Source organism: Sminthopsis crassicaudata, chromosome 2 (genome assembly GCF_048593235.1).
Source record: "Sminthopsis crassicaudata isolate SCR6 chromosome 2, ASM4859323v1, whole genome shotgun sequence".
Lineage (NCBI taxonomy): Eukaryota > Metazoa > Chordata > Mammalia > Dasyuromorphia > Dasyuridae > Sminthopsis > Sminthopsis crassicaudata.
This window is the reverse complement of record NC_133618.1, coordinates 123,094,269-123,224,313: the sequence shown is the minus strand read 5'-3', so window position 1 is coordinate 123,224,313 and position 130,045 is coordinate 123,094,269. Positions and strand designations below refer to the sequence as shown.

At 38.2% G+C, this 130,045-nt stretch overlaps 1 protein-coding gene across 5 annotated transcripts; it reads right to left on the bottom strand.

Moving 5' to 3' along the window:
• Positions 1-48,052: 48,052 nt before the first annotated feature.
• Positions 48,053-124,055, bottom strand: RASSF2 (Ras association domain family member 2). 5 transcript variants are annotated; one of them, XM_074287165.1, is made up of 13 exons: positions 123,851-124,037; positions 104,402-104,624; positions 92,803-92,888; positions 88,847-88,939; positions 78,557-78,632; positions 73,875-74,026; positions 72,063-72,151; positions 67,437-67,597; positions 66,290-66,391; positions 65,034-65,085; positions 62,156-62,277; positions 57,685-57,782; positions 48,053-54,553 (listed from the first exon to the last, which is right to left on the bottom strand). In XM_074287165.1, the coding sequence occupies exons 4-13, from the start codon at positions 88,903-88,905 to the stop codon at positions 54,484-54,486; spliced, it is 981 nt and encodes a 326-aa protein (XP_074143266.1). In that variant the 5' UTR covers positions 88,906-88,939; positions 92,803-92,888; positions 104,402-104,624; positions 123,851-124,037; the 3' UTR covers positions 48,053-54,483. The 5 variants fall into 5 exon arrangements, with proteins under 5 accessions (XP_074143266.1, XP_074143265.1, XP_074143264.1 ...); XM_074287164.1 differs by lacking the exon at positions 92,803-92,888; XM_074287163.1 differs by lacking the exon at positions 104,402-104,624.
• Between the last annotated feature and the right edge of the window lie 5,990 nt (positions 124,056-130,045).

Sequence of the window (130,045 nt, the reverse complement as noted above, 5' to 3'; positions counted from 1 at the left end):
GAAAAAGAATCTGGATTCCTTTCATCCTATCCTCACAGTTCATACCAATGATGTTTTCAATGTACCCTGTAGGTGCAAAGTTAGCATTTAAAGAAAACATCACTACTAGTAAGACATTTCAAATGGCAACCTAAGATTCACAGTTTCAAGGGACCTAATGGTCACATATGCTTTCCTACTCACTCATACTCTGGCTTTGGATTCACTGGCTCCCTCACACCTCACATTCCAGGTGATCTCTTTTCCTGTGCATAGAATACTAAAACCTATGGTAATCAAATATGGGCACCAATATTCAACCAGTAGGATGGCCAACACCCAGAGGTACTAGGTGACAAATGCATTTTTCTCCATGTCTCCCATTTATCATCCATACAAAGGGATTATCTACCAAGCAGCCTGAAAGATTAAAATAACATGCGATTGGGAGGAATACTGATTCATTAATATTCAGATAATACTATGCATAGCTCTAAGACACTAATTTTTTTTCCAGAGGTGATTTTACTCTTTTTAATGCCATTTTTGCAGAGAGATGAAAAGTGCTCTCTTAAATATTGCAGAGGTCCAACTAGCATCATGGAGTAAGTGACCAATGGCAACACTATTCATTCTTTGTTCTGGATGATCAAAAATCTTTTTCCAAGATTGAAACTTTCCAATCTTGCCACTTGTCCTAATGGTGGGAATAGGAGGGACTTTACACATTTTAACAATCTCCCTAATTTCCCTCACCCTAAATGCTTCCACATCTAACTCTACTTCAGAAGCTCAACCACAGGAAAAGAAAAGCAGAGAATGAAAACATTAAATCATTAAAGGGTGAAATGAACCTGATTGAGATCTTCCCATGCAGTCCTACCCATTTATTAAATACTATATCTTCATCCCACCCACCCACACCAAGAATAAATCGTCCAGTGAAACTAATATCACCAAAGAACTACATGAGTAAAAAGTGATGGGACGAGCAAGAATCTAGGAAAGTTTCATTATACCAACTGGAATTACCTCAAAGTCTAGCTCTGGTTGAAATAAAAAAACATAAGAAGCATCTAAAAAGCTGAATATGTTTTCTTGTTCCATTATTTAGATTTGTGAAAGATTCACAGATCAGTGATTTTGTCAATGTGGAAGCATCTTCTAAGGACACAGTTAATGCCCCTTCCATGCCTTGGTAGGTGATTTTCAATTATTGCTATAGCCATCTCTCAAGGGATAAGCCCCTTCACATTTAATTAAGCTGGTTTTTGGACAACAGATCAAATATCCCATCCTTCCCCTAAACATTAAGTTAAGCACATTTCCACTGCTGTGACTGCTTAAAAAAAAAATCCATTTCCTGATAAGCAATCATTTGGGGATGTCTCTCTGTACCAAATTGGAATTTTAGTCAATACAAATGCACTGGCTGTCACTAAACATGTCCTAGAGTTTGGGCTCCAGTGATACAGTTATAGAGAACCCAAGGTCATCCCCACTCCATACTCTGCAAGAGAACTCCATTACTTTCTGTTATGAAGATTTATTTTTAACATCTTCTCAGGGACTAGCTACAATAATTTTAAACCCTGTAACTGGGATAGCAGGCTGAAAGAGAGATTATAACTCAAAGCATTTCATATCTAAGCAAAGGATCAAAAAAAAAAAAAAAAAAAAAAACAGTGAGAAGACCAAAAGTAACTGGTTTCTAATTATATACATATATTGTCTTTCATTAAGGAGATGAAAGGGTTTGAAGGGTACTACTTAATTTATCTATATCATATCATAGTATCACAGAGACATAACTATTACCTTCAAAGTCCAGACCAAAAATAATTCACCCAAAGCCATAAAGCATGACCACCGCATGACTGGGAATGGGGTGTAGACCGAGATCTCTGGGAACAAAGTAAGTAAGGCTCGCCATTGCTTTCCTCTGCTATATGGGTAAGGCTGAGTCACTTATGCATAAAATAGACCTATACCTATACATAGTGTGTGGCTCTCTATATATACATACATGTATATGTTATATGTAGCATGCATACATGTATTGTATATTTGAATTGTACTGTTAGAACACTGTTGCTCTAAGTCCTTTGGTGTCTCATTATGTTATGGAGAGGATGACTCTGGGTTAAGAGATTCAGGAGCTCTGGAAGGTCTTACCAAGGGGAACAGGCTTCTTGTACAGGTTGGCTGATTGGCAGTACATATGAATCAACAATGATCCAGATAGAATATGGAGACAGGCACATGCCTCAAAAGTTGGACACCCCTTAATGATTTCTTTTCAGTCACAACAAACATGAAAACAATTCGCCTCGTGGTGGGGAAAGGGAGGGGAAAGAGATGGTACTGGTCTTCAGGTGCTTGTTACTGTGGCTTTCTTCAGGACATAGGCACACTACGGCCTTGCCCTGCAGCTGTCCCATGCCCTTCCTGCTCTTCACCTCTCTGCCATCCCCATTTCATCTCTCATACTCTGGTCCTCCTCCTCTCCTTTATGGAATGGCTCCAGATTCCTCTGGACCAGCCTAGACCCATCCTTTCCTTCAGGACTTGGCTCAGAACATGCCGTGGCTAATGAAAGAAGTATTCCCTACCTCCACACTTGGGCAAAAATTGTTCCATATATCATCTTAATTTGATCAAGTTTCTAAATTATATCTTAAACATCTGTCATCTCTCCCAAAACGAGTGTAAATTCTCTGATGGCAGGGAACCACAACAATAAAGGCCAAGTAGTGTAGTGGAAAGAATTCTGGGTTTAGAGCCAGATCTAGGGTTCTAGCCTTAGTTCTGTTACTACCTGTGCCATCTTGGACCACTCATTCTTCTCTTTTCCTTATCTATAAAATGAGGGATCTGGACTAGACAATCACTAGGGCTCCTTCCTGGCTTCCTCCAGTCTTTTTACAGCTTGCTGTACATGTGGCTGTTTTATGTCTCCATCTCATTAGACTTTTTATTTCTTGAGAGTAGGAAACATCATGGCCTTTCTTCCTGTAACCCGGTACTTAGACTGGTCCTGGCACATAGTGCAATGCAACCCTTTTCTGCTGCCCCTGAATTGTGCTCTCATCAGCATTTCAGAAACATGCCCTTTAAACTTGAGCCAGAACCACCAAGGCATGATGCAACTGGATTCAAGGCAATCTGGCTCCCCTTCTCTGATCTCCCAACCACATGAAAGCACTCTGAGATACAGTCAAACTCCAATCTTAGCTGAGACACATTTCCAGAGCCAAACTGTAAGCCACAGTGGGTATTTACAGGTACCTCCCTTGATTGTATCAGAATCAACCAAAGGGAATTGGGACAATGTCAAAACCCTACTGCCTCATGGAAGTCAAAGAGCAAATTTCTACAGCATTTTCAGGTTACAAAACTCTTCTATCACAACAGACAGTACTGTTACCTCATTGTATAGGAAAAGGAGATAAGCATTGTTAAGCACCTACTATGATCCAGGCATTGTGCTTAGGGCTTTACAAAAAACCCATTTGATCCTTATAACAACCCTTAGAGGTGGATGTTAATATTATTGCCATTTTATAGTTGAGGAATCAGAAATAGAAAAGATTAAGTGGCTTGCTCAGAAACATATAGCTAGTAAATATCTGAGGGCATATTTGAACTCAGGTCTTCTGGACTCCAGGATCACTGTGCCCCAAAGGTGTCCTTGTAAGAAAATTAAGGTTCGGAGAGGTTGTGATGTGCCCACAGTCAATCACACAGCTCATAAATTTTGGAGCTGAGATTAGACTGAGCAGATTTTTGGTTGACTTCAGGAGGTTCCCTGATATCAAACCCAGTGCTCTTTCCACTGAATTATTCTTTTTATCTGAGGACAACAAGAGCTAAGCAAAAGGGCAGCAAACTGGCCCAGTAGAGTGCTAGACCTTGAATCTCATAGTCCAGAGATCAAATTGAAGAGGGTTGTGGTGCTTTTAAGAAACTGTATTTCCTATTGATCTGCGATCCCTTTCACATTCCCAACCTCTCCTGACTGAGCTGTATCCTCCCTAGATGAGTTGTCTTTCCAGGATGCCAGAGCCTTTGATTCAATTACAAATCCTGATCAAAAGCATCCCTTTGGATTCCATTAGGAGATCCAGGCTCTCCCAGCCCCCACTGGGTCTGAGCCAACTGTCCCAGCCCCCACCAAGACACCCAATATAATAGCTTCCATCAACTAAAGTCTTTGTAGATGGACCTTGGTAGCTCCCTTTACTGCCAGGACCTTCTGTCCACTGAGAACTGCATTCTCAGTGCAAAACTCCATTTTCCATAGATCTGCCACTATAGAAGTCAGTCTCTGGGTAAACTGATTTCTATCTAACAATAAACTTTCATTTTGCAGCTAATATTTTGGGAATGAGTGAATTCTTTCACTCCTAAAACCTGTGGTCGATTTAAAGGGGATTCTTAATAACTCTCTTATAGCTACTAACCTCTAGACCAGCAGGAATCTAGACCACTCAAATAGCATCACATTCTAATCTCAAACACTACATATGAGACTCTGTTCAAGTCATTTAACCATTATCTGACTCAATTTCCTCATCTGTAAAATGGGGATAGTATTAGCACCTCACTTTCAGGGTTATTGTTAGGATAAAATGAGACAACACTTTTCAAGTGTTTATCTGTGAATAAATGCTAATAATTGTTAAGTATTATTGTTGTTATTATTATGATTATCTCTTCTCTAATTGTGTTTTAACTCAAAAGTCTTTGATTCTAGGATTCTGGATATGTTTGGCATGCAAAGGTAGGGAAGTTTCTCTGATTCCTCAGAATCCAAGAGCCAAGTTTTATATCACAGATCAATTAGTCTTCAAAACTGAGGTGGACCAGAAGCCTGAACAGAATAATAATGAACCAATTGCTGTGGACTCTCCCTGTCTCCAAACCACATCCTATAGTTTGGAGGAAGTTTCCACATTGAAACTTGAATTTCTTCTTACCCAAATCTGAGTAATTACAAATCCAACACAAAGCAGAAAAGAGAAACTGTCCCCTTTTAAATAGATAAAGCATTTAAGATTTTATTATGTGCCAGCCACTGTATTAAGTCCAGAGAAGCAAATATAAAGAAACAAGAAAGTCCTGCCATCAAGGCGTTTACATTCTAATGAGAGAAGACAACACATTAAAAAAAAAAAAAAAACTGGAAGAGGGGAAGAGGAAATGTCGCCCCAAAAGGATGGATTATGCTTAGGAGACTACAGAATGTAATCTAGAGACAGCCAGACAAGAAGAGGAGAAAAGTTTGCCTATCAGAAGGGCGGGTGGAAAGGACAAGTTTCTAAGGGGGTAGAGATGGTTGGAAGATAAAGCCATTGCAAGGAGAGTGTAGAATGCTTTTGCCTTTGTTTCTTCCAGTTTCTTTATTTCTTAAAGTTCTAGACTTCCAAGTTAGTTGGAACCTTATCCAATCCAACACATACCTCAGCAGGAATTTCTTTTACCCCTTCTCCTAGATGTGATCATCCAGCTTCTCTGCTCAAAGATCTCCATTTAAGGAAAACTCACTCTATCCTGAGGCAACCCATCCTACATTAGAATGTGAACTCCTTGAAAGCATTTTTGTTCTTGTACTTGTATCTGCAGAGCTCTTAAACTCTTAAGTTGTGCATTCACTCATTCATTCATTCATTCTACAGCTTGATTTGACACAAAATTTTTCCATAAATGGAAGATTAAATTTAGAAGCATGTCTTGCATACACTGAAAGCCTATTATCAAACATTTACTAATACATTCCTGATACTAACCACTTATCCAGCATCTCTTTCACATACTCTTTTTTAAAAAGTTATTTTAAATAATATTTCCCCTGGATTACATGTCAAAACAGTTTTCAAACATTTGAGTTTTTTAAAGTGTTGAGTTCTAAACTCTATTCCTCCCCTCCCTTCCCCTGTTCTTGAGATAATTGGCAATTTGATATAGGCTATACATGTGTAATCATGTAAAATATTTCTTTTAAAGATAAAGTCAGTTGCTTAAAAAGTCTGAAAGGTTATCATATGGAAGAGGGATTAACTATGTTCTGCTTGGCCCTAAAAGGAAGAATTGGGCCATTTGTGTAGAAATTGCAGAGATGGACTTTGATTCTAATGTAAAAATTTTTTTTTCCTAACAATTAGAGCTATCTACAAAAATAGGTTACTTTAATATGCAGTGTCAACTAGAGCAGAGAATGGTGCTGAAGGGGATTACTGCTCAGGGAGGCAGTCTAGTTGAGTCACTTTTAACTCTTGGATTCAGTGATTCTGTGACATGTTTATAGCTCCCTCTGCTGGAAAAAGTGCCTCCTAGGTCTAAATTTTCTGAATTTAAGTCATTTGAAGTCAAAGATCATATCTTCTTTATCATTATAGCTAGAATAGTGTTCCACGTAATTCCTTGACCTTTCTTTGGCACAGACTATTGATTTCATTGGTATGGAAAATTTTCAATGTGGAAACTTCCTCCATTAAAGCAAATTCAGCAGTTTTTCTGTAACTCCCTTAGAGAATTGTCTGGGACGATGAGAAGTTGAGGGACTTGCCTGTAGTTGTGCAACCAGCCTAAGTTAGAGCAATGATTCTCTAGGGGTCTCTGGGACTCTTTCAGAAAATTCTTGAATTCAAAATTGTTTTCACAATAATGCTGACACTGTTTGCCTTTTTCATTTCCATTCTCTCATGAGTTTTCCAGAGGCTACAAGACTTGTGAATTAAAGCTTTAGCTGCAGATGGGAAGACTACATTAATGGGTCATCCACAGAATTATACTTTTGCCTTACAAATGGATAAATGTGTCAGACATGGTTAGACTTGCTGCTTTGCTTATATTCCTCTGGTATCAGCACCAACTAATCATCAGATCAGATCTTTTATGTGAATACTTGGCAACCAAGAAGGAGGTATAGAAAGAGTCAAAGTGTTGAATAATTTTTGGAATCTCATGGTTTATCCTGAAACAACTGTTTTGACGTTTGCACTGATGATATAAAAGCAATGGGAGAGGGGTTAGTAAAACTGCTGGCACCAAAGCAGGAATCAAGGGATTGCCAAATCATTGGATTATTCATTGCCATGCACTTGCAGTAACAAGATGAACAGACAAAAAACAGACAGACAGACAGACAGATAGATAGATAAAGTAAATAAATAAATGAGTAAATAAGTGAATAAAAAATGAATAGACAAATGAAGGAAGGATACATTTTTAAAAATCAGTTTCACTTAAGAATGTTCTGAATGAAGCAATAAAAATTCATTTATTAATCCTTATCCTTGAGTATGACTTTAAGTATTCTACATGATAAAATGAGAAGTCTGCTTAAAGCAAATGTTGTTGGGTTGTTTTTCCAATTCATCATGTCCTCATTTGGTATTTTCTTGGCAATAATACTGGAGTGGTGAACGAGACACACAAGGGTTAGTGACCCAGGGTCACCCTGCTCAGGTCATTCTGATTCCAGGATAGGTACTCTTATTTACTGCACCGTCCAGCTGCCCCTAAAGTACACAGAATTTCATTAATAGTTGCTAATTAATGATACCTGTTCTATAAGCCTCACAAACATATTTCATGGAAATTAATCTTAAAACTTAAGGTTCTATTATAAGTAGGGGTGGAGTTAGACAGAAGAGGACACTCTTTTTACCTATACATCTCATCACCTCTTCTGCAAGTCTTACAGGGTTGTGTAGAACATTGAAAGGGAGAAGGAAGGGAAGGTTAGAGAGGGCTGAAGGAAGAAGGAAGGAGGGAAATAAGTAAGTAGGGAAGGAAGAAAGGAAAGATGGAAGGAAGGAAGGAAGAAGGAAGGAAAGAAAGAAGGAAGAAAGGAGGGAAGGAGAGAGGAAAGAAGAAAAAGAGGGAAAGAAGGAAGAAAGAAAGGGAGAGAGGGAAGGAGGAAAGAAGGAAAGAAAAAAGGAAGGAGGAAGGGGGAAAGGGGAAGGAATGAGGGAAGGGAAAGAAGAAGGGAAAGAAGAGGGATGGAAGGAGGGAAGGAAGGAAGGAGGAAAGGAAGCAGGGAGGGAGGGATGAATACCTCAAGTTAGCTTTGTGACCAGGAGCTCATCATTTAATCTTAGTCTGCCTCAGTTCTTTCATTTGAAAAATGGGGATGATAATAATGCCTACCTCCCGGGTTGTTGTAAAAATCAAAGGCAATATTTGTGAAGTACTTTGCAAACCATAGACCATCTGTGCTCCAGAAACTGTGCTAATCTATAGGACATAAATAAAAGCAAGCAAGACAGCACCTGACCTCAAAAAATTTATATTCTAATAGAAGATGACAACACATAGAAAGGAGTAGTAGTCAAAAAAATGCTTTGGAGAGAAGTCGGAGAGAATGGTTGCTGGAACCATAGAGAAATAGAAATTTACTGAGCACTTACTGGTGCCAGGCTCTATGTTAAATACTGGGGATTTTAAAAAGACGAAGCTCTCCAGGAGCTCATAGTCTATTTAGGGAGACAACATGCAAACAATTAAGGACAAACCAGCCACAGGATGAAATGGATGTAATCAATGTCCAAATGGTTGAAGATCAATCCAGTCAGAAAAGGCTTCCTATGAAAGTTGGGATTTTAGCTCGAACTTGGAGGAAACCAGGAAGGAGAAATGAGGAGGCAGTGCATTCCAGGCAAAGGGGGAAGCCAGGGAAAAGACCATCCCCAATCCCACTTCCTAGAACCTTGGGCAATTTTGTGAGATGCTTAGAAAAAGTAGTGCACTTCTACCAAGTGTTGCTGCTCAGAAATGGTGGCAAATGTTTGGATTCAAATTTATCTCTACAGCTTACAGCCTGTATGATTACTTCAGACTTTCTTTGCCCCTCAGTTTCCTCCTCTAAAATGAGGGTGTCTGATCAGATAATGTATAAATTTCATCCAGATCTATATATATCCTGTGGTTCAGCAGTGAGTTCTTTACACACTAAAATTTTCTACAGTCTCTTTGCAATGTGCTGTCATCACCACTAGGTGGTGATTGACTATAACTTTGGTATCCTTTGGGATGTGGTCCAGAGTACAGGGATGGGGTTGGGTGAGCCCTTTGGCTCTCTTGAAAGCATCTTTTTAAAAGAAACTCTGAGACTCACCTTGCCAATTGAAAATGTGGAAATTGCAGAATTCTTTTTCAGTTCTCCGTGGCACAAGTGCTCCTATTGTAAATTTCATCACGGGATTTCCTACTAGATTATTTCATGAGTTACAGGACACAGAACAATGCTCAATACAGGTGGCTAGTAAATGTCCAGTTGATTTGAAAAATAAAGGGTTTGAAGAAATGAAAAGAAGACAGATTGGGGAAACTATGCTTTACCTAATGATCTTAGAGCCTACTGAGAACTGAGAGTGGGAGAAAGAAGAGAGGGATAAAAATCAGAAGCAGAGACTTACCTAGTCAATTCTACATCTGGAGCAAAGTTCTTGTGGGCTGCTGTTGAAGAGAGAGTCTCAGAAAGTAGCAGGGCAGAATTCAAAATTATGAGTGCCAAAGTTTTACAACTCAAGTCTTCTTAATTGTGTAATTATTACTCAGCTCAAAGGATCATTCAATCTCAAAGATGGAAAGGACCTGAAAAAGTCATGGGATTAGATTTAGAGTTATAAGAGACCTTGGGGAAAATCAAGTCCAGGTCCCTCATTTTAGAGGTGAAGAAACTGAAGTATGGAGAGATTAAATGACAAAACATCTCAGTAAACTTGCACCTCATAATGGAAGATCTTTCACAAATCTAGCTCCTGCAATTCTGAGAATCTCAATCAATCCTGGTAGGGCTTAGTTTTAAGTCTTATCCTAGTCTTCTGGTCACTTTCTTCTAGAGTCATTATTGCATGTCAATATTATTTTCTAAAATATGGCACCCAAGCCATATTTCTTCAGTTGTCGTCTCTCTCGTATTCTGGGTACTGCTTCTACTATATTGTTAGCTTTTTGACTACAAAGTCAGACTATTTTCTCCTGCTAAGCACTCCATTTCCTGGGAACCTCAGATCTTTCTCCTTTGAATTGCTACCAATCCTATGCTAATAGACTTGATTTAATGATTCTGAGGATTTATTTTATAATTAGCCTCATTAAATGTCATCTTATTACTTTCCACCTATCTTTTTTTCATTGTGCTGATTCTGATTAGCTATCCCAGCTTTGGGTCATCCACATTTCTGGAATTCCCCATCTCTGGGCCTCAGTTTCCCCATCTTATAAAAGAAGTTGGACTCAATATTCTTTCCAAGACCCCTTACATCTCTAAGATACTATAGAAATGCGGCCTATAATATTAGGTAGCTCACATACACACATAACATACATATGTGTGTACGTGTATATATATATATATATATATACATATATATATATATATATTCATGGGTATATGTGTGTATTGTGTATATAATACTATTTGAACCACAACTCTGTTGTGTTCAATGTTATTATTCCCATTTTATAGAAGAAGAAATTGAGATCAAAAAATCTAAATCATTTATGCAACTATTGTCAGAAATGAAATTAGAAAAAAATTCTTCCTAATTCCAGATTCAACATTCTAAGTACTACTAAACCTTTTATTTGCTATTACACTAGAACTATTTCCATCCCCACAATACATTTTCACCTTCATCTCACTTGCTGATAAAAATGTTAATCAGAACAAGACCAAGAAGACAGTAGGACACATAACTAGAGACTTCTGTCCAGATTGACATCCATTCAATGATGTGCTAATAAATGTTTAATAGTCCACCTCTATGAAAAAAAAAACCTATAATATACTTTAAAGTTTAATCTAACATTTTCTCTATCACTTTCTTAAATTTAGAAAATCAATAAAATAATAAATCAAGTTCCAATGTGTAATATTTTCTGATTTTAAAGATGCAAATACTCACATTAAAATTTTAACCATCAGCTGTCCGAGCTAGCTCCAGCACACTTTTCTATGCATCTATTGATCATTACTATGGGATTTAATGAACTGTGAACATGATTCTCCAATTCCTTGCTATCCCCCATCCCACACTATCCTCTATCTCATTCTTCTCCACCCTTGCTGTCACCCACCCTACCCTTTTCCAACTCATTTATGAGGATATTTACAAAGTTTCTTGACCACCAGGTGATACCATTTCAGCCTAAATGAATTTATGGAGTGTAATGTCAGAATTAAAGAATCTCGAACTTGGAAAAGACCTAAGAAGTCATCTAGTTTAAGCCATGCTTGTTTGAACAAGCTTCAAAGGCTTATAGACCTGGGGGGGGGGGGGGCGGCCTTAGAGGTCCTCTGGTCTACCTCCTCTCCTTTTACATGTGAGAAACTGAGACTCAGAGAAGTTAATTAGCTTTCCCAAAGTCACACTAGGAAATAAGTAGCTGAATCTGAATTCAAGCCCTGGTATTCTTATTCTAAATGGAATGTTCTTTCCACTATATCTCCCTGTATCCCCGGCACAATATCCCAAACAAGGAGTCATCCAGTCTTTCCTTAACAATCTACTATATCCCTAGACCATTCCATTTTGGGGATAGATCTAATCAATAGCTAATAATAACAGCCAGCATTACAAATCCTTACAACAACCCTAAGAAATAGGTGCTATTATGATCCTTATTTTATGGTTGGGTAAACTGAAGCAAACAGAGGTTAAGTAACTTGCTCAGGATCACATCGCTGGTATGTGTCTAAAGTTGAATTCAAATGCAGGAACTTTTCGATTCCAGGCCCAGTTCTCTATCCACTGCAATACCTAATTGCCTTATAATTTTGTGCACAGGAATAAAATTTCTTGAACTTTAAGGGTAAGATTTTACATCTATACTTCTTAAATTTTATCTTGTTAGATTCAGCTCAATATTCCAACTTGTTTGGATCTTTTGGACCCTAATTTTGTCTTCCAATTTTGTGTCATTATGCAAATTGGCCAAACAGCTCATCTTTGTCTGTATCTAAGTCATTGATAAAAATTATAAACATCAATTACTTGACAACACAAAGGAATAAGAGGAAAAACTCTTAGAAATATGAAGTGTTAATATTTGCCTAGCTAATTCAATCTATTTTGCCCCCTACACTCCTCCAAATCAGGACACACTCCAAAGAAAATTATGTCTAATGTTATCTGGCATTATCCATGGATTATGAGAGTTAGAACTAGAAGGGAACTTAGAGAAAACTCACAAATTAGAAAGTCGGGAATCAGAAAACTTTTTTTTCCCTCCAAGATAGCATATTTATTTTTTTTTTATTTAGAATTTTTTTTCCACAGTATATATGCATGAGTAATTTTTTTTTATAATATTATCCCTTGTATTCATTTTTCCAAATTACCCCTCCTCTATTCCCTCCCCCCAATGACAGGCAATCCCATACATTTTACATGTGTTACAATATAACCTAGATACAATATATGTGTGTACATCCAATTTTCTTGTTGCACATTAAGTATTAGATTCCGAAGGTATAAGTAACCAGGGTAGATAGACAGTAGTACTAACAATTTACATTCACTTCCCAGTGTTCCTTCTCTGGGTGTAGTTATTTCTGTCCATCATTGATCAACGGGAAGTGAGTTGGATCTTCTTTATGTTGAAGATATCCACTTCCATCAGAATACATCCTCATACAGTATTGTTGTTGAAGTGTAAAGTGATCTTCTGGTTCTATTCATTTCACTCAGCATCAGTTGATGTAAGTCTCTCCAAGCCTCTCTGTAGGGAATAAGAAAACTTTAACAATTCCTCAAGATCACATGGATAATAAGTGGCTGAGATGGGTCTTGTGACTAGAATGACAGGGTGATGCAGTACATAGAATACTGGGCCTGGAGAGAGGTAGACCCATTCATGAATTCAGATCTGGCCTCTGACACTGATCATAGCTGTTTGATTCTGGTTAAGTGATTTAAGTTAAGTAACTGATTTGCTATTTCCTTTTTTTCCCTTCCTCCCTTCTCCCTCACCATCCCCAAGATGGCAATTAATCTGATATAAGTTATACATGTACAATTATATATATATATATATATATATATAGTCCCACATTAGTCATATTGGGTCAGTTTCTTGTTTGATTCCACCTCTTTCAGCTCTAAAACCCAGCGATCCTGTAAAAGTCATTCCTAAGTGAACAAATTTGCAAAGCAATTTGGTTTGGTTTAATCTGGTTCAGCAGATAGAAATTCTACCTCCATCCAACACACACACACACACACACACACACACACACACACACACACTCACTCACTCCCCTTTATTGTTGTCTTCTCTCGGGCCTGTTCTTACAAGCTCATTTCAATCATTGGCAGATGTTGGATGCTGTATTCCTGGGAGAAGGCTTTAGCAATTATTTCAAAGAACTGTACCTTCCTCCCACTCCAAGCATCTCTCTAAGTCCAAAATGGGATGGGATTTGACCTTGTCTCCTTTTTGAAGGTTGAGGTCAAAAGCAGATGGCTAAAGCCAAGAGCTCCAAGGCCAAATGACACCATCAGCACTTTCTCCTAGTATAATAACCCTGCCAAAAGGTGAGAACCATGGGTGTGGTACTTAGGCTCCTGAGAATTAATATAGCAAGACCCTAGAGATGGGCACGGCTTTCTTAATCGCCAAGTCAATCCTCCCTTTGGGCAAGCTCTCACTACTGTTGGTACACCCATTTTTTCCAGAAATAAATCAGCCTCTGTATTTGAAATGTTCAACAATGAAGTATCAACCAAAGGTCCTAGAGACCAGTTTACTAAGAGCTGGGGATGAGAGGTAGATGATTATCCGGCTGTGTACTCCACAAAGAGGCAGGGTCAACTTACCCAAGAGATGCAGAATTTGTGGCTCTTCAGATGAGCAGCACAAAGCATCTGTTTTGGTCTGGGTTATTTAAACTCAGCTCTCTGTATTCTGCCTGCTTAGTTCCTTAGAGTGATTGGTTCTCCCCCATATTTCAGCCCAACTTGTTGAAGTCAATCTTGCTCACCCCATTCTAGACTCATGTCACAGACTAGAATACATTTCCTCTAATTCTCCTTCTGTAACCATCACCTTGGACTATATCTCCCAAGTAGTTCTTCAAGAAAGACTTCCAGTTGATCATCATCTTATCTACCAATATAACTTCCATTTACCCCCATGAAAGAGATTTTTGGAGAAAACCAAGGATATGCTGGTAAATGTTCAACAACTGTCACTGGGTAGGAAGTAAACCTACTAGGTGTAGGTTTAAGTTAGATTTTTCAGTTTAATATGCAGTCACATTTTAAATTCTATTATGTTATGGAAAAGTTGCTTTATTTTGTAAATTAAAAATAATATAAATGAAGTTTTATAAAGAAAGAAAAAAAAAGGTTTAATTTGCATTATTGATATTCTCCCCATCATTTTCTTTTGTCTAAACATTCAGCAAAACACTAAATCAAGCCCAACTTGTACCATTTGCTGATTTCTCAAGTGCAAATGCTTACACTGAAAATTTAACAATAATCTCAGAAGCTAAATTTAACTGGTTCCAATATACCCTTGAACTCTCAGCCCATCTACTTTTTGTGGGCAAAACAGTGGGAAAAGTAGCATGATAAAGGCTATTCAAGAAGAGAGAAGTACAAAGAATGATCTCTGATCTGGAAGAGATTACACTCCATTTAAGGATTTGGGACACAGACAAATAAGGAAATGATGAAATTACACAAAATGATGAAGAATCAAGAGCTAAATTCTGCAGCTGATAATAAATGATCGAGAAGTCCCAGTTCTTCTGTCCTGGGGAATGTTGATGATCCAAATAGTTCAACTAAAGAGGTTTGAGATTAAACTCAATCTAATCTCATTCTGTGGGAATCCCACAAGGTCACAATTAGTTAAGAGGCAGAGCAGCCCATCTCTTCTATCAGGGATATAGAACCAAAAGAGAAAGAGAAACAGACACAGAGAAAGGGGAGATGGAAGACAGAGACTGAGAAAGACAGAGGAACAGAGACTCAGAATTCCTTAAAAGGAACTTAAAGATCACTTATGTACTGAATTTGGAGTCTAAGGCCTGAAATCCCAACTCTGTCATTCACTATATGAGTGTGGATGGCCACTTAACCTTTTTAGACTTTGGTTTTCCTTGGTTAGATTTCCCTTAAACTTCCTTCCAATACTAATTATATTACTAAATAATGGAGTAGTTAGGATATCACAGTAGATAGAATTCTGGGCCTATAGTCAGGCACACCTCCATTCAAATTCAGCTCATACTTTTATGTGAATCTGGGCAAGTTATTTAACCCTGTTTGACTCAGTTTGCTTATCTGTCAGAAATGAGCTGGAGAAGGAAATGGCAAATCATTTCAGTATCATTGTCAAGAAAACTCTATGTGGCAGGGGTAGAGAAGAGTCAGTCAGTCAGGAGGGAATATTTATAGGATTATAATACTATGATCCTAATTTTACCACCAGGGGGCACTCACGACCAGTTCCTGGGACTTTTTTTTTTTTTTTTTTTTTTTTTTTTAATTGAGTTGAGAACCCAATCCTGGTAATTTTTCTCTTTGGAGTTTTTCATTTCTACTTAACACCATTGGATTTTAGGGATACCATCAACTTCTCCTATGGTTCTCAGAGAATTGCTACCTTTGTTCTAAACTTTATTAGTTTAGGAGTTCTTAACTCAAGAATTTTTAAAAATGTGTATATATACACCAGCCCTGAAGTCAGGAGGACCTGACTTAAAATCCAGCCTCAGACATTTAACATTTCCTAGCTGTGTGATTAGGCAATCACTTACCCCCAATTGCCTCAGCGGGAAAAAAAAAGTGTGTATATAGATATAGAAAGATGGATGGAGATAGAGATATCTATAGATAATTATATTCAACATGATTAATTCTTTATTTTATTTCATTTAAAAACATTATTCTGGAAAGGAGTCTGTAGATTTCAGTGGATGACCAAAGGGGTTCATTGCAAAAGAAAGAAAAGTAAAGAAGGAAGGAAGGAAGGAAGGAAGGAAGGAAGGAAGGAAGGAAGAAGGAAGAAAGAAAGAAAGAAAGAAAGAAAGAAAGAAAGAAAGAAAGAAAGAAAGAAAGAAAGAAAGAAAGAAAGAAAAGAAAGAAAGAAAGAAAGAAAGAAAGAAAGAAAGAAAGAAAGAAAGAAAGAAGAAAGAAAGAAAGAAAGAAAGAAAGAAAGAAAGAAAGAAAGAAAGAGGAAGGAAGGAAGAAAGAAAGAAAAAGAAAAAGTTGAAGAACCCTATTTAGGGGCTGTGGCCAGTGTAAATTTATTCAGCTATAATCTGGACTTGAGCCCCCATCCAACAAGGAAAGTGCAGTCCTCCATAGTTGACTATATTTCAGTGGACACTAATCATCTGAGCACAACATAAAGGAATGTCAGTCATAAGTATGGCTTAACTATAGTCTTTACTCATGACATAAACTAAAGAAATAAAAGGAATATAATAAAAATAAATTAAAACAACTACCACATGCTTCCATCTTCTCTCAGATTGTAGCCACACACATGCAGACATGCTCCAAATCTAGGAGTTCCCAGACATAGTTTCCAATGACTAGACTTAGTCATTCACACTGGGAGTATTCCAAATGTTGGATTTAACAAACATCTCTTTGTTTTCTCATTCATGAGCTTAATGACTTCTCTTCTTAAGGCTTTCTAGATGATCAAGTCAAGCTACCAGAGCAGCTTCCAATGTCATGCTGGTCTGTTTTACATATTTGTTGCTAGAAGCAATCTTTGAACTTGCTGTCCAGCTGCTGTAAGGTATGTCTCTTCATCAGATAAATTGCATAGGATGTTGATCATGCCTTGTGGCTTAGGTTGTCCCTAGGGATGCAGTAGAATGTAGTCAGTTGGGTTTTAAGGTCACGGGATAGTCAGGTTCAGAGAGAACTCTCTTGTATCTTCTTCCATCTTGACCTTGAAATGCCAATCTGGACGTCCACTGCCATCCATATTTTATGACCAGCGGTCCAAGGTCCACAGCTTATTAGAGAGGGTATAGATATAAGCAGAGGTGTGCGGGAGCCAGCTCAAACTGGCTCTTGAGAGGTGATGGTTAATTTTCTTTCTTTCTTTCTTTCTTTCTTTCTTTCTTTCTTTCTTTCTTTCTTTCTTTCTTTCTTTCTTTCTTTTTTAAATTAAAGCTTTTATTTTCAAACATAAGCATGGATAATTTTTCAATATTAATCCTTGCAAAACCTTGTGTTCCAATTTCCCACGCACCCCCTTCCTCATCCCCTCCTCTTGAGGGCAAGTAATCCAGTATATTTTAAACATGGTAGAAATATATGTTAAATCCAATTATGCATACTTAGTTATAAAATTATATTGCTGCACAAGAAATATCAAAGCAAACAGGAAAAATAAGAAAGAAAATAAAATGCAAGCAAACAACAACAAAAAAGAGTGAAAATGCTATGTTGTGAACCACTTTCAGTTCCCACTGTCCTCTCTCTGGGTGTAGATGGCTCTCTTCATCATGAGATCATTGGAACTGGTCTGAATCATCTCATTGTTCGAGAGAGCCACATCTGATGGTTAAATTTGCTTTTTCTTTTCTTTTTTCTTTTTTTTCTTTCTTTTTTTTTCTTTTTTTTCCTTTTTTTTTGTTTTGTTTTTGTTTTTGTTTTTTGTTTTGTTTTGTTTGTTTTGTTTTGCTGAGACAACTGGGGTTAAATGACTTTTGCCCAGAGACACACAGTCAGGAAGTGTTAAGTGTCTGAGGCCACATTTGAACTCAGGTCCTCCTGACTTCAGGGCTGGTGGATGGTTAAATTTCAATGTGAGCCCATATACTTTGAAAATTGGAAAATGTTATAAATTAGGGTTTTGATTATTGTTTTGTTGAAAGAGAAAATGTGGGGGAAACAGATTAAACTTAAAAAAGTATTGCACGGATTTTTTTTTCCCCTGAAGAGCTGGCCTACCCATCCCTGGAAATAAGTCCAGTGTTCTTATGGTCCTCCCCTAACACCTTCATTTTGCAGATGAAAAAACAGATTCATTAGCATGCCTGAAGCCTCAATGTTAGCTGATAGTTCTGGGGGCTGATCTTTATCTATAAAGCACTACTTCTCCGGGGCCCTCTGCCTTTTTCTCCATTCAGAAGCCTAAAGTTTTTACTTTTCACCTACTTTAGGAAACTACCAGATCTTGAGTGCATCCCTAACAAGCCATAACAATGAAGTCATCTGGAGGGCAATCCCTGCCCTAGGGCCTATTGGAGTGGTACTGTTTACTTTTTCTGGAAGGGTATGTTCTAAACTATTGAGAAATGGAGAGTGAGAGTTGTTCTGCAGAGGTCTTCCCTAGAAACAAAGCTTCAATAGAGAGATGAGTCAGTCCTCCCCAGGCCAGCTCCTGCTGCAGCATCTAATGCCCCCTGAGACCCAGAGCTGACATGTCCTCCGGGTGGTCCAAAGCTATCCAGCTGGAGTCATCCCCTGGTTACCAAAAAGGATCCTTCTGGCTAACCCCACTCTGGGCCTTGGGCACTGTGGATGAAAGAAGCGCTGTCAGCATTGCCCCCTGGTAACAGACTGCAGTCACCTCATTTTCATGAACCTGTACAGAGACATCAGGCCAAAAATAAGCCCCTAAGGAAAGACTGAAATGGGTGTATCAGTCCATGTCCTGCCCAATATGCATGAAGCCTGTATTGGGGCAAATACGCTCAAATTTGGAGAAATCACCAAGAAATAAGAAACCAGAAACTTAATCATCAGTGTGGAGGAAAAACATCATTTGGACTGCCAGGCAAATATAGTCACAAGATCTTAGCCACAAGGGATTTGGAGTCAGCTGACTTGGAATCTAAGACTGATTATTTTCTCTACTTGTTTGACTTTTGGCATAACACTTGATATCTCAGGGACTTAATTTCCTTATCTGTAAAATGAAGGGACTGATGTAAAGATCTCTTATGTCCTTTTAAAATCCTTTGATTCAGAGTTAGATAAAACCCTAGAAATCCCAACTAATTACTAATTTCAACAAAAATCATGACTGATTGTGAACTCTTTGTTTCAGGAATTAGAGAATCACAGAATATTGAGAACTGGAAGAGACACTGGAAATGACAAGATTTTAAGCATGGTCTAGTAAGGAAAGAAATTAGTTTGGAAGAGAAAGTCTGAATTTAAATCCTGCCTCAATTTCCTCATCTGTTAAATGAAGGTTAAAAAAAAAAAAAAGCAGTTGAATTAGATCATCTCTGAAAGCTCCATCTAAAGAGTCTAACTTTTAAGATTATGATCCTATAAACCCTTAATTTTATACATGATGAAACAGTATGAGACACCTTCAGAATCACAAAACTGACATTCAAAATTAGGCCTTTGGTTAGTCAGACTCCTTTCAAAATATTCAATTTGGAGAACCATATTTGGGATGATGAGCAGGACTTTGTAAAATCCTTCACGAGCATCCATTAATATTTTATTCTTATCCATGAGATACAGGGTCCTTCACATCAAAGGCATTTTATTAAATGACAATTTAATAATAATAACAACAAAATGCCCCCCACCCCAAATAAACTTGAACTTGTCTCATAATGTAGGTTATAGAAAAATATAACCTTTAGGATACACATACATATGTGAAGGGACGCCCACATAGGAAACAAATGTAAGCAGAGATCGTACAAAGAGGTGCCAATTTAATCCCTAAATGTGCTATATTGTCTAGCAGTGTCATTTCTTGTGCTGTTCTCTCCTGGACCTGCCAAACACTTACTGCTCTGCTCTTCCCCATCACATGTTGAGCCTTACCTGTTCCTCAGTGGCTCTGCACTGTTCCATGATGGACACCCTATCTGGCTGCAATTGTTTTTAACTCAAGGGATCCACTAACCACTATTGAGTCTATGGTTATAGTTTTTGTTTTGTTTTGTTTTTTAATCATGTCTTTAAGCTACTATTTTCACTATGGTAGGAACAACACTTATTCCACATAGAGAAGAAGGAAGAGGAAGGAAGGAAGGAAGGAAGGAAGGAAGGAAGGAAGGAAGGAAGGAAGGAAGGAAGGAAGGAAGGAAGGAAGGAAGGAAGGAAGGAAGGAAGGAAGGAAGAAGAAAGAAAGAAAGAAAGAAAGAAGAAAGAAAGAAAGAAAGAAAGAAAGAAAGAAAGAAAGAAAGAAAGAAAGAAAGAAAGAAAGAAAGAAAGAAAGAAAGAAAGAAAGAAAGAAAGGAAGGAAGGAAGGAAGGAAGGAAGGAAGGAAGGAAGAAGGAAGGAAGGAAGGAAGGAAGGAAGGAAGGAAGGAAGGAAGGAAGAAGAAAGAAAGAAAGAAAGAAAGAAAGAAAGAAAGAAGAAAGAAGAAAGAAAGAAAGAAAGAAAGAAAGAAAGAAAGAAAGAAAGAAAGAAAGAAAGAAGAAGAAAGGAAGGAAGGAAGGAAGGAAGGAAGGAAGGAAGAAAGAAAGGAAGGAAGGAAGGAAGGAAGGAAGGAAGGAAGGAAGGAAGGAAGGAAGGAAGGAAGGAAGAAAGAGAGAAACAGAGAGAGAAACAGAGAGAGAAACAGAGAAAGAAAGAGAGAAAGAGAAAGAGAAAGAAAGAAAAAAGAGAGAGAAAGAAAGAAAGAAAGAAAGAAAGAAAGAAAGAAAGAAAGAAAGAAAGAAAGAAAGAAAGAAAGAAAGAAAGAAAGAAAGAAAGAAAGAAAGAAAGAAAGAAAGAAAGAAAGAAAGAAAGAAAGAAAGAAAGGAAGGAAGGAAAGAAGGAAGGAAAGAAGGAAGGAAAGAAGGAAGGAAAGGAAAGAAGGAAGGAAAGGAAAGAAGGAAGGAAAGAAAGGACAAGAAATTCCACATAGGCTAAACTATTTTTCCCTTAAAAAGGCAAGGAAACCACCTTTGTAATTTAATTGATTAAGTAAGAGGACTAAGGTTCAAATATTGACAGCATTTTCCAATTTCCTCTGCAGAAGGGGCCAGAACTCTTCAGACTTGATGGATTCCTTGCAGCCAAACAAATACGCTTTTCTGATTGGGCAAGTCAAATAATCAGTTCAGAGGTGATAGGAGCCATATCTACCTCAACCAGTGTGATATCCTTGTTGAATCCCCTTCTGTGTTATTGTTAAGTAAATGCGTTTTTGTATACGGGGTACAAGAGTCTCTTTTTATTCTAATCCTGAACCTAAACTGATCTGGCCTGAGTCAAGTGTGACCCACAATGGCAATCCACTGAGAAGTGTGATCAGTCATAAACCTCTCCCAGAAGAAGAGGGATTACCTTCTTCTCAGCCTCCTTTTGTGTCTTAGAAGAGGAACCATATTCTGGGCTGCCTGTAACTAACTCTGTCCTCCTTCTACAAGAAGTAATGATTAGCAAACTGTTCTTCTTGCAAAGGGAGCTACCTTAACCTCTGCCAGTATTCTCCTCTGCCAGGATTTTTCAGTTAATAGCTATAAATCTTTCTTCAGCTTCTCAACCAGTAGATATGAGGTTCTCTTTCCTTCAGGCTGATTGCACCAGAAAGCCCAGAGTCCTGGGCTGAGATCCAAGTTACTCTGTGATCTCTTCTTAAAATTCTTTTATTTTCACTCTTCTGTGAACTTACACATTTCTTCCTTGATATCTACTGCTTCCCAGAGCCTTTCTGTTCAAATGTCATTTAACCTATGGTCTGAAATCTATTTTAATTTTAAAAACCTCTTATCCCCTTTTTGAGTTAAAGCTCCCTAGGACTCTGCTTTCTCAAATGGAAAAGGGATTGAGAGACACTGTTGGTAGGAAACATCATCTGATTAACTTTGATCTGCTCTTGATCTTTGTCCTGCTTTTCTTCAAGCATAACACACAGCCTGTTTCTCTCAGGAATCCCTCCATGTATAATATTAGATGACTTTTATGGTCCCTTCTAGCTCCAAGTCCTATGATCATAAGGAGGAGACTATATCCTTTATAAGACTATTGGTACCAAGTTCTTTTAAATAGTAATTATATTTTTTCTCACAATTGTATATCTCTTTTTTATTGTTGTAAATTTATTTATTTTAATACACATTGCTTTATGAATCATGTTGTGAGAGAAAAATCAGAGCAAAAGGGAAAAACCATGGGAGAGATAAAAAAAAAAAAAAAAGAAACCAACAACAGAAAAAGAAGTGAACATAGCATGTGTTGATTTACATTCAGTCTCCTTTGTTCTTTTTCTGGATGTGGATGGCATTTTCTGTCCAAAGTCTATTGGGATTGCTTTGGATCTCTGAACCACTGAGAAGAACCAAGCCTTTCATAATTGATCATTGCTGTTATTGTGTACAGTGTATCCCTAGTTCTGCTTGTTTTGCTCAGTATCAGTTAGCATAAATCTTTACAGGCCTTTCTAAAATCAGCTTGTTCATCATTTTTAATAGAACAATAATTTTTCATTACCTTTATGTACCACAGCTTATTCAGCCATTCCCCAATTGATGGGCATCCATTCATTTTCTAATTCTTTGTTACTACAAAGAGTTTGCTACAAATATTTTTGTACATGTAGCTCCTTTCCCTTCCTCTATGATTTCCTTGCGATACAGATCCAATAAAGGCACTGCTGAGTCAAAAGTTTCATATCCCTTTGGGCATAGTTCCCGATTGCTCTCTAGAATGGTTGAATCATTTCACAACTCCACCAACAATGCATTAGTATCCCAATTTTCCACATCCCCTCCAACATTTATCATTATCTTTTCCTATCATTTTAGCCAATCTGAGAGGCATAAGGTAGTACCTCAGAGTTATTTTAATTTGCATTTCTCTAATTAATAGTGATTTAGAGCACTTTTTCACATAACTATAGATGGCTTAATACTAATTACAATTTAATATACTTAAATTAAGATATGACTCAGAATGTAATTTTCTAAAGATGGCAGATTAAAGTAATAGAGCTTGAAGTAGGAAAAAAAACCTAGGCCTGAATAGCATCTTTGCCATTAACTAAGTTGGGCAAGTCAATTAATTTCTAGGAACTTCAATTTTTTTTACCTATAAAATGGATGGGGATAAAAATATTTTTGCTTTCAACCTCATAGATTTGTTTGGAAGAAAGTGCTTAGTAAATTTGAACTTGATCACTAGATCTGTGATCCCATTGCAATGCATGTGTCTTTTATACATACTAAAATTATGCTACTACTAAATATGCTATAGTAAAATGGGAGCTACTGTGATGCTAATGATGTCATATTTGGCATAAAGTAAAATCACATGTACTATAGGCATTTTGTAACCATAATCATGCTGTTGTTTCATTAACAAACATTACTTTATCTATTTCCCCCAAATCTTTGAAAAACCCCACAGAGAGTTATTCTTTCCCAGAGTCTTTAAGAGAGACAACAGCAGAGGTCCACTGGATCCTTATTGCATTTAGGATAAAATATAAACTCCTTAGCCAAATATTCAATACTGCTCACAAACTGGCTCCTTCCAGCCTAATTTTGCCCCAGTTTTCCTTTAGAGATAATTGATTTGTAATTGGAATTTCTTGTGATTTCTCAATCTCATCCCATCTTTTTCCAATTTTATGCATTTACACTGTTCTTTACATTTCCACCAGGTATTATCTTCTTCATGAAACCTTGATTCATCCTGTCCGCAGTTGAATACGATCTCTCCCTTCTTAAATAGGTCTTGCACATTCTTTTTGTATCTTTGGATTTCGTTTTTGCCTCATCATATGTTACTTTGCATCTTATTTGTATAATTCATGTCTTTACAAAAATAAGTATAATGTGCTACCCTAGATATTTTATTATTTTCTATATTTGTTAATGTGGATCTAAAAATCTATTGCATCTTATACAGTTTATCTGTTCTATACTAGATACTCAGATTGTACCAGATTATACACTCTTTCATTGTATATTCATTTTACTATCCCCCAACATAACGTTTAGCACACAATGAGATGGTAAATAGATGTTTGTTGAGTTGAATTTCGGCTCTTTAAAGAAAAAATAAAGTTCATTACTAATTGACACAGTAGCCAGTTAGGATTACCAAAAACTGACAAAGCAAGATATACAATACTTGGCAGAAAGGAGATGGACTAATTTGTTATTGAATCATTTTAATCATGTCTAATGTTTATGACCCCACTGGGGTTTAATTATTTGGGAGGTTTTTTTGTTAAGATTTTATTTTTTCCAAAAACATGTAAAGATAATGTATAACATTTTTAAAAATAAATTTTGAGTTTCAAATTTTCTCCCTTCTTTTCTTTCTCACTTTCTCCCTCCTTAAGACAGTGAACAATTTGATATAGTTTATATATATTCAATCATATAAAACATATTTCCAAATTATTCATATTGTGAAAAAAGAAACAGATCAAAAGAAAAAAAAACATGAAAAAATAAAGTAAAAATAGTATCCTTTGATCTGCATTCAGATTCTTATCTGTGCTTTTTCTGGATGTGACCGGTTTGGAGTTTTCTTGACAAGATACTGGAGTGATTTGCCAATTCCTTCTCTGGCTCATTTTATAGATGAGGAAAATGAGGGTTAGGTGACTTGCTCAGGATCACACGACTAGTGAATGTCTAAGGACAGATTTGAATTAGTGAATGTCTAAGGATAGATTTGAACTCATAGATTCATGACTTTGAACTTCATGGGCTCATGGTGTAGACATTTTTTTTTATAAGTGATGAATCTGTTTTGCTTGATTATTTGTATTTGTTATAAGGGCTTCATTTTTCTTTAATGGGAGAAGGAAAAGTAAAAATAAATTTTTGTTAGTTAAAAAAATTTAAACTAATTTTTTTAAATAACTGAGGCCTACCTGTCTATATCAAGAGAAAGTAATTCAATAACAATCCATAACAATAAGAGAAGAGTTGTTACAAGGCCATTTAAAAAGGGGGGGGAGCTTAATTAAAGCTGTGGTTTTCCCATCTCCATTTTCCATTAAGTTGTGAAGAATTTAATGTCCTTTTTTAGGTTTTGTTTTGTTTTGTTTTGTTTTAAGGATCCTGAGACTCTGTTAAAGCAGCATGGGTCTGGCAATGGTAGGCAACTTGGCCATGAACTGGAACATTACTAAAGAATCCAATGGACTCCAATGCCAAGTACCACTGAACCAAATATTGCAAGTTAATTTTCAGGTAAAAGGGGCTCTGGGTGAGTGGTATAAGACAATTAGGCTTTTTTCCCCCTAAAAAACAAAAACAAAAACACGAGGAAACCTGGAATGGGAGTGGAGGGAACATAGTCTTTAAATAATTGCAGAGCTATCAAGGGAAAGAATAATAGAAACTCATTTTACTTTCCCAGAGGACAGAATTAGGAGTGATGAGCAGTTGACTACTGACTCTGATCTAAGCCCAAGAGAATGACAGCTCTGAAAAGGTTTGTTATAAAGCAGAGGGAAGCCTGGAACACAAAGTCCTACCCAGGAAAGGCAAGCCCTGGGAAATGAAGGAGGGAGTAGGGTAAAGGATCTATGGAGTGGGAAAATTCCAGGCATCCTGAGAGTGCTGAATGCCCTAGGGCTGAGGGAGAAAGAAGTGGAGAGCCCTTAACATTCTTTTCCCCTCCTTTTGCAATTCTGAAAAAAGGAACATGCCAGGTATCAACCTAAAGAGACACCTGTGCTCCATTGGCACAGGCTAGATGGCTAGAAAACAAACAAATCTGGTATAGGATTTGAATGAAAGACATGTAGAATCAGGAAATCTGTGTTTGAATCCTCATTCTATTATTCTGACAAGTCACTTCATTTTCTATATTTCAGTTTCTATGTATATAAAATAATAACAAGGATTTATGTACATATTATTTCATTTGATCCTTACAACCACCCTGTGAGACAGATACTATAATTATCCCTATTTTTCAAATGAAAGAGTTGAGGTTAAAAAAAAGTTATTTGACTTCCCAAGATCACTTAACTAAAATGTTTCTGTGAGAGGATTTGACCTCAGGTCTTCCTGTCTACAATATGACCAGTAAAACATAGAGATTTCACCACCTGGACTCTCTAGCTCACTGGTTTGTTGCAAGGAAAGAGCTTGGTGTCCTTTCATACATTATAAAAATAGTTAACATATATCATTAGTAGCAATATACCTCATTTCTCAGGATACCTTAATGAAGGAGTCAAATTTCTGTCTTTGATTCTGTCTTCATCTTATAGTAAATCTCCATGGAAATCTCTTAAGCAAAACTTAGATATTACTCTTGTCTAAGGTCTCCTCAAAATGTGAGTATCAGGGTCCCCTCTAAAAAATGTTCTTGGTTTACAAAATAGGCAACAGGGATAGGATAGCCACAGAAACTTCCTAAGATACAAAAAGCCCATGAGCAAGTATTAACAAATAGAGAAAACATAAAATATCTCAAGGAGCTCATTACACTCATTATACTTTTCCCAGAAAGGAAAGACAAGATAGATATTATATTATAGATATTATTCATTTACACCAATCCAAAGGAGAGAAAGTTCCAGATAAAGGGTGAAGGTCCAAAAGAGAGGGGCAAAGGCACTTTCACAGCTTTGATAGTCTGAGGAAAGGAATGGGTAACTCCTCTTCAGAAGAACAGATTTTCTTGACTCTCAGTCTCTCACTGGCAAAACTTTACTTACCAGGGACCCATCAGCAGTTTCCTGTGTGATCCTAGCAAGGTATAAATCTCTCAGCTAGAAGTCAAAACATGTCCAGCTCCTACTCCATAAAAGTTTACCCAGTCTAGTATATCAAAGATCCCCTTATCACCTTTGCTAGTATAGTATGTAAAGGCTCTAAAAAGAGAAACCATGGCTAGCACATATATGGTACAAATTAGGTGAAAGATAGCTCTTAACCTGGGGATAAATGGGAGAGTGGAAGGAAAGAAGAAATGATCCTAAAATTCCAATTCTTTTCCTCCTTTAGTGACAACTTTTTCTATACTCCCTCAGATACTCAGAGTCCTTAAGTTCTCTCCTCAAAATTTGTTCTCAAGAAAGTTTCTAATGCTGATTCATAGAGACATTTAGAATCAGACATGATAGATTTAGAGACCTTGGAAGATATGTTTACGATGAGGAAACCAAAGCCCAGAGATAATAACTGACTTTCCTATAATCATAAATAGCAGAGCTGAGATTTGAACCCACAGCTTTTTGCCTCCAGATCATTGCTCTGTCAGGAGACGTCAGGAGTCCTTGTTGTTGAACTAAAGGATCTCTAATGTCCCAGTTAGGAGGTACAGTGGATAGAGTGAAGGGGCTGGAGTCAAGAAGACCTATTTTCCTGAATTCAAATCCAGTCTCAGACAATTACTAATTGTGTCACCCTGGGCAGGTCACTTTACTCTATTTCCTCAGTTTCTTCATCTGTAAAATGAGATGGAAAAGGAAATGGCAAATCACTCCAGTATCTTTGCCAAGAAAACCCCAATGGAGCCCCAAAGAATCAGACATGATTGAAATAACTGAATACCAACAACAATGTCCCTTATATGTCTCTCAACCCAAGTAATATTTTTTTAGTAGAAGTATAAGGACATTACAGGTTATCTACATGTCTGCACCATCCAACCCATGGTAAATGCTTTCTCTTTGAGAAACTACACTCTGAAGACTAGAACAGAGATTGCTTCTCCTTGGAGAAATTTCTTCCCTTGTCCCCACGAGCCAGAGAGTGGGTAAAGAGACTGGCCCTCCCTAGCTGAGTCTGAGCAAATTTATCTTACTGTACTTTGTAATATTCTTCTATAAATTGTAATGTTCTCTCAGAACAGGTTTCTTTAGGAGCTTCTGGGAGCAGCCTTAGTTTCAGTTCAGGTCAATAATCACCTCACATTCATCCAGGAGTTAAAGTCCAAATCCTTTATTGTTTCCTTTTAAGTCTTGTCTCCTTCCTTGGGCCCAGTTAGCTTTCTTAGAGGCCTATCTCTCTCCTTGGTTCCTACCTCTAGTCCTTTGCCTCTGCCAGCTTCAGCCTCTGGCTCTCTCTGAATCTACAGCCAGCACAAAGTTAGAATATGGAATGAATCTGACTCTGCCCCTGAGAGTGGGCTTGTGTTTTAGTGAGCTTGTGGGAGCTCCTCCTTATATATGCTCTCTTAAAGTTAATGTGAATCTTGTGGAACTCTAATAAGTATCTAGAGAACTGTTAAGCACCCTGCTAAACAACCATTGTCTCCTCAATTCCCCTTAGTACCTTGTTTCAAGTTTTGGCTCATAACATCTCCTTGTAGAATTAGATTAATCATATTGAACCATGCTAAATTAGATGATTATTGTCTCTATCAATTCCACTGTCTTAATACCTTGTAAGAATCATAACAGTATTTGGGACAAGGTAGACAGCAGACACTCTACTCTTTAGTACATATGCACACACATACACAATCTAGATGAAGGCAGCAAGGTTCTTGGAAAACAATGTCATCCCCCCATTAGAAAAAGGGGATTAGAATTTTTTATAATCACTCTAAGTCCCACATAACTGTATGATTCTGTATGGAATAAAATATATTAGAAGTTTTCTCAAGATCTGCTGGAATAGAAAGCTGCTAGAAATTTTCTGGTTAAGTGCTTTAAAAAAAAATAACACAAATTTTTTACTGAATCTATCAACACAGTGCACAAAAGCAAAATGGCAGGATGAGTCTTTTAAATAGCAAATTTCTTATATCTACCCCTCTGCAGACAGTTTCTAAAGGGGGAAGTTAGTAACATTTACTTCTTTTTTTTATTAAGGTTTTTTTTTAATTTTTAAAAGATATGCATGGATAATTTTTCAACATTAACCCTTGAAAAACACTGTGTTCCAATTTCCTCCCCCTTCTCCCCACTCCCTCCCCTAGATAGCAAGTAATCCAATATATATTAAACATGGTAAAAGTATATGTTAAGTCCAATATATGCATGCATATTTACAATTATCTTGCTGCACAAGAAAAATCAAATCAAAAAGGAAAAAATTGAGAAAAAAATAAGATGCCAGCAAACAATAAGAAAAAGAATGAAAATGCTATGTTGTGATCTGATAGGACTCTTACAAGGTGTTAAGTCACTGGAATGAATAGAGATAATACTTATCTAATTTAGCATGGTTCAGTATGATTGATCTGACTCTACAAGGAGATATTATGGGCCAGAACTTGAAACAAGGTATTGAATGGAATTGAGGAGACAATGATTAAATCTAATTAATTTTAATTTTTTATTTTTTTCCTGAGGCTGGTTAAGTGACTTGCCCAGGGTCACACAGCTAGGAAGTGTTAAGTGTCTGAGATCATATTTGAACTCAGGTCCTCCTGAATTCAAGGCTGGTGCTCTATCCACTGCGCCACCTAGCTGCCCCCCTTCCCCCCCCCATTAAATCTAATTTAGCATTGATTTAATCCTACAACAAATAATGGTTTCCTAGTGATGAAATGATTGGTGTGTACTCAGTGGACAACATATAAGCAGGAAACTCTCAGAGCTCTTGGGACTTTTGGGAGAGAACTTCAGGAGAGAACTTCCAGGAGATTCAGAGTCAAGATTCATTCCCACTTTCACATTTGTGCTGGCTGGAGACATTCAAACAAGAGCTCTTGGGAGCCAAGAAGAAAGATAGGCTTCTACTGAAGCTAACCGGGCTCCAGGAAAAGATTCAGGATTTTGAAGGTCACAATAAAAGATTTGGATTTTTAACTCTTGGCTGCATTTGGTGATTACTGGAACTGAACTGAAGCTAAGGCTGCCTCCAGAAGCTCTCCAAGAAACCTGCCCCAAGAACACGACTACAATTTAAAGAACAGAGCACTATAGTGATCCACACTCAGTTCCCACAATCTTCTCTCTGGGTATAGATGGCTCTCTTCATTACAAAGTCATTGGAACTGATCTGATTTGTCTCATTGTTGAAGAGAGTCCACGTCCATCAGAATTGATCATCATATAATCTTCTTGTTGCTGTATACCATGATCTCCTGGTTTTATTTGCTTCACTCAGCATCAGTTCATGTAAGTCTCTCCAGGCCTCTATGAAATCATCCTGTTGATCACTTCTTATAAAACAATAATATTCCACAATATTCATATACCATAATTTATTCAGTCATTCCCAACTGATGGGCATCCACTCTATTTCCAGTTTCTGGTCACTACAAAAAGGGCTGCCACAAATATTTTTGCACATGTGGGCCCCTTTCCCTCCTTTAAGGTCTCTTGGGGATATAAGCTCAGTAGAATCACTGCTGTATCAAAGAGTAGAGTTTTATAGTTCTTTGAGCATAGTTCCAAATTGCTCTCCAGAATGGTTGGATCACTTCACAACTCCAGCAACAATGTATCAGTGTCCCTGTTTTCCTACATCCCCTCCAGCATCTATCATTATCCTTTCCTGTCGTCTCAACCAATCTGAGAGGTGTGTAGTGGTACCTCAGAGTTGTTTTCATTTGCATTTCTCTTTTCAATAGTGATTTAGAACACCTTTTCATATGACTAGAAATGGTTTTAATCTCTTTATCTGAAAATTATCTGTTCATATCCTTTGACCATTTATCAATTGGAGAGTGACTTAGTAACATTTACTTCTTATTGGTATCAGATGGTAAGTATTTGGATTTCTTTTGACAGTAGGATGTAGCTGAAAGAATGCTGAATTTTAAGTCACAAAAGCCGAACACAGATCCCAGTTTTGTTACTGACCAACCTGTGGATAAGTAATAATAAAGTAATAATTATTAATAGTAATTAGCACTTACATAACACTCATGATGAAAGAGACACTGCTAAACACTTTGCAATTAGTCTTCTACTTGATCCTCATAATTACTTCCCTGGACCTCAGTTTTCTCTCATCAATAAGATGAGGGTGATAGACCACAGGAATTCTAAGGCCCCTTGTATTACTAAAGCTGTGATCTGTTTTTATGCTGGTAATACTTTATAAGCCTAACTTGGATTTTCCATAGTATCTCTTTTTGGAATTGTCCCCATTTTATTCATTCAATTCATGTGAATTCAGTGACAGATGGGACAATGTTGCTTCTCTGTTGCCAAGAACCTATGGATCCTAAAAGTTTCCAGCAATGACGTCACAATGAAAGGGAAAATGGGACACTCCCTCCCAAGTTTATAGAATTATTCACCAATGCCTATTTAGAGGGTTTGTATATTTGCTTGGTTGTCTTTTGGCTGAAACTGTGTTTTCATTAGCATAGGAAATTCCTGAAGAGGAAACGACTTATGCAGTTCATTGGTTACTCACAGTCATAGAAAGTGGGTGGTGAATGGTTAAGCCACTTGCCCAGTGCCATCCAGTTTGCTCACTCTATCCACTACATAGCCAAATGTTCCAGGACATAAGGCACCTGACCTAGAGTCAGAATGACTTCGGTTTGGAGCAAGTCTTACCAGCTGGGTGACCTAGGCAAGTCCCTTAACCTTTGTTTCCTCCAGTTTCTTCTTATGTGAAAAGGAGACAATAATAGCACCTACTTTCCAAAGTTGTTGTAAAAATCAAATGATACCCATTTGGAAAGAACTTTGCAAACTTTAAAAAACTATGTAATTGGTAGCAATTGTTTATTCCATTACAGCAGCTTCTCATGTATGAGGATTTTTTTTCCTTTCCTTTGTTTCTTTTTCTTATTCCCCCTTCCCTCCCTCCTTCTCTCCCTCCCTTCCTTTCTTTCTCCCTTCCTCCCTCCCTCTCTTCTTTCCTTCCTCCCTCCCTTGCTCCCTCCCTTCCTCTTTCCTTCCCTTCCTCCCTTCCTTCTTTCCTTTCTCCCTCCCTTGCTCCCTCCCTCTCTCCTTCCCTCCCTTCTTTCTTCCTCCCTTCCTCCTTCTCTCCTTCCCTTTCTTTCTTCCTTCCTCCCTCCCTTTCTCTCTCCCTTGCTCCCTCCCTTCCTTTCTTTCTTCCTTCCTCCCTCCATTGCTCCTTCCTCCTCCCTCCCTTCCTCCTCCCTCCTTTCCTTCCTCCTTTCATTCTTCCCTCCCTCCCTTTCTTCCTTCCCTCCTTCCTTCCTTCCCTCCCTTCCTTTCTTCCTTCCCTCCTTCCTTCCTTCCCTCCTTCCTTCTTCCCTTCTTCCTTCCTTCCTTTCTTCATTTTTTCCTTCCTTCCTTCCTCCCTCTCATTTCTTTATAAATTTTAATCCCTTTTAAATGTTTTTCTCTCTTTAAACCAGATCTGATGTGAGTAGAGTTTCATCTAAAAATTCCTCCCTTATCATCCCCTTTTCTATCCACTCAACTTCTTCTTTCTAAATTAAAAAACTTTCATATATGCATATATAAATAAATACACATATTCTCTCTTTGAGCTATTCCTGATGAGAATAGGTTTTCAGGATTACCAGCCCTCTTCCCCCATCTAATTCCTCTGATTCAGTTCTTCCTCTTACACCTCATTTGTATAAGATAATTACCTTTTATCTTTTCCACACAGTTTTGCTTCTTAGAATTACATTGTATTCAGCTCTACCCCAATCTTCTTTTTTCAAACTGTCCAATTACTAATGGAAACTTTAGACATACATTATACATTTCCATATATAAAACATAAATAATTTGTCTTTATTAAGTTCCTTATAATTAGACTGTGATATTTACCTTATATGTCAAATTTCTTATTAAGTCCAGATTTTTTTGCAACAAAATCCTGAAAGTCTGTCAATTTATTGAATGTCTATTTATTTTTTGTTCAGGATTATGATTAACTTTGCTAAGTATGACATTTTTGATCACAGCTCCAGTTCTTTTGTTCTTTGATTTATGGTATTCCAACACTTATGGTCTTTTTAATGTAGTCACTGATGGGTCTTATGTGATTCTAATTGTGGCTCCAGCATATTTGAATTGTTTTTTTTTTCTTGTTCCTTGTAATATTATGCTTGGATTCTTTCTCCTTAGCCTGTTCATTTTTTTTTAATAGCAGCTTGTAAGCTTTAATAAGCAGTTTGTAATCACTTCTAGTCCTGGAGTACAAGGTATGGTGTCTCTGACTGTAATCCCTTTTTCTGTTATCCCCACTAACCTAGAACTGAAATCCAAGAACTCCTATCTTTCTGTAAGTGCCCACAATCAGTAGTGTATATGGGGTATGTGCTGGTTCCTTCTCCCATGGCCATGTCTCTGGCAACACAGCTAAGCTTGACATCCCTTATCCTCAATCTCCTTCCTCTTAGATCCCTGGTTCTTCACACTGTCTGGGGTGGCAAAAATTCTTGTGGCTGGGCTGAGACTGCCTTGCAACACACTTGTTATTTCAATGGAATTATCCTGGAGGTGTTTACACTTCACAGGGGCCAAACCTCCATCATGGTATCTTTCTTCAGATTTTTTCTGGTTGTCCCAGGAAGACAAATAAGACAAAATAGCATCTCAGAGTTAGGGTTGAAGAGTGATCTTCCTGGGAAGATACAATAGAGCAAAGATAATGTTAACATGTGATTTTCTGAATCAATATGTGGTCCACGGGGATGAAAGAAGTAACATCAGAGGTGAGACCTAAACTGAAATGAGGAAGGAGTGCATACCAGGGAAAGGAGAAAGATTTCTAAATCTATGTATTCAATTGTTGTCTCTATGCTGAACCACATCACCAACTGCCTATTGTATCTTTTGAACTGGGTAGTGCATTGTGCTTTGACACAGACCTCAGAAAATAACAGAACCTGAGGCTTGGGGCATTATTCCCCATACCTTGGGACTACAACTTGATTATATTACTAGCCGATTACAAAAAAAAAATAAAAACAAAATAAAGCAAAAAATAAATAATCAAAAATTAATAAGTAAAAGGGGAAAAACCCAATGACAGGTAATCATTAAAAGGATAGAGAAGATCTGGATTCAAATTCAGAGGAAGATAATGGAACCCAAAAAGTCACTTATTTTTCAGTGAGAAGCATCAAATGATCCCAAGCACAAAAAGAGTTCTTAGAGGAACTTAAAAAGAAACTTTAAAAATCAAATAAGAGAAACCAAGGCAAAAAAATAAGAGCAATCAAAAAAAAAAAAAAATCAATAACATTGTGAAAAGAAAATTAACCAACTAAAAATAGAGAATCAAAAACTTGAAAGAAAATAATTCCTTGAAAACTAGAATTAATCAAGGAAAGCCAATGATTTTCTAACTCACTAAAAATCACAAAAACAAATCAAAATAATTTAAAAATGGAATAGAAAGTGAAACATCCCATTAAAAACTGAAGAACAGATCAAGGAAAAATAATGTAAGAATAGTTAAACTACCTGAAAATTATTATTAAAAAAGGAATCTTGATATAATATTACTTCAAATTATCAAGGGAAAATGCCCTTGAAATTCTAGAATAAAAAGGGAAAGTGAAATAGCAAAAATCCACTGCTCATCACCTGCAAGAAATCCTGGAGGAGAAGTTATAGGAATATCATAGTCAAGAATCAAAGCTTCCAAGTTAATGAGAAAATATTGGAAGCAACAAGAAAAAAGTAGCTTAAATATCATGAAGCCACAACAAGGATTACACAAGACTACATTGAAGGACCATAAGTCTAGGAATGCTACATTCCATAGAGCAAAAGAGTGGGGTTTACAACCAAGGATAACTTACCCAGCAAAGTTAAATATAATCCTGAATAGAAAAAAAATGCATGTTTAACAAATTCAAAGACTTTCAGATTTTTATAACAAAACCCCCAAAACTTAAGGGAAAATTTGACATTTAATATATAGGAGAAATAAAAGGTAAATATTAAAGACCAATTATAAGGGACTCAATAAGGTTTAATTATTTACTTCTTATATATGAAAATAATAGCAGTATTCTTTGGGTTGTCATCATTATTTAGGTAGTTTGAAAGAAAGATATGAACTGAAGTGAGAATGATAGAGTGTTTCTTAAAAAAAAAAACTATGTGGAGAAATAAAAAGAAATTATCGCATACAGATCAGGCATAAAAGGAAAAATTAATACAGAATAAACTAGTAGGGGGAAGGTGGGTAGTGTAGAACCTTGCTCTCATCAGAAATAGATTAAATAGGGAGCTAGATATAGGAATATGTCTTCTAAATTCAGAAAGAAATAAGAAGGCAAGGGAATAGGCTTGGGGGAAGAAGATAAGGAAGAGATTATTAGAGGGATGGATAGTTAAGGGATAAGAAGGCAAAGTAGCAGGTAGAAATAAAGCAGAAGAGTGAGAAGGGATAGGGAAATAGGGTAAGAAGGACAGTAAGAAAAAATGGGAAGGAGCAAACTACACAAGAAATAATTGTAGCTTAGAATGTAAAGGGGACAAATTTGTTCATAAAATGGAAATAGCAGAATAAAAATTTGAATTCAAAAATAGGAAACATGAAAATCAAAGATACATACAAAAACTAAAATAAAGGGAAGGAATAGAATTTAGTATGTAAAAAAAAAGCAGGAATAATAATCATGATCTCAGAATAAGTTAAAATTAAAATAGATTTAACCAAAAGTGTAATGTTCTTTTTCTCTAAAGTGTAATCATTCTCTGCGAGCAGGTTCTTTGGGGAGCTTCTGGAGGGAGCCTTAGTTTCAGTTCAGTTCAATAACCCCAAATGTAGCCAGGAGTTAAGAGTCCAAATCCTTTATTTTCTCCTTCCAAGTCTTGTTTCCTTCCTTGGGCCCAGTTAACTTTAATAGAGGCCCATCTCTCTCCTTGGTTCCTGAGAGCTCTTGTCCAAATGTCTCCAGCCAGCACAAAGATGGAAGATGGAATGAATCTTGACTCCATCTCCAATTGTGGGATTGTGGATTTCTGTGGGCTTGTGAATATCCAGGAAGTCAGTCCTAGTTGTGAATCTCCCAAAGTCCATGAGCAGGCTTTTCCTTTTTTCCTTATATATGCTCTCTAAAGGTGTGAAGTCTAATGTGTGAACCAATGAGTGAACTCCTTTAAAGATGTGAACTAAGTACATTACCTTGTCTCAAGTTCTAGCCCATAACACCTCCTTGTAGGATCAGATCAATCATACTGAATCACACTAAATTAGATAAATTATTGTCTCTTATCCATTCCAGTGACTTAGCACCTTGTAAGAATCCTAATATCTCCCCCTTTCTTTTGATTTAGAACATAGGGTGGTCATACCCTCCTTGACTTCTCAGGGAGATGAAATGGGAAATCAAATCAGATTAGCGGGTTTCTGAAGGGGATCACTTGAAACAGGTATACATAAATCCATCAATATGGGAGGTATTACACATAATTAAATAAATTACAGAAGCACAGAGTAACATAAAACATGAGGAATTATACATATCCTAAGTCCTAGAAATAGTCCAAAGGGAACCCATTGTCCATTAGTTCATGTGCCAAGAATCCAATAATTCCTGCAAGTTTTGAAGTCCTACAATAGTCTTATCTTGTGTTAGGGAATCCAATGATTCCTGCTGGTTTTCAAGTCCTACAACAGTCTTATCTTGTGTTAGGGAATCCAATGATTCCTGCTGGTTTTATTCTTAGGACTTCTTCTTTGTTTCCAGATTTTTCTCTTTTTCTGTCTCTCTCTGATGGACAAGGCAAATACAATTCATTGGCACCCATCTGATTCCTTCTCCGTTTCCTTCTCTGTAAAAATATGAGCAAACCCTTTCTCCCAGGCAGTTAACCTATCTAATTCACTTCTATTTACCACTTTCTAAATCTCCCCTCATCATCTGGCAATTACATTGGAGCTGTTTGCACTGGACACTGCCCTGTTGGTTTAAAAAAATCTGTATTCTCCCCAATCATAATCCCTTTCTGCTATTTGATTGAATTTTGGCTGACTGATCAGGTAATCTCTTTCTGCCATGTGATTGCTTTTCTTCTGGTTGATCACATCAGAGTCCTGAACTTCTAAAGACTCTCTGGGTATAAACTCAGCTGCCATCATGCCCCACCTATGTTTTGTATGATATCTTGGAGCTGGGCCCTGCCTCTCAATTCCTGGGTCAATCTACATTCTGAGGTGTAGTGGAAGCCTCGGTTGCATTTTGGGCATAGGGTTTTGGGTTTTCTCTCACCACTCTATCTCTGTATTTACACTGAGCTCTTAGATGTCCAACTTTTCCACATTGAAAGCATCAATGAGTTTCTCCAGAAGTCCCTTGCCAAGAGGGACTCTGTCTTCCCATGTTCATCATAGTCTGGATATAATAAGCATTTGTGCTCACTGTAGCACACCATCTTATGATCGCCTCTAAAGGAGCATCTTTGTGTAATCCCCATATAATTCTTCTGCAAACCTCATTGGCATTTTCCTTAGCCAGATGTCTGGTCATTATTTTTGTAGCTGCATTTTCTCCAATGGTTCTTGTGACAGCTATTTGCAGACATCCCATAAAATCTGCAAAGGGTTCATTGATTCCTTGCTCTATTTTTGTGAAGGTTTCCCCTCTTTTTGTCTGGGGAAGGAACCGGAAGCTTTTATAGCAGCCTCAGAAATTTGTTCATACACTGTCATGGGATAATTAATCTGCTCTAAATTCTCTCCATACTGACCTTCACCTGCTAGTTGGTCAAAAGTGAATTGTATGTTAATTCCTGTTTGCCTATTGCATCTGACTTGAATCCTACATAATTCATGATACTCCAAAAGTCACAACAAGTTTTGTTCAGGTTCTAAACATGTCCTTGCTATGGAGATCCAGTCACTCAGGGTTAGGATTTCACAAGACAAATTATCTAATAACATCTTAACATAAGATGATGTAGTCCCTAAAGAGTGCAACATTTTTTTCAAATCCCTAATTTTATCCAAATCAAAAGGAGTATATCTTCTCCTTTTTTGACCTGAAAAGTCAAGCTCTTCAATCACAAGGTATGCATCTATAAAATCAGATATATCCTCTCCTTCATTTTTTGCCTTAACTACTGCTTTTTATAATCTTGTCAGAGGCTGCTTAATAAGTGGTTCTGTTTGTGTTACTGCTCCTTCCCCTCTTCCTTCTTCCTCCACCCATGAAGGGTTAATTGAGGGAGGAAGAAATGGGAAATGCTCCTGCTGTGAAGCACCATACTCAGAATTATATTTAACTCCATTGTTATCTGATTCATCCTTTTTACCTAATTTAGTTGGCACCTCTCCCCCCCACCCCACTCTTTCTTTCTTCTTTTTCCTTATTCTACAACTTATATAATTTCCTAAATTGTAGGATATTGTATGTATTAAGTATATGTTTGGAAATTGAGTCAGATCCGTTTTTGTTGTAGTATTGACAAAGTTGCTCTCCTATTAATTTCCATTCCTCTAGATCCAATTCTTTTTCCATAGAGAACCAAGGAGATATGTACTGCACAGTTTCTAAAAGTTCAGTGATCTGCTCCAAAATTATAATCAGTCCTTGGCTTTTCATAATCTTGACAATGATCTCTAAACATTTTCCTTGAAGAGAAACAGAAGGCTGTTTTCTAAAAATTTGCCCCATTTCGCTGAAATTCTACTTTAACTCTTTAAGAAAGTTTCCTTGTTGTACTCACCCTAATTTCTGGGTCAGAGAGACTTTTCCACTGAAATCAGAATCCTGTCTGTCCCACATTCAGGCGCCAAAATGTAATGTTTTTTTTTTCTCTAAATTGTAATCATTCTCTGCAAACAGTTCCTTAGGGAGCTTCTGGAGGCAGCCTTAGTTTCAGTTCAGTTCAATAATCCCAACTATAGCCAGGAATTAAAGTCCAAATCCTTTATTTTCTCCTTCCAAGTCTTGTCTCCTTCCTTGGGCCTGGTTAGCTTTAAGAGAGGCCTATCTCTCTCCTTGGTTCTCAAGAGCTCTTGTCCAAATGTCTCCAGCTAGCTCAAAGATGGAAGTTGGAATGAATCTTGACTCCACCTCCAAGAGTGAGGTTGTGGGTTTCTGTGGGCTTGTGAATCTCCCGGAAGTCAATTCTAGTTGTGAATCTCCCAAAGTCCACAAGCAGGCTTTTCTTTTCCTCCTTATATATGCTCTCTAATGGTGTGAAGTCTAATGTGGGAATCAATGAGTGAACTCCCTCAAAGGTATGAACTCCTTTAAAGGTGTGAACTAAGTACATTACCTTGTCTCAAGTTCTGGCCCATAACATCTCCTTGTAGGATTAGATCAATCATACTGAACCATGCTAAATTAGATAATTATTGTCTCTTATCCATTCCAGTGACTTAGCACCTTATAAGAATCCTAACAGAGAAACTACATTGTGTCAGCAATATTATGCAGTATTGTTTTAGACTATTTAAAATACTGAAACACTATAAAACACTTGAGTATAATACTCATCAAAACCAACACAGAAACTATATGAACATAAACATGGAACACTTTTCATACAAATAAACTCAGATTTAAAGAATTGAAGTAATATTGTATATGGGTAGGTAAAGCCAATATTATTTTTTAAATAAAAAATTTACCTAAACAATCTATTTATTCAATATCAGCACAATTAAATTATTTTTAAAATATTTCACTGAATTAGAAAAAATAATAAAATTCATTTGGAAAAATAAAAGGTCAGAAACTTCAAAGAGATTGGGGAAAAAAGATGTAAGGGAAGTAGATTCAGCAGTTTCAAACTTTAAATTATATTATATAAGATAAGAGTATTGATGAAGTATGAAAAAACAATGATTTTGATTATTTTTTTAATTAAAATTTCCTTGTATAAATAAAACCAATGTAGCCAAGAACAGAAGAAATGCAGGAAAGTGAATAAAAGCTTTCAAAGACAATCTGTCACATAGGATGTGATTGGGTCAAAATATTGCTGTGATGTAAAAAAATGATGAGCTGGCTGATTTAGAGAAACATGGAATAACTTGGCTTTATGAAGTAAAACCCACTTTCAGAGAAAGATAATTGGAAGAAATAGCATAGTACACCCTTACATATGTGTGCGTATATAAATAAATATCTAGAGGTATCTATGTATTTTGTAATGTTTGTGTGTATATATGTATTGACAATTAATTGAAGCCTTAATTTGGGGAGAGTTGGGGGAGAAAATAAGGAAAATGTGCACAGCAGAAAACAAAAGAAGACCCAAAAGGAAGCAAAGTTGAGCAGCTTTGAAAACAATGGGTAATATTTATGTAGGTTTTCTTGAAATGGAAATTTATTGTTTTAAGGTCTGCTGTGTACATTTTTTTTCTCATTTTGCACTTGTCTAAAATTTTAAAATTTAGCAAAGAAAATTTTTAAAAGAATGCTTATCAGAGGCATCTGAATTTGTTTTGTCCTGAAAAAGAGAAACTGAATAACAGAGCGAGTAAAACTGTCAACAGAAGATTTACGAAATTTTGCTAACTTGAAGAAAAGCAAATTCTGGCAGCATTTTCATATATTTGAGACTAATGGATTACCAGATGAAAGACAAGCTTAAAAAACATCTTGTTCAAGCACCTCATTTTGCAAAAGAAGAAACTGAGGTCCAGAGATAAAGAAGTGCCTTGTTTAGGGTCACATCTCAAATGAACTGCAGAGCCATGAGCTCAGATCTGACATTCATTGTGATATTCTTTCAATTACGCCGAGTTATTGATAAGCATACCTACATTACAGAGATGTTCAATTTGATGATTTTGTTAGAGATTTTCCTTAGAATTTAAAGTTGTCAAAGAGTTTTTGGCACTCACTCTTTCCCATGAAGGGAAGAATGGGCACCAGGACATTTTCTCCATGAAGGCATCACTCATCAACAAACACTGGCAGTCCCAGGATAAAATGGGGCCTGGACTGTTGATTGGCCATGTCACCACAGTGTTTGGCAAGAAAGATGAAATCATAGAAAGCTTTACAAAAAAACAAAAAAAAAAAAAAACAACAAGTTAGAACAACGGATTCACTGGAACCATTATTAATTTTCCACTACATAATATCCAGAGCCAGGTGTGCCAAAAGCCTGCAGATGAATCACAGAACGGAAACTCATTAAAGTTGTCAGCTCCATTCATGAAAGGGGATTGAGCCATTCAGGTGAGGTCATTTGACTGTCAAAGGGAACTCAACACTGCTACAAAGAGTATGGGAGAAATGCCAGGTGGTAAGCTGTGGATTTGTCCTGAAGTCATGTTTGAGCAGTAGAAGGAAATACAAAGTTTTAGTTTATTTATGATTTGGTAAAGCAACCAAAAACATTAAGGAATGAAGTGACTGTCTATGGATAACCAAAGGAGTTTTTTTCCTTTTTCTGATGGCTATAATTTAAGAAATGATCATTTGGTATAATAGTGAATCTTGAGATGGGTGTCTTGACTTCAAATCTCAACACTTAAAAGCTGGGTAACTCTAACAAAGTCATTTTGGTTGCAATGGAAGGTGTGCTGAATTTGGGTTCATAAACTAAACTCTCTGAAGTTCAGATTTCTATCTTTGGCTGGGGGCAGGGGGAGATAGAGCAGATGAACTCAGATCTTTTCCAGATTGAATCTTTGATTCTGTAACGAGACAGTATCAGTTTCCCTTAGCATCATAAATAGCAATTTAGAATAAGATGTGTACAAAACAAAAGCTATCTGGTAATAAGGTAGATATGTATATTTTAACTAACTAGAGACTAAGCTGAATTTGTTGTTGTTGTTAATGTTGATTGGTTGTTTTTTGTTTTTGGGGGTGTTGTGGCAATTGGGGTTGTTACTTGATCAACTAGTAAATAAGTATCTGAGGCCAAGTTTGAACTCAGGTCCTCTTGACTCCAGGCTGGTGCTCTGTCCACTGAGCCATCTAGCTGCCCCAACTGAATGTTTCTAGGTTGCTGGAATACTAAAGGCACTATCTGTATTCCCTTCAAATTCTGATCTTCTAGGATAGACCATCAATTTTTCCCAGGATAATCATTACATTGGTTCCCTTCCCTGTAAAACCCACTTATTCTTTCCTTACTAAGGAAGAAAGCCCTTTGCAAAACTTAATAACTAAAAAAATGAGAGTAGTCATTATTAACACTTGAATTCTCTAAATAAAAAAGCTAGAAGTAAAACAGTATATTCTGGGAAAGTTGAACCTAGTTAAGGTTTAATGCTAAGTTTATATTTAAAATCTCATTATTTTGGTCTTTTTTGATACTTAGGAGAGGCTGTTTGGTTTAACGGATAGAGAGCTGGTCTTGGAGCCAAGAAGATATGGTAGATCCAAGCCATACCTTTTAAACTCTGATTTTGGCTATGTGTAACTTAACCAAGTTGCTTTACTTCTCAAAACTTGAAGTTTCTCTTTAAGATGAAGTCTTAGAAGAAGTGCTACTTTTATGGAAATGTTTTGTATAACTATGTCTTCTCAGTGGGAGGAAGGGGAAGGTTGGAGAAGGAGGAAGGGAGAAAATCTGAAACTCAAAGTTTTAAAAAGAAATGAAAAAAAAAAAAAAGAAGAGAAGATGATGAATGACATTGGTAGGTAGCCTGGGAATTTCTCCCCGTACCATAGGCTATCCAAAGTCTTCCCTCAACACTTAATTCTCTCGATACTTAAATTTCTTTTATTTGTTCCTTCTTTCTGAGACAATCAGGGCTAATTGGCTTGCTCAGGGTCACACAGCTAGTGTGAGGCCAAAGATAATCAAGAATATGATAAGAAAATATTCTTGCTGTGTTATTTAATAAAAGATTTAAGAATTTATACAGAGCTAAGACCCGGATTTTTGACATGCTTTCTTATGGTCTTTGAAATTTGATGTGGACCAAAGGACAGAAGAGTATAGAGGTTAGCAAGCCAGCTTCAGAGTCAGGGGAAATGGGTTTGACCCATTTCTTATGTATACTGGTTATGTAATCCTGAGCATGCACTCAATCTCTCTGTACCTCCTGGTAATTCTCTAAGACTGAAGTTACAGATAAAGTACTGATTCCTCAGAGAAAGTTCTCTATAAAGACATATAAAGTTCCAATTTAATTTACAAAAATCTGATGTGAATTCAACCCCAGAAAGACTATAAATGGAGCTGATGAATTTTCCGTGTGATTTTATCCTCTAAAAATATTCCAGAAAATCCAAATGCTAGATTTTGGGTCAGGCTTGTCAAAGGATCAATGTTTTGGGTCTTTAGCAATGAGAACACTAGCCAGCTACCTAAGGCAACCCAAAGAAGTCTTCACAGATGACCTCAAGCACCTAAAAAGAAAAGCATTACTTAGAGGGGGCAAAGAAGAGGGTGTTCACAAATTTCTCTCCAAGGATAATAAAACTTTCAGAATCCAAATGGTGTCACCTGCCTAAACACCTATATTATTAAACGAGATTGCTTTAAAAAAAAATTTTAGCACACTCATCCTTATTAAAATTATGTACCATAATCATATTCTAACTAAATCTCTATTTTAAATTTTTTAAAAAATGAGTCCACAAAGAAATCATTGATAAGCTTTTCACACTTGAATCTATAGAAAATATTTGCCAGCATCACTTAAGAAGAACTATTTAGAATGTTAAAATATGATTAGATATCATACTAAATGCTTTACAAATCCACCATTCATTCCCTTTCCTCCCATCCCCAATTTTATATGGTATCATAGGCAGAAATAAACAGTTCCAGATTTGGAGTCAGAATAGTAAGCATCAAATCCAGACTCTACTACGTACTACATGTGAAACTTTGGGCAAGTTACAGTCTTCCTAGGCCTCAGTTTCCCCACGTGTAGGAAGAATGGGTTGGCCTCTACAGGGGACAATTCTGATAACTGAAACTATCCAGAAAGGCCTAATATAATCAGTGGAATTTGAATCATGCTTTAAAGAAAAATAGGAATTCTTCAAAGTGAGGTGGAAATGCATTTCAAACACAGGGAACCGACTATTCAAAGACATGAAGGTGGGAGATAAAATTGCTTTACAAGAAATAGTCCTTGGAAGTTTTTCCTCAGTTGACCATTTTCTTTCTTATTTGAGAAGCATTATTTTTGTGCAAAAGCTTCTCAATGACATATACTTTAAATTATCTGCTTTGTTTTATGTAATTGTGTCTATTTGGGGGTTAAGAATTCATCTCCAACTATGACCATGAACGTTATAATTTCTTATGGTGTGAGCTTTAATATTTAGTTTATTTAAAATATGTTTTGAACTTATTGTGGAATATAATAGTCTAAGCTCTGTTTGGTACTTTTCCTTTGTCTTGCCATTAGGAGTCCAATTTCATTTTATAAAGATACCCAAAGAGGGACAAAATCAGGTTCTCCTTGCACCATTGGTAACATCCAATGCCTGGGGGGCTTGGGATATCTTACCTTATATCTTGCAAACAAGAAATGCCAGAGGTGGCTGGTGCATGTTGTGGCACATGGTGCTGAATGCCATCCTGTTGCCTTGCTTTGTGGGCATGTCTGCGTGCTCCACCCATGCTCCCAACCCCATCATTGTAACTGGTATTAATCACTGTCCACTCCTGCCCTCCTCTAATAATCCCCATGCAAAAGCTGGGTGAGAGTTCTACAGGAGCTGATTTCACAATATGGCTGACAGCAACAACAAGAAAGCTTCACTCTCACACGCTACTCTTTCATTAGATATTTCCACATCCATGACCTGATTTGAACCTCATATTAACATTCTGAAGTAGACAGAGGAGGTAGTAGGACACAAATTTTGCAGTGAAAAAGCTGAAGTCCAGAGTGATCTGTCAGTATCAAACAGCTGGGCAATAGCATGGTTTCCCACTCTTAATCCAGGATTCTCCCCCTTATTTTTATGTCTACTAGGGATATCTAGGTGGAGCATTGGACCTGGAGTCAGTGAGACCTGAATTCCAATCCATCCTAAGATACTTACCTGCTATGTGACTTTAATAAGTCATTTTGTCTCTATTTGCCTCAGATGCCTACTCTGTAAAATAGGAATAATAATAGCACAGATCTCTCAGGGTTACTGTGAAAATCAAATGAGACAATAATCATAAAGAGCTTAGCACAATGCCTGGCACACAGTAAGTACAATAGATTATTGTGCAATTATTTCAGACATGTCCTACGCTCCATGACCCCATTTGGGGTTTGTTTGGCAAAGGTACAGGAGTAGTTTGCCATTTCCTCCTCTAGTTCGTTTTACAGATGAGGAAAATGAAGCAAACAGAGCTAAGTTACTTGCCCAGAATTGTAATGTTCAGCTAGCTTTCTGGAGGTCCTTGGGATTAGTCCGAGTCCTTGGTCTTAATGGAGAAGTGATGAAGGCAGGAGAGCCACCACAAGGCTGGTCAAAAATGGAACTTCTCATTTCCAGGCCTTCTCAGTCCATAAATACCCTATTACAAGTACATCATTACAGCACACTGATTATGTGTGAACTAGAGAACCATTACATCACCATGCTCAGTACTAAGTATATGTCTACTAGAGAACCATCATCTCATCAATTCCACTGAGTTAGCATCTTGTTGTAAGTATCCTTGCTTCAAGTATACTTCTCCAAAGTTTCAGCCCACTACACAGGATCACATATATATTAAATATTTGAGGATAGAATTTAACTTAGGGAGATGAGTTTCCTGAGTCTATGCACCATGCCCCATAGCTGCTTGAAACACTATATAAAAATTATTTATTATTATTTTCATAGATCATTGAATGCTAATGGTCAAATGAAGCTGAGGGATCTTTGGTCTAAGATAAGGAAACCCAGGGAAGTTAAGGTACCTGTCTGAGGTCATTAGGTAGTAAGCATAGAAATAGGATTTGTTCAACACTGCCATTTTGCAAAGGAAGAAGTTGAACACAAAGAACAAAAACATGACTGAATTCTAAGTCCTAAATTCTAATTCTAATCCCAATCTCTCCTGCTAATGAATTTCAGCCTCTGGCCAAATCATTGCTTCTTTTGGGCCTCTGTTTCCTCAGCTAAACAATGAGACGATAGGATAAGATGTTCTCTAAGCTTCTTCAGGCTCTGGCATTCTCTTATTTTATAAGACCCTATGATTTGAGCTTTTTCCTTGTAAGACTCACCTGCCACTTCACAGGATGTTATGAGGAAATTGCTATATAAAATACCAGAGAAATACTTCAATCCTTTCAAGAATATACATATATGGCAGGCTTGGCTAGTCCCTCCACTGATGCAAATCCCCACCCTTGTTCCCCAGCTGCCTATTGTTGAGTCCTTGGGGCTGAAAAAAAATCACCCAAAAATCTGACAATATACCTCTCCACACCTAACTAGAGCTTGAAGGAGACAAGGAAGAACTTGTCCTCCCTTGAAGGAGAGACATACAGCTTTTTCCCAGACCCATTCTCCCTTTTTGGGAGGTTAAAGTGATTTGTCCAGGATTACACAGCTAGTAAGTATCAAATGTTGGATCTCAGATTTGAACTCAGATCCCCCTGACTCCAGAACTGGTGCTTTATCCACTAAGCCAACTACTGCCCCTTCCCAGGTTTATTCTTGAAGTTTTTCCAGGCAAGCTCTGTTGAGGTTGCACTCACTAACACAAACTTTGAGAATCCAGGCCCTATACCAACTGAGGGTAGCTGTACAATGTCATAGTGCATAGAACAATGGTCCTGAAGTCAGGAAAATTTCCTAAATTCAAATGCAGCCTCAGACACTCACTGGCTTTGTGACCCTGGGCAAGTCACTTAACCCACTTTGCCTTAGTTTTCTAATCTATAAAATGAGCTGGAGAGGGAAATGGCAAACCACTACAGTATTTTTTGCCAAGAAAATGCCAAATGGGATCACAAAGAGTCAGACACAACTGAAATATCAATGAAATAAGAGTTCTGGATAAAAATTGAGTTATGGGTTATTATCGTAATAAAAGGCAGAATATAGCTGGCCTTTCCACTGTGTTTTAAGGCTTTAAAAGTGATTTACACCTTCTCATTTATTCCTCAGGAATCCCTTGGGAAGTAGGCACTAGTATTATTACTATTTTGTTGTTGTTGTTGTTTCTCCTTCATTCAGAAGACCATGACATCAGGGAAGTGATGCTGTACCTTACAAGTGAATTGGATTTAAGTGATGGAGAGCTGGGCAAGGTCACCTGCCTCACTTTCCCCTCCAAAGCCATCTGGTCAGATATAGATCAGGAGAGCTGGAGATGGCTCTGAAGACAATGGGATACTTTGGCCTTTTTAAGCTAAGGTCTTCAACAGGTCTCAATTTGACTGAGACTGCCCCATTCAGTGATAAAGGCTAAATAGAAATTGAAGCAAAAAATCTCCTTTCCCATCTTGTCCAAAAAAAAAAAATCTAAATTAATGAGTGAATGAATGAATGAATGAATGAATAAATGAATCTGGTAGGGTTTCTGGCCAAAGCCATTTACATTCAATCTGAGTCAATTAGGACCTAAATAGTGACCAAATGGGGCTTGGCATAGGACCTGTTGGTGCTTTTGGTTTAAGGTCTGGTGGGTCCTTAAGAAAGAAATCTAGCCAGTAAACTCTAAGCTATCTTGGAAGGGTTTAGAAGTAAAAAAGAGAAAAAAAAAATTTAAGAACCTCTTTAGGTAAGTATATGATACCTTATGTGGAAAACTGAGCTTTGGAGAGATTAGTTAAATGACTTGTCCAGATCACAAACTAAAGTGTCTCAGGATTTGAACTCAGGTTTATCAACTCCAGATTCAGCACTGTATGCATTGTGCCACATAACTGCCCAAACACAAGAGATATGGTAAACAGAGGGCTAGGCTCAGGGCCAAGAAGACCTGCCTGAAATCCTTCAAATACTGCCTAAAAGATATATACCAGTTTGATTGTGGCTCCTCAAAGGCAGGGTCTGTCTTTGGTCTTTCTCCTTTCTTTGTATCTTTTGTGCTGGGCACAGGGCCTGGCACACAGTAGGAGGCTAATAAATACTTATTGATTGATCATGGGCAAATCACTTTAACTGGTCATAGTCTCCAAGGCAACAATCTCAGTCTACGTGTAGCAGCTGAGTCACCTCTCTGCAGATCTGTATCAGTGAAGGGGTTTCCATACTGGGAGAACCTCCACAATAGTAAAACCACAGATCCAGAACAACAAATCAAAGGCTTAATTAACTTCCTTAATTTGATTCAGTAACCATTGTTTGGATTTTAAAACCAGTTCCTATTAGTCTAATACCTCAGGGCCACAGGAAATCCACGGTTATGAACTGGAAAAAAAAATCATCCTTCTCTATTTTCTCCCGTCTAACCACCCACTTCCCAAGGCCCAATTCACCATCAAAGCAGGATCATGTTGGAGAACTAAGACTTGAGTGAACCATTCTCCACAAAGTGCTTTATTTAAAGACTAAATCGTGTGCTTCAGATTGTTTCAATGTGTTAACATTAACATTCGCTGTTCATTTCCAACTGAGGCAGTGTCAAATCTTGTGCTTAAAATACAAAAAGTGAAATAAAAGCAGTGTCACTTTATAAGTTCATGTACCATTTTTGAGATGTAAATAACAGATAAGTAAAAGATATTTTCAAAGCTAAAGGGGGGAAAGGAATGGAGAGAGCCCAGGGAAAATATTATTAATGACATGAGAAACCACTTCTAAGTCAACTTTAGAAACAGGAATGCCTACAGATTGGATGACTGTCCTATTGGAAGTACTTTAAATTTGTGCTCATTATCCTAATTTGCCATCTCTTCCTTGCTTTTACTCTCAGAGAAAGGAAGTAGCTCTCAGTGTCCCCTCCACCATAGAGGGAACATCTGACCTAACAATGCTGCATGGAAAACCTTATTTAAAATATTCACTTTCAATTAAGAGTCCAAAGCTCTTTTTTCTCCCTCAGAAACTTTTAAAAAGTAACAATCTCTCCCTTCCACTAACTACACCCCACTTCCCATAATCAGTATTTGGTCACCAGGAATTCCTACTGTCTTCTGCCATCATTCCCAGATGACTAATGTCTTCAAGGCCCCAAGCTTTTTCTAGAAGAGAGCTTCTCTCCATCAACACCTATAACTTTCTAGGCAGTCTTTACCCACCCCATTCTATCCACTCCACTGAAACTAAGTCACAATCAGAAGATTAAGAAAAGCCTTAATCCTTTAGAAAATGATCACTGAGAACAGGATAGTATGTGTATGCCAAGATAATTGTTTGTACTTATAGGTCACAGTTTAAGTTACTACAGCAAGAGTTTTGTTGTTGAGTTCTGGTTGAGGGGATAAAAGAGCTTTCTTTTTGGCGTCAATAGACCTTGAAGGAACAATTGCACTCTGGGAGTGATGGTCTTAAAATGGTTTAACAAAGGAGGGAGCAACCCCAACACCCAGCCAGGTAACCAAGCCACCAAACTCATCCTCTAATATTTGTTAAAACTTAGTTGTTCAGTGTTATTAATGTGCAAAAAATCTCCCTACGCAGTGTGCCCATGGACAATTAATTCTGTTTTGTGTTACCTGATCTTCTTAATACCAACCCTTCCATCATCCCATTAAAAACTTGGTCATTCAAGTCAAACCACAGGCCCTCCCCTGTGACGTGAGCACAGATTAGCACCATCATGTGCTTCTTTCATCAATACCTGTGGAAAGAGCCCCAGTCCCTTGTCTGCCACCTGAGCTCAAGATTTTTCTTTTCATTAAATCAGCCTATAAGCAAGTTGAATCCTCTTTTAAGAAAGAAACATACAGGTACTGAGAAACAGAAAAAAAAAAAGAGGGAGAAATGAAAGGAAGGGATTTTTTAAAAAACAGGAGAAAAGAAAAAAAGGGGAGAAAAACCTTGCTTTTCATCTTAACCACATTTCAGGGCTCACAGCAAACAGCTGCAGAACCCTACAAATCAGTTTAGCATTTCAAAGCATCAAAATTCACATGATACCGGTGGGAAAAGCTTGGTTCTCTTTGCAGGACTCAAAACATTCCCCCCCTCACCTTGCCATCTGCCAACACTGATAGCCCAATTTCCTACAGCAAGAATAACATGGCTGAGACAGTTTCTAAATGGGCAATTTAAAAATCAGGATGAGAGCAAATGGAAAAGTTTACTGTTCTGTGTTTATTCCTCTGCTTCTCCTTTCCATTTCTAATAAAACATATTTTAGAACTTTGGGGAAGTGGAAAAGGGAGAGTGGTGGGACATGGGGAGGTTTGGAATAATCTATCAAACAAAACTTTATGATAGTTAATGCTAATGGGATCCTAAGTTTAAATCACAAACAATTTTGGCATCCCAGATGTGGTGTCCAAAAAAAAAGATAAGTTAGTGATAGATAAACCTAGATTCTTCTGATTTCTATGGGAAATTTTACAGGGGCCAAGGAAGTCAGAGCATAGCTGATCTAAGAACACACAGTTATTAAATGGTAAGGTCAGGATTCAAAGTCCAAAGTTAATGCTCTTTCTACAGGCTAATTGTCCTCTCTAAAAATACTGGTTGCTCCTCAAAACAGAAAGATGCCAGATGGTCCTCAAACCAGTTCCAAAACCCAATAATAAAGCCAGCTGTATATAAAATCATAGACTTAGAGTGAGAAGCTCATTAGGGCCATCGAGTCTTATTCTGAACAATCGAGCTGTACTGTAGGTACTTGGCTGGGAGCTAGGTAAGTTCAATGATAGTATAGACTTGAGGTTAGGGAAGCTTGAGTTCAAAATCTGCCTCAGACCCTTATTAGCTGTCTGGCCTTGAGAAATCACCTTAGTTTCTTTCTGCCTTAGTGTCCTCATCTGTAAAACAAGACTAAAAACAGTACCTACCTCCTAAAATTGTTGTTGTGAGGATGAAATAAGAGACTATATGTAAAACTTAGTAAACCTGAAAGCATTGCATAAATGTTGCTTATTATAATAGCTCTGTTCCCTACCGTCAACTACAAATGAACTTTTGTAACAGCCCATTTCTAAGCCTTCCTGTATATTCTCTATTTTACTTTAATTTGGATTATAGACAAAAGTTTAAAATCTGGTAATTTTCTCTTTAGAAAAGAAACACCACCAGTTTGTGTATTCTAGGGATTTCTCATCATTCCAATAATTCTGGTGGGAGCCGATTCTGTGGAGGGATCATGAAATGAGCTCCAAGTCCTTCCATCTTTTGAGTCTGTGATTCTTTGAGGAAGCGATGCTATAGAATAAAGAATGGGGAAGTAACAAATTGGGAAAATATTTTTAAAAACAAAGGTTCTGACAAAGGTCTCATTTCCAAAATATATAGAGAACTGACCCTAATTTATAAGAAACCGAACCATTCTCCAATTGATAAATGGTCAAAGGATATGAACAGACAATTCTCAGAGGAAGAAATTGAAACTATATCCACTCACATGAAAGAGTGTTCCAAATCACTACTGATCAGAGAAATGCAAATTAAGACCACTCTGAGATACCACTACACACCTGTCAGATTGGCTAAGATGACAGGAACAAATAATGATGAATGTTGGAGGGGCTGTGGGAAAACTGGGACACTGATACATTGTTGGTGGAGTTGTGAAAGAATCCAACCATTCTGGAGAGCAATCTGGAACTATGCCCAAAAAGTTATCAAACTGTGCATACCCTTTGACCCAGCAGCGCTACTACTGGGCTTATATCCCAAAGAAATACTAAAGAGCGGAAAGGGACCTGTATGTGCCAAAATGTTTGTGGCAGCTCTTTTTGTTGTAGCTAGAAACTGGAAGATGAATGGATGTCCATCAGTTGGAGAATGGTTGGGTAAATTGTGGTATATGAAGGTTATGGAATATTATTGCTCAGTAAGAAATGACCAGCAGGAGGAATACAGAGAGGCCTGGAGAGACTTAAATCAACTGATGCTGAGTGAAATGAGCAGAACCAGAAGATCACTGTACACTTCAACAATGATACTGTACGAGGATGTATTCTGATGGAAGTGGAAATCTTCAACATAAAGAAGATCCAACTCACTTCCAGTTGATCAGTGATGGACAGAGGTAGCTACACCCAGAGAAGAAACACTGGGAAGTGAATGTAAATTGTTAGCACTAATATCTGTCTGCCCAGGTTACTTATACCTTCGGAATCTAATGTTTATTGTGCAACAAGAAAATGATATTCACACACATGTATTGTACTTAGACTATATTGTAACACATGTAAAATGTATGGTATTGCCTGTCATCGGGGGGAGGGAATAGAGGGAGGGGGGGATAATTTGGAAAAATGAATACAAGGGATAGTATTATAAAAAATAAAAAAAAATAAAAAAACATTATGATTTCTAAAAAAAAAAAAAAAGAATAAAAAATGGAAGAAACCCCAGCTCTGTTACTACCTGTCTGATTTTAGGCAAATCAGTTAACCTTTCTGGGCCCCATTTTCCTCCTGTATTAAATGAGAGGATTGAGCTCAACGAGCTTAATCCTAAGTCCCCACATAGCAACAAACATTTTAAATACACAAGTGTCATTTTAAAATGTTGCCTTAGCCACACACACATAATTTTATCTTTCTGGGCAAAGGCTAGGGAAGGATTTTTTTTTTTTTATCACTAGGAAAGGGGAGGCAAGTAAGTGCTGTCAATACCAATTAATGATTTTAAAAGAATGAAGCTTACACTTGAAACCTGTGGTTTCAGCTCAAAAGCTCCAAGAGATCCCTGAGTGACAGGAGGCAAAGCCCTCTCCTGCTTCCTTCCTTTATCACCCAAAGCAAATAATCACCTTCTATTTGGGGATCAAGGGGGAGGGCCCGAAGGCCCTTCCTCATAGAAACACTCTGTCCATTTAGTACAGAGCAAGCCAAGGTCAAGAAGCTGTGACATGGAGAATATTCTAAAAGGAAATAGGCTTTGCAAGGGTATCCACTCTTATCACTGAAGACTAGTCTGTTTTCTAGCTTGCTAATGGAATACAGAAGGAGGAGGGGAATCCTTGATTGGCTAAAAAGAGCCCCTTTCTTTATTCTAAGTTCCTGGAAGATTCAAGGTATCCCCTCGTATTTCTTAGCATGATAAGTGGAAGGGGTGCTGAATTGGAATCAAAGAATCTGAGTTCAAATTCTAGTTTTGCCAGTTACTATTCATGTGACTTTAAGCAAGTCCTAATCTCTTTGAATCTCAGTTTCCTCATCTATGAAATAAAGGAATTAGACTTGATGGCCCTAATGAGCTTCTCACTCTAAGTCTATGATTTTATATACAGCTGGAAGCACAGGCTCTCTAGGCTCAGTGACTTTGAGTCCTACCTTGGTGATGTAAGCACTGGTGATTTCAAAGAAAGCCCTGGTTTGGGAAATCTCAGAGGAGCAAGCAGGCCATATTTTGCTCCAAATTCTATTTGTTCACATGTATTCCTGAACTGTCTGCCTTATTTGTCTAGCTATGAGATTCAAGGGTCTGCTAAAAAATGGGGGTTGGTATCTAGAAGTTCTGAGGAAGCCCTTCTTACTGAGGAGGAAGGAATGTGCTAGTTCATTCCTCGATTTACACAAAGACCCAGTAAAAACTGTGGATTGATTGCAGGGAAAGGGAATTCCTTTCATATTTAGGATCACCACCATAATGCATTCCAGACATTTTTGTTTTCAGGAAAGACAAAATTGCCAAGCAACAAGCCTGATGGGAAGGATCACACCAGTGGTCAAATGGGCAGCTACATTGTCCAGCTCTGTGAACCTCTGCCTGGTTCTTTCAGACATACCAGGAGTGTGGGCACTGACTCATTCCTCTCAAAAAGAATTTTGTAAAGAATGCTACCGGTGGTGAGTTCAGGGTACAAAATGAAATATTTTCCAGAACTTGTCAGTATGGGAATTGGTTTTCATGATTATATATTTGTTACAAAGATTTTGTTTTTTCTTTTCTTTTTAATGAAATGAGAGTAGGAGGTATAGGAAATATATTTTAATTGAAAACATTTAAATTTAAAGGTTTTTTAAAAAGGAAATCCTGCAAAGATTTGTTCGTTAGCCAATTTCTGCATGTTTGTTAGATCTAGGTGGAGGTCCCAACTTCAGCCACTCCCTTACTGGAGAGGCAATTGTGAAAAGTCATGAAAAGAACTATGGAGTTTTGAGCCATTCAACCTGGATTTGAATTCTGACACACGGCCTTTCAACACTTCCTCCTGTTCTTTGTAAAGACGCCAAATCATCTTTAAATGCTAAAATGCCATTCCCAAATGGTAGCATCATTTAAAAGGAGAACAGTAGGAACCATGGCCTCTGAACAACTAGCCCCTCTAATCAAGAGCCCTAACTAATCCTGGGGCCCTGGCAGAATACATCATCTTGGTCTGAAGCATTCATTTCTACCAGATTCATGGCCCCGTTGCTGGTTGTTTGGAATTTTTAAATTGCATGTGAAAATACTCTGAATATTCAAAAAGAGACCCTTCCCCACTTTCCCCACAAACAGACACATACTTCTCTCTTCCTCCCTCTTCCTTCACCAATCCCAAGTACACACATACATGCCCTCTCATACAAGTGCACAAATGTACATACATACACACCACAAACATACACATAATGAAGTCCTCTAGACACCATAAATCAAGATTCTTCCCCAGAGAAGGAAAAGAGGCAAGGATTAAGAGTATCCAAGAGTTGTCTGCTGGTGTGTCTGCTTCCAGGTCCAAGATGAGGGGAGTAACTTGTATTCAAAAAGTTCCAGGTTGGGGGAAGGGGTTTTCAAGATCCATCAGGAGGCTTCCATCCTTCTCCATTTTAGGATTTCTTCATATAAGCAAAGGCTTAAGACTCATCTGTTTCCAGAAGTGCCACAACCTGGCTGCTTAGATTGTTGCTGGGCTTTCCGCTATCTCCTCTAACCTTTGTTCAATCATTAATCTGAGCACTGTATATCTGTGAAAAGGAATAAAACATGAGGCATCAGCAATCTGCAAAATGCTAAATTCAATTAATCCCTAAATTTCCAAGGAGAGCTGGAAGGTAACATGATTTATTCAAACTAGGGCAGGACCTTAGAGACAAATTAGAGTTAAATTTCCTTATGAAGTAGAAAGAGAAAGAGAATCAAATTTGAGGTCTAAAGAGACTGGTTCGAATCCCACCTTTGACAGTGACTCTGGCCACAAGCAAATAATTCCACCTTTCCTGAGCCTTAAGGTTTTTAATCTGTAAAATAATAATAATGAGTATTTCCATACCATTTTATAGGTTGAGAAACTTTTACAGATATTATCTCACTTTATCCTCACAGATGCAATTATTATTGCCATTTTACAGGTGAGGAAACTGAGGCAAACAACAATTAAGTGATTTGCTCAGGAAAAGGCAGCTAAGTAAGCCTCTTAGGTCACTTTTTTATTCAGGTCCTTCTGACTCTAGGACTGCCCTATCCAAGATTTTGAAGTAAATCTATTATACAAAACTATTTTTGTATCAGGGATGCCTATGGCCAATGTGGGGAAGCCCATAGACTCTTCAGGATCATATTATTAAATACATTAAATAAAATACAAAGGGTCACCAAGGAAACCACTTATACTGGAATATACTTATTAAAATATCCCTAAAAACAAGTTCACAAATGAGCAGAACCAGGAGATCATTATACATGACAACAACAAGATTTATGATGATCAATTCTGATGGACATGACTCTCATCAACAATGAGATGATTCAAACCAGTTCCAACTGTTCAGTGATGAAGAGAGCCATCTACACCCAGAGAGAGGATTATGGGAACAGAGTGTGGAACACAACATGGCATTTTCACTCTTCTTCTTCTTGTTTGCTTGCATTTTATTTTGCTCCTTTTTTTTTTTCTTGTGCAGCACAATAATTGTATAAATATGTATACATATATTGGATTTAACACATATTTCTACCATGTTTAACATATATCGAACTACTTGCCATTTAGGGGAGGGCATGGAGGAAGAGGGGGATTGGAACACAGGGTTTTTTTGCAAGGGCTAATGTTGAAGAATTGTCCATGCCTATGTTTTGAAAAATAAAAATCTTTAATAAAAAATTTTTTAAAAAGCTAACAAGCATTGGAAAAAATAAAGTTCACAGACCCCAGGTGAAGAAAGCCTGATCCAGATGATTTCTAAGATTCCCTTCCATTCCTGACATTTCTGAAATATATTGTAATCAGCAGTTCACTATAAGAAGGTCTAGTTGAACAGTTTTCAAATTTTGGAGTCTCTGGACTCCTTTATATTTAAAAAAAAAAAAATAGTCTCTTTGTTCCCTGGGCTTTTGTTTATGTGAGTTCTGTCTACTGATGTTGCTCATATTAGAAATTAAAATGTATTATTGTATATAGTATTATTGTTGTATTATACTATATACAATGTTGTATATAGCATATAGTATTATTATGAAAATAGTTATGACTCCCTTTTAGAATCTTAAGGACAGCAGCCCACACTTTTGAGAACTATCGGTCTAGAGCAACCCTCTGATAAAGACAACATTGTAAGGAATCAAAGATATGCCAGATTTCATCAGTGTGGGGTAGTATTCCCTCTACTAATATCATTATAAGTCAGTCAATCAATAGTGCTTTATTAATACCCCTTTGTTCCACACACTATGTTAGGTACTAATAGACACAGTAAAACAAAGATAAAATAATCCCTTCCCTCAAGAAGCCTGTATTTTAGCATAACTTTACTAGACCTAAGCAGATGTTATTCAAAAGCTACTATGGATAAAAAAATATATTGTCCTGTGACCCACAAGGTGATGAGTCCCTCAGTCCTTTGCTAGTCCGGCCTTTAAACAAAAACACTACATTGAATGTATCACTGAGCACAAGATGAACAGAAATAAAGTAAGATGTTCCAGACAATCCGGTCTCACAAAGGTGACTCAGTTCTGGGAGGAATCAGCTTTGTTTGCTGCTATGATCTGCATCCCTGCTCCTACCTAACTGCTTATTAAAACAGCTTAACTCCTGGCATGTGGAATTCCTGACTCAGGGGATTTTCCTCTTTTCCCCAAGATCTTTTCCTTCATTACATTTCCACATATAAACACCCCCTCTCTTGCTTGTTAATCATTCCAAGAAAAGAGACATTGCTGGGGGCTTACTTCTTTAATTAATGCAGTCATGGACAAGAATAGACAAGATTATTTTAGATGGGTACATGGAAGGCAAGCCTGGAAAATGAACATTAAGACAAATCACTCATTCTTGACACAGATCTATGCTAAAACCTGCATCAAGATGAAGAAGGCTCATTCAGGAAGATGGGGAATTTGATGCTGGGAGATAGGAGAAGGGAATAAGAGAGAGCCCTAACAAATTAAATGGAAGGGATAAACTGAGATGAGGAATAAAATGTTTTGCATTTCAGTCTCTCTTTTGTGTCTGGAGAGCCCAGTCAGAGTTTGCAAAGGTCATTCCTCTAATAGTTAAGACCTAAGATACCCAGGTTCAAGTAAGCAGAGGGAATAAACTAAAACTAGAGCATGATAAGGGAAAAGGGTATTCATCCTAGAGTCAAAAGAGCAAAATTTGGGCTCCGATCCCTAATGGTGCTATATCCCTCCCAATTCTGAATCTTTTATTTAGGATCCCAGGATACTATTGAAGAAGGCCTTCAGCATGTTGGGAAGAATCTCTGGGAAAGAAGCAATGACTGTCACAGGCCTAGAATGGCATAGGCATGAGTGACTTGTGCAAGGAACATCTGCCTCAAACGGGACATTGATCCATTCAAAGAGTGAGAAAAAAGCTTAAAATGAGGATTATAACACATGAATCACTTCCCAAGATTCTTGCGGGGAAAAATGTTTGGAGAATTTCAACTAATACAATAATGTAAATTATTATATATTTATGGTGAATTATGGTACTGATATAATAATAAATCTCAATTAATATATTTTTCCTGTCAAGGACTGTCCTCAGACACCTCCAGAACCTTGCCACCCCAAGACCTGTCCTGGAAGGTGCACATGGCCACAGAGCACTGAATCAAAGCAACCCCTCATCCCAGGGGGGCAGAGCACTCACTTGCGCATTAGTTTCTTTACTTCTCGGTCTTCTTCCTCTTTGAGTTTTTGAATGAAGCTCTTCAGGACTGGCATTTCAAATTTTATGTACTGGGCTACCTGTGTGCAGGAGTCAAAAACAAAGGAAGAATATAAGAGTAGGTAGAGGAAGCAGCTAGGTGGCTCGGTGTATAGAGCACTGGGCCGGAAGTCAGAAAGACTTATCTTGCTGAATTCAAATCTAGTTTCAGATAATCAGTATGACCCAGGGCAAGTCACTTAATCTCAATCTAGAGAAAGAGATAGAAAAACATTCCAGTATTTTTGCTAAGAAAATCCCATAGACAGCATGGTCAATCAGACACGACTGAATGAACAAACCACAAGGGTAGGAAAGGTGAGAGGAAAGAAGGGGAGGAGGAGATAAATCTGACAAGGAAAATTTCTCAGTTAACACATTAGCTCTAACACATTCCCCTGGGCTGACTTCCTCCCAATGTTTAAACAAATTGCTTTACTCTTCCTAATCTTTTTAACACCTCTTAGATTACAGTTTCAAGCTACTGCCCTTCCATTAAGCTGTCACAGCCCCTGATCTTGTACCTTATTTCTCTTCTGACTCATTGACTCTGAAATGAAAGCAAAGCATCTTCCTCCAAATTGCTGATGGCAAGACAGGAAAACACAGAGAACATAATATCCCTTAATCAGGTTGTCATCTCTCTGAAGGGTGGAGCAAAAGTTCTCCCTCAGAGATGGGATGAGGGGCAATAAGGACAACACTTATTACCTGTGCCCAAGGCTGATTCCTCCCAAGATTGAGTCACTTTTGTGAGAATGGATTGTCTGGAACATCCTAGCTTATTTTTGGTTCACCTTGTGCTCAGTGACATAATGGGTATGTTTTTTCAAAGATCAGACCAGCAAAAAGTTAAAGGGTTCATTGTTATGGGTCACAGGAAAATAATTTTTGTAAACTATGGCAAATTTTGAATAATATCTGCTTAGCTCTCATGGGATTATAATAGAATTTAGGATCCTAATAGAAATTAGGATCCTTCCTACTATATGTTGTTTACAGGAGACACACCTGAAACAGGGTGAGACATTCAAACTAAAAGTAAAAGGGTGGAGCAGAATCTATTATGCTTCAGGCAAAACCAAAAAAGCAGGAGTAGCCATCCTCATCTCAGATCAAGCAAAAACAAAAATTGATCTAATTAAAAGAGATAAGGAAAGGCATTATATCCTACTAAAGGGCAGCATCAATAATGAAGCAGTATCAATATTAAACATATATGCACCAAGTGGTGCAGCATCTAAATTCTTAAAAGAGAAATTAAGAGAGCTGCAAGAGGAAATAGATAGCAAAACTATAATAGCGGGAGATCTCAACCTTGCACTCTCAGAATTAGATAAATCAAACCACAAAATAAATAAGAAAGAAGTCAAAGAGGTAAATAGAATACTAGAAAAGTTTGATATGATAGATCTTTGGCGAAAGCTAAATGGAGACAGAAAGGAATATACTTTCTTCTCAGCAGTTCATGGAACCTATACAAAAATTGATCATATACTAGGGCATAAAAACCTCAAAATCAAATGCAGTAAGGCAGAAATAGTAAATGCATCCTTTTCAGACCATAATGCAATCAAAATAACATTTAATAAAAAGCCAGGGGAAAACAGACCAAAAAATAATTGGAAACTAAATAATCTTATACTAAAGAATGATTGGGTAAAACAGCAAATCATAGAAATTAGGATCCTTAATCTTTGTGAAATGTAAACTAAGAGATGGGTGTCCACTGTGAGGAAGCACTCCGTATACTTTGATCACCTCCCATTCTATGACAACAAAGTATGGCCTGAGGGATGAGGGACAACTCAACCCCATCCAAGTTCCCAGGTAAAATCCTAACACTTGAAAAATCTGGGATTTCATAGGTTCATGCAATTTAAAGCTAGAAAGGACTATAGAGACCATTCAATTCAATCCCCTCATTTTACACATGAGTAAAATGAAACCTGGAGAGGGGAAGAAATTGGCTTAAAGTCCTATTGTAAGTCAGCACAGCAGAGCTTGAAAACCAGCCCTTCCAAATTCTCTCCAAATCCAGTGCTCTTTCTACCACAACAGCCACTCAACTTCAAGCCTCCCCACTAAAAAGCTGGGGTCCTTCTCTCTCCCTCTCTACCCTCACCCCTTAAACAAACCTTAATAGAAAATATCATGAGTTGTTGTGGCCGTCATCCTGTGGCCTTGCCTGAGTCAGGCTGGTCCTTCCACAACCAATACATAGTCCATCTTAGGCCCATAATGAATATCTGTCCAGTGTGGAGGAGCTTATGCTTTCCCAGCCCGGCTTTCAAGAGCCCTGAGCCACCTCCACATTACCATGAATATTCAGAAAGGGATTTCAGTGGAATTCCCAAAAGACAAAGGAAGGAAACATGAACATTGGCTTTAGGAAATTTTCTGCTTCTATGTCTCAGGATGGACACCAGGGGGCAAAAGCCAACTATTTTCCAAAAGCATCTCTATGAGCCAAACTCGTGGCCCAGGCCAGCATCGCTTTGGATTCTTTCATCAGCTAAACAATGAACATTCCCCTGGAGCTGGCTGTGGATCACTGCTGTGAAGATGGATCCCCAGGGCCCAATTCTGCCACTGACAGCCCAGCAGAGTGAACCATCTCAGAAGGATAAACAGCACGTAAACTGACTTCTGTTCTGCTCCTCATTCTCCGAGAGCTTGACAGCTTCACGGAACTGACACATCCAGCACTGGGCTCACCTGCCAATGGGACAGGCCGTGGTCCGAGGAGAATCGGCAGTCCCCTGAGACAGGATCTCTCTGGAGTCCACGTCTGGACTCCGACAAGGGAGATCTGGAAAGACTTAGAGAGCACCTAGTGCCAAAGGGTCTGTCAAAGAGAAGTCAGTTACGCGGAATTACGTGATAAACACGCAAAGAGCCATTCTGGCTGGGAGGTCCTCAAGATGCATGGGATCCTGTTCTAGAGCCTGAGGCTGTTCTCCTCAGCTCGCTCCAACCCCAACCGAAGCACAGCCTGTGCTCTGTTCATTCTGCTCAGGGGTGGATGGCTGCTAAAAATGTCGAGGAGGGCTTGTTCACAAGCTCAAATGCAGTGGGTAAAAGAACTTTTAGCCGTCCTTGGGAACAATCCTTCCTTAGAAAACTGGTATATATGTGTGTGCACATAATGTTATACATGTATATATGGAAATGGATTTGTGTGTATATATGTGGGGGTTGTGAGTATATACGTGTATATATGTATATATAATATTATATATGTATGTGGTATGCACTCATATGGCTGTATATATGTGTATGTTCTATATAGTATGTAGATATACAGCATAAGTGTATTATATAATGCATGTCATATAGTATGTGTCTATCTATACCATACACATATGTTTGTGTGTATATATATGTAATGTATGTGTGTGTGAATAGAGGTATATATATACAGCACCTGCATGAATGCATAGATTATATATGTACACACATGTATGTGTATGTATATACATATACACATAGGTATGCATGTGTATGTATATAACACATTGTGTAGGTGTGTACATATATGGTACGTACTATATATCAGCATATATCTGCATAATATATAAGTATTACATATGTATGCACATGTATGGATTTACATATATATGCACACAAATATGGTATGTATATATATAGCACATATCTCTGTGTATGTGTGCATATAATATATATGTATACACACATAAGGATATGCCTATATATACAGCACATGTATATATCATACATATATATATGTGGGAGTATGTTTGTGTATATCATTATATATGTATATGTATACACATAAATAGGTATGTATGCACATACACACACAGAGTATTTTTCTTGGAAGTAGAGAAAAACTCCCTGACTCATCTTTTGCTACTTTAAATCTATTCTCCCATTTTTAAGCAAGAGATGGCCTTTAAATGTCCCCCTACCCTTTGTTCTTCTTCTCTCCGTTTTTTTTCATCAACCACAATGGTAGATGGGAAGAATTGTTCTAATTTCCTTCATAAGGCAATACAATGCGCTAGGAAGAAGATTCTGAAATCAAAGGTCCTGTATTCAAATCCTGGCTTTACTATTTGTTATCTAAGTGACACTGGGCAATTAACAACTTTTTTTGATCCCAGTTACAAGTAATTAGACTTGTGAACCTCAAGGATCCCTTCCAGTTTTGAATTCTAGGATTCTTTCTAAGACAACTCTTCTATCCCATATACTCACCTACCTGATTCCCCCTTTCTTTTTGGTCTTCAGCCCTGTGAGCTACCTAACTTACAAATGTTACGAGAATGGGAGGGAGGAGATAGTCAAGAAAAAAAATCATTCCTCAAAACCCATGGCTGCATAAACCCGGGCCTGAAACAAAAGCCTGTGACACTGCAGAGATCAGATGGCCTGTGCAAAGGTAACTCACATCGTAGGTGACCTCTTCCACTTGGTCCTTCTCCATAAGGAAGACTTTAGAGACCTGTTCGCACGGGCCTTGGAGGATCCTGGCAATCAGGGGGTAATCTGTGACCTTTAGCTTCTGTTTCTCTGGAACAGATAATCACAAGCCAGTCAAACCTCTGAGCACAAAGTTTCTTAGGTCAGTACCACTTTCTCATTTTCCCATAGCTAACTTTGACTCTGGGGTATTCGTGCCGACTTAGGACAATCTGGGCCTGGCCCTGGGCAAGTCACTTACCCTATTTGCCTCAGTTTCCTCATCTGTAAAATGAGCTGGAAGAGGAAATGGCAAACCATTCCAGTCTCTTTACGAAGAACATCCCAAATGGGGTCATGAAAAGAAATGAGTGAACAACAACAAAATGGGGATTATAATAGCACCAACTTCGTTGTGTTGTTATGAGTATCAAATGAGATCATATGTATGAAGTACCTTGTAAATCTTAAAGTAATATAAAAACATTATCTATTATCATTATCATCATTATTAGCTAATGTAATAATCTGATCATGGAGTAATGAAGCTCAATTTCTGAGATTCCTTCCATCTATTTGGTCTATATTTTTCTATGTATTTAATGTCTTTTCCATTAGATTGTGAATTCCTTGAAGGTAAATGACATTTTTTAAAATCAATTTTTATATCTCTAGTACTTTGCATGGTGCCTGGCATACTGCAAGCACTTAATTAATGCTTGCTGACTTGACTTATAAAACAATGACATATAACCAAAGGTTCTTAGAAATGTAAGAAACTCACTATCCAACCTACAGTTTTACAGATGAAAAAAAAAAAAAAAAAAAAAAAAAGAAACCAAAAAAAAAAGTGTAGAGTTGGGATTCCAACTCATGCCCTCTGATACTAAATCCAGAGTTGTATCCCTAGGATCTCAATCCTCTATTTAAATAGCCAAAGGGGATTCTGGCAATCCCCAGGGTAATCTGTGAAAAAAGGTAACCCCTTCTGATTCTGTGAAATTCTGTGATTTTGAAAAAAAGCATACTCCACTGCTAGCAGGGTTCAAAATGTTCCATCTCCTCCTTGGCCACTGTCCTCAAAGATTTTCTATGAGGCATACAAAAAAAATCAATCCCAATAGTTTATAATCATAATTTTACATCTGATCCCAAATGTTCTTCCCCAGCTTGATTTCATTCCTAGGAAATTTGGGCTATTTTCCAAAATCAAACCCAATCCATTTCAATAAACATTTATCAAATGCCTTGTATATGCAGCATACTATGTTTAAACAGGTTAAATGTTAAAAGAAAATCTTTGAGAAATTTACTTAGGAGATAAAAATTCATACACAAGTAGCTAGAATATACAGTGTTGGAGAGTCATATTCCAAAGATGCTACTTGGACTCAAAACATTTTTGGAACCTCACATTAAGTGCATCAGAGTAAGACAAAACAAAATGCTAAGGGAGGGATGAGGTGGGGGGGAGATCATTAGGGAGAGGGGAAGATTATTTAGGGGAAACTATTTAAAAAGACTGATACGGATGCACAAGAAACTCAATAAACAATATAAATTTTTTAAAAACATACACAAAAGTCAAAAAGAAGAACAAGTAATAGAGGACAAATGCAAAGAAAAATATGGCAAAGTCTTGGGAGAATAACATCAAACAAAATAAAGCTCAGAAGGAAGGAAGGTTGATGAAGAAAGCTAAGGACAACTAAAGGGTTATTTGTTTGTTTCCTAAAGCTATAATATTGTTCAGAGTGTATGGGGAAATGATAGCTTATGACAGATGGTGGGGCCACTAGACTTTAATTTTTCCTACAAGAGAGGATAATCTTTGTAGGGGAAGATTAGAGCACAGCTGATGGCTGTTTGAGGGATATGCTGCATAGTAGTTAGTGACTAGTCAGGTCAGGAAGACTTGAGTTCAAATTCTGCCTCTGACAGGAAGACCTGAGTTCAAATTCTGCCTCTGACAAAATCTCTTCTGAGAGACAATAATAGCACCCAATTTCTTGGTCTATTGTGAGGATCAAATAAAAAAAAAACTTATGTAAAGTGCTTTATAAATACTAACTTATATATGGGCTGTCTCATATCCTTTCTGATTCTGTGAAATTCTGTGAGAGTCTATGACCCTGTGATCCTGAGGGCTAGGATATAAGTTGGAGGAATTTAACATGGAAAAGCAGACAAAAAAAAAGATGACATTCTATTTATAGGATACAGCTTGAGCAAAGGCACAGAGATGGGAAAACACTACTCCTGTCTGGAGGAAGGAGGGTAGAGAATTGCCCATTTGGGTAGCATTATAGACTGCACAGAATGGGGAAAATACAAGAAAAAGCTGGAAAGATAAAAGAGGACCACAATGGGGAGGACTCTAAATTCTAAAGAACAGAGTGGGAGCTTTACCTAGACTCTAACAGAGCAGCCTACTTTGTTCAAGCCTGTGGTTATTCTCCTACATTTTCCTCCCCTTTTGGACAAGTACGATTCTTTGGGTAACAGACAGGTAAGGGGTGCAAGGTGGAAATCATGCAGAGAGTTTGCCTCCCACAGTGCCTCTTCCCTAAACTTCTACTCTGGAATCCTGAGCCATTCTACAGCCAGGGGCCTGGAGCTTGGATGGCATCCCCAGCTGTCTTTCACTAGGGCTGCTTCTCTGGCTTAAAATCTTTGAGCTAAGAGGTAACATGGCCAGATCTACAAATATAGAACAAAGACTTGTTCCTATTAAGGAGCTCAAAAAGACAAGTCCCTAAGTAAGGGCTTGGATGTAGTCTTATGTAAAAAGTCATCTATAAGTAATCATTAGTGAAGTAAGAAATGATACTTTTAAAAAGTTGAATTACAAACATTTTCAAGCTTACCTCCACTAGTATGAACGATATATAAAGCAAATTCTTCAGCAGAATTCTCAATCTAGAAACAAAGCAAATGTTATCCAGAAGGGTTCTTAATCAATCATGTATTTAATAAGAACATATCATATACTGTTAGTTTTTTTATGAAACCCTTTGATTTGAATTCCATCTTCTTCTATTCTCTTCATGTCAAAAACCCTTAACATTTCCCTATTCTCTCCTTTCCCCAGTCTCAGACAGTTTTCTCATCTACATGTATATACTTGATCTTATCCCCCTCCTATATTCTCCAACAACCTCAATCATCTTTTCCCTATCAACTGATACTTTTCCTACTACCTTCAAACATATCCATCTTTAAAAATCTTTACTAGATTCTATCATCCTCTCAAGCTATTGTACTATAGTTTTTCTCCATTTCTACAGGTGTACTTGAAAAAAGCTCTCTGTACACTTCCTCTCCTTTCACTCCTCAACTCTGCAATCTGGATCCCAATCTCATCACTCAGCAGTGATCCTGCAATCATCAAATCTGATATTCTTTTCTCCATTCTCATCCTCCTCAACCTATCTGCTGGATTTGACATATTATCCACCCTCTTCTTCTAATAACTTTCTTCTCTGGTTTTTCAAATCTCTCGTTCTATATGGCCAATTGCTCCTCTGTCTCCTTTGCTGGATCATTACATCTATGAAGTAGTAACTATATCTCTCCCCTCCCCTCCCTCACTTCACCTCTCCCCTCTCCCTTCCTGTGACTTGTCCAAGATCACACAGCTAGAAAGCGTCCCAAGGCCAGCTTTGAACTCAGTAAGGAACATTTGGGTTCAAATCTAACCTTGGTTTTGTGACCCTAGTAAGTCATTGAAACTGTTTGCCTCAGTTTCCTCAACAGTAAAGTAGGGCTCATAACAATACCTCCCTCATAGTGTGATCAAATAAGATAATAATTGTAAAGCACTTAGCATAGGGTTTGTCATGGGGTTTTAATAAATGCTTGTTTCCTTTCTTTCTAGATCAGAGAGTCAAATCACAATGTTTTGACTCTAATTTCTCATACTTATGGATTCCACTCTCCCTGCCTTTAGAGAAAACTGTTTGGCTATTGCCCTGACTCTACCCATGAGTATTTCTCTTGGCAAACCTACCACTGCCATAATACATGCTAAAACAATTCCATGAGCCTTATTCTGCACACATATTATCAGCCATCTAGTATTCCCAGAGGCTGCTGGTCAGGGCAATTCTTTTAGACCACTTACCTTAAATTTATTGAGTAGGAGCTTAAGGACCTGAGGCGTTGTCATGGTGCTGTTAATCCTGACATTGGTGATGGAACCATAGGCTGGGGTGAACACAGATGTCTACCAACAGAAGAACACACTATTGCAGTTCTCATTAGAGTCCCCTGATGGGAGAAGGAGGAGGAGGAGGAAGAAGAAGAAGAGGAGGAGGAAGAAAAAAAGCTCTAGAATCTTGAGGCAATGCTCTATTGACCAGGGCTTTCTGGGCAATCCCTCTGGTCTCCCACAGAGCCAGGGGAACCAGGCCAAGCCTAAGAGACTTCAAGAGACCACCTTGAAATTTAAATGTTTGTGATGCAGACAAATGGCTGTGCAGACTGCTGCTTCTCCCTATTGTCACATCCTGGAGGGAGAAATCTACAGTTAACAAAGAAACTATAGAAGCTTTATTCATTCTGGAAATACAGATTTCTTATGTGGCTTGCTTTTTACAGGAGCTCTAGAGAGCCAAAAAAGCACTAACTTTAATATCCCGTCCTAGTGGTGACTAGGGATTTGTTGATCATCCCAAAGGAAGAACAAACAGAGACCATCCTTCTCTTTTGAATGTAAAACACACCATTCTGTGACTATTTACTATAAGGTGGGCTTCTTGAGCGGTACTTTTTTTAATAGAGGAGATAAAAGGGGCTGGTTTTCAGGGGCTGACTCTCAGTTCTGAATCATTTGCCCTTCATTGCCTTTTTCACTTTATTTCATGCAAACCCGTCCCATATGTGTCCCTCCATAAACCCTTATCTTGTACAGGGATTGGCACAAGGGGATAATATGTAAATGTGGGTTTTACAAAGCACTGATGGTTTTGGAGGACACCTTACTAAACATGCCCAATTACCCATAAACTGGAGACTTCTGCACGCATGTATGCCAAGGGTAACTAGGGCTAGTTTCATTCCTTAGCCAACCTGATCAGCAGTTACATCTACTCCTAACCATCCCACCAACCCAAAATTCAGGAAGTCAGTATGTCACCTCCCTGAGATGTTTTATCCTACCCCATGCTCTTCTTCCTTTGAAGTGGACCATCCATCCACAGCCCTGACTATAGCTACCCCATGTCTTAAGAGATGAGGCTCCCTTCTCCCTGTCTACTCTTCCACTCTACCTTATGGTTGTAGTAGTGGCCATTGATGGAGAAACGGTGCCGCTTGATGCGTCGCTGGTCACTTGGGGTGCGCACATTGCCACGGCGCCGAACCCCAACATCACTGTGTGTCCTCATCAGCTGAGGGGTGTCTTCTTGTAGAGGCTTCAGGTCTCTGGTCCCTGGAAGGAAAATGATAGATTATGAATCTCACCTATGGATCCATTCTCAACTAGAGACCATCATCTTCACCCAGTCACAACCATGGTTGGCCACTGGCCCCATTTTCAAAATGCCCTAATAAAAACTACACTGACAGCTCCTAGACATCTCTTTTTGTCCAAAAGTCTCAAGAAATTATGAAAGGAACCACTCCTGCTTTTCAAAAGCTTCTTTGTAAGCAGCTAGATGGTGGTACAATAGATTAAGTCCTGAACTTGGAACCAAAAAAATTTGAGCTCAAATCAATAATAACTACTTTGCAGGATCCATGGAAAGCACTCTGCTAGCTGTTATTTCCATGGCTATCCTCCTGCCTCTGTCCATTCCTTCTGTCCCCTGAGCTGGGATCTCTTCCTCCAAATCTTGAAACATGAGGGGCTCCTGCAATTCAGGAGCTTAAACTGATTCTGGCATCCATGCTCTGATTCTAATCTCTTTTTCCAGTATCATTTCATACTATTTCCTTCCACAGATAAATTAGACAAACCTCTATTCCCCTTGTGACCTACCCTTTTATGTCCTTTGTCCTTATTTCTTCACTCCATTCTTTTTTTGTGAATTTTTCCCATCACCATCTGTTGAGGTACCCTTCCCTCAAAGCACAGTTCATTGCCCACTACCTCCATAAAGTTCTTGGGACCACACACAAAATCCTCTTTACACTGATTTTTCTTCTTGAAATTTGACTTAAGAGATAACTTGACATAGTAAATAGAAAATTGGCTCCAAAGCCAAGAAGTGCTGAGTTCAAGTCTTGCCTCTTAACATACATTGGGAATTATTCTCACAGTGTCCCAAATATCTAAGACTATAAATTATCAAGCTACCTTACAAGAGGTACCTTTCCCTTTGAGTACTCGAGTCCTTGACCCATGAAACCACTGGTTTAAACCAAAAACTACAACTGAGATCCAAAGATATCACAGGTCTGCCCTTTAAAGTGACAAGTCTTATAATCAAGCTGGTAAAAAGATATCTCTGAACTTAGATGGATTTACTTCAATACTAGAGACAACATCATGCACTTGGAAGATCTCTAGAATAAAAAGATCTGGATACAAATTCTATCTCCGACACTTATTCTCTAAGTCCACAAGTAGGTCAGGATTTGATGCCTGCCAGGATTTATTACAGCTCTAAACACTGGAACATTATTAGAATTCATGTATCTGACTTAGCTCTAGAAGTAAATAGGATCCAATCTTTCATAACTTCCTTTTATCCAATCAACCAGAATCAGTTCTTGTATTTCTTCTCCTTACTAATAATAATAGCTAGTGTTTATAGTGTTTAAAGTTTGCACTTATTATTTAATTTAATCCTGACGCCTGTGACGTAGGTGTGTTATTATTATTATAGCCATTTTTACAGATGAGGAAACTGAGGTAAGTAAAGGTTAATTGACTTGCCCAGGATCACACAATTAGTGTCTGAGGCTGAATTTAAACTCATATCTCCTTAACTCCAAGCTCAGTGTTCTATCTACTGTGCTACTTAATTGTCTCAAGAAACTTTTCTGCCACTTTTCTGAGTTTACAGCTCCCAATGGCCCTGGGAAGAATATTTTCCTTAGTTATAACATTTATTTATTATCCAAGAGAATAAACAGGTAGATAAATATTCTGAGTTATTCTACTACCACAGAACAGTCAAGGAGCTCCTCTAGAAAAAGAGAGTGAAAGGATGCCCATCAGTTGGGAAATGGCTGAATAAATTGGAATATGTAACTGTCATGGAAGATTATTGTTCTGTGGGAAATGATGAGCAGGATGCTCTCAGAAAAAAACTTGGAAAGTCCTCCATGAACTCAAATGAAGCGAGATGTACCATTTACAAAGTAATAAAATGTTCCAGGATGACCAGCTGTAAATGATTTTGCTATTCTCAGTAGTACAATGATTCATCACTACTCTGAAAGATTTGTGACGAAAAATCCTATCCATACCCAGAAAAGAAACTGATTGTGTTTGAATACAGATTGAAGCATAATAAAAAAGAAAAAGAAAAAAGAAAAGGAGAGCAAGAGGGGCTGGAATCAAACTACCAGAGCTCAGTTGGGATTTGAAACCACTGCGCCAGCATCTCCAGTCTGTTTCAGAGTCCACAGGAAGAGTCCCATGTGGGACCAAAGTTGGCTCCGGGGGGTGATATGATGGGCAATCTTCCTCAATGACACCTGAAGGAGGCAGGTGCCAGGGGCTGAGTCAATAGCTCCCACTCTTAGGAACTCTCTACTGACTTTTTAACATTACCCGAGGTGGACTCTAGCCATAAGTAATTTACTCTCATTAAGCAGACAAGGAATTAGTCATTCCTTTGGCTTAAGTAAGGCCTTTCTCTAGAGATCACTTTTTATTTATTGTCAAAGTAGTGCCAAGATAAAGAACATATTAACTGTGATCCCAAGTCCCTACTACTTCAGAATAGACTCACTGATTCAAGATTTTTTTCAACTACAGACAAGAGAAAATTAGGAACAAAGAGATCCCTATTAGTCTGGCCTGGAGGGAGAGGTTTTGGGAAGGGGAAGAGAAGGTAAGAAGGGAGGAAAAAAATAGAAGGGAGTGGAGGGAAGCTCCTTTCATTCATTTCATAGAGTTCTCTAGGCTAATGGATCCCACATGGTCATAGCATCTGGGGAACTAGAAACCCAGGCTCTCTTCTGTACTAGAGAATTTCTCTAAATTGATTGGATCCTCATTCAACAGGGAATATTCCTCATAAATTATATAAGCTTTCTGGAGTTTGAGTAAAAGCAGAGGATGTGTTTGCTACAAACCCATATGTGTGGCTCAGCAGCACATAGCTCCTCCTGCACCCTCCCTAAAAGGGAAATGAGATTGTCTCTTACAACCTCTTATCCCCTAGCCATGTCCCCACCCCTAAGCAGGAAAGGTCTGAATTTGAATCCTAGTTATGCTATTTATTAGCCTATGCATTATATCTAATTATAATTTAATTACAGAGTTATAGTTAATATGCATTAACCTTTGTAAATCTTCATTTTCCTCACTGGATAGAGCCTTAGACACTTACTAGTTGTATGATTCTAGGCAAGTCACTTTACTGTTTGCCTCAATTTCCTCATCTGTAAAATGACCTGGAGAAAGAAACAGCAAACTACTTCAGTATCTCTGCCAAGAAAACTCCAAATGGGTCCATAAAAAGTGAGACACGACCGAAACGTTTAAGCAACCAAAAAATCCCTCATTAGGTTGTTATGAGAATTGGAGGGACAACTTTGGGTAGACAAAAGAAAAATGGATTTGGAGTTGGGAGCCTTGGGTTTGAATCCTAGTTCAACTTTCATTTACTACATGACATCTAACAGTAAAATGAAAGAATTGGAATACATGACTTCTTGTACCCTTGCTTGTAATCAAGTTATGATTCTGTGAGATCAGGTGATCAACTGTGATGGATGTGCCTCTTTTCAGCAATGAGGTAATTCAGGCCAATTCCAATAGATGTGATGGATAAAGTCATCTGCACCCAAAGAAAGGACTTTGGGGACTGATTATAGATCACAACACAGCATTTTCAACATTTTTGTTATTGCTAGTGTTGTTGTCTGCTTGCTTCTTTTTCCTTTTTCACTTTTTTTCCTTTTTGATCTGACTTTCTTATGCAGCATGATAAATATGGAAATATGTTTAGAAAAATCACTATATTTAACCTATATTGGATTACTTACTGTCTAGGAGATGGAGGTGGAAGGGAAAGTAAAAAACATGGAACACACGGTTTTGCAAGGGTGAATATTAAAAACTATCATTGCATGTATTTTGAAAATAAAAAGCTATTATTTAAAAATAAATAAATGAGATCATGCAGCTAGACCTAGGTTCCGGAAGACCTGAGTTCAAATGTGACCTGCAGGACATCACTTAATTTTGGTTTGCCTCAGTTTCCTCATGTATATACTGGGAATAATAACATCTCTTACTTCTCAGGGTTTTTGAGAGGATCGAATGAGATAATACTTGTAAAACACTTAGCACAGTGCATGGTACTTACTATGTACCATAAGAATGTTACCTGTCATTATATATGTCAGGTATTATTAACATCACTCAAGGATTCAAGCTGACTTCCTGAACAAACCTAACCTATTCTTTCTCCCCATCCCCTCCAAAAAAGACCATTTCTTCAATTCTTGGGGTCACAAAAGAGAGTAGAAATGGGAAGAGATGGAGAGAATAATTTGAGATAGAAGCTAGACACTCTGGCTCTCTGCATAATCTTGCCCCTTTATGGGCAAACTCATATATCCTGGCTCCTTCAATTTTCCCTAAGCCTGAAACTATTTATTTCTCAAGCAAGTCTAAGTCAAACTCAGAGAAAAAAAATCAGTAAAACACAAGTATTACATCTCTTAATGGGCCTGTCCCTGAGACCATCCCTCTGAATTCCCCAAAGTTTTACCTGTTGGGCTAAGCCTCCTGTCACTTCCAGGGCTTGCATCTGTGTCTGTTATCTGAATATCTGGAATGGTAACGGGCTTCATTATAGACCTAAGAGACAAAATAGACAGATTATGAGCTCCTTGATGGACTTATTTCATTTTTGCCTTCATTTTTCTAGGACTTTTGCGCATAGCAGGTCTTATAAATGCTTGCCAAATAGAGCAGAGAGGCCAGTTGAGCCCACAGTAAGGCAGCTGTCGTGTGGCTTGCTTAGGTTTTTCAGAGGTGACAAAGCTCTGGCTCTCTCACCAGTTCTACCAGACTGGTACTAGTGTGTGGCAGGAAGTGTAGGGAACCTTCCTACTGGGCTGGCCCAACTCCCAACACCTGAGGATGAAGGCCACCTACAGAAAAGACAAGGGATTCTGGTACTCAACATCTGCAGCAATACAATTGCCCGTTTCATCAAACTCTGGGCCAGAGAACAAAACCAATTTGTTGCCTGTGGTCGAGCCTCTGAGTCCTTTTGGGTTGTGTTGTTTATTTGGGGAAATGCTCACAGAGCTCCTTTGTTCAGAAGGATGACATCCTGGAGAGGTTTCATCTCTGAGGGATTAATAATTTGGGGGCTGCTTTTTGGAATCTTAAAAAAAGAACACCTGGCAAAAATCAGGCCTTGTGGAAACAGAGTATGGACAAGCACCCGGTGGGTACAATCGTGTCTCTTACATTTCTCCGTCTTCTTTGAAACAAAGCCCACAGGGCTGGAAGAAAAGGAAGCTGGGTATCAAGCAGCTTCTTGGTGACCTATGACTTGATGATATCAGATCATACTGTGTCATCTTTCCCCAAAGCCATGTGGGAGTGGGGATGGAGAGAATGGGAGAAAACAGAGCAATACACTCAAAATCATTAAGGAAGCTAAAAAAGAAATAGGTCAGGAGGGAAAAAATATCATTTGAGAATATTTAAAGCATGATCAAAAAGCACATATTTCATGTAGTCTAGGGGATGAAATTTTTAAAAAGGAAAATTAAGGATGAAGCTATGAATTCCTGAGCAATCCATAAAAGCATTCTGAAGAACATCTCCCATAAGGGAAATTTCCTGACCTCATTTCCATCTTGCTAGAAGTGGAGGACGAAGAGCAGGGGAGCTCAACAGAGAAGGAATATCAAAGAAAAAAGTGGGCAGGGACAGAGCTGACATAGACCTAGGCCGGGCTACTACCAGAGCCTTCTCATTCAGACTTAAGCTCTCCAGGCACACTGGTTCTAGACTGGGTTATAACAAGGTTAGTGCTTGTGAATGGGGACAGTAGTGATGTGTTCCAACTTCCATGATAACTTCCTTTTCTTCTTTCCTTTCTCATATCCTCCTGACAAAGCCCAAAAGACAAAGGATCACAGATTTATATTTGAAAGGCACCATAGAAGTCATCAAACCTAACCTCCTTATTTTTACATAAAAGGAAACAGATTCACTGAAGTTATGACTTGTCCAAGGTCACCTAATTAATAAATATGAGGTGGGATTTGAATTCAGGACTTCCTGACTTTAAGTCCAACTTTCTATCCACTACATCATTTTGGGAACAGATTGGTGAAAAAAGAGAAGAACAGATAAGGTCATGGTTAGGGAGAATCATTGGACTTCAGGACCCCAAGTCCAACTTTCTAGCCATAACTCCATGCCAGGAATGGACAGGGAGAAGAGAGAAGAATGCATAAATTTGGGAGAACTATTCAAGTCCCTTTCTTGCCCCACCCAAGCCTTTATCATATACATACACAGAGATATCCCCCTGAGAGGAGGTTGCTACAGTACTGACCCATGGGCTCCCAGGTTGCAACCAGAGTGCCAGGAGGAAGAGGAGGGAGGAGGTCTGATCCGTTCATTGTCATCTTGCATCTGCAAACGGATAGGCCGGCGCAGGCCCCAGAAGATGTTCAATAATCCCTCCACGATGAATTCATCTTCTTCCTGCCCCAGAAAAGCAATGAGCTCATCAAAGCCTGGAGGATGACCCTGTGCCCTCACCCTCTTGACCAAGTTGTCCATGCCCTACAGCTTCACCCAACCTCTATGGAAGCTGGATTTCATTCTCACTGAAGAGAGAATGGATGTTTCTGGTGAGCCAGGGCAGCAGGGCCATGGAAGAACTGGAAATATGAAGTAGATGAAGCAATTATGACCACGGAAGGGAACAACAATTAGCCAGTTCATGATTCTAGCCTCTAGTTTTGTATTTATAGGATGGTCCTTTGTTAATTTAAGTAAACCCCTGGGTCTGATTGATCAAAGGTAGCAGCCAAGAGGTCCCCACTCTTAAAGTCAATAATGCTTAGGGAAATTTAGAAATATTATTATAGTCTCCTATGCATGAATAACTTTAAGGAAGGCAGAATCTCTTAAGTAAAAATGCCCATACACATGTAAATGTGTATGTGCATATATGTGTACATATGTAAAATTTTCACTAACCTCTGCTAAGCATTAAATAGGGATCCCAATCTTCCCAGCTCAAACTCTACCTCCTTTAGGTCATCTTTTCCTGTTCTTTCCTGACTTAGAAGAAATCTCTCCCTTAAATGAATTCCTAGTCTACTTTGTTGGCATCTGTGTGATGGTCCCTATTTTGTGTTACAGCACAGTGGTAAAAATCTGTGGATTTGGAGTAATAGACCTCAATTCAAATATTATAGCTGCCCCTTTGTATTATTAGGATTTTAGATAAATCTGTAAAATGTGGTGGTTCATCTCTGTAATATCTGTCTGGGTTCAGATCCCACCTTGGACATTTACTAGCCATGTGATGTAAGCAGCCAATGCCTTTGAATCTCAATTTCCTCATCTGTGAAATGGGAATAACAGCACCTACAATACTATACTCACCCCATGGAGTTGTTTTTGTTTTGCCCAAATCTATGATTTCATAGGATTATTGTTAAGGCCCAAGTGCACAAATAGATGTAAAAATTTTATAAACTTTAAAGTGCTACATAAATATCAGTTGTTTTTATTATTGTTGCTGTTATAATAATAATAACTTTTTATATGAGGCTTTTAAGGTTTGCAAAGCACTTTACAAATATTTTCTCATTTGTTCCTCATAACCACCCTGGGACGTAGATTTTATATTCCTCCCCATTTTATAAGGGAGGAAACTGAGGCAGATAGAGATTAAATGATTTGAATTCATTTTTCGGATTACAAGTGTCACACTCTATTCACTGAGCTAGCTGATTCGCCATCCCCTGAAGGAGATGAATTAGACAATCTTTAAAGTCCCTTATATCTCTAGATCTTATAAACTTCAATGCTTCAAAGATCTGGGACTTCATTAAGTTAAGTCTTCCTTCCCCTAATACAGCTCACGAGTCTTCAATGATTTAGAAGATGAGTTTAAAAAGAGTTCTCTGGCCAAATGATTCATCACCCAGAAGCTAAATTGGTGCTGAAGCTTTCTACATTTATCCTGCCTGGTCCACAGATAACAGGCAGACAGTCTATTCCCGGACCTGTCCTCAAAACCTTTCCAGCTTGGTAGCAGCTGCCAAAACTTGACATCCAACTGGCACAACCTCCAAAAACCCAGGTCACCTCCACACCGTGATGAGGCATTGAAGCAAGAACTTAGTGGGAAATAAGTCTATGAAACAGTAGAAGCCAAAATTATATATATAGTGCCCAGGATTGGCCAAGAATTTTGTGACCAATAAAATGGGTAGTTAATTGACTCCTAGTGGGACCCATGGAAGGTGCACCCCCATGCCCTGTGCCCAAACTTATTTGTCATGATGATTGAAATTCTTTCATTAGAAATCTGTGTCTTTACACTAAAGGATTAGTTCATATTAATGAAAACATTTGGAAATGGCAATATTCCTTGATCCTGTCATTTATTAACATCTTGTTAAGAATTAATTAATCAGACAGTTTTTTAGATTTGGCAGTTCAATACACTTCAACAACAATGCTGTATGAAGATGTATTCTGATGGAAGTGGATATCTTCAACATAAAGAAGATCCAACTCACTTCCAGATGATCAATGATGGACAGAAACAACTACACCCAGAGAAGGAGCGCTGGGAAGTGAATGTAAATTGTTAGCACTACTGACTATCTACCCAGGTTACTTATACCTTCGGAAGCTAATAATTAATGTGCAACAAGAAAATGGTATTTACACACATATATTGTATCTAGGTTATATTGTAACATATGTAAAATGTATGGGATTGCCTGTCATCAAGGGGAGGGAGTAGAGGGAGGGAGGGGAAAATTTGGAAAAATGAATACAAGGGACAATATTATTTTTAAAAAATTACTCATGCATATATACTGTGAAAAAAAATTATAAATAAAAAAATGCATATCCTAAAAAAAAAGATTTGGCAGTTCACAGTACATAGGGCTCAAGACACTAGATGAGTAAGTTTTTATTGAGATCAGAGATAGTAGGGAAGAGGCCTAGTAAGATCTGTCCTAAGCAAAGATACTTTTCAGGTGAGAAATCGGAAGTTTTGTCTCACAAGTGAAAATTGCTGGACGTCAGAGTTCAGCAGTTACAAGAGAGAGAACTTATTCCCATACTTCTAAGACTCTAGAATCTTAGTCAGGACTCCTGGCTTGAATATGGAAGAACAGCCTATTACAGAACATAAATATAATGCATAAATTTAAATAGAAATTAAGTATTTTTCATCATGTCTTTTAAGACTGGTAATAGAGGAAGGGGTTTCAGACTCACCCAAATATCACTTTCACAGCAGAGAAATAATATGCTATTTGTATGCTACAAGGACCATCATCACTCACATTTCTATAGCACTTTAAGGTTATAAAAACACTTTCCCACTATTCTGGGAAGTAGATGATCTAAGTTTTATAATTCCCATTTAACAGAGTAGGAAACTAGGGTTCATAAAGAAGAACTTGTCCAAGGTGGTACAATTAATTATAAAGAATACAAGCGCTTAATAGAATGTAAACCCTTTGAAGAAAGGAACTATTCATGGTGATCTTATTAATTTCCATGAGTTTAATCATCTCTATATAAATGATTTCCAGATCTAGCCCTAACCTTTATCTTTACCTATAGTCACACATCATCAATTGCTTTTTGGACATTTTATATTGCATGTCATCTCAAATTTAACATGTCCAAAACTGAACTCATTCTCTTTCCCTAAAAAGCCTCCCCTCTTTCAAATTCTGTGTTACTATCAAGGGCACCATTATTGTCCCTGTTATCCAGGCCTGCAACCTCAGTATCAAGATCAATTCCTCGATCAGTGGCCAGATTTTGTCATTTCTACCTTCCCAATTCTGGTCATATAATTCTGTCTACTCAAAGGTACCACCCTGGTACAGGCTTTTATAACCTCATGCTTGAACTATGTCAATAGTCTTCTGATTAGTATCCCTGTGTCAAGTCTCTTATAAATTCCAATCCAGATTCCACTTGGTTGCCAAAGTGATTTTTCTATAGGCCTCAGTGAAATCCATTGACTTCTTTTTACTTCTAGGATCTAATATAAAGCTCTATATTTGGCATTGAAAGTTCTGTATAATTTGATTCCTTCCTACCTTTTCAAGTCTTCTTATATCTTGTTCTTAATTCCACTCACCCCTTATACTCTACAGTCCAATTAAAATGGCCTTTGTGTTCCTCCCACATAACACTCCATCCTCCACTCTCCTTGTACCTAGAATGCTCTTCCTTCTTACCTCCAATCTCTTAGCTCAAGGTTTGAACCCTCAATTCAACTTTTCCATAACAAAATAAGCCTATGGTTTCCTTCAAACAATACTGGGATTCACATTAACATGCCAAGATAATATAGTCATTGCTACTGAAAATCCAGAAAAGGTAGCTCTTGCTGCAAAATTCCTTGGCACTGTCAAATGGTTCAAGATCAGAAAGTGATACCATTTTATCAGTAAAAATGCATACTATGCTTGTGCATAGGGTTCTCCCCATCTGACTTGCAGTTGAGAGTAGGATTTATCTGCCTTCTCTGTATTCCTGATGCTTTACACTGAATAAGTATTTAATAAATTCTTCATTCATTCATTCAGTGAAAGAGTAATTAAAGTAAGGGAGTGACTCTCATCATCTATTTTGGGGGTCATGAAACGAACAGCTGGAAGGGAATTTCTATCATCTAATCCAACTACCACATTTTGCACATGAATAAACTGAGTCTTAATGAGGGATTTGTCCAGTCACAGAGGTACTAAATAGCAGAGCTAGTAGTTGAACCTTGAACTCTAAATCTAGCAGTCTTGACATTACATCACATTGTTCATCATTTAATCCCTTTTGATTCAAGCATTGCCATCTCTGGCTGGAGCCAGGTAATGTCTGATCCTTGAAAAAAAAGTCCAATTCATTGCCATTTATCATTGATGAGGAATTTATTTGCAAGGTGTTGTTTGGTGGGTCCTGTGCTTCCTACCAAAGTAAAAAAGGCCATGTGTCACTTACCATCTTAGGATTTCTTACCTCTCGATGCCGTAGTTGCAAGTTCTGACCCTCATAATATAAATTATAGGTCTTCAGATGTACCAGAAGTTCATTTCTTTAAAAGGGGAGAAAAGATACATTTAATGAGAAGGCATGAGGTTTTCAGGTGTAATGTAGGCACTCAGTTACTGATGAATTCTTTCCTCACCTCCAACCCAGCTTTGGCTCCAACACAAAATGTTAGAGTTGAAAGGGAATCCAGGGCATTTACTACAGCCCAAACTGGGCAAGAGTCCTTCTGCAATGGCCTACAAAGCAGTTACCCTTCAAGCTTTTGCTTGAAGATCTACAGCAAAAGGCCAGTCAGTACCACCTAAAGCTATCCATTCCACCTTTAGAAAGTGTTCATTTTTAGACAGCTTGATCTTAAATCTTTCACTGATTCCTTTTTGGGGGAGAGGAAGAAAGAAGAAGATGGAAAAGGAGGAGAAGAAAGCAGCAGCTAGCATTTACATAGCACTTTAAGTTTACAAAACATTTTAAATACATTAACTCATTTGATCATTGCAACAACCTTGTGAGGTAGATGTAATTATTATCCCCATTTCACAGATGGGAAAACTAAGGCTGAAAAGGAGTAAAGGGTTTTATCTCAGGTCATATAGCTAGTGTTAGAAGCAGGATTCAAATTCAGATCTTTCTGGCTTCTAGCACTCTATCCCTTGTGTCATCCAATAGCCTTATACTGATTATTATTAGCTGAAAGATTTGTCATGGAAATCCACCATCGACGATTTTATAGTTGTTTAAGAATGTAATTTCATATGTTTTACAGCATCAGGAACTAGAAGAGATCTTAGAGAAATCCAACCTTTTCACTTCACAGAGGAGGACACAGGCCCAAAGATGCTAAAAGATTGCCCAAGATTCCACAGCTAGTAAGTGTCAGAAGTGAGATACAAATCCATGTCTCTCCTGACAGACAGTAGCCTTCTTTTCATTACACTACCGTACACTCTTCAGGTTCTAACCACAAAGCAGTGGAGACCCAAGATTATGGGCTTCAGAATTTCATTCCTTTTCCTTTTGTATTATTCCCCTTCCCATTCTATAACCTACTACCATTTCACCCTCTCCTTGACATGCAGTTGGATCCATTATTTACAACTGACCTTCCTAAATGAAGCAGGATCTCTAAGATAAGAATAATGATTGCCTTCTATTTATAGTGTTTTTTAAAGTTTGCAAAGTACTTACCATACATCATCTCCTTTAATTCTGTACACTTTAGTTTAAAAAAAAAACCAAAAAACCTAAGATGTTTTTATTGCTGTTGTCTGCTAATATTTCCTGGACTAAAGCTAATGTAGCTTTTATTCTAGCATTTCCAAGCAATTTTTAAAAATCATTCTGCTGGTATTTCAATAATCTTTCAAAATTTGCTTCTTTATGCCTTTCAAAGTTAGTGGAGCTGAAAGAAAGGAGGGCAACTCTACCTTTAAGTATCATGAATCAAAAGTCACTCAATGATTCATAAACATTTATTAAACACCTACTATTTTCTAGGCACTGTACTAAGTATATCTGGCTGGTGTTTTACTTATTGTTTTATTCAACTGTACTTATTTGTTATAAGGGAAGGTTCTATTGGGCAAGAAAACATTGCTGAGAAAATGACAGTGACAGAGGACAAAAGCATCAAAACATTTTTAATCAACCTAATTTTTTTTCAATTCCAAATTCTCCCCTTCTCATATAACCTCTTCCACACATGGACAAACCAAAAAAATGAGACAAAATAAAACATGGAGAAGGAAATAAAATATACCAACATGTATAGTATAGTTAAGTAAAACAAATTTCCACATTAACCAAATCCAAAAAAAGAAGGTAGATAGCATGTTTCATCATGGTCCTCTGGATTGGTGGTTGGGTCCACCTCAATAAAACACATTTAAAAATTTAAAGTATGATCCTAAAAATTATGACTTTAATTCTGAGTACAAAAACTTCCTTTCAGTGTGTTGCAGTGTGTTTCTTATATGTCCTCATAACTAACATTTATATAGTACTTGAAAACTTGTAAAGCACTTAATAAATATTAGCTCATTTTATCTTCACAACTCTGAGAGATGGGTGAGATTATTTCCCTCATTTTGCAGATATGAAAACTGAGTCAGAGATTATGTGATTTATCCCAGTCACCCAGTTAAATGTCTAAGACTCAATTTGAATTCAGATCTTTCTGCCTCCAGAGCTAGCATTCTATCCATTGCACAACATGGGTAGTTTCCTATATTCACAACCTTCCTCTCCTCCCCAAATCCAAGCAGTCAAATCTTGTCCCAAGATCTCATCTCTGTTCCCATTCCTACCCCCCTTCTTTTTTTCCACTGCCTAACCCCTACTACAGGTTCATTACCAAAGACTCCTAACTTGTTATCTTGATTCCATTTTCTCCCTTTCCCAAGCTATTCTTTTGTAATACAACCAGACTTGTACATGAATCCAATCACATCAATCCCTTGTGGAAAATTATGCAATGTCTCCTTGGAGTCTTCTTGGCCAAACTCCTTGACCTACCTAGCCTAGCACTCAAGGCTCTCCACAATCTGGCACTCAGCCATCAAAATCCAAAATAAAAACTTCAAAGCTCTTCGCCAGTTGGCTGCTTCTCCTTCTCCAATCTTCTTATACTTTATTTCCTCCCATGCCATACTTGTCATTTCTCATTGCTCTTCATCCCTCAGATCTGGGCCTCAGAACCAGTACTCTGGCGCCTTACCTCTGCCCCTGGCTTCCTTAAAAACTCAGCTCCTTCACCCCCTTTGGCCCCTACTTCCAGTGCCTAAATAGGAAAAGTAATTGGGGCAGAAATTCTTCTTTGCCATTCTTTGTATCCATCATTCATGGTACAGAGGAAGCCCTTCATAAATGCTCACTGACTAACTCTCCTTCCAACCTCAAGTCGTATTATCTAATATTCCCTTCACAAACTGCCCTCAAGCCAAACCCGACTATTTCCTTGTTTTCAGCACATGCCTTGAACTCCTGTGCTCTTCATCCTTCATATTTTTGATGAGACTGCACTATGAACCTGTGTGCCTTCTACCCCCTTCTCTGTTGCGGAATGAAACTTTAAAGTCCAGAAAAAAAGCCATTTCCACAAAGCCTCTTCTCATCACCCCTCAGGCAGCTAGGTGGTGCAGTGGATAAAGCTCCCAACTGGATGCCTCATCTCCCAGAGTTCAAATCTGACCTCAGTCACTTACTATGTGATCCTGAGCAAGTCCCTTAACTGTTTTTGCCTCAGTTTCCTCCTCTGTAAAATTAGAGAAGGAAATGGCAAACCCCTGCAGTTTCTTTGCTAAGAAAATCCCCAATGGGGGCTGACACAATTGAACAAGTCATTAGATCATCGATTAAGAGCTGGATAAGCCTTAGACAACCTTGAATTGAACCCCCTCGGATTTATAGGTAAGAAAACTGAAATCCATAGAGATTTAAGAATTTAACTCAGCGTCCCACAGCTAGACAGCATCTGAGACAAGTCTTACTATTCTAAATCCAGAGCACTACCCACTACACCATGCTGCCTAGTTCAACAGCACATGAAGAACAGAGATCCCCCTACTTAACTGTGAATACTGACAACAGAGATCATGTATCATCAGGCTCTCTGAACTTGAAGACTTAAGGGATGGAAGCAAGAGGAAAAACTCTTCTGTTCTGTCACTTAATTTCATCCTCCCAGTTTGAGAGCTGTTCTAGAATACTCTCTCCAGGTCCCTTCTCAAACTTCAAAAACATGTACAAGGGTGGGAGCAAAGGTGAGAAAGCAGGGAAGCAAAGGGAACATGATCAGGGTGGGAATTTGCTTTCCTTCCACTTTAAAATGCTGCTGGTGCTGCTGCTGCTGACTGAGGGAAAACAATCACCAGTGAACAGTTTTCACTGGGGTTTGGATTCCGTTAAGGATCAGTCTGGCTACCTCAGGCAAATCAAAATTAAGATCTTATTGTCAAAAAACCTTCACGCTTGTTATTTTCTCATCGGCCCTCAACAAATATAGTGCATTTCAAAGACCACCTACGTCTTCCAGGGAGATTAGATTCCAGGGCTACAGCCAATGGGCCAAGTCTTGCCCATAAGGGAAACAGGTTGGCTTTGACTCTGCTAAGGAGGGGGGGCTACCCTCCCAAAAGAGCTAAGCCAAATGGACAGCCAGCCAGACAGTCTGTGTCTCCACACTCAAGATAGTTTCTTCCTTTTCTCCTTGGACTTCAACTTGGATCAGCTACTTACTAACTTGGACAGGTCACAAGCTCTCAGGGGCCATTTTCCTCATTTATAAAACAAAAGATGATGACCAGCAAGATTTCTGAGATCTTTGCTTATTCTAAATCCTCTGATCCCTTTCAAATGTTAGTCACAAGTTACTGAGAAATCACAGGGAATTCGTGGGGCTCAGTAAGCTTTGAGTTCTTTTAAAACAGCAAGATTAAATCTAGGTCTTTGAATTTCACTCTGTATGGGCTTGGCCTTAATACCCAATCCAGTTCAACAAGCATTTATTAATCTATATTTGTTCTTATGATTTGGTCATATCCAAGTTTTTTCAAGCATGGAATTTAAACTGGCCAACTCTTTCATTTCAGGACTATAAGCCTAGGACAGTAAGCCAGTGGAAATTAAGGAAGAAATAGAAGGTAGCAGCTCCCTCTTCCTGATTTCCCCCCAGTTGTTAGTATCTCTCCCCACTACTGGGTTGTTTCTGTGTGTGTGTGTGTGTGTGTGTGTGTGTGTGTGTGTGTGTGTGTGTGTGTGTGTGTGTGTGTGTGTGTATTATCTCCTCTTAGAAGGATGAAAGCTCCTTTAAGGATAAATCTAAAAACTTATATATTCCTGACAAAGGGAAGAAGGGAGGAAAGAAAAAGAAAGAAATATAATACTAGGCATCTAATAAACATTTGTACATTGACTGATTCAGTTTTTAGAATACTCTGATGTTTAGAGAGGGTTTTTTTTTCATTCTTCTTTCCTTCCCTCCCTTCTCTTTCTTTCTTTCTTTCCTTCTTTATTTCTCTCTCTCTCCTTCCTTCCTTCCTTCTTTCTTTCTTTCCACAGTAACCTTTTAAGGTAGGTCCCCCAAATACTTTCATTGTCACTTTACAGAAGGAGAAACTGAAGCTCCAACACATTAAAGTGAATTGCCCAGCTTCTTGATCATTAAACTATACTGTCTTTTCAAATAGAGGGAGGGTCTAACAAGTAGGGGCTTGGTCACTTGCTGGTTCTCCTGACTTTGGGGAGGTGGGGGAGGGCATCTTCAAATTTGTGGGGGAAAAAAAAACAATGAAGTTATAACTTAAACTAAACTAAGCCTAAGCCTGATAAATTGGTAAATCCTCATTTCTAGAGGCTTTGGAACTAAGAGCAGAGTGGTGACCCAGTAACTCTACAATTTAGCAACTCCCTAAATTCCTAAACACGTGTCTATCCCTAGGACTGCAGTCTGCCAGATTCTAGAGAGCCAATAACATGGCAGAAGGGAAAAACACTGATTGGGAATCAGAAAACTTGAGTTTGGATTCTAACTCTGACACTTACCTACCCATGTGATCTTGGTGCAATCATTTTTTCCCTACCCCCACGACTCAGTTTCTCCTTTTGTAAAATGAGGCAGTTCTAAAGACATTGTGCTTCCCTACAAGTAAAAACAGAGAAAAAGAGGGAATCTAGCTCCTCTGTTCTCATGGCAATCATCTTAGGAGCAGAAAATTAAGTTGCCTCCAGAAGTGGTACCATCAAATGGTTCAACATCAGAGAAAGAAATGATTTTCTCAGTTAAAATATTTTTAAAAGATGCATTATCATTTGCTTTGCCACATTACCCTAAGGATTATGGGAGCTCTCCATCAGACTCCCAGCTAAAACTAACAACTATTTTCCCCTTAGAATATGAGCTTCTTGAGAACAAGGACTGTCTTCATTGATTATTTGCTTTGCACACAGTAAGCATTTAATAAATGCTTTTTCATTCATACATTTAACTCATATTTAAGGTGCTTCCAACTCAAAAATTTTATGATTCTTAAGCATTCCTCATCATGTTAGACGAGATAGGCAAGGGAAGAGGGCACCAGTATAAACTGATGAAGTCTGAACATGGAATATTTTAAAACAGTTTAGTACTTTTGAGCTAATTTAGTGAAAGTTGTCCTGAAGGACTTTTAATGCAGAGATATGGATTGTCTAGAGCAGGGTTTCTTAAACTTTTTCACTCATAACCTCTTTTCATCCAAGAAATATATGCGATCTTGGGTATTTAGGTATATAAAATGGGTATATATATTTACTGATACTAAATCATAATTTCACAATCCCCCATATTCAGTTCCATATAGGGTCACAAACCACAATTTAAGAAGCTGGGGTCTAGAGGCTGTTTGGTGGATAGAGAGTTGGACCCAGAAGCAGAAAGACCTGAATTCAAATTCAGCCTCAAACACTTAACTAGCCATGTGACCTTGGACAAGTCACTTAATCTTGTTTGCCTTGTCCACAGGATAAGGAAATAAAAAACCACTCCAGTATCTCTGCCAAAAAAAAAAAAAAAAAAAAAAAAAAAAAAAAAAAAAAAAAAAAAAAACTCAAACAAATAAAAAAAAATTGACAGGGTCATGAAAAGTCAGCCAGAATTGAACAACAACAATGAAGGTTGTGGTAAAAATAATTCACATATTTTCTAGTCTTCTGGTTTTTCTGGTTTTCTGGTCCATAAGTAATAAATGATACTACATGAAATAGGAGAGCAGTATCCTTACAACAACCCTGAAAAAAATTGATTTTGTTTGCCTTCATTCTCAAAGACAACCAAGAATCAGGGAAGATGGCATGGCATGTAAGTGAATGGGATTAAAGTGAGGGCTGTGCAAAGTCATCAGCTTCACTTTCTCCTCCAGAGCCATCTGGGTCACCTGGACAGATCAACAAACATGAAAAGTGGACAAGACAGATGAGCAGGGCAGTAGGAGGAAACAATAGGTGAGAGGAGATAAAGAGTTTTCTTACTTTTCCAGCTGCTGATTATCCAAAGTGAGACTGCCCTTTTTACTCAGTATACCATGACCCACTTTTCACAATTGTCTCTCACAATTTACAATTGAGTGCTTCTAAAGAGCTTGTAATTACTTGGCTCTCTCAAGTAGCATTTCATAGCTCATCTTGCTTCCATTACAATTTGCTTAGCAAATCAAATCCTCTGGCCACAAATTCTGAATTAATGAGGCTTTAGGATATAATCCAACAGAAGCCCCACGCCCATTCATCAATATCTGTCTAAATCAGATTTTTCCAAATGAGAAACTAGAAATCCCCCAGAAAATAAAACCTATGGCGAGGTTAGCCTTCTTAGAGCTTCCTTTTCCAAAGAACACCATAGGAGACTATACAGAAATCAGAGACCCGACAGAGAGTAGTTTTTAACGTCCTACTCTATAAAGTAATACCAACACAAACTGCCTCGAAAAAGTCATGGTATGAAATCCTGTATAAATGTTAAAGTGCTATAAAGGGGGATTTATTCTTCTCTCTCTTCTTCATCAATCCTCTTAAACTCATAATTTTAAAATTAAAAACTTGACAAATTCACAAGTATATATCAAAACCCTAAGTCTGATTTAGGATCCTCCACGGTGTCTGTATTTATGTCCATATGTGTGTGGATATGCATGAATATATTATCTCCTCCTAGGAGGATGAAAACTCCTTTAAGGATAAGACTTAATTAATTTCTGTGTGCCTGACACATAATAGATATATAAACACTTGTGTAATTGATTTCTTTGATTCTAAGAATACTCTGATGTTTGCAAAGTAGGCTTTTTTTTTCCTTTCACACTAATCTTTTAAGGCAGGTTTCCCAGTTACTGTCATTATTACTTTATAGAGAAGGAGAAACTGAGGCTCCAAGGCATTTAAGTGACTTGCTCAGACTCTCACAGTGACAGGTAATATTCAAACCCAGGCTTCCTGACTAATACACCATACTGTCTTTCCAAATGGGGGAAGGTCTTGGTTACATGCTAGTTCTCCTGGCTTTTGTGGGAAAAGCATCTAGATAGAGTAGATTAGATTAGATTAGATTAGATTAGATTAGATTAGATTAGATTAGATTAGGAATCTGGAGACTCAAATGCTAGTTCCATTTCTAGAATGCATTTCTTGAGTTATGTTGGCAAATTATTCCCCCTCTCTAGACTTTCGTCTCCTCCTTTGGGAAATGTGGAGTTCGTATTACATGAACTATAAGTTCCTGTAAGTTCTGACAGTCTACCAGGGATTCTCAAACTACTGCCCTTGGCCAGATGTGCCCACTGAGGACATTTATGCTGCCTGCAGGATTATGGCAAATGGGCTGAGGGGCGGAGACAGAGTGTGAGCTTTGGTTTTTACTATAGTCCGGCCCTCCAACAGTCTGAGGGACAGTGACCTGGTCCCTATTTAAAAAGTTTGAGGACCACTGCTCTATACTCTAAGATTCATTCTACCTCTAACATTCTGTGTCCTAAGCTCTCTTCCTTCTAACTTTCTATATTCTATATTTTTCTAGCTCTGATATTCTGTGCTTTTTAAGGATCATTCCAGAGTTCTAACATTTTTTGTCCTTTCAATTTTCTATGATTAGCTATGATTGTTTTCAAATTTCACAGTTAACTCTTGATGATTTCTCTTCATTAAGGGAAGAAATGGAAAAGCTGTGTGTGTGTGTGTGTGTGTGTATGTATGTGTGTGTGTGTGTGTTTATCTGTAGCCAAATTCATAAATATGTGCTCATATTGGTATCCTGAAAGCAATAAAAAATGTTAATAGAAGATTTTTCTCTCTAATTATAACTACCTCAGGCTGCTACTAAAACAAAACTACAATTATTAAAAAGAAGGAAAATGACAAATGTTGAAATGGCTGTGGGGAAGGAGCCCTCTGATGAACTGTTGGTCAAACTGTGAATTGATATAGGCATTACAGAAAGCAATTTGGAATTATGCCCCCCAAAAGTTATTAAACCATGCATGCTCTTTGACTCAGTTATACCGGTATTAGATCAAGAAAAAAAAGATCAGAAAAAGAGTGCAATATCCTATATATGTGAGTGTATATATATATATATATATATATATGCACATGTGTATATGTATGTATATGGGGGAGAGAAAGAGCAACTTTTTTTGTAGAATCAAAGAATTGAAAATTAAAGGGTAATCATCAATTAGGGCATGAATTAACAAATTATGGTTTATTAATATAATGAAATATTTTTGTATTATAAGAAATTATGAAAGAGAAGGCTTCAGAGAAGTCTGAGAAGACTTGTATGAACTGATAGAGCATTGTGACAGAACCAGGAGAATATTTTTTGCTATAACAATATTGTAAAGCAAGCAATTTTGAAAGACTTAAATATTCTCATCAATGTATTAAACAGCCATGATTCCAGAGGACCATTGAAAGAATGTTACCAGAGATCCAAGTGTAAAATATTTACCAACACATCTGTAGGTATTCAGTTTCAAATCCAATGTTCTTCCAAATATACAACACTATCTCTCATTCTTATCTTATTCTTCTACCAGATTGGAACACCTGATTAATTGCTCTCTTTTTGTTCTCCATACTTCTTGCTCATCCTATATATAGATTTCTTAAGGGAATTACTGTATACTGATTCCACATAGTATCTTAGCAGATTTATCCCATAATGCAACAGTATTTAATCACCCCCAAAAAACTAAGATTATAGAAGGGATCTTGGAAGTCATCTAGGTTAGTTCCCTTGTTTACACAGTTTTAGTATAGCCAGTTATTACCAATAATATTTTGTTACAGACCAAATCAAAAGTTCCCAGTTTTAGTACTGAGAAACTACCATACATCTTTAAGATCATATAATTGGGAGAAATAGGAAATTGGTATATAAGTCTTATCAGAACCGTCATAGAAAAGTACATATTAGTACATGTTACAGCTGAATAGCTGTTCAATTACAAAAGACAGGACCTAAATACTGTCAGGAAGTTTCACTTATGATGCCCTTATCTTAAGACCCAATAACAGGATAATACTTACATCCTAAAATCTGTGTCATATAATAATTTGAGACAGGGTGAAGGAAGGGGGATAACCTCTGAATTAAGCAGTAACACTTTATGAAAATTTTAAAATTCTCAGGAATCACTGCTCTATCCAAACCTATCACTTGATTCCCATGAGTGTCCATAATAACATTAAGGTGGTTTTCCATATGCATGTTATAAGCGGAAATCTTACTTGGAAATGTATTTATCTTGTCCACATGGGACTAAAGCTGTCTGGCTGCAGTAATCCATTCTCAGCGTCTTCTTTCATTAGTGCAGGAGAGATCTGCAGTTAGAAGAGGAAAAAGATTAATTTCATTAAGTCCTGAGGATATATATGCATATGTCTTTGTATTCTAAAAAGTTAACCAAGACTACCTAAAGGGTACAGTACATATGCTCTAAAGTCTGGAGGACCTGAGTTAAAATCCAGCCTCAGACACTTAACACCCTAGTAGCTGTGTGATTCAACTGTCTCACAAAAAAACAAACAAGAAAAGAAAATTAAGTAAAAATAGCAACCAGGACTATTGTATAAACCAGAGCTTCTTAAACTTTTTTCATTCACAACCCCTTTTCACTCATGTTTATGCAATCCTGGATATGTAAGTATATAAAATAGTATACATTTACTGATAATAAATCATAATTTCACGACCCCCACAATCAGTTACATGACTTCACATGGAGTTGTGACCCTAAGTTTAAGTTTTGATGTAAACCATTTTCCCCTGTAAGAATCATCTTGGAACAGCTAAGTGGCGAAGTAGATAGAGCCCCAGCTCTGAAGTCAGGAGGACCTGAGTTCAAATCTAACCTCAGACACGTAATATTTCCTAGCTGTGTGACCCTGGGCAAGTCACTTAACCACAATTGCCTCAGCAAAAAAAAAAAAAAAAAAAAAAAAAAAAAGGAGTCATCTCCAGACTCCACCAGTATGGGTAAAGAGGTCAACCATAGCTCCTCCACAGGCCCTAAAATTCAATAAGGGAGAAAAATGTCTAGCAGTTGGCTATTATTACAATATACTTCTGGCTTCAATGTAGTGACCTTCCAGAGGGCCCAAGACCTTTTGGGCACTGTTCACAAAAAACTTTTTAGAAGCAGCTATTGAGAAAACAAAAGTTCACACATGTTAGTAATTCCCATTCTTTGTGGAAATTTTAAAATAATAATAATAACTAATAGCAACATTGCTATAGTGCCTGTATCACAATTATTATCTTATTTAATCTTCACAATAATGGAGATAAGGGCTATTATTAGCCTCATTTTATAGATGAGGAAACTGAACCGAAGAGGGGTTACTTGCCCAGTGTCACACAGCTATTAATTATCTGAAACCAGATTTGAAGTCTGGTCTTCCTGTCTCCATGCCTAATTCTCAACTTACTGTGCCATCTAGCTTCCCTAAATATGTTAAATATTCTCTTTTAGTGGAGATAGTTCAAATGTTTTCTATAAATTCATGAGTAAAAAATGCATTGAAAAGAGTAATGAGAAATTGGATTGATGAGGCAAAAAAGCATTTCCAAAGAAAAGCCCCTGTTGTCAGGATATACTCAATAACTTAATCTGATTTTAAACTAGGCTTGACTCTACTGCCTTCATTGCTACTAGTCTCCCAAGGGTATCATTATTCCAAGAGTCATTGAAGCACAAGATTTAGAACTGAGAGAACTTTAGAGACCATTCCCACCCATCACTGCTACTGGTCCCCTAGGATATCAGTCATAATCACTAAAGAATTGGGAGGGACCCAATCTCTAGGTCCAATCTAGTCATTGTAAAGAAAGAGAGTGGAAGGCTCCCAAAGGAGAGCTAATTTGCCTGCTTAAGGGTACATGGGAAGTTAGTAGTAAATCTCTTCATCTTCCACCGACAATCTGTGTAATCTGGGGCAAAGTCCTCAATTGCTTTAGTTGGCAGTTTCCCAAGCTACAAAAGGAAAGGAGTGGATCTAATGATCCCTAAGCCCTTGACCCTTGTAATTCTTGGCTCCCAAGGTCTTGTCCTTCCTACCACACTAAGCTACTTAGCTTTCTTCTTGATTTTTAAAATTCAATTTATGTTCCCTCTTATCATGGTTTCTTGGATTTTAAAGTGGGAATTTAGAAATTATCTTGTCCATCTTCACTTGACAGATGAAAAAACTGTAAAGTATCAGAGATACTTTATACAATGTCACAGAGGTAGTAAGAAATCACTAGGACTCAGTGAGTGAGCTTTGCTTCACAATAATAGGGACAATCAGTATATATATACACATATATACACACATTTATACACACAGATACACACAAATGAGTGTGAGTTATGACGGATACTGAGATAATGTAGAAGTACAAGTCTCCTTGTAAAACAGTAAGAGGAAGACAGCAAGCTTTGTGGAGCACCTACCATGTGCCACACTGCATTAAAGCACTTTAGAAATATTATCTTAGGAACTGGAAATATTTAAAGGTATTTCAGTTGCTTTGGGGGGGATTTTTTTTTTTGTTTGTTTGTTTCATTTTGTGTTTGTTTTTTGTGGTTGAACTAGAAGCATATTTAAATAAAGACTTTTTCTTTGGGAGAAAATGAAAACAAAAACAAAAGCAACAAATATTATCTTAGAGCAGTTAGATTTTATATATCTTGTCCAGGGTCTCTCAGCTAGTTAAGTGATTTAACTTAAATCTTCCTGATTCTAGATCCAATACTTCCTCAGAGAGAAGTTAAGTCAGAGGCATAGGTATATATGAGTGAAGCAGCTTCTTTTCTCACTTAGCTATATTTTAGAAACCTTCCAGTTTTTTAGTCATTTATCTTCATTTTACAGATGGAGAAATTAAGATCCAGAAAATTAAGTGACTTATACAAAGTTCAAGTGACAGAACCAAGGTTTAAATCCAGATCCTCTGACTTTAAAAATCTGTCCCTCTTTCCACTGAAGAAGAACTAAAGTCAAAGGAGGAAAAACAATTACAAACTCATTATAATTTGGTTGGGGAAACTGAGTCACTAAGCAAAAATCTAGTGGCTGCCAGTAGCCAAGCCAGTACATGTGCAAGGACCTGGTCCCAAAGCAAGTCTCCAATACAAGTTGACTTGGAAAACTGGCTTGTTTATTAGACAAATAACTTTTCCTTTCTACAGTTATAATAACTGTATATTAAAAACAGTAGTATTAATCTACTATTTTTTAAGGTTTGTTGAGAGCAGGGGTTCTTGACATAAGTGTGTAAACTTGCTTTTTTTTTAACATTTTGATAATGATATTTCAAGTGTTATTGATTTCCTTTATAAGATTATACATTTTAATTTAGGAATTTAAAAATATAATTTTGAGAAGGAATCCAAATATCTCACCATACTGCCAAAGGAGTCCATAACAGAAACAATTAAGAGCCACTGGTTTAGAAAATGAATATTGGAAGGAAGACAGGCTCATTGCTTGAGCACTCATGGCATAATGTCAATAGATAAAGAGAGATTTCAGCTACTACAATGGGAGAAGAACTAGATTTGGAACCAAACTGAATGGTCTTCAAGATAGAAGGTAGTTGAAATAACCCCATCACAGGCAAAAAGACAGTTAAGACATAAATATTTACCAATAAATATTACTAAATATCTCTTACAATGTATATGAATTGTATCAAAAGTGTCAAAGGGGCTTGCAGATGCAACTAAGGAAAATCATGGGGGACAGGGAAGATTTTATTAGAATGGATTGGACCAAAATGTTCACTGTTTTCCAAAAGTCAGGGAGATACTTTTCAGTACACTTTGTTGCCAAGCATACCACACTGATTCTTCAATCATGTTATGAAAATCAGGAATTAATATTATAACAGCATCCCGATCTAAAGTCTTCAATCTTTCCTGAATGCAGACCCACTAGTGTGCTTTAAAAAGAACACAATTAAAATAAGGAGTGTCTTTAATTCCCTTTAAATTACAGAACCAATATTTCAAAATGATTAGAAGTTTATGGTAGCCAAACTATGAGTAGCTTTTTTGTTGACCAAATGAAAAAAAAAAATTTTAATTAATTAATTTAAAAAATTTAAACTAATTAAATTTAAATTTAAACACATAAATAACAAAAAAAATTTAATTTAATTTTTAAAAAATACAATTTTTAAAAATGGTTCTTTATTTTACCTTCATACAGACTTGAAAGAGGCAGTAAATAGTTTGAAAAAGCTGTGTTTCTCCAAGTGTCCTTGGTGTAGAAATTCTAAACAACCCTAAGTGAAAGTAAATAAATGGAAAAAAAAAAAAAAAAACTTGTAATTTAATTTTGCCACTATTGTATATTTCACCTTTTTTTTTTTTTTTTAAGAATTATTCTACAATACAAGCTGAACCACTTAGGGGGAGAAGCCTGTTCTGATCTAGCAGATTGAAAAACAAAGCCAATGTGAGCCTTTCTCCAAGTAGGATGCTTATACACTTAATAAATAATGTGTCTGGTAGAGCTGGCAAAAATGCAAGAGGAGATTTTTTTTTTCTCCTGTCCTAGATAGCAGTTGGACAACTAGGTAGCACAGAGTGGATAGAGTACCTGGAATCAGGAAGACTCACCTCGGTGAGTTCAAATCTGGCCTCAAATACTTATTAGTTATATAATCCTGGGCAAGTCACTTAACCCTGAATTGCCTCATTTTTCTCATCTGCAAAGTGAAGCTGGAGAACGAAATAGCAAACCATTCCAATATCTTTGCCAAGAAAATACCAAATAGGGTAACAAAGAGTGAGACACATCTGAACTATGAAAGAAAGCAATTAGAATCAAATGAAATATTTGTTAAGTGCTTAGCACAATGTCTGGCATAGGGTAAGTGCTTAATAAAATATTGTTCCCTTCCTCATCATGGAATGTTAAGTAACTAGAGAGAAGCAGTGAGATACAGTAGAAAAAGCAGCGGCCTTCATGTTAGAAAACAGTCATCCCCTCCAAAACTAAGCCAATAAACCAGAGCATAAATGCTAATATCCAATTTTTTAGTATAGATTATTTTTAATTTTTATGTTTTTAATTATTTTGTTTTGTTGTTTTTATTTCTTCCTAGGATGGATTCTTAAATACTTTGTAAGCATTCAGGATAGGGGGGAGAAGTGGTAGGTGTTAAGAAGTAACAAGAATTCATTAAAAATAAATTATGTCAAAAAATCACATTTCATTTATGGGTAAGATTTTAGATCGGTAAAAAGCAAAATGTGGACTGGGACTGGCCAGAGTCAAGAGAGAAAATGAGAAGAGAAGAGAGGACAGGAAAAGAGAAGACAGGACAGGACAGAACAGGATAGGAGAGGAGAAAAGAAGAAGGACAGGAGAGGAGAGAACAGAATGAGGCAAGACAAGAAAGGTCAGGAGAGGACAAGACAGGATAGGACAGGAGAGGACAGAACAGTACAGAACAGATCAGGAGAGGACAGGACAGGAGAGGCAAGACAGCACAGGAGAGGAGAGGAGAAAAGAGGAAAGGACTGGTGAGAATAGGAGAAGAGAAGAGAGAAGAAGAGATGAAAGGATAGGAAAGGACAGGAGGAGAGAGAATGGGACAAGGCAAGACAGGAAAGGACAGAAGAGGACAGGAGAGGACAGAACAGGATAAGACAGGACAGGACAGGAGAGGACAGAAGAGGATAAGACAGGACAGGACAGGAGAGGACAGAAGAGGATAAGACAGGACAGGACAGGAGAGGACAGAAGAGGATAGGACAAGGCAGGACAGGTCAGGACAGGAGAGGAGAGGGAGAGGGATAGAGAAGAGGTAAGAAGAGGAGAGGAGAGGAGAAGAGAGGAGAGACAAGAACAAAATAGTACAGGAGAGGAGAGGAGAGGAAGCTCACATTTATTAAGGTAGCAGATGACACAAACATGGGAAAGGGTAGTTACTTCTTTAAAAATAAAATAGGACTCAAAACTATTTGTTTATCTTACACATGATAGTATTCAGTAAGCATTTTTCTGAATGAATGCACATATACACAAGCTCAATAAATGCTTGCTGATGTCTTTCCTCAATGGGCTGGCATAGTGGCCCAATAATTTACACAGGAATAAAAAATCAAGTAATACACCACAAAAACAAAAACAAAACACAACACCTGCTCAAAGACAGGTAACATAGAGCTTAAAAATAGATCACACTGGGGCAGCTAGGTGGTGTAGTGAATAGAGCACCAGCCCTGAAGTCAGGAGGACCTGAATTCAAATTTGATCTCAGATAAACTTAACACTTCCTAGCTGTGTGACCCTGGGCAAGTCACTTAACCCTAAATGCCTCAGGGGAAAAAAAGTCACACAAAGTCTTACACATACTAGGCACTTAAATGCCTTAAATGCTTATGGAATTAAATTGCTTTTACAAGTGCCATAGACACTATGCTGTGGCTAAAATAAAGCTGACACAGTCATAGGCTACAATAAAGGAATGGTTAAGTCCCATAAAGATAATCAGAGTTCTATTGTATTCTATATCACATTGAGAGTATATCGCACTCAATTCTGATTTCCATCTTTTAAAGGGGCCATTGACACACTGGCATGCAACTCGAGGAAGCTGACCAAAATGGTCTTGGAACCATGTATCTAAGTGGGAACTGAAGGAGCTGGAGAAGAAAAGATTTAAAGGAGACTGATATCTGAAGTACTACATTAAACAGATTAAATTTATTCTCTGTAGCTTCAAAGGGTCAAGGTAGGACTATTGAGAGGCAGATTTAATCTCAATAAAATAAAACAAATGAAACTCAAAAAAAAAAAAAAAAGGAAAGGACTATCTGGTGAGGTAGTGAACTCTCTATTGCTGGATGTATTACTTACTATAGTGAGCACACAACCATTTATCAGGTATGTTTTTGTTTTTTTGTTTTGTTCTTTTGAGACAATCAGGGTTAAGTGACATGCCCAAGATTATACAGTTTAGAAGTGTCCAATGTCTGAGGCTATATTTAAACTCAGGTTCTTCTGACCCCAAGACCATTCTTTATCTACTGAGTCATCTAGCTGCCCCGTCAAGTATGTTAAAGAAAGGATGCCTAGGACCAGGTAAGAGAGTCGACTCGATGGCCTTTAAGGCCACTTCTAACTCTGTGTAATGCTTTGATATTATATTATCCCTGAAAAAACAGAACTTCTCTTTAGAAATCTTTAGTCTGCCATCATAATCACCTTCCTTTAGAGGCAACTGGTGATGCAGTGGATAGAGTCCACTCTGACCTGGGGTCAGGAAGGCCTGAAGTCAAATTTGGTCTCAGACACTGACTCTTGGTGTGAACTTGAGAAAGCCATTTAACCTCTATCTGCCTTAGTTTCCTCAGCTGTGAAATGGAGATAATATATAGTGCTTACCTCTCAAAGAAAGATCAAATGAGAAAATATTTGGGGGGGGGGAAGTATTTAGCATAGTTCCTGGCACATAGAAGACATTTAATAATTGCTTGTTTCCTCCTTTTCTTACAGGCCATGAAAAGAAAAACAAATTTTAATAACACCCTTGGATCAAACCAGGTAGAAAAGCTAACAATAACAAAAACAGGAAATTCTATTGTATAATAACAGTATCTCCCATTTCAGGTCTTAAGGTTGCTTTGCTTTCTTCACAACCACCTTGGAGGTGGCTTATACAAATATTATGCCCATTTTATAGATGAGGAAGCCAACACTCAGAAAATTGAGTGTTAGCCCATGGTCAGAAAGCTAACAATGGGGGCGAAAGCTAGAATTCACTCAAACCCAGGTTTCTGATCTCTCTTTCCAATATGTGGAAAATTCTTCCCACACTTCCCCCAAACCCAGTTACTGCAATTTTCCTTCCTCAGAGTCTTATTTCTCAAATCTCAAAGATACACAGTGAGGGAAAAGGAGAAAGAGGAGGAGGGAGGCTTATGAGGATGGAATGTAAATTGAGCTGGACACTTTGTCCTCAGGGTTACTTTTGTTTCAAGGCCTGCTGAGGCCCTGTTCTCAGTCTGAGATTTAAAACCTTGCTGGGCCGGGAGAGAATGAAGTACAACACCCAAGTTACAATTAGCTAGCCTGCTCTATGATTAGTTAATATTTAGAGACCTTTTGCTTTATAGAACGTTTCCTTAAATTTGTTTACTGCCATTATTTAACACAGACAAGGTGGCAGTAACTATTCTTTTGCCAGAGTGGGGACAGAGGGAGAGACCAGAGGTGTCAGGGTGAGAGTCATTCTATATCCAGGAAACTCAGTGCCTATAAGTATCAGGGGCCTAATATATACAAGACACTCCATCTAATCCATGACTAAAATGGAAATTTATGAGAACATTGATTGATAGAAGAACAAAAGAGAAGGAACAAGACCAAGAAGTAAAGAAAAGACATAATTCAAATTTGTTTTTCCTACAAACCTTTGGCTGAGAATGAACCTTGTCAAAAGCCTTTGAAAGTCTAAATAAATTACATCCACTGACTCCCCTGCTGATTTACCCCCTTCCAAGAATCTCAGGCCTTATTTCCCCTTACAGAAATTATACTGTCTTTCACTAGATATATTACATTTACTTCAGCCCTGGGTGATTCTTCCCTTAATTATAATTTCTGCCAACTTGCCAAGAATGGAAATGAGACTCATTGCTCTACAGTTCCCAGGGTCCCCCTCCGCAGTGCTTATGAATGGAAGTCACGCCAACAAACTGCCGACACTTGGGCACAGTAGCTGTTTGTAACAGGTTACACGTTTTGGCCAAAAGTTCCCATTTTCCACAGTTCCCTTGGAGCTGTTGGGAGGATGCCATCTGGTTGCACTGATTTTATTCACATCTAGTTTGGTCAATTGAATCTAGAGCATCCTGTGTGTTTACCGTGACTCGAATATGTCCCACCTGCCTAGTCGAGAGACATTTGGGGAGTGAGAATCTTTGTGACAATATCAAATACCTTGGGGAAAAATTAATTGCATTGTTACTATTTTCTTTGTCATATTAATTTGATCTTTTCCACATCCCTCATTTTACAGATGGAGAACTTTACAAACTTCTCTCATCCCATCCAGAATGTATCTAGGCTCAGTATGAGGCTTTAATTTTACCCTCCAGATAAGGTACAATTCAAGTGAGTGTGGTAGAGAGTGAGCAAGAATGGGTCAGCACCGAGGTCAAAGGAAAAGCTCACTGGCTGGTCAGCGACAGCTCATGGGACTATCAACTCTGTATCTCACATCCTTGAACTGCAAGAGAACAACTTCACAGCTGGTGCTGTCTGTCAGAGGGGAATGGGGGCCGAGGATAATGGGAAGGAATAACAGATAAAGGGGCCTCAATTATCAAGTCACTGACAAAATCCTTTCCTTGTTTCTCCTTCCAGTATTGCTCCTCTCCACAAGGCTTCCCAGGGAGAACACACTTCCCCACTGTGAAGATGCTCACCAGTGGTCCAGACACCCAGGTATGACCTCTGGAGCCTTTCACAGAGGCACACCCCAAGAAAACAAAGCAGGCCAATTCCCCTCCAGTCCTAATGTTCTGCTTTTGCCAACCCTGAGAGAAATGGAGACAGAGAGTCTAATGGAAATCCTCCAAGTTAGGCTGGAAAAACCCCATCCAAAAACAATTCTCTTCATCAGAAAAAAGCAGAACCCTCAACTCAGCTGTTAACCCTTGGTTTTCATTAATACCCCAAACCACTATGGCTCTAGGACTGAATAGGGCAGAGACAGGGAAGCTCCAAGCTAACACAAAGTATCTGCCATGAAGTACCCGTGTTCATCTGGCTCCATCATAGCAGGGGAGAACACAGAAAACTCCCATTTTAACTTCAGCTTCACTTTAGTAAATGTCATATAGTCCCCTTTCTAGTCAGCCAACTAAAATCTTAAATGTCACAGGAAAGATTGTCTCAGCTACCAAGGTCTATAGGGAATAGGGAAGAGTAAATCCCAAAATCAGAATTGAGTGATCTTGGGCAAAAACAAATAAAACCAAAAAAAAAAAAAAATCCCCTTATATTATATTGCATGGATTCTTTGAGTGTGGCAGAAATAACACAGAACAATAATCTAAAAAGCAAAGAGACCTTTGGTGGATCTAAGTGGGCTGCAGATAATCAAAGATGACAAATGCTCCAATAGTGGAGTAAAAGATGTTGAAGAAATCCTAAGCCTAAGAAAAGGAGATGGGCTGGCCATGTGGTGAGAACTAGACGATATGGGAGACAAAGGGACAAATGTATACTGGAACTTATACTGCCACATTTCAGTGTTCCATTGTTAGACTGAGATCAGTTCTTTCTCTGTTAAAGCTGGTTCTTCCAAAGTCTCTCATGAATTGCTATGGCAGAAAAATACATTATCTTAGGGCTAATCAATAAGTTTTTCCTATAGCAATAGAAAATAGCAACAGATAAAGCACTAAACTTGGAGTTACAGAGATGTGGATTCAAATGCTGCCTTAAGATATTTCTAGCTGTGTGGTCTTGACCCTTGACCCTCAAGATATTTAAGCCAGCCTCCCAGCTTCAGTTTTCTCATATGTATAATGAGAAGTTTAGACTCATTCTTCTCTAGGATTTTTTTCTACTTCTAAATCTATGATCTTATCAATCAACAAGCATTTATTAGCAGTGCTCATGCTATAACAGCATAACCATTAATACCACAGCACCTCTTCCACACAAGAAAGAGAAGAGAGCATTTTTAGTTAAGGATTAGTTATCCACAAGATATTAAAGTAACAGAAAGGATTCTATACTGCAATTTAAAGTTTCCAAAGCTCTTTACATATATTATCTCATTGGGACTTCATATCATTGTGAGGTAGATGCTGTTATCTCTATTTTACAGATAAAGAAACTGAGGCTCAGAGAGAGTTAGTAAATATCTGAGACAGGAATTGAGTATTAGGTAGATTGTCATTTGAAAATTTAAGTTAGAAAATGAACAAGAATCTCCTCAGAAACATTAGTGAGGACTTGAGATGTGTGTCTGGAATGAGAGCACCTACACAGGTAAAATTCATAGAAATAGCCCTTAACTACAGAGGGATCATTTCTGAGTACAGAAGGCTACTAACAAAATGTATTTCCCTTTTCTCAATACCACCTTAAACTCTTATTTTTCCAGGTTATGTGGCAAGAACTGGAGCTGAGAATTACTTCTCTCCTACTACCAAAAATAGAACAAAGAGAAAATGGAGAATGAGGGAGAAGGTAATGTGCAACAGGTCAAGTTCCCCAGAAAGAAGAGTGGAAGGAAATTTTGCATAGTTGGGTGCCAAAATGTCTTTGGAGAAAAAAAACTAATGGAGTTTCCATTGTTTGGGCCTTTGTCCAAAAGACAGCCAACATTTATAGAATGCCTTAGTTTTCAAAGTGCTCTGCAGGCATTTTATTTAGTCCTCAAAGCAATCCTGTAAGGTGGGTAATACAATTATCATCACCACCACTTTACAGAAGAGGAAACTTCAAGTCTCCTGACTTTACTCTTTTCATATTTTGTGGCTGCCTCCAAAGCATGAGGCCAATACAGAACCACTTAAATAACTGAGAAAAAAATGATGGATAACGGGAAAAGGTAGAAGGCAGCTACAAGTGAAGCCCATTTAGAAAGGGTTCCCAAATTCTCCAAGGGATCAACACAGGCAAGAAAACAATAAGCCAGAACTCAACATGATATTTGTAAACCTGGGATTAGAGGAACATACCTGTATTTTCCACCACATCTGTTGTAGGGATAGCTTAGGTTACATTAAAGAGAGGCAGGTGATAAGAGAAGGGGGAGGGAGGGAGGAAAGAAAGAAAGGGGGGTAGGGAGAAAAAAAAAGAGAAAGAGAGAGAATAAGAGGGGAGAGAGAAGGAGGAGGGAGGGAGGGAGAAAAAGACAGAATGAAACAGGGGGGAAGAGGGAGAAAGGGGAGGGAAAGAGGAAGAGAGGGAGAGGCACAGAGAGAGAGAATGAGAGAGAAAAGAAGAGGAAAAGAGAGGGAGAAAGAGGGGAAAGAAAAGGAGAGAGAAGGAAAGAGAGGAAGAGAAGAAGAGAGGGAGGAAGAGAATGAGAGAGGGAAAATAAGGGAGAGGAAACAGAAAAAGAAAGAGAGAGGGAAGGAGGAAAGGAAGGAAGGGGAAGAGAGAGAGAGAAAATGAGAATATAAGAAAAAGTAGAGACTGTCTCAAAAACATGGGAAACACAATATCTGTCTTCTGTCATACTAGATCATATTTTTGGAAGGATATGAATCAGCTTGATCAAGTCTAAAGAATGTCGGCCAGGATTTTGAGGAGCCTCCAGCCCATTAATTGACCAAAGGAAATGGGAATGTTTAGCATGAAGAAAAGAAGATTTAAGGTAGACATGGCAGCTGCCTTCAAATACAAAATTTGTATTGTGGAAAGGGGTCCAGACTTGTTCAGAAAACAATGCTAGGAACAGGAGAAGCTGGAAATTTCAGAGAGGCTGATTTAGATTCCTTTAAAGGAAAAACTTCATAACATTTAGAACTGTCTAAAAACAGAAAGGGATAATCTGTTGGAGGGTACTAGGTGCCCCCTCACTAGGTTTTAAAACAGAGGCTGGTAACCACTTAGTGGTATCATTATAGAAGAGATCCTTTTGTGGGTTCAGATTAGATGATCTATCTCTACAGTAACTTCTAATTCTCTGATACCTAGGGTGACAGTGAACACTCCATAAGGCTCTCCAAGAGACTTTCACAAGTGATTTCGCAGAAGGGAAATGGAACAATGGTAAGTAATACAGGAAGGCCTATGTAAGAACACACAGCCATCCAAGAAAACCAGAGACAACAAAGAATTTTCCCTCTGATTTGGGTAACAGGTTTTCAAAATCTAAGAATAAGATTCAAGATAAAATTGTAAAGTAAGCTTTGACTGAAAAAAATATGCTCCTTCCCCTCTTTCTTTCTATGCCCTTTTCTTCTTGAAAAATACTTATACTAATTACTAATTATTATCTTCTGGAACAAAGACTGGATTTCAAGTCATCTGCCCCATGGCATTGATTTTGCTATGGAATTTCTATAAAGTATGTGACATTGCTATTAGACTAGAAGGAGTCCCTCGCTCTTATGGAACCTGCTTTCTACTCAGGTGGTTCCCCACAAATGTCCTTCTATAATAGAAGCTCTAAACCTGAAGCACTTAAACTTATTATTTTGTATTTTGTAAGCCTATGTGTTATTTGATAGACTTAAAAAGAACACAATTCTGAGAAGAGATCCAGGGATGTCACCAGACTGCCAAAGGATATTGGACACAAAAAGGTTAAGAATTCCTGTTCTAGAGGCAGCTGTGTGGCACAGTAGCTTGTACACTGCCCTAGAATCAGGACCTGATTTCAAAACTAGGCTCAGACACTAGCTGTGACCCTGAGCAAATCACTTTCATTGTATATATAATAGATCATGTGTAGATTATAGATATTTGTGCATGCATATTATAAATATTATATAACATATATACGTAACAGAGAGGAAAATAGCAGAGTTCCTAGTCTGCTGGGGGCAGGGCACATGCTGTGAGACACTAAACCTAAGATCTTTCCTAGAGAAACATAAGGCTCAACTCTGAAGGGCTTGTCACTCAGCATTGAACAAACTTTAGGTAGTCCTTAGGTTTCCCTACCCCAATGTGCCTAAGAGAATTGGGTTTGGAGTAAGAGAATGTAATTCTTGGTCCCATCTTAGTGGGATTGACCACTAAGTTGATTTAATGGATTTTAAAGAAAATATTCATGAGTGGTCTCACTTTTCCTCCTGCCCTACACACACACACACACACACACACACACACACACACACTCTCTCTCTCTCTCTCTCTCTCTCTCTCTCTCTCTCTCTCTCTCTCTCTCTCTCTCCATTACTCTTTCTCTTCTCTCTCTCTTCCTACTTCTCTTCCTCCTCCCTGTTGTATAGCTATCTCTGTCTCTGTCTCCCTCTCCCTCTCTTTTCTTTCCTCTCTTCCTCACTATCTTCTCTCTCCTTTCCCTCTCTCTCCCTCCCTCCTATCTCTCCTCTTCTCTTTTTCTCCCCATTTCTCTCTTCCTCTTCTTCCTCCTCTCTACCTCCCCTTTCTCTTTGTCCCTCTCCCCTCTTTTCTGTCTCTTCCTCTGCTGTCCCTCCCCTCTTCTCTTCTTTTCTTCTCTCTCATCCTTTCTTCATTTTCTCTGCCCTTCACTCTCTCTCCTCTCCCCAACCCAGTCTGCCTGGCACATCAGAACTCTTCTAGCCTCTTCCTTTGAGGGACTGGTAAACAATGGCATGTCCTTTCTCCATCCTGGAAGAGATGGCAGCTAAAGCCAGGGCTCACCTCAGTGGGCTGCACCAAAGTCTTGGGCTCCTAGCTGCCTTTTCAGCTTTGTGTTTTCTTTGCTGAGCACAAGCCAAAAATCGATGCTGAGGTAGATGTACCTGGCCTTGGAGAAGCTGCTCAAGTTCAAGAGGTTGGAAGTAATGAAGTTTCTCAGTAGGAGTTCAAAACGTGTTTGTATATATACACATTTCCCATCTCCAGTTGTCTTTCAAACATCTCCAATCGGATTTTCAGTAGACACCTCAAACTTAGGATGTCAAAAACTGAACTCATCTTACTCCTTAAACTCTCTTAAACTCCCCTCCAAACTCCCTATTACTATTGACTACACCCATGTCCTTCTGGTCCTCCAGACTTATAACCCAGATATCATCTTCAACTCCTATCACTCCTCCTCCATACTCAAACTCTTGCCAAGGCCTCTTGATTTTACCTTTACTACTTCTCTTAAATGCGCCTCCTTTTTTCCTTTGACAGAGCCACTATTCTAATGTAGCTTCTTATCACTTCATGCTTAGATTATTGCAAGAGCCTGCTGGTGGATCTGCCTGCCTCAAGTATCTCCAAGTCTATTCTCCACTCACTCACCAAAGTGATTTTCCTAAGGTCTGACCATGTCACCCTCCCCTATTCAGTAATCTGCAATGGCTCCCCATTGCCTCCAGGATCAAAGACAAAATTCTTTGTTCTATTTCAAAACCCTTCATAACCTAGACTCCTTCTACCTTTTCCAATTTTAATTACAATTTGTAATTTCATAATACATATATATGTGTATATATATATATGTATATATATGCACATATATATATACATATATACACACACACATATATATATAAATAAAATTAGCTTCTTTCAAGTCCCAACTAAAATCTTTTTTTTTTTTAAACAGGAAAATCCCTAGTCCTTCTTAATTCTAGTGTCTTTATTCTGTTAATCATTTCCTATTTATCCAGTTTATATTTGCTTTGTATATATTTGTTTGTTTGTTGTCTGTTTTTTCATTCTTTTTGTATTCCCAGGGTTAACACAATCTCTAACACAGAGAAAGTGCTTAAAAAATATTTATTGACTGAAGCATGTATGTGTTCACATGATCTATATGTAGAGTGGAACAAATAAAAAATGCTTTACAAACTTAAAGAGCTACATAAATTGAACTATTCTTATATAGTGACTTAAGTACCTAAATATTATATATTGCATACAATATGCAATATTATGAATATATGCATAGATATGTTGTTTTCTTCCAGTATAATGTAGTCCTCTGTGTGTGTGTGTGTGTGTGCGTGTGTGTGTGTGTGTGTGTGTGTGTGTGTGTGTAAAACCTTAGACCCTCTCCTCTGGGTCATCCCAGAAAATATTTCTGGGCCTCTAAGTCTAAAATGTAGTCATCTATCCCATGATCAATCCCAGTGGGCTAACAAAGATTTAACAGGACTTTAAAGGACTTACTGTGTCCTTCAAACAAGGATGATAAACTCTTCCACTTTCAAGAAACTTGTAGAGAAGTCCACATCTCCAAAGGCTTTGGGCCCCTTAAATAGAGGGGTGTTTGCAAAGCTTGCTGAAGCTCCTCTCTCTTCCTTGTCTGAGAGCACTGGGTGGGTATTCTTAAAGAAGCCCAAACTTCTGTAACTGATTATGTACTGGGCGAAGGCAAAGTTGGCAGAAGCATCTGGGTGTGTACAAGAGAATTTAGCCTCAGATTAGAAATGAACATGTGTGATAAAATAACTGGAGCCTGAAAATACCAAAAATATGGCTTGACCACCCATTAAATAAATACCAGAGACTACATCTTGCCAGTCATAGAAATTCCATGTGTTATAAAACACCAACAAGTACAGCAGATGCTGGTGCTTGAAATAATTACTCCCAGTTAACAGCACCTGAACTCCTTTAATGTTATTGATTATTGACAAATCTAGATACTCTAAGAACTATCATAGAAGCATACAACTAGGCTTGGCAGAGATCTCAAGAATCCATCTCTTCCAATGACTTTATTTTGCAAAAGAGGAAACAGAATGTGCCCAAGGTCACACTGACAGTAAATGTCAGAATGGGATTTGAACTCAAGTCTATGAATTCCAGAATCAGTGCACACTGTTGCCATTTGTATTGATCCTACAAGTTTAAGCAGTATTGCTACTTTGTTGTTATAAGGTCAGCTAGTGGCTCAGTGAAGAGAGCACTGGTCCTGGAAGAAGAAAGACCCGGGTTCAAATTCAGATTCAGACATTTACTAGCTCTATGACCCTGGGCAAGTCACTTAATCTCGTGTGCCTTAGTTTCCTCACATATAAAATAACAAAATAATTCCAAATGGGGTCATGAAAAGTTTGACATAACTGAATAATACTAGTTCATTTGGTGATCTCATCTGCTTCCAAGGATTCAATTATCGTCTCTAGGCAGAGGATTCTAAGATCTATTTATCCAGCTCTAACCTCTTTCCCAAACTCTTGCTTTGACATTAAGACAAATCTTGCATCTCAAACTGGATGTCTCTAGACCCTTTAAACTCAAAATATCCAAAACTAACTTCATTTTTATCCTTCCATCATCAGCCTTTTCATCTTCCTAAATTCCCTATTACTGTCAAGTGTACCCTTATCCTTCCAAGCTCCTACCCCTCACTATCTTACCAGGTTCCATTGATTCTACTTTCCTAAAATTTCTTCCAGTGCTCCCTTCTGTCTTCTGATACTTTCACCATCCTGGGATACCTTAGGACTTTTTCAATAATAAAATTGATTTCTCTGTCTCTAGTCCATCTTCCATAGTTTATCAGAATGATCTTCATAATAATAATTATCATTACTAATAATTTTATTATATAATCACATAGTATCATAATATCTTATAATATCATGATACATTTATGATATGAATTATATATAATATTGTGTTTACATGATACATTTATAATATATGTGATATAGACTAGTAATATATAATGTATAACTAAAAGCATACATTATATATTACTAGTCTATATCACATATATTAAGTTTACAAAGTGCTTTACTAATATTATCTCATTTGATTTTCACAACACTGAAAATTAGGTATGATTATTATCTCATTTTAAAAATCAGAGGCCAATTCTATCCATTCCATCACATTGCCCCATCATACAGTCAATCAACAGCAAGCATTTAATAAGTGTTACTATGTGTCTGACTGTTGACTAAATCGAAACAAATTAAAATCCTTTCCTGATCAAACCAGGAGAACAGTGTACACAGTAACCGCATCATTATGTCACGATAAGTTCTTCTCAGCAAAACAATTCCAAGGTACTCGGATTGAAAAATGCTTTCCACATAGAAAGAAGTCTGGAGTCTGAATGAAGATCAAAGCATACTGTTTTCACTTTTTTTCTTGTGGTTTTTCCATTTTGTTCTGAATCTTCTTTCACAACATGACTAATGTAGAAATATGTTTAAAATGATTGTAAAAAAATAAATAAATAAAATAAAATGATTGTACAGTTACAACCTATAATAGTTTGCTTGCTTTCTTAGGGAGGGGGAAGGAAGAAGAGAGGGAGAAAAATTTGGAGCTCAAATCCTTACAAAGATGAATGTAGAAAATTATTTTTACATGTAATTGGAAAAAATATATACTATTAAGTAAAAGATACCTTCCTGGTCCAAATCTATAATTCTGGTACTGAAAGAAAAGGGGAGAAAAGACAAAGGATATTTTTCTAGAGTCATTTTAAAAGTTGAGCTGCCAGGATCCAAGAGATCAATGAGACAAATGCCCAGATTCTCTTTACTCCTAACAAGGCATTTTAAAACCGGCCTCCAGGAGGAAAAAAAAAAAATGATCCCATCATTCTTAATCCTATTCAAAGGTTTTATTCATATAGTGTTAGTGAGTTGGCTTCTTATAGCAGGTGGTGTTTTTTATACTCTTCTAACCTCCACAAGATCAGGGAGTTTCTGTTCCTCTTGTAATTTTTTTTTTCTCATTTCCTTAAACAGAACACTCTTTGATGGCCAGTACTTCCTGTTTATTGACTTGTTACCAAGCTGCTCCCCAACTCATTTCTGATATCACATCCTCTTCCAAAAAAGAACCTTACCCATTCTTCCTTTTTTGGTGCTGTGAGGATGACAGACCTACAGGTTCAGATTGAACCCAAGCTCCACCCTCTGCCCCATGGCATTTCTCAATACTCAAATTAATTTCTAAGCCTAAATGATGGGACTTGGAGGGAGAAGAGGAGGAGTGAAGGCAGGAGGAAAGAGACTCTTTGAGGACATCATCAGTGCCAGTTAAGATTTCATTAATTCAAAACACATTCATTAAGTGTCTAATAAATGTGCCAGTGCCTGGCACTGGCACTGGGAATACAGACCCTTCCCTAAAAGAGTTTCAACTGAGGAGAAATAACATTTACAGAGATGAGTCAATACAAAATATGCATTATGTCTTATGCATTATTATGGTAGTTAGGGAGAGCAATAACAAGTAGGAAGAATAAGAAAAAAAGGCTTCATTGGAACTGAATTTTGAAAGCAGTTAAAAGATTAAAGGTTAGAAAGGAGGGCATTGTAGGCATGAGGCATACAGCTTTTGCAAAAGCAAGGATATGGAAATGTCTTATACCTAGAAAAGCAAAGAAGTTAGTTGGGCTGGAAAGTAGAATACCTGAGGGAGAGAAATATGAGATCAGTCTGGAAAGTTAGGTGGGAGCCAGATTGTGAATAAGTTATCAGTGTCTTTTGAGAAGCAAGAGGCATGAGCATGAGGTTACTAATAACTGTTGCCATTTACAAAGCATTTTAAAATTTGCAGAATGAGTAAAATTTTTATACATTATCTTATTTAAACAATCCTGTAAGATAGTACTACGAGTGATTTTAGGAGGAGAAGAAAGAGAGCAAGACCTTTGTGTGTGTAAAATGCAGGTCTTAAACCTAAGTGTTCCTGACTGAGGCTTCCTCTCCTTCACTAAAGGCATTAACATTCCCATTTTACAGATGAAGGAACTGAGACTCTTAAGAGGTAAAGTGATTTATCCATAGTCACATAGCTGATAATGTTAATAACAAAAATGATAACTAGTATTTATATAGAGCTTTAAGGCTTGCAAAGGGTTGTATATGTATTTCCTTATTTGATTATAAACGAAACCCACCTGTGAGATAGGTGCTATTATAATCCCCACTTCACAGTTGTGGAAACTGAGAGAGGTTAAGTGACTAATAAATGCCTGAAGTCTTCCTGACTCCAACTTTGGCCCACTAGTCACTGTGATACCCACTGTGATTCTTAATTCCAAATCTAACAGGTTTTCTACCACACACATAGAATGTGCCTCAGGACTCTGCTGGGTAATTCATTCTCCCATCACAAATCTCATTCTCTTTAAAGAACAAACACCACAACAAAAAAAAAAAAAAAAAACCCAAGCCAGGATTTGGGACCTAGCTTCTTCCTGGCAGCTCCACTCCTCACTGACTATGGGACCTAGGATAAGCCAACCCTAAATCCTCAAATTAATCTGATGGCCAAAGAAAAGAGTAATTTAATCCCAGGGCTGCCACTCCCCACTCCACCCTGGAATTACTATTATCAAGTGGTAGTCCAGAGGGAGAATACTTCACAACTCTACTAGTTATAAATATAAAGAGGAAGGGGGAAGTGCCCCAGCTGTTGGATATTTCCTCATTATGACAGCAGGATTTAAACACAGCCTTGAATTTCAAAAACTACTTGTACCTGTTCTCCAGGGTGATGAAGAACCACCTTGGAATTTAAAGAATGTTTTCTTCAAAGGAGTTCAAAGAGCTTGACCTTGCATTGCCCTAATTATTTATACTCTCCAAGTAGAGGACAAACTGAAGCATGAAAGCAATAGCTTTCTTCTCCCCAAGGTTGCTCCTGAACTCCTCAGGTCTCAAAATCCAAGTCTGTCTTCCCATCTGGTCCCAGTCCACCAGCTTTTCAAGATGCTAATTTAAGAAAAAGCTCAAACATTTGGGTAGGAAATAGGTTCCTCAGGTTATAAGATCACCGACTAAGAACCAAATGGAAACAAAGGTTATTGAGTCCAATATCTTCATTTTACAAATGAGGAAACAGAAGCCCAGAGAACTAAAAGGACTTACTCAAGATCAATGAATCCAAGAAGCACTGGTTAAGCACTTTTTCTGTGCCAGGCACTTGTGAATACATAGATCAAATTAACATGGGCCCTAACCTTAAAGTTAGGAAACAGCACATGCCCATATAAATGTATACACAATATATACAAAACAATAGGGGGAGGAGAGCAGCTAGGTGGTTCAGTACCAAGTCTGGAGTCAGGAAAACTTGAGTTCAAATACATCCTCAAACACTGTGTGACCCTGGGCAAATCACTTCATCCTATTTGCCACCATTTCTTTATCTGTACAATGAGCTGGGGAAGGAAATGGTGAACCACTCTAGTATTTTTGTCAAGAAAAACCAAAAGGATTCATGAAGAAGAGTCAGACATGATTGGGAAAGTATTGGACAATAACAACAAATAGGGTGGGACAAGAAAGGATAGAGGAAGAGGTGGGTGAGAAGGCACTAGCATCTAGAGAGGATATACTCACAAAAGGCTAAATGTAAAAAGTGGAATTAGAGTTGAATCTTGAGGGAAATATTAGAGGTAGAGATAAAGAGGAAGAGTATTCCTGGAATGGTGGAGACTGTAGAAAGACAAAGAGATGGGAGTATCATATGCAAGAAACAACAAAAGCACACAGGTAATAAGAGACAGAAGGTAAAATTTGAAACCCAAGTCTTCTAATAATTTCTACTGCAAAAAGGACATAGAGCATTTTACAAATGAAGAAATTGAGGCACAGAAAGATCAAGCAACAGTCCATCCAAGTTGACAACAGGACCCAGAATGGCATAGTAAAGGGGGCCCTGAACTTAGAGTCAAGTTAAAATCAAGGTTCTGCCACTTTCTCATTGAATGTTCATGGACAAGTAATTTCTTCTTTGGGGATCTTAGTTTCCGAAAAACAGAATAACAGACTGCAGGAGCCATCTCATCCAACTCATATTCAAGAAAGAGCCCCCTCCTCAACACCCTTCAAGTGATCTTCCATCCAGACTTTTCTTAATGGTTTCCACTGAAAAGGAACTTCCTTGCACCATTGGATGCTCATTCCAACTGGATAATTCTATTAGGAAGTTCTTCCATAAGTAAATTTAAGTTAGGTTCATCTATCTATGCTCCTTGTTTTCTCCTCTAGAAGAAATTCTTCACATGCAGCCTTTTAAATTCTTAAAGCCAGCAATTCTGTCTCTTCTGAATGTTTTCTTCTACAGAGAATATCCTCAGGTCTTTCCAGTGATGTTTATCTGGATCCTTCACCCTCCTAGTTACCCTTGATCTCTAGGTTATTTAGGCTATGCCTAAAATGTGGTGCCCAGAACATAGTATTCCAGACATGGGATGATTATCGCCATATTCTTGGAAATTATTATAGCCCACAACTACTTTGATGTTTTTTGCCTACCATATTACAATTCTGATGAACTGAAATTGTTGGTGCTGCTGTTATTGTTGAATCATTTCAATCATGTCCAACTCTTCATGATCCCATTTGTGGTTTTCTTGGAAAAAAACATTGGAGTAGTTTGCTATTTCCTTCTCCAACTCATTTTATAGATTAAAAAACTAAAAAACAAAAAAACAAAAAAACTGGGTTAAATGACTTGTCTAAGGTTACACAGCTAGTAAGTATCTGAGACCATATTTGAACACAGGGAGAAGAGTCTGACTTCAGGCTAGGTATTCCCATCTATTATACCATTTAGGGGCTCCAGCATTGGATTTGCAATCCACTAACCTTCTAGGATCTTTTTTCTGACAAATGATTGTCTTACTATGCCTCCCCTATGTTGTGCTTGTGAGGCTGATTTTTTTTTAACCCAAACCTAAAACTTAACATTTATTCCTATTAAATCCAAATGAAATAAGATGAATGGACTAGACACTCCCTTTCAACTTTCAATCTTATGATTCTCTGACTTTGCATGAGAAGTATATATGCTGACTCCTTCTCTTCTCGCACATCATGGGAAGGCCTCAATAGTGCCATTTCAGCTTTGGTTGTATTTCATTATCTGCAGGAGACCACAAATACTTCCCCTTCCAAGAACTCTTCATTGCAAATATTGTCCCTCCTCTCAGTTCAACTAGAGTAGCAGGAAATCCCCATAAAAGATTGAAATGGGAGGTCTGAATCATAATCCAAGGACAATGGTACTGAAACTCAATCAAGATATGACTAGGGCAAAAGTCAACCACTTCACCTACTACCCTATTTACAGCAATCTATAAGCAGACTAGTAATTCTATCATCTTCTTCATCAGGCCTGTCCACAATAAACTTATCACCAGATACTTCACCAGGAAATTAATCACCTTGGAGATTGTCTCAGCAGTACATTCAATTGATTCTGTGGTTGTTCAGTCTTTTTCCAGCCTTGTCTAACTCTTTCTGAGCCCATTCTTGATAGAGATACTAGAGTGGTTCACCATATCCTTCTCCCATTCATTTTACAGATGAAGAAACTGAGGCAAACAGAACTAAGTGATTTGCTCATGGTAGTATCTGAGGCCAGATTTGAACTCAGTTATTCCTGAGGCACCACCTGGGTCCCTCTGATTAGAGGGCTAGAGGGAGAAGCAAGAAAACCCCTCTCATGTTCTCCCCTTTTTAGAGGGCTCAAAATATCAGCCAGCTCATTTGCTACAAAATGCTCTGCTTAGTTTCAATTCCATCTTCATCTTCATCATGTTCTCCTTCCCCCCGCAGGTACCTCCTCCTTTTCGACTTCCTTCTGTATCATCTTCCCCCCTTATTAAGCTCCTTGAAGGCAGGAACTGGCTTCTTTTTTTATTTGTGTCCCCAGCACTCAGCACAGTGCTTGACAAATAGTGAGTTCTTAATAAATGTTTATTGGATCATATGTAGCTATTTTAAAAACCCAAGGTACTTGTCATCCATAGAACCAATACAACTTAGCACCCAGTTAGAAACAATAATCAATATAGACAATTGCCAACAGCTTGCTTTCTTTCCCTCCCCACTCCAAGCAAGATTATGTTTGACCCATTTTCAGTTTGGGGGATTTCCCTGCAGTTGCAAATATTCCCAAATAAGATTCTCTTTATCTCTAAGAGCAGGTGTCAGCTCCAATTCCTGACCTAGATCACTTGCTTCTATGTATATAGTAAGTCAACATGTTAACAAAAATTTAAGCACCTACTATATGTCTAGCACTCCCTTGTGAGGGAGGGATACAAATAGAAGTAAAAAAGAAAGTAGTTCCTGTCCTCAAGGAGCTTACATTCTAATGGGGGAAGCTGAAAAAGTTGAGGGAGAAAAGAAGGGGAGAAAAGAAAGTGACTGAGGGAAACCCTGGTGGTAAAGTCTAGAGAGTCTGAAGAAAGACTAGGAAAGCAACAAAGGTGTGACTTTGCCCTTCCTCAAAAATGGCACTTCTAAAAGGAACTCACCAATGAAAGATGTTCTAGATTGAGAAGGCCTTGGGGGCTGAGAGATCTTATGTTTGCTTGCATGTATAAGACAACCAAGGCACAATCCTGAGAATTAGAGCCAGGAACAGAAATTCCCCATCCTCTGAAAGACAGCTCTAATTTCAAGGAGGAATAAATCATATTCTGAAACAAACAGAGGCACTAACCAATACTATGGACTCAGGGAGTCAACCAAACCTCAGAGACAAAAATAGCAAAGAACCCACTGATAGCAAATCATAACAGAATCTGGCATTGGTTCCAACAGGGCATGAGAAGTAAAATCATACAGGCAATAAGCAACCCTGTCATTTAAAAGCGCTCCTTTCTCATTATGGCCTAAATATATCTCCAAGCTGAGGAGATTTTGCAGTATGGTGCAATGGAAAGAGTGCTAGATTCTGAATCCCAAATCTCAGTTTATAATCCCCGTTATGCAAGGCCTAGGAGTGAGATCTTGGACAAGTTGGCTCTTCTGGGCATCAAATGAGGAGTCTGGAATGGACAGACTTTAAAGTCCCTTCTAGGAATCAGTCTAGATTCCTATGCCATTGCATGCTGCAAAGAGAGGAGCTAGCTTCTCTATAGAAATGAGGTGGTTGTTGCTATTGTGTAGTCATGTCTCCATTTGACATTTTCTTGGCAAAGCTGGAATGGTTTATCATTTTACAGTTGAAGAAACTGAGGCAAATTGGGTTAAGCAACTTGTCCAGGGTCACCTAGCTAGGCTAAATTTGAACTTAGGTCTCCCTAACTCCAGGCCTAGTGTGATATCTACTGCTCCATCCCTAGAAACAGGTGAGAGAAGCCTATAAAGTCATGGTAGACAGAGGTCCTTTTTGTCCTGGAAAATCCCATTCTAATCTCTTAGACAGGGTTCAAAAGTAGAACCTTGGAATTTATAGTGGAACACACAGATAACTGAATGTTATATAATGTTTCCAGTCTAAAATAGTCCTATTTGATGCTTTGAAATAGATTGCTTTTTTTTTTTTTCTAGAATAGATGAAAGAGATCAGAAAGAGGATGCAAAAACAGTTCCTTTTTTGGGTTTCTTAAAGCAAAATTACTGAGAATTATACAATATTATAGGCAGAAGTAAACTTTAAGACCATCTAGTTCAGAGGTATCCTATTATATATGACTCAGAACATTCCTGAGGACTGCTCAAACCTGATTAAAAAATGTAATCAGGAAACACTTAACAAAATAAATAAAATTCAATAAAATATAAATAATGTGATTTTTCTAAATCAATATGCAGCCATTAGGGATCCTTTGTAAACTTTAATAGCCCCTGTTTCTATTTAAGTGTGCTACCACTGGCCTAGTAGTGTCCCCTCTTTCATTTTATTGAGAAAAAAATCTGAGATCCAGAGAAGAGCCTCATGTGCCCAAAGTCACAAAGTAAATTAGCAATGGTGCCAGGACAAGAATCCATATTTCTTGACTCCCAGATCAGGCTTTTCTTTCTTTTCTTTTCCTGCCTAAATCTGGAAAGAGGGTTTTGCTTCAAATTGGAGGACTTAAACAACAGGAAGGTACCTACCACAGGGCCCCCTTCTCTCCTGAAGTCTTTGTATGATCACTAAATGTTAGCTTATCATTTCTGAAACTAAGTGAATAGAATCAAAGATCATGCCATGGACATGAGTTTCTCCTGTGCCTTAGTTTCCTCAACTGTAAAATGAAAAAAGTTGGTGTTGATGAGCAAAAATGTCTCTTCCAGCTCCAAATCCTATGATCTGGCATGTTGTATTTTATTTTTATTTTATCTTATTATTATTTTATCTGGTTTTATTTTATTTACTATTATTTATCTGTTTGTTTTTTCAATTAATTTTTTTCAAGAACAAGCATTCATTTGGTATTTCTCTTTAAGATCATCTTGGTTTCTGTGCCAACTGATTGGGGACACTGTGGGCAAGGGTTCCACATTAGACTTTTGCTACCAGATCATGGCTCCTGATCAAATAAACTTCACCAACCTTTCATCCCTGATGATTACAGACTGCAGGGCCCAGAATCCCCAGATGACAGAGGACCCGTGGAGTCAGATGATCCCCGTGTTTACACAGGCCTGCCATTCCTGGGGTGCCCCATTTCCCTCCCAGGCCCACCCTCTGCATCCTTCCCAGGAACACAGAGGAAGACTTAGTGTAAACAAAACCAATGACTGCCCAGCTTGTGGTGGTGACCCATTTCTAAAGGACTTATTCTAAAACCATAAAAAAGGGAAACATGTTTTGTTGTTGCTGCTACTGTTATATTTTTTTAAGTGACAATGTCTTACCAGCTTCCTTTGGGTAGGATAACCGTCTGGCCTGCACATACAGGTGGCTGGGGAGGAGAATTCAGAAGATCAGCCCTGCAATTGTTTTAAAGACTACCAGCCCAGCCTCCAAGGCTGGTGAGGATGCTAAGGAATGTCCTTTTTCACCAAAGCAGGAGGCTAAGCCCTTGTGGGAGTAGACTCAAGAGAATCACAGAATGTTAGAGGGATTATACAGCCTCTTCATTAACTATATCTAACTATAACATTAATTAATCAAGTCCCTAATGTGCTGAGCTAGGCAAGGAGATAAAAAACAAAAATTAAAACAATGGTCCCTAGGCTCAAGAGGTGTGCATTCTTTGAGTAAGCGCTGATATCTATCAGTATATTCAAAATATATGGAAGGTAAATGTTAGGGTGGAGGGAAGTACTAACAGGGAAAGAAGAGGATCAAGAACAGCATCAACAGGAAGCAGAGCTTGAGCTGAGTTGAAGGAAACCACGGATTTTGAGAGGCATTGACAAGAAAGAAATACAGCATAGAGTCTGTGTGGTGGCTCAGAGATGGAAGATGGAAGGTGAAATGTTGCTTATGAAAAACAAACCAAAAAAAAAAGCCATTTTGATTGGACCATAGATAGGTATTAAGGGAAGAAAAATGAGTAGAGGACCATGGCCTGGAACTGGGATTCAGGATTAATGATCCCAGCTCTGCCATTAGCAGGCGTCCCAGAAGACTTAAAGCTGTAAGCTCCATTTTCTAAAATGCTCTACAATTTACAAAATACCCTGGCAAAAACCCTACGAAGGAGACAATGCAACTTTTATTAGCTCCACTATATAGTGAGGTTCAGAAAAGAACCTTAATAGCTTGCCCAGGTTCTACGCATAATAAATATCAGAGCTGGGATTCAAGTCCCCACCTTCTTATAGATTTATAGATTTAGAAATGTAAGGTATCTCAGATGTCACTGATTCAAAGCTAAAAGGGAACTTAAAAACCATCTGGCCAAACACCTTCATTTTACAGATGAGGAGACTGAGGTCCAGAGAGCACTTGTCCAAAGTCACACAGGGTGCATCAGAAGTAGAATTCAAGAGAAAGTCCTCTGACCCCAGAGTCAGTCATGATTTCTTCAACTGTGCTATGAAGTCGCCTATCTGACTCCAAGCCTGCCTCTCTTCCCACTATACCTATGATTCTTCCACTCAGAACAACTAGGATGAAGCTCCTTTTGGAGCTTAAATACAGCAAAATGTATTTGTTTTCCATGTCCCAGAGAGTTTTGGGGAAATGTTCTCTATGCAAAGAATTAGAACAGCAAACAAAACAAGGCTGCTGTGCCCTTGGGTTAACAAAGTCCTCACATACTAATTCCCATACTTACATCCTCTCCCTTGCAGAGAAAGCATGGAAGCACCAGACAGTCCCAATTGTGAAGGCCCATGATCAATATCAGAATTCCTTAGTGTTTTCACCCAAGCAATAGGGAAGGCAGGCAATAAACAGGATAAATAAGTAGAAAAGAGAGAGCAGGAAGGTGAGAGCCACACAGCCAACTAGTTCCCTTATTTCCTAAGGAGCAGAAAGGAATATTTGCCTAAGATCACACAGCCAGGGACCAACAAAGCTGGAATTGTAACTCAGAGTTCTTCCCACTTCACCATGCTGCCTGCCCTGTGAGGACTTCTCATCCAGACTGTCTTCAATGTTTGACTTTAACTGAATTCACTTGCATATGGGGAAATCCCCTGGAACAGCAAGAGACTTGCACTTCTTTCTTTCCTCCTTCCCTCTTTCCCTTCCTCCCTTCATTTCTTTTTCCCTCTCTTCCTTCCTCCCTTTCTTTCTCTTTCCCTCTCTTCCTTTCTCTTCCCACCTGCATGTAGACATGACAACCGTGGGCTTGGCACTTATCAAACTTATGAGTCTTGGGGCTTTTGGATCTGATCTAAAATTCTGGAGCTAATGGAGAAAGAAGACAGTGCTCAGGATTGGAGATCAAGATTTTTTTTTCTTGTAAGAGGAAACTCTTTGCCTCAATTGGCACCTAGCCTTAATCACTGAATGGGTGCTGCCTTAGTCAAACTGAGATCTGTTGCAGACCCAAGCTGACAAAGACCAACGCCCCACTGCATCCAGGGCTATCTCCAGTCGTCCGGATCTATATCTGGCCACTGGACCCAGATGGCTCTGGAGGAAAAAGTGAAACAGCTGACCTTACACAGCCCTCCCTCACTTAAATCCAATTCACTTGAATGTCATGATATCTCCTCCCTATGTCATGGTCCTCTTGGAGAAGGAAGGACATATAACAAGAACAGATATCAATCTACTTTAACTTTGAATGGCCTCTCACCAAGAAGGTTACAGCAAAATGTATTTGTTTTCCATGGAAGCCCTCAAAGACCAACTCTACCCACCTGATTCCTTGTCAATCTGAGAGCTCACTCTCTTTTGGAGGCCTCTGGTTGAGTTTGCTAAAAGGAAGGTAACAAAGTCCACTAAAAACCAAAATCTAGCTGAAAGCCTAAATGTGCAAAGGATCCTACATGGGTTATGACACCTGAGGCCCTATAGTGAAGCTTGGGCCACATTACCCAGGACTAATGCTTCAATGAGAGCAATAAAAGGAAATCCCATAGCTAAGCCCTGGAGAGTAATACTTCCACCACCTCAGTTTTCATCTTCTGAAAGTGTTTATTTAAATATTTATGTTATGACTAGAGGCCGTGGAAGGAAAGAACAATTAGCAAATCCATTGGTTAAAATCCAAATTTTACTTCTTTAGTGATGGTTGCTTGCTTAATAATATAATAACAACAGCTAACATTTATATAGTGCTTTAAAGGTTTGCAAAGCACTTTACATGAATCTCATTTGAGCCTCTCAATAACAGTTGGGATCTAGGGATCTTATTTCTCCCATTTTACAGATAAGGAAACAGGCTGAGGGAAGACTCAGGTCTGAGGCAGGATTTGAACTCATATCTTCCTGACTCTAAGTCTCTCACTCTATCCTTGGCACTGCCAAGCTACCTTGTTAGGACAAAAGAGAACTTTACTTTGTGATAGAGTAATCAGAACTCTGTCAGCTCTAAAATCCGGCATTCATATCCTTAGGTAAGAATATTGACTGAATCTGTGTCCCTCCTGCCAAATCCAAATTTTATCAAATTAAAACATATTACAAGACAAATAGGGCTCCAAAAAAGGCATAAGACTTTGTACTCCACCTTGGTCAGGCCACATGGAGTATTATGTTCTAATCTGGAGAAAACATTTTACCAATAAATCCTGGCCATTTTAAAGAGTATCTAGAGGAGGAAAATCAACAGGATGAAAGAATTTGTACTTAGGCCACCCTAAAGGACCTGAAGATGTTTAGTTTGTAGAGAATAAGACTTGGGAGGAGAATAGGGAGAGATGACAGTGGTTTTCAAGTATTGGAAGGGCTGCCACAAAATGTGATTAGACTTAGGCCCAGAGGGCCATGAGGCCCACATATTCTAATGGATAGAAGGTTGCAGGATTTCAGTTTCATGAGAGGAAAAGTTTTTTGGCATCAGAATTATCCACAGTGCAATGGACTATCCAAGGAAGTTGTACGTTCTGTAGGAGTGGTGGGTAGGGAGTGGTCTTCAAGTGGAAACTAGATGACCACTTATTGGAAATGTGGTAGAGAACATTGTTACTCGGTGTGGTTGAATTAGATAACTTTTGAGACTCCCTCTAATCCTGTCATTGCATCACTTTTGTGTGACTCCAACAGCAAATGATCAGAAGTGTGATAACAGTGCTCAGGTTAATACCTTCCCTCTAAGATCATCTCCAGGTGATCTTGTCTATATATATTATTTTTGGGTGCAGTACTGGGCTTGCAGTCAAGAACACCTGAATTCAAATCTGATCTAAGACACTTATTAGCTGTGTGATCCTGGACAAGTCACTTAACCTTATTTGCCTTAATTTCATCATTTGTAAAATGAGCTGGAGAAGGAAATGGCAAATCAGTCCAGTATCTCTGCCCAAAAAAAAACCCAAATGAGATCACAATCAGACACAATATGATTGAATAGCAACATATCTTGTTTTCACACAGTTGTATAGATGTTCTCCTGTATAGAGGTTGTACAGATATCTCCCTTCCCCTGAGGCCGTGAGTTCCTTTAAGAACAAGAACAGTCTTTTGCCTTGCCAATTGACACAGTCCTGGGCACATAGTAGGCACTGATTAACACTATACAGAGTGTCCAAAAAGTCTTAATGTAGTTTTAAGCTTTAATAAAGCTTTAAGGATTACATCTGCATTAAGACTTTTGGAATACCCTGTAAATCTAATTTGTACCTAATGGTTTTCATATTATCTCTCCTCCCCCCCAATTAGATTATTATTATTATTTTTTTTTTTTTTTTTTTTTGCTGAGGCCCAAGGTCACACAGGGAGAAAGTGTTAAGTGAGTTAAATCTGAGGTCAAATTTGAACTCAGGTCCCCTTGACTTCAGGGTTGGTGCTCTAACCACTGTGCCACTTAGCTGCCCCAGATTATGCTCCAGATTTCTTAACGGCAGAAACTGTTTTTGCCTTTCTTTATATGATAGCGTCTAATTCCGGTCAGTTATGTCCAACTCTTTGTGACCCCATTTGGAGTTTTCTTGACAAAGATACTAGATGATTTACCATTTTCTTCTCCAGCTCATTGTACAGATGAGGAAACTGAGGCAAACAGAGTCAAGTGACTTGCCTAGAATCACACAGCTAGTAAACATCTGAGGCCATATTTGAACTCAGGAAGATGAGACTTCCTAAATTCCAAGCCAGGTACTCTATGCACTGGGCAACCTCATTGCCCTATAGTGCCTAGCAGCAAACCTTTACTAAATAAATGCTTGTTTACTTGAGTTGCTTTGTCACTGCTGCTCTCTACTTTGTCAGTTAGCTGTTCAATTATTAGCATTAAAGTATCAGCAGCCTCAACAAATAATGAATAGTCATCAGATCTCTGAGATTTATTAAATAGTCTTGTTGAGGTTTCTCTTTCAACCCATTGACTGAAATAACAAGTGATTCTGAGTGCTTAAACGTTATAGTTTATAAATAAAGACTTTTGCATAGTGGATTTCCTTTCATTAATGCAATCAATCAAAAAATTTCATTTCCTTTCATGTAATACCCTTCTGCCTCATCTTCACATCTCAGAATCATTAGTTTTCTTCAAAGATCAGTTCAAGTTTCATCTTTTTCATGAAGGTTTTTGAGATTTCCCCAGTTGCTAGTGTCACTCCCCACCCAATTCTCTCTGTGAGTCTATATCTTCCCATATATGTGTATCTGTATATACATATGTGTAAAATTACTGCATAGTTATTTTTAGTATCTATACCAAACTTCTGTAAATAATGTCTTCCTTGATTGAATGTTAAGATATGTGAAGGCAAAGATTTTCATTTTTGTCTTTGTAGTTCCAGAACCCAGCAGGTGCTTAAGAAATGTTTATTTAGTGATTGAATCAATTATGTATCCCATTCTATTTCTAACCCAAAAACATTTCTTCAATTGAGCACTGCTTTCTAGTGAGCTCCAAAACTGTCTTTTGATGCCCTAAAGCAGCATTAAGTTCTCTTCCCTTTTCCCTCCTGTTGCTCTGACTACCCTATTTTGTAGTACTTGTTGCCTAGCAAAACTGTTAATTACTTTTTTTACACAGTTTACTTAAAAGGCTAAGTGAGTATGAGAACTTTGGTAAAGCAGAGTTCAGACTGGCACCTGAAAGAGCACATGGGCTTCCTCAGTAGAGTTGAAACCTGGAAACAGGAAAGAGAGGGGGAGAAGAGAGGCTGATCCTTCTATAGCAACTACACTATCCCACAAAACCTGTTCATCTTGGTAGGAACACCAAGAGCTTGAATTCAACTAGCATAGCTTTTGAGAATCCAAGTTTATATTCAGCCTCAGGACAAAGCATCAGAAGGATTTCAGTGGAGTGGCATAAATAATAATCATTCAGTAATAAGCTGTCTAAATGGTAATATAAAAATTCTCCCTCCCACTTTCAAAGCAAATAAAATGAAGAAAGTTGTTTTATCCCTATCACATACAGGGATAAAGATATTACTCCAAAGTCCAAAGCTTTCTAGTGGATAAAACACCACTCATTTCAGAATTGATCTTCTTGGTTCCAAAATCAAAGAATTTGATCTAGAAGAAAAATCCTGAATTTCCCATTGCCCTTAATACTCATTATATATGTATGCACACATATGAGCTTATATGTGTATATGTATTTATGTATGTATGTATGTACACAGACACATATTCCCTAATTTATAAGGGAAGTTGGGATATAAATATATATATGTCTTTTTCTAAATTATTCTCAAAATGCCACATGACATTCAAATTTTTTAATGCTGTAATTAAAATGGGGGGGGGGCAGATTTGTTTCGGATTTTGACAATTTTTCTTCCCATCCCTAGTAGTACAGGAAAAAAGGATTTAGAAATAATGGTAAAGTGACTAATTCAAAATCATGAAGATAGTAACAGGGGTTGAATTCAAACCATAGCCTTTAGATTAGATCCATTGCTCTTTCTGGTACTTTAAACCTTGACCAATAAACACCAGTCATATCATGAAACTTTGGAAGAATAGTATCACATGGTGGAAAGGGCAATAGAATAAAAATTACGAAGTCTGGATTCCAGCCCTGGCTCTGTCACAATGTGAGATGAACATGTGAGAACCTCTCTGGGCCTCAGTTTCTCCATCAGTAAAATGAAAGAATTAGATTAAATAATCTCGAAGATTCTTTCCATCACAAACTTTTTTTGTTTTATAATCACAGTTCTTCCTCCCCAAAGAAAGTCCATGATGTTGCCCAAGTGACTGAATTTAAAGCTGAATTTAAATTTTACTTCTGTTCACAAATTTTCATAGCATCTTTTTTCTCTTCTCAAAATAAATGTCTGTCATCCAAGAGTCTAGTAAAAGAAATGGACCAGTCATCTAATCTTAAGAAAAACAACAAACCTGAAAGGTCATCTAGTCTGATCCCCTCATTTTATGGATGAATAAATGGTTTTAGAAGAATGGCAAGACAAAATTACACAACTAGCGATTGGCAGAGCCAAGACACAACTCCGAACATAGTGTTCTTCCTATTATACTACACTGCCTTCTACCTTTCCCAGACGCACAATTCAATTGAGTTTGGCCAATGTTCATCAAGCATCTTCAAGACAGAAGTTAGGTGGTGCAGTGGTTAGAGCACTGGGACTGGAGTCAGAAAGACCTGAGTTCAAATCAGGCTGGATGACTCTGGGCAAGTCATTTAACTTGTTTGCCTTAATCCACTAAAAAAGGAAATGGCAAATCATTATATATCTTTACCAAGAAAACTCCATGGACAGTATGATCCACAGAGTCAGGAAGAGTCAAATATGACTAAACAATAGTGCATATGGCATTCTGCTAAGCACTGGGAAAGCTAGAATTAGAATCTTCATCTTCTAGCTTTCAGTCTCTCTACTTCTCTTGTCCAAAACTCTTCTTCATTAGTAACTCACAATTGCAATTAAGTATCTGCACATAAGAACTCAAATATCAGTACATAAGAAGAAAGTTGTAGCTCGAAAAAGATCTTAGAAAGTCATTCAATCAATCCCTTTACTTTGCAGGTGAGGAACCTGAGGTCCAGAGAGATGTAAGTGATTTGTCAGTAAGAGTCAAAACTTGAACCAGGATTCCAGGACTTTAATTAGAAGGCTCATGTCATTCTGCCGGGCTTCCTAGGCTCCCTCTACTCCTCAGAGCTTGGCTGGCTAGAGAACTGGTACCAGCACCACCACCTATTAAAGCCTTGGGCCTAGTCTGGAGACCAAGAAGAGCAATAAGTTTCTGGAGATAAAATGACTTCTTCACCCCAGCAAAAGGCAAACAAAACAAAACAAAAACCTTCATTTAATTAGATTTTTAAAAATAAGTCAGGCACAAAACCTGAAAAGAGAAGAAACAAAGAGATCATCCCCTATCCTTCCTCCCTCCACTTCAAGCCAAGTAACTGACTGTTCCTTCTCACCAGTGAGTGCACAGTGAAGTGGACAGTGAAGAGTTTAACTCCCCCATCCAGAGAGGGGAGCTGCTTGGCCAAAAGACCTTGACAACAAACCTGGCCTGGAGGGGGATAGGGTTACTCCCTCTCTCCAAGAGCTGTTGAAAGAAAAAGATTTAAGGAATGTAATCGATTCTAATTTTAAGTAAAATTAGAAAGGCTCAGTTTGCTGACCCCAAGATCTTTTATTCCACCTTGGACCATAAGGATTTGGAGCAGGAAAAAATACCGACTTAGAAATCCCGCAGAGAGCCCAGCTTTCTCGTTCTACATATTCAGAAAAGGGAAGTGATTAGTAAGGCCGTACACCTAAAATGAAGAGCAGAGAAACAGTATTCAAAACCAAGGCCTCGAACTTCAAAACTTGGGCACGTTTCCACTATATGTCCTGCCCCCAGAAACAGCTCAGAGCACCTGTCACTCCCATTCAATCGGAAAATGGTCGGGGAAAGAATCCCGACGACCATCAAAGGAAGTGTAGTTTTCGGGAGCTCAGAGGACCTCCACTGGGAGCAACTTAGATCCAGCTGCACCTTCCTAGGATTAACGGATACTCCAAATTTTTCATTGCACAGCTGAGGAAACTGAGGCCCAAACGGGGACGTGGAGTGCCGCGGGTCCCCAATTAGCGGCGCTCCAAGTAAATAATAGCGCTCCCCTCCCTTGCATTTGGGGATGGGGAGAGGATTGGAGAGATGTGCCTACAAAGATGGAGCTGGGATGCTGAACTTTGAGACAGAAAGAGACCTCGGTGCGGGCTGCGTGGGGGGACCGGGACGGTCCGCCGGGCTCAGAGCGGGATCCGCCGGGAAGGACCGAGCCCAGCTCCACACGCACACGGGAACACGGACAGACACACACCGAGACAGCCCGCACAGACACACACGGCACCAAGACAAGAGGAAGGGGAAGAGCAAGCCGGGGCTGCCAGGGCAGTCAAGGGGAAGGATCAAAGACCGCTTTACCGTGCACCCCCGGGCTAGCAGGGGAAACCTTGGGGGCGCCGAGCTACCCCTGCGGGACAGCTCCCGCGGACTGGAGTCCGGTCCACGCGGCAGCCGTCGCCTCCCCGGCAGGTCCAGCCCATCAGTCCCCGGGAGGGCTCGCGGGGCAGCTTCGGGGAGACAGAGGAGGGAGGACCGCACCAGCCGCCGAGCCACCGCCCTCCCCGCTTCCACCCCCGCCCCCCCGATTGATGGAGCCCCCAGCTCCAATCCAGCCACGGCTGGCCTCTGGCTTCTGCATCCTCATTGGCTAGGCGGCCCCTCGCCTCCCCGCCCCCTTTCTTTTCACTCCCCCCTCCCCAGGGGGAAACGGGGGCGGGGTTTCTCCCCTCCCTCGCAGACAATGCTGAGGGCTGGAGTGGCTGATCTGGCGGGCGCTCTGGAACATCCACCCCTTGGATTGTCATCTGAGGCATCTTTTCTTTGCTTCCCTTTTTATCCCGGGGCGCGGGAAAAAGGCTAGTGGTTTGTGAAGATGGGCTGAGCTGGGCTGGGCTGGGGTGCAGCTGCCTAGTGCCGGCTACTCTGGAACCCCTTCTTGTGGGGATGGGGGTAGGGGAGAACCGAGGAGAGGAGGGGAGACTTCACAGTGTTAAAGCCGAAAGGGACCTTAATTTTAACTGGGCAATAAACATTAATTTAGTTCCTGCTAAGCATCAGGTACTGCTCTGGGCGCTGGGGATACGAGGACAGAAATGAATAATAGTCTGCCCTCAAAGAGCACACGGAGTGGGAGGGGGTGGGGGACCCCCACCAATTGCAATCACCTATAAACACGCACATATATATATATACCCACACATATGTATACGTGCATGTGTGTATATAGGAAAACAAGATCAAGGATCACAGAATTCTAACTAGAACAGACTTCAAAAGTCATCCAGTTCCGCCTCCTCAAGATGAGGAAGCAGGGGCCCAGGGAAGTGACTTGCTTGCCTAAAAGTCACAAAACTTATGTCAGAAACAGGACACGAATCCGGAGTCAATGAATGCTCTTTTTACTGTTGCACTGACAGGCTCCCCCACCCCCACCCCACAACCAGCCATAGGATTTAGAGTTGTAAGTAAGGGACCTTCAGGTCACCAAATCTAACCCACACCATAGAGTCATTCTTCTCTCCCATCCCGACATTCAGTCTGTTGCTAGGTTTTTTTTAACCTGAACAATATCTCTTAGAATTCTTCCCTCTTCTCTCCTTTCCTACTCATTGCCCTAATTGAAACCTTCAGACCTCTCTAATTATGAATCATCAGCATTTATTGTGTTTGATAGCTATCAAGCACTATGCTAAGTACTGAAGTTGTTTGGGTTTTTTTGTTGTTTGTTTTTTAAAGGCAAAAGCAGCCCCCGGTTCTCAAGGAACTTACATTCTTATAAGGGAGAGACAACATATAAATAAATACATATTCCCAATGCACCGAGATGAAATACAAAGTAAAGCAAAGGATCATAGACCATTATCAAGTCCAACCCCCTCACTCTGTAAAACCGAGGTTAACTGTCCATATCACTCCAGGTATAGAGCTTTTCCTACCATATGGCAATGCCTTCAATAATAGTATTTGTATAGTGCTTTAAGGTTAACAGGGAAGCTAAATGGGGCAATACATAAAATGCCTGGCTTGGAATCAGGAACATCTGACCTCAGCTACTTATGTACTCTGGATTTATTTTGGACAAGTCACTTAATCCTGTTTGCCTCAGTTTCCTCATCTGTAAAATGAGCTGGGAAAGCAGATGGCAAATCACATCATTGCCAAGAAACCCTTCCCAAAGAAGGTCATGAACAGTCAGATATGACTAAATAATTAAGGTTTGCAAAGTAAATTGCAATTATTTCATTCTATCCTCACAACAACCATGGAAAATAAGTACTATTATTATCCCCATTTTAAAGATAAGGAAACTGAGGCCCAGAGAAGGTAAATGATTTGCCTAGAGTTACTGAGACAAGTTTTGAGTTCAAGCCTTCTTGACTAACTATCCAAAGTATCCCTTTTCTGTCTCTATCTGCAGGTACTTTTCAGACTGTTTCCTGGTCCTCTCCCAACTATCATAAGAACATAAATCTAAGGTTAGAAAGGATCCCAGGGGCCACCTACACCAATTCCTGTAATTCACAGATGGCACCACTCTGCTCCCAGATCTTGGCCGCAGTCACACAGAGACGGGTCAATGGCAGTACTAGGTTAAAGTACAGTCTTCTAATTCCTACTCCATGAACTTTCTATGGCATCATTCTGCCAATCATAAAACATTGTCTCTGCTCTCGTGAAAGTGAAAAAAATTAGGGAAGCAAAGCATATATCAAGCAGTTGGAGAATAATTTCTGTGTGAGGATAACAAATCTTTTTCTTCCCAGCATGCAGCTGGTGCTGAGGTCTTTCCCTCCTCCCTTTCCTAGATGTGTAAGGAAGTAGCCTCAGGGAACTTGAATAATTTTGCTCAGCTGTTCAACAGAGAAAGAAAAGTCACCAGAGAGAGAAAAAGAAAAAAATGTGTCCTCTCATTCCTCCCTCTCTTTTCCATCCCATCCTGCCTCCCCACCCTCCCACCCCAATCCCTGGGATTTAGCAGACAGGATATGTTGCTGTTATCAGGAGAAAGACCACCCAGGAACAGGGGAAGATGGGATGCAAATACAAATCACTGTGAGCCAACCAGAATTGGGGGAAAAGGAGGATGTTCTTAAGATATAATTCCAGCTCCCTAGAGATCACTTGTATGTGATACCAGAATTTGTAGAGCCAGTCTATGAAAGTTTTTGAAGAATAAGGAGCTCAAATCATGATAGACAGCCTGAGGGAATTTAAAGTCCACCTAGTTTAACCCTCATTTTAAAGTCAAGGAAATTGTGGACTATAAAGTTTAATTCATTTGTCCAGGATCCCAAAGTCACTAAATGGCAAACCTATGGCTCAAATGCACATCTTGGCTATGATTATAATAATAATAACCACCACAATAACAGCTATGTAGCACTTTATCTTCATTTTCTTATTTAAGCTTTATAATGATCCTGTGAGATGAGTGCAGTGATAATCTCTGTTAGAATGTTCTAGTTCTTCATGGGGGTTAATATAGGGAAGAAAGGAGAATGTAAACTGTGCAAGTCTTGATGGCCGAGGAGTGTACAGAATGGAAGTAACAATGAGGAAAACATGACTGGGTTTTTAAGATCCAAGGAAGGACACAATAATAAAAGAATAATAAACAGATAAAAAAGTTTCTAAATTCATGAGATGGAATTGCAACTCTTATCGATGATGACACGTTTAAGGTTATGACCATGTCTGTGGGCTATGGTGGAGTAGAAAAAAATAGGTCATAGAAACTAAGTAAATTTGAGGAACTGGGAATTTAGAAAATTTGAACAAGCATCAATATATATGTTTAAGTCCCCTGGTGTTAATGCAGGTGTTGGGATGGGGAGGAAAGACTGAGCCAGGGGACTGAACTCAATAAGAAAGGGAAAAGGATGTTCTGGGAGGTTAATTAAAAATGGCTACCAGGATCTGGATTAAGTGATAAACTTGAATCGCATGTGCATAGATTAAACATTCCTTAGTGCATTAAGCATAAACCATATTTTCTGGACATGCAGGATGTAGGGTTGAGAATTAGAATAGAAACATCATTTGGAGTACTTCAGATGTTCATATATCTGAGCATGTGGCTAATTCTAGCCAAAACCAGTCTCTTAAGTACTCGATTTATAAGCACATGTACATTTTTTTAGTTTCTAAATCTCCCGATTTCATTCATTTAGAAATCTCCCATTATCCTATCTGAACTTCTAGAGTAGCTATAGAATCCACTCTAAAGCATAGAGGCAGAATAATTTTATATAATGCATCAGGCAGCAGAGTGCCCTTTAGATTGTTGAGCAAAAGAGAGTATTATTCATTGTTTTAAGAAGATTAACATGGTAGCTGTAGGTATCTTTTAATGGTTTACCTTCTAATGGTCCTAGCCACCCCATCTGGCATTCTAGTATTAAACCTATTTTATAATTGTACATAATTGTATAATCCATGTTAAGGGACTTTTATGCATTAGTAAATAGATTATGTATTTTTTTTCTTTTTGGGCAGGGGATCCTTCCATGCATACTTAGCATAGAAACTTAAGATACCATCAACGTCCTCAAGGAATTTACAATCTGACTGGGAAGGTAAGACATAAAATACAGGAAAAAATAAATGATACAATATGGCTCTGTTAGAGCTAACGTGAATAAGAACCTAAGAGACCCAGAATAGATGAAGGTGGGTGCCAATTTCCTGATCAATGCCAGAAGAGTCACCACCACCAGCAATTGCCTCAGATAATGCTTCCCTCAGTTATCCTGTTTATATACCACCTCAGTCCCCAAGTGGTAAGAAATTAATAAAATTAGCTTCAAACCTATAAAGAACTCTAGATATCAACAAAAGGACCAAGGTTTACATCCCAGGCATTCACTTCCTGTGTGACTTTGAGTCAGTTTCCAAATCTGTAGCAATGGGGATAATAGTATCCTATAGGAGATAGCCTATATGAAGTGCTTTGCAAATCTTAAAGCAACACATAAATAATGCTAGCTGTCATTATTATTATTCTCATTATCATTAAACCTCTCGGTCACAGATTTCTCATTTACGAAATGAAGAGATTGGATTAGAATAGGGAGTTTTAACCTTTTTAATGAGATGAACAATTTTGGCAATCAGGTGAAGTCTATCGACTGCTTTTTGGAAAAAATAAAATATGTGACTCATAAAATTAATTATATTGAAACAAAGTTATTAATATATTTCTTTTTAAAATTGCTTCATGGATTCTTTATCTAGATGATTCCTAAGATCCTTCTCAAATTAGGGTGTGCTTTGTAAATGTTTAACATTTATATTTGAGTGGGTGAGGGCCCCATTTTTTCCATCACTTTTTAAAATATAGACAATCAACAAAACAATAAATGAAGCCCTGATTTGTAGTGTTTGTAAATTTCTCACACTGAAAATTTAATTGTCGTCTCTCCTGAATCAATTCAACCTAGCTCCAATATATCCCTGCTATCTGGTTTAAATCCTGTAATGATGCTCTATCTAATCCTCCTGAAGCATATATCCGACTAAATAGGATCTCACTTTCCTTTACTCTCTCACAAAGTGGTGCAATGGATAGAACTTAGAGCCTGAAGTCAAGAAGATTCAAGTTATGTGACACTTAGCAAGTCACTTAATCTCTATCTTAGTTTCCTCAACATTAATATGAGCATAATAAAAACACCTGCCTCATAGGTGAGAGGCCCAAATGCTGAGAGGACCAAATAAGATAATATTTATAAAGTACTCAGCACAGTGCTTGCACATAATAAATTCTTAACAAATGCTTATTTCCTTCCTTTTTTTCTTCCTCCCAAATTAATGCCAAATTAATTTTACTAATGCATAGGGCTACATTCATGAATAGGAAGTCTTGTCAGCACAGAAGAAGATCTAGTAGCTTCTACCATGCTAGAAATGTCTACAATGTGGTCCAACAACAGACTAGGACTGTTATATAAGCATCATCTTGGTTAATACAGAAAAGTTCATCACCAGGAAGCTGATCACAGCCTACAGGCTCTGGAGCTCAGAGGTCAGATCTTAAACTTTGGGTTGCAACCCCATATGGGATCTTGTAACTGAATGTGAAGGTCATAAAATTATGATTTATTATCAACAAATATTTGCTTTGTAGACCTACTTTATAAACCTATATACCTAGGCATGTGTAAAAAATTCTTGGGCAAAAAGGGATTGAAAAAATTTTAAGAAGCCCTGATCCAGTCTAATCCCTCTCATTTTAAATATAAAAGAACAGATTATTAGAAAAGTTAAGTGACAAACCTCATTTAATTAGTAATAAGTGATGAATTTATTGACTATGATAATCCATGAAACAAAGAAATCATTTTGAGTGATCTTCAGTCCTGGGTGGTCTTTCAGTGAAAGTATAGATTGATGGAAAAGGCAAGAGGAGCTGCTAAGATTCACACAGTTGGGTGGGAGTATGTCTATAAATATTAATTTAGCAGTTAATACTTAAAAATGAGATTATTATAACAAGCTGCCATACTTCTAGAGAAATTGAATCATAGTAATATTAGCCCTCACTTCTTAAACTGC

What these genes read in the sequence shown, in the direction of transcription:
- RASSF2 (XM_074287161.1), bottom strand. Translation starts at nt 88,905, where the DNA reads ATGGATTACTGCAGCCAGACAGCTTTAGTCCCATGTGGACAAGATAAA. An exon ending in TGCAACCTGGGAGCCCATGG is followed by an intron (nt 72,152 to 73,874) that starts GTCAGTACTGTA and finishes TTTGTCTCTTAG; the next exon opens with GTCTATAATGAAGCCCGTTA. An exon ending in TGGAAGAGGTCACCTACGAT is followed by an intron (nt 57,783 to 62,155) that starts GTGAGTTACCTT and finishes TCCTGCACACAG; the next exon opens with GTAGCCCAGTACATAAAATT.